The following is a 144,179-nucleotide window of genomic DNA, read 5'->3' on the forward strand; positions in this document are numbered from 1 at the left end:
TCCATTCCTGTTCAGCTCTTTACTGTTAACTACCTTGTCCAATTTTTTTACCTTAAATCAGGGCACAGGAGGCACAAACTCTCTTTTTTTTTTCTCTTCTTCCAAATTTCAGTCTCTCAGTAGCAGACGTGTTACTGGTTCCTGTGGCTGATCCTCTCTGGTGCAGGCTGGCTCCACCATGGTTGCTTTGGAGTGTGACAAAGTTGGTGATCAGCATTGCTGCCTCCTCCAAAAAACTTCCTACCTTCTCCTCAAGTCTCCATGTGCAAACTCTTTTTCTTAGAGAACAGATCCTTGCTCTGCTGATGTCACCCAAAGTAGTGCCACTTTAAAAAAAAACCTCTCACCTCCCCACTCTCAGCTTTCTTAGTAAACATGGCACAGATGCCAGCCGCTATTTAATTATCATCATTTTTTAACGTATCTGCGCTGTCCCAAAACAGGTCCCCACGGGCTGGTCACTTTACTCTTTTAGTGTCCCTACGCTGGCAAAGCACTGGCAAAAGCCACCAGGCGAGCCCTCGTGCTTTTGTGTTTGTGACAGTAAACATACAGTGAGCTGCAGAAAAACCCTAACCAGATTCTTTGTATAAACTGGAGTCCCAGGACAGGGGTTTTCCCTGGCCACAAAAACATGTAAAACCCCCCCCCCCCCTCAAACAGGTGATGGGGGCTAGTACTGGCCACTCAATCTGGCCTGAACATTCAGTTTTATATGTTTTCTCCCAGGGGCTGTGCTGGCTTACCTCCCGGGTCTTCTCTCTCTCCCCAGCATACTCTCCCATAGTCCCTGCTCTCCCCTGTGCATGCCAGGAACTCCCGTCACTGCTTGAGTGCCCTATGCCGCTTTCTGCCCCGCCTATGTCTTTTTAAAAAATTTCGTTTAATATTTTTTTTCTTCTTTTCTTTATCTTTTTCTTTATGCCGCCCCTGCGGTGATGACCTTTTGAGCGGTTCGCTGGGCCTCTGGGCTAGGCCGAGGTCTTCTCCACACGGCAGGAGCTTGTCAAAGGCTCCCTGCCGCTTTTTTCCTGCTCGGCACCCGCGCGGCTATAGCAGTGGCAGGGGCTCTGCTCTTCACTGCCGCGGCAGCAGCAGCAGCGCTCGTTTTGGGCCTCCCCGAGAAGGAGTGAGGACCCTCCTCCCTGTGGCTGCCGGCCCCCCTGCTCTCCTCTGCCTTGGCCATGGGGAAGAGCCGCACGCGGCAGCACTCCTTCTCGGCCCTGCTTCTGCCTGCGCCAGGGGCCACCTTCCAGGCCTCACCCAAGATAAATTCCATTTATTTTTAACCTGCACACGCTGTGGAGGGAAGACTTGCTTGCCTGCCCTCTGCAAGGAGAGAGCCTCGCTCCAGCCCTGTGCTGACGCCAATCTCTGGACTCTGCAGGAGCCTCTGACTCTACAAAATGGGCACACTGGTCTTATCAAAATACAGCACCTCCCACCGGGATGCGCCAAGACTCACTAAACATGCCAACCTTCACCCACATCACTACTGGCAACGGCTGCCAGAGTGGTAAAAGCAACAACTCTTTGGGAGCTCCCCATAACCTGTGCCCCAGCTTCCCCAAAATGAAATTCCTCTCAACACACCTAAACTCCTATCTAAAGTTCCCCCTCCTCTTAACACACCTAGATTTCTCTCCTCTCACATTTGGACTGCACCTCTCAACACAACTACATTCTAACATACCTAGACTGTTCTTCTCAATACATCAAATTCTATTCCGCAAAAAAACAGTCTTGAGGACCCCTCCCAAGATGCAACTTTTGTTCTAAAAATTTAAAGCCAGAAATCACAAGCTTCAAACAAGATCATGGAAGTCTTTTATATTCCATTCAATGTAATAGGCACTTATGACAGTTATATAAAGAGTGAACAGAAATCTAAAGTTACTCCTTGTTCCAGACCCTTAAAAGTATGCAGATTCTAAAATAACCACGCAGAATTCTTCTACTGGCAATCAGCACTTATTACCTTTTCTCAACCCAAGAGCTCAACTCAATAGGTAAAATTTCTGCATTTCTATGCAGCACATGTGGATCAGTACCTTGATCCCAGGAGGGAAATAGTAGAGCTGCCAGTTTCCCAGTTCCAGAAGGAAATCTTTTGACCAGTCCTGATTTTGAACGTGCATCCCAATGCATGGTAGATTTGTAATCCGTGATTCCACCATTGAAATCAGTGCGGCAGGTCCCATAATGCATCAGAATGGGGTTGTCAGATATCCAGATCTGGCCTAAAATCTCCCTCCTGGAACTGGGTAGCTTGGCAGATCTGGCAAATAACCCAGTGATCCCACAACCTAGAATCTGTCTCCAATAATTGGACTCAACTTGCTAACCAGCAGATGAGACACAACAATTACCAGAGCTGAAGCAAGGAATTGTGGTTGGTGAACTTGCATATGTAGAAATAAGTTTTCTCAGTGGAGAAAGGTAAACAGTGGAGTGTACTTGGATCAGCACTTTTTATTATATTTATAAATGATCTGGAAAGGGGAATGACAAGTGAGGTAATCAGATTTGCAAATGAGACAAAATTATTCCGAGTTGTTAAATCACAAATTGCAGGATGGCCTTGAAAGATTGGAAGATTGGGCATCTAAATGGCAGATGAAATTTAATGTGGACAAGTACAAAGTGATGCACATAGGGAAAAATAACCCACACATCATGTTACATCATGATAGATTCCATATTAGGTGTTACCAACCAGGAAAAAAGATCTAGATGTCATAGTGGAACAATACATTGAAATCATCGGCTCAGTGTGCTGCAGCAGTCAAATGAAAATAGAATGTTATGAGTTATTAGGGAAGGAATGGTGAATAAAATGGAGAATGTCATAATGCCTCTGTATTGCTCTATAGTGTGCAATTTTGGTCACTGCATTTCAAAAAAGATACAGTTGCACTGGAAAAGGTACAGAGAAAGGCAACCAAAATGATAAAGGGGATGGAACAGCTCCCCTATGTGGAAAGGCTGAAGAGGTTAGGGCTGTTCAGCTTGGAGAAGAGGTGGTTGAGGGGGGATATGATAAAGGTCTACATACCTGTGAGAGGACTAGAACAGATAAATAAATATGAATTGATTATTTATTCTTTTAGATAATACAAGGACTAGGGGGTAATCCATCAAGTTAGCAAGTAGCACATTTAAAACAAATTGGAGAAAATTTCACTCAATGCACAGTTGAGCTCTGGAATTCATTGCCAGAGGATGTGGTTAAGGTAGTTAGTGTAGCTGGGTTTTAAAAAAGGTTTTGGATAAGTTCTTGGAGGAGAAGTCCATAAACTGCTATTAATCAAGTTGTCTTAGGGAATAGCCACTGCTTATTACCGGCTTTAGTAGCATGAGATTTATATACTGTTTGGGATCCTGCCAGGTACTTGTATCATGGACTGGCCACTGTTGGAAACAGGATGAGGGATGTGATGGACTCTTGGTCTGACCCAGTATGGCAACTTTTTATGTTCTTATGTTATGGGTCAACAAACAAGTTGTAGATGATACATTTTTACTGAAATAACACAATACATCTGTGATTAGCTTTCGAGAGTAATCCTCCCTTCATCAGGTTGAGAGAAGCCAAGAGAGAATAGTGTTAATCAATCCTTCACATAGAACAAGATTCTGCAGATCTTCACTGTCCCCATTGTTGTAAGGGACTCATGCAGACACTTCTCATTCCAGTCCATCTCAGAGGCCAACCAAATGGGCTTCAGCCTCTGTTGCCTCTTTCCACTCAGAGGTATAGCAAGCACTACTTCCCCCATTCTAGTCTATATCCACTCTGGCTTCGTTCTTCTAAAGGCCCTCATATCCCCTTACAGACACTTACCAAGAGTTGCACACCTCAACAAAGGTGCATGGGAACTGGGCAGCACCATCTCTGAAGTTTGTATCTGCTGCTGCCTGTGCTGGGGCAGTGTGTGTGAGGAGAGCTTGCACTGCTACTGACTGTACTGTACCTGTCCTGTGGTGGGGGCAGTGTGTGTGTGAGGAGAGCTTGCATTGCTGCTGCTTGTGCTGTACCTGCTCTGTGGTGGGACAGTGTGTGTGAAGAAAGTTTGTACTGTTTCTGCCTATGGTGGGGCAGTGTGTGTGAGGAGAACTTACACTGCTGCTGACTGTACTGTACCTGTCCTGTGGTGGGTCAGTATGTGTAAAGAAAATTTGTACTGCTGCTGCTTGTGCTGTACCTGCTCTGTGGTGAGGCAGTGTGTGTGTGAGGAGAGCTTGCACTGCTACTGACTGTACTGTACCTGTCCTGTGGTGGGTCAGTATGTATGAGGAAAATTTGTACTGCTGCTGTTTGTGCTGGGGCAGTATGTGTAAGAAAGTTTTGTACTGCTGCTGCTTGTTCTGTACCTGCTCTGTGGTGGGGCAGTGTGGTGTGAGGAAAGCTTGCACTGCTGCTGACTGTATTGTACCTGTCCTGTGGTGGGGCAGTATGCGTGAAGGAAGTTTGTACCTTGCTGCTGCTGTGCTGTACCTGCTCTGTGGTGGGGCCATGTGTGTGAGGAGAGCTTAGCACTGCTGTATGCTTGTGCTGTACCTGTCCTGTGGTGGGGCCGTATGCGTGAAGGAAGTTTGTACTGCTGCTGCTTGTGCTGTACCTGCTCTGTGGTAGGGCAGTGTGTGTGAGAGAAGCTTTGTACTGCTGCTGCCCTTGCTGTTGCCGTCTTGTAGTGGGGCAGTGGTGTGAGGGGAGGTTTGCATTACTGCTACCTGTGCTGTACCTGCTCTGTGGTGGGGCAGTGTGTGTAAGGACGCTTGTGCAGCTGCTGCCTGTGCTATGCTTGTTCTCTGGACACACTGCAGACTTATCCTGCAGTGCTGGACAAACAAGCACATTCCTGCATGTTTAAATATTTGCAAAAATGTAAAGAAGCCGTTGCTAAGTTGAGCTCGGGATTACCTGTAGGGCCTCCCCTAGAGTACAGGACCTGGCAAGGGTGAGTTTTCTGTCCTTGTGCTGCGGAGGGCCAGATTTCTCCGAGGATGATTTATTCCTCGTTATTCTCAGAGTTTCTCCCCTGCCAGTAATGTGTGGTCAGCACATATTTACACACTTCTCATTGTGTGCTCGTGTGTATCGGCGGGGATCAGGTGCACTAAACGAGTCTCAGCTTGCCCTGCCACACACTGCGGTGTCTCAGGGAAAAATCAGAGGAAAAGATGCCAGCGAGAAAATGACTGAGAATGGAAAGCAGAAGCTCCTGCTGTACCGGCTGAAATCCCAGACCAAGTCCTAGTACGACAGGGACACTAGAGGGTCCCAACACAGGAGTTTGGGAAGTAGGGTACCGAGGGGACTCTAGCACTGCAGGTTTAAGATAAAGGATATCCACCCTCAGATATAAGGAAGAAGTCATTGCATCAAAAAAAAGGGAGTTGCTATATCTGGCATGTGGCAACCTTGAGCAGTTTGTGGCTGACAAGACAAGAGATTCAAGCTAGACTGGGGCTGATCTCTCATAAACTTGTATTAATTACAGGACCACAAACAGAAGCAGCTCTGCTTACCGTAGCATGTCTCAAAACAAAAGCGAGTAATGCTTATCAGTACTGGCCTTCCCTAGGCTCCTCTTCCTTGGGGCCCTCGCTTGTCTTCTGGCCCAGCTCCTCTTCCCTAGGGAAACACCCCCAGGACCAGATTCCCTGCAGCTATAGGGTTTAAGATGGACCTGGCAGATCTCTGGAGCTGGTCCTTTAAGGTGTTCTGAGGTTTTTCTCTCTACCACCCTTTCATATATCCTTCCTCTTAGCTCAAACCTCTCCTGCTGAATGCTTGCCCTTAGTAGGGGTATACTCCTGACGTTCCTATTTTACGTCCCCATCCTAAGCTGGTGCTGTCCTAGCCTTTCTAGGTTTTCCTTTCCCCACCCATTCTGGGGAAACAGTCATGGGTTTGAGGGGTGCCTGCTGTTCCTTCTTTGTCGCAGCAAGTTCCACCTACTTTGTCTTCCAAGTACCTGGAATGCCTCACCTTCCATTGGCAGCATTGCGTTTGGGTTTTAGGTGTATTGAAATTCTCCCCATCTAATTCTGGGCTCCCCTCCAGGCGAGATCTCTGGAAATGGTCGTCTTTACAATTGGGGACCCCAGCGTTAAGCTGGACTCACAGAGTCTCAAACTGGAGATATTCGTGCCCCAATATAATTGGATGGGGGAGCTTGGGAAGCACGCCTATCTCTACATTGGCTTGCCTTCATGTAGTCATCAATACCACCTGACAGGTGGTGGTACTATTGCTGTTCCCCATGTATACAAGTGAGTGTCGCTTTCTTCTTACAGTTGACTTAGAGCCTCTGAGCTAGCTCCTTCCTAATGAGTGTCTTGCCATACCCTGGATCTTCCAAAGCTCACGTAAGACAGTCATCAAGATCAACTGGGATCACAAAGTTACTAATCCCCAAACAAGGATTATCAATGCAGTTACAATTGCGAGATGTCGTTAGCTTGTGCGCTCACTCTTCATCCTTGAGCCAGGGGCCCTCTTTCGTTGTGCTCTTTCTCTTCACAATGGGAGCACACCTGCAGGACTTGGTTGTGCTTTAACTTTCACATTTCTCACAGAGGCTTTGTTGTTCTGTTCTTTCACATAAGGGCAAAATTCTCTCTCATGATCGTTCCTGCACAGAGTGAGCAAAAGGGAAAGCTATCTGAAGCCTTGCTGCTTGATTGTGCAGGTTCCTCAGGGACTTCTTTTCTCCTCTGACTCCACTGCCGTCCCTGCTTTTAAAGTTCCTCATTTGTCAGTGTACACTTTAGCCTCTAGTGTTGGCTGAGTTGCCAGGTTGACATCCATGGCTTCACTTCCTGTTACTGGAAATCTCTGACCAAATGACCTCTCCTTCCACAGCTGAAAACAAGCTGGATGGCTGGCAGCTTTCACTTGTCTATGGAATCGGATTTGTCCTGCTCCAATGACCATTGCTGAGGTTTTGCATTCTTACTGCCATCACAGGGAACCTGTGTGGGTTGCCTTTCCGGCTTCCGTAGCAATTCTGGCATCAATTGAGCCTGGTGAAAGGTGTCTGCCACTTCCCAAGGCCTTCTCCAGGTTGAGCCCTGGGTGCCGATACACTCAATTCCACATGGGCCAGTCCAGGCTCATCCAGGACCTGCTCCAGGAAGACCTGATTGGCAATCTCAAGGCCTATCTTCACCTTGGGCTATAGCCACTTCCATCCGGCATCTTTTAGCCAATGAAACAGGCTTCATGGAGTTTTCCCAGGCTGTAGGGTACTCCTTTGAAACTGTTGACGGTAGGTTTCATCATGTGGCCTGCTTTTTCCAGATGGCAATTTAAACATCAGAATAGCTGGCTTTCCCGTCAGAAACTGGCCACTTGAAAGTCTGCTTAATTCTTGCTGGTAAGTAGATTTGCCAGATACATGGTCCAGGTTGGTTTCTGGCCAGCCAGTCACGTGAGCAGTTCTTTTCAGAATTTCGCAAGAAAAACATTTGGGTCTTCCCTTGTCTTCAAACTGGGTAGACTCAGGAAATAACATTAGAAAATATTTCTTCACTGAAAGGGTGATGGATGCATGGAATGGCCTCCTAGTGCAGGTAATGGAGGAAAAAACAGTAACAATTCAAGAAAGCCTGGGATAGTTACGAAGTTCCTTAGTTGTGGAGAAATGAAGGGAAATCCATCCATAGATCAAGTGGGATCTGTGGGGGCAGATTAGAATGGTCCTTATGATCCATTTTCAGCAAATGGGGTATCTTAGACAAGTTTTAAGATTCCTTATCTGCTGTCATAGAAATGTAGACTATGTCTGAGTTTAAACCAAACCTGTCCTGGAGACCCCATAGCCAGTTGGGCTATGGTGTCTCATGCATATGCATGAGATACATTTGCATATGCTGGGACCTCAATGAACACAGAGTTATCTCATGAATACTCATTGTGGATATCCCGAGAAATTGACTGCCTATGAGTTCCCCAGAACACGTTTGTGAGCGCTGATTTTCACTTTTTAAAATAAATCTCTCTTCAGCTTAGTTATAGTGTCTTGTCCACCAGTGTTTTAAATAAGCCTGACACTATGGCACGCTGTGGTCCCTTTTTTTCCTATCCTGTTTTGTCTCTTGACTATTTCCTCATATGACTTAAAAATTACTTTGGCAATAGTTCTTGCTCCTGCTAATTCTCCTGTTAACGTTTTTTGTAATGCACTGTTTCATGCCTTACCCATTCTGTTTGTCTGTTTGTGTTCTTGCCTTCTTTGGGGGCAGTTATGCGCTGTAAACTTTGTTAGGTAGGGCTTAGGTACTTATTTTCTTGAATGTTTCTCTTCTTTAGCTGCTTTACCCTGAAGCCGTTGCAGCTGAGGGTAGGAGCAGCAGCAGGGGCAGCCTTCGGCGCACCACCCACAATCCCTTGGCCATCCTTAGGCTGAAGGGAGTCACCTAGATCACGTTTTGTGTTTGCAATGAACATGCCTAGAAGATGCGAAGGTTTGCATATGGTATAAATGAGGCAGGGGAGGAGTGAACCTGACTTTATTGCAGTACTGTATTGTATTTTAAATTTCAGAACACCCCCCCCCCCCCCCCCCAGCATTATCCTCTCTTGTGGGTAGGTGAGAGGTGGATATGCAAATATGTGGTTGTAGCCATGCTGAAGTTGTGTGGCCTGCCGGGATGAGGGACGGAGGGAGTGAAGCAGGGCACAGAGGCAGAGTAAGTCGTGAATGAATGAAAAATAAGGGTAAGAACAGTGCTAGAGGAACACGCTGACTTTCAGGGGGAAACGTGCTTTTTCAAAGTGAGGCGCTTAGAATAGAATATGTCTTTACATGGGAAACTTTAGGAAGGTGAGGGAGAGAAAGGAGGGCTACATCGGCTCAAAAGGAAGCTTTCATAAAGGCAAGTTCCCTATTCCTATTCATTCCCAAAGCCAGAATATTTGTTTTCAGAGATGATTGGGAATTGCACCCCAGTCCCATGACTCCCCACCTCCACACATACTTCTTTCTCTGAAGTCTGATATTAACATAGAACATTGAAAACATAGAAATGGCGGCAGAAGAAGACCAAGGGCCCATCCAATCTGCCCAGCAAGCTTTGCACATTTTTTTCTCATACTTATCTGTTACTCTTGGCTCTTAGTAAACCTTTTGGTTCTATTTCCCTTCGACCCCCACCATTAATGCAGAGAGCAGTGTTGGAACTGCATCTATGTGAAATATTTAGCTTAATTAGTTAGGGGTAGTAACCGCTGCAATAAGCAAGCTACACCCATGCTTATTTGTTTTCCCAGACTATGTAATTCAGTCCTTTTTGGTTGTTGTCTGTATATAGATCCTCTTTTCTTCATTCCCCCTGCCATTGAAGCAGAGAGTTATGCTGGACATGAATTGAAAGTGAAGCATCAGACTTTCTCCCCTGTGTTGAAGCAGAGAACCATGCTGGTTATGTGTGAAGCATCAGTCTTTCTCCCCTGCCGTTAAAGCAGAGAGCTATGCTGGATATGCGTAAAGTATCAGTCTTTCTCCCCTGCTGTTGAAGCAGAGAGCTATGCTGGTTGTGTGTGAAGTATCAGTCTTTCTCCCTTGCCGTTGAAGCAGAGAGCTATGCTGGATATGCATTGAAAGTGAAGTATCAGGCTTATTTGGTTTGGGGTAGTAACCGCCGTAACAAGCAAGCTACTCCCTGCTTTTTTGTGAATGCAAATCCTGTTTTCCACATTCATTCACGTCCTCTAGACTTTATGGATCCACAGTGTTTATCCCACGCCCCTTTGAAGTCCTTCACAGTTCTGGTCTTCACCACTTCCTCCGGAAGGGCGTTCCAGGCATCCACCACCCTCTCCGTGAAGAAATACTTCCTGACATTGGTTCTGAGTCTTCCTCCCTGGAGCTTCAAATCGTGAAGCTCCAGGGATGTGCCGCCCAAACCGCAGAGAAATCACCGCTCTTCAGCATCGCAGCTCCCTGAGGGTTTCCCTGGGAAACTTCTGATGACTTCTCCCCCCTCCCCATAGAGAGGCATCTCTGGCCAGTACTAACCTCTGGGGGAGACTGAGGGATGCAGGAGGAATGACAGTCAGAGGGGAAGGGGGCAGGGCTATTATTTAGATTCATCATATTTATAGCAGAATGATGAGCCGCGTGGAAAAAGGGGCGGGGAGAGAAATTGTGCAGCCAGCTGCCTCAAGGCGGTGCATTTTTCGCCCACCGCAGTTGCGGCCAGGCCGCATAATTTCGCACCCATAGCACCACGGGAAAAGGTGTAGAAACCATTATCGCCTGTAGCGCTGCCGGGACATAACTCCGCCCAAACCCTGCCCACACTCCTCCCCTTCCCCTAATTTGCATTGCGTCGCCGCGATTCGGCCGGTATCGCGTGTGGTAGGGCCTTATCGCACACGATCCCGGCACATCGCGGTTTGATGAATGACTCGGCAAGAGAGAAGAGTTCAAAATAACAGATCTGTGGAAATTAAGAGGAAATGGCAGCCAGAATCCTCAAAACAGCAGTGCACCTGTTGGCTCTAGTGTTCCACTTTTGGTCTTATTCTCATGTCTCCTTTCCCTTTGGTCTTAAATTGTTTTCTTATATTATTGTTATATTTGTATGGATTTTATAAAAAGTGCTTTTATTTATGGCAGTGACTCCTGTTTTTAAAAATCCACTTCCCTTCTTCCACTCTCCAGTCCTTGTTCTGCTTACATGATACATATAATCCCTGCGACACCTGCATGTGTCTCTGCTGAGAGACTGCACAACACCCCCAGGCTTACTAATTTGGCAGAAGAAGCTCTCAAATCCTTTAAATGCCTCATCAGGAATTATCCATAACTCAGAACAAAAAGGGAATTTCAATAGCCTTTCTAAAATTGCAAGGTAGATTAAGGAAACATTTCTGCTAGTACTGCTCCAGTGAAACATCTCTCTAGCTATGATACTGTAAAATTCAGAGCCCGCTATTAGAGCAGCATAATAGACATGGAGACCACTTTATCATTTCTCTGTGTGTGTGTGTGTGTGTGCGTGTGTATCTGTAGCTGCATGTGTGAAAGCAGATGTACCTCTGTCCCTAAGTATGCTAGTGGGGATATGTGTATGTGCACATCTGTGGCAATGTTTGCATGCAGATGTGTGTCTCTGTGCCATATGTGGTTGTAGGTGAGCCTATCTGTCCAGCTTCCTCTTCAGAGTCCATGTGCTCACTACTGCCTGGAATCCATTTACCACAGATTTACTCACCAGTCCCTCCAGATTACTACCCCCTTACCAGTAGGGGCCAGACACCTTTCTCCCCCCCCCACCCCCCATCACATTACCTGCAGTGTCATTAAATCCACACAAATCAGAAAAAACATAAAAGACTACAGCAAACAAATTACTGGTGTGTGGACTCACACCTGTCTTCCCTCCATCGGTTACATTCACCTACCATCCCCCATCTTTCCTCACACAGCACGCGCTCTAGCTCTCATCGCTGCAGTACTATTGCACACTGAGCAGTAATGGGGAGTCAGCGCCACATCTGTATGCTGTGCAGTGCAGTGGTATGAGCAGAGGTATAATGCCAGCACTACTTTTGCACACTGAGCAATACTGTCAAGACAGTGAAATGTCTGCACATTTTGTAGTACTGGGCTGTCCGGGCAGTGTCTGCGCACAATGGAGCAATCATTTATTAGAATAATTCTGTTTCCTGCCCAGAAAGAATTCGTTGAATGTGGCAGCCGAGAGATTTTGTGCCGCATTGCCAGTTCTGTAGGGTCCTCTCTCTGCCTAAGAGCTTACACGGAGGTGGGGGAGGGAGAGGTAGTGCCTATGCTGAAGGTAGAGGCCCCCACCGAGAGCTTTCAGAGACAGGCACTCTCCACCGGCTTTCCACATTCACCTGAAACCAAGCCGGACACATCAGGCTTGGTTTCAGTTCTATTTAATTTAATAAGACCGACACTCAGAAATCATTTATTTCATTGCTCAACGGGTTGAAAAGCAAAAGCACAGGGGAAGAAAGCTAGAAATCAAGGGAGACAGGCAGAGCGAACACTTCCTCAGCCCCTCTCCTCTCAGACGGGCCTCACACACCCGGGCCCCACCAGGACCAGACCCTGCAGAAATCTTTTGTCCCAGATTGTTTCTGTGCTGGTGAAATGCAAGGGTGGGATGGGGCAAGAAGGGGGGGGGGGGGGGAAAGGTCCTTTACTCTGCCTGTGAAAATTCAACAACTTGCATTTTAAAGACGTGAGGGAGAGAGGGGGAGGTCAAGAAGGGAACGAAGAAGAGGCCTTGTGTTTTATAGTCCTTCTCCCCTGAAGGACACATGAAGCTTTTGTTAAGCTGCCCCGTTTTTCTCCTCCTTTGTCGTCGTGAAGGTTTGGAGCCAAAATGCGGGTAGTGCGGGTGCTCTAGGCCTGTGGGAAGCCTGACTCCTAACCATCAGACGTGGGGAAAGAAGCACCGAAATTTGTTTTACGAGGCAAGAGAAACAGAAGGGAAGGTAGACCCGAGAAAGAGGGGTGGGCTGGGGGAGTCAGGGGAGAAACAGAGACGGGGACTGAGACTTTACAGTGAGAAAAATAATCAGATAACCGTTTGGTACAGGGCATGCTATAAAACCCACCAGACGCTCATGGGAATAAGATTTCGGCCAGCTGGTGAGAGCTGCCAAACGGGAGCAAATAGTTGCAGTGATGGACACTGAGTGAATATCGCTTCTTTGATGGTAGTCTCCAATTGTTTTCTGTTTGGTTTTTTTGTTTTCCCCTAGAATTGACATGCGATTCCAGTTTAGACCTGTTTTTGAATATGGGAATGTTCAAGTGCCAGCAGTCATGGGGAACCTCCTCTTTGATTGATTCTTGAAAGTCATTTGGTCCTGGTGCCTTATTAACTTCTGCATGATAGATTCCATTTTTCCTTCCCCCATTCTTGGGTTACGCAGTCCTCACTCTGCTCAGCATTTTGGTAGTCCGTTAGAGCACCCTTATTGGGTTACCTGCCTTTAGTCACCTTCATGCTAAAATAAGGAAACAAAAAGCAGTGACACACCACTAAGGAACCGGTTTACTGAGCTTTTGTTCCCCTTGCAGACACAGAATGGAAGAAAAGCCTTAGTAAATCAGGCCTTAAGTATTTCTATGTAGCTGCTCCTGATGTGGGGAAGAGAATGATTAACAAGAGTTTGCACAGACCGAGGAGTACAGTACCCGCCAAACCAACTTTACTGGGCTTGGGAAACATATCCACATTTAACTGCGGCTTTTGAAATTATTCCCCACAAAAGATCACTTTTCTAATTATGGATGACATGAGTCAGGAATAACGATTGTGAGCCGGTGTGCCAAAATGGGTTTCACTGTTAATGTCACTAACCCTGCAAAACTTCCTCTTTAAAAACTCTTTATTTTCTACTGATTTTAAGTAAAACAGCAGATTGCAGCACAACATGACAGGGATCCACAGTCCCATGAGCCGCTGCTTATATCACATTATGGGATGAGGCAGACCTTTACAGGCTGACAGGAAGAGAGAGAACCTGTACAGCCCAGAGTTACAGCTCTCATGACAGAGGGAGAAATAGTTTCAGGGAACCCGTTACTGATAAACTGTTCAGCCAGGGAGAAAGTCAGTGATCAGTGCCTTAGCAGATCTTATCAAGACTTTCACAGCGGACCGAGAAAGGCACAGTTAGTAGAAACTGTAAGTTAAAACGTGCATTTTAGTGTTACTGTGAAATCCTTTTTTTTTTTCCCTGCCTGTTGGAACAACTTTGAGTACCCAAAAGAGAGGGGGTGATCTACAAAGACTTTTAAATAAAAGGGAATAGTTTTGGATCTTTTATCTAAATAGTGTAATACCATATGGTTTAAATGAAATCATGAACTGGTATTCTCTGATTGAAATAATTCTGACATCTCATTGGTTGTAGTTTCTTGACGTCACTTCCTGCTGTTCCTTAAACTTTCCCATTACCTCCATGTTTTTCAGCGCTGGTTCAAACGCCGACAGGACCGACCATCAGTGAGAGTCGCGGATACAATACTAACCCCCTGATGCAGACATCGTTTGAAACAAGAATCCTTGTTGGGGTTTTCGTCATAAAGTTTTCAAAGCTAAGTACAGCTCTTTCGTGTTTGTAATCAGTGAGTACAGTGAGTTCAAAATAAAAAACAATGTTGATGAACGACCTATGTCTCTAGATTGTTGCATTGAAAAAATGTTAAAAATAGATTAAATTGGACCCACATAGATCTGCCCTTATCCGGTGTGGATTAAGGGCTTTGTATAGGTTGGTCCTACATAAAAAATAGAAAATAATAAATAAAATATAAAACATAATGGCTTGTGATAATATAACTAGCAGACTTTAAACTTATTCTTTTGCTCAATATCTTTTCAAAACATAGCCTGGTCATTCGCTGAAGCCTCATACTAAGGCCTAGGCCTGAACTTGGTCCCAGCCCAGATGCCTGAACCTGGTTACCAAGACCCAGCCCTGAGGCCTGCTTTTGGCTTTGAGGCCTGGTCCTGGCCCAAGCCTCAGCAATAGGACCAGGCATCAGAAGCCAGGCCCTGGCATTGGGCCTAGGAAACAGGACCAGGCCTCAGGACCAGATCTACACCTTGGTGACAGGCCCTTGCACCAGGCATAGGTCTTGGTGATAGAATCAGACCTGAGGGTCCTGACCCCAGTGCCAGTACCAGGCCTTGGTGCCAGGACCAGGTCTCAGAGGCGGGTTTCAGCAATTAGCCCAGGCCTTAGAGCCGGCCTAGGCCTCAGTGATGGGGCTGGGCCCCAGCACCAGACCTAGGTCTTGCGATAGGACCAGGCCTCATGGCCAGGGCTGCAGCACAAGGACCAGGCATCAGTGCTGGGTCTAGGTGTCTTGGCTGAGCCCCAGCACCTGACCTGGGTGACATGATCAGGTTTACATTTAGGTAGGGTCACTGAATAGTTGTTTATTTTCTTAAACAACTTAGCTTCATGTTTATTTTGTTAAAGTTAGCTTCATGTAGTTCACTAAGGCTCTGGTTCAAGTGAGGGAACACTTGCTTGCACAAAGTTAAATCAAGAAAACTCTTTGAAGTGAGAGAAATTATGGTTCTCTTTTTGAGAGCGATAGGTATCATCATGAGGCAAGAGGTTTGAGAAGAACCACAGTCAGGGAGCCACATCTGCATTTAGGGGGAGGGGGGACCTGCAGCACCTCACTGGAAGGGTCCCAATGAATCACGAGTTCACCATTTGTGCTCACACATACTTTGGATGCCTAACGTATTCTACTTTATTTGGATATTAAATTCCAGAGCTCTAGTAGTAAGAGTAGTTTAACACTTACACTGCCACGAGTAGTCCAAATATTTCTGGAAGGATACAGTAAAAGAAACGTCTGAAATGAGTCGGCTTTTTAAAAGGTATTTTAAGGTTAAAAGCTGCAACTCAACATTGAATTTTTACCGCTTGAACATAGCTTGTTGATTCGAAAGGTACCTGAATAAGTGTTTTTACTTGTTTGAGAAATGCTTTTTTTGTGCTATTTCAATAATAAGAGTACATGAAAAATTGACACTGAAATCTTTTATTTGTGATTGCTGATTTACCATTCTCTAAACACAATTGAATTGTTTGTTTGAAGAACTTGCAGATAAGATTGGATTTGTTTTGTGTCCATCCCAGCTTCTTATTCCTTTCCAGCCAGGCAGGATAAGCGGTGGGGATAGTGGAAAGGGAATAGGCTCGTTATTCCTCCGGCGAGAAGAGGCAGCCCAGACACCGTGACAGGAGCAGCAGATGCTCTTCCTTGCTTGACTGGTCGCTAGGTCACAGGAATACATTGGAAAAAGTTTTGTTCAACTGCCTAAGAAACTGTTTTTTTCTTTTGAGTATTTTGGAATTGTGATGATTTTTCTGCCTTTTATTGCCTTTTGCTAGACTCTAGCAGGTCAATTTTCAAAAGAGTTCTGTTTGCAAAGGTAAGTATAATGGTGTTGTGACACTCATCCTTTTGTCTGGCGGGATACACCTGATAGATAGATCTCAATGCGTGACACACTGAACACATGACTGTCACAAAGGCTATATGTAAATGTACACTTTGGCATCCACAGGAAACCACCCACCCCGCACCCCCGACCCTCGGCAATGGGTCTTAAGTAGACCTAGAAACATTCCCTGTACAACTCATCATGCAAAAAGGTATTCTGATGTTATCTCAATAACAGCAACTCAAACTCCCTCTTATAATAGCCCTTCTTAATAAAAAGACAGCAGTTCACCACCACTGCATATCCTATTAAGAAAACACAACAAGTAAGCCTGATACAAATGCCTATATGCTAGTAAAATACCTCACCTTGGTCACACACATGGAATCAACCTTCACCAAGTACAGAAAGACACAAAATATAAATATGGAGACAGAAACTGGAATGGAAACCCCAAAAAGTCGCTCTGCATGCAGTACAAGCCACGCTGCTACAAAATCCCCATACAGAAATAATTGTAAAACTATACTAATAAATGTTTCAAAACAACTGATGAACAGAATAATATCTAACAATTAAAAACAATTAAAGATTATTAAAAATTCTCCAAACACCAATAAAATATTTCAAAACAGCAGACACATCACATAATACCTATAATTAATATGGCAGTTAATCAAGAAAAATGAACTTAAAAAACTACCTTTACTTACCCTCTCCAGCAGTTCTCCTACCCCTTTCCCTTGCAGGCCATCACCAGAAGGAGCAGTAGCTGCTGAATTTGTCCTCTTCTTTACCAGTCTCTCATCCTCTCACTCACTCACTCACACACACACACAACACACACACACACACACACACACACACCACACACACACACGAGTCACACCCTCAGGACCAGTTTCTGTCTCTCACATACCAATCATCTCCCCAACCAGTCTCTCTCACACATACACACGTTACCCTCTCTGACCAGGTCTCTTTCAATCACACAATTCTCTCTCTCTCTCACTTACACACAAGCTGTCAATCACACACATGCTCTATTTCACTTACACACAAGCTGTCAATCACACACATGCTCTATTTCACTTACACACAAGCTCTCAATCACACACATGCCCCCTCTCTCACAGCCACAGCCAGCCAGAAACATGCTCTATCTCTCTCTCTCACACACACAGAAGCAGCTTCCCTCTCTCACATGCACACCACACACACACAAGCACCCTCCCCCTCTCACACACACCACACACACACACACACAAGTACCCTCCCCTCTCAAACACACCACACACACACAAACATCCTCCCCCTCTCACATATACACCACTCACACAAGCACCTTCCCTGTTTCACACACAGACGCACCCTCCTTGTCTCACATACATACACAAACAGACACAGAAGCACACTCCCAATCTCAAATACATACACACACACTGGCCCCCTGCTGGCCTGGTCTCTGGCTGTGGGCAGCAGCTCTGGTCTTTGAATCTTTGACCCCCGCCGGCCCTGGTCTTCCCGTGCAGCCTGCGGCTCCGGTCTTCGGGTCTTTGGCCCCACCAGCATAGTCTCCAGAGCGGCCTGTGATTCCAATCTTCAGCCCCGCCAGCCTGGTTTCTGGTGGCAGCCTGCGGTTCCAGTGTTCGGGTCTTTGGCCCCACCAGCCTGGTCTCCGCCGGTGGCCAGCAGCTACAATCTTCGGCCCCACCGGCTGCGGGTAACACACAACACATCTGCAGGTGCTTGGTGACCACTTGCTGAGAATCACTGTTCTAGGAAAAAGGAGCTGATCCAAAAATTGTCCTAATTGCCATATCTGTTTCTCCTGTATTGGTCCTCTGTCCTAGCTACTTGTCTATATCTCCCACTTCAGCTCCAACCTGGCTGCTACCTCACACCAGAATTGTTTGGTTACTACAATTACTAGTTTCACTGCAGCATTTTTTCAGTGTGCCATAAACCTCAATGGAAAGCCTAAACAAATGAAACAAAAATGTTTGTTTAAATTTGTGGGCACCCTCCATTCGTTTCAGAGGTCCATAAATTAAACAAAATGGTCTCATTCTTAGCATTTTTACCTGTTCATTTCAAATGACAGCACAGTCCTACTCACTACTAACCTGGCTCCATGACCTGTGTCCTCTGCTCTATTGCATTCCCTAATGCCCTCTTCCCTCTGACCCCTCTGCCTTCTCCATTCCATACCATTACATTTCTCATTCTCACTTTCATTTGCATTGTTCTTGTCACTTTCTCCTCTGCTTTCTCCAACCCATTATATTGGTTCTCTTCACTTCAACCCCCCTCTATCTCCTTTATCCTGTCCCCAATATTATATTTACCCAGATCTTCCATGTCATCCCCAGTATCCTCTCTCCCTTTTTCCTTCTCCATCCCATTATGCTGGTTATCTCTTCTGTCTCCTCCGTCTCATTGCCATTACCCTCCTCATTTTACCTCTTCTTCCTCAATTTCATTCCCACTGCCCTCTCCATCCCATCTTCTCTGTCCAGCTTGGTTGATTCTCATTTTAAGCTCCTTCCACCCAGACTCTTCCTGAACTAAATTGCATTCTAGTTAAGGCTGCTTCCGGTCCCTGGATCTGTCAGTTTTGATTGCCCACCTCCCCATCAAAACAGCCCGATTCTGCAGTGGGACCGCTGCTTTTAAACATATTTATAGATAACCTAGAAATGAGAACAAGAGTGAGGTGATCAAATTTGCTGATAATACAAAATTATCCAAAGTTGTTAAATCACAAGAAGATTGTGAGAAATTGCAAGAGGACCTTGCAAGACTGGGAGACCGGGCATGCAAATGGCAGATGACATTTAATGTAAACAAGTGCCAAGTATGCACTTAGGGAAGAGCAACCCAAATTATAGCTACACAGTGCAAGATTACTCACTGAGAATCATCACCCAGGCAAAGGATCTAGGCATCATCGAGGGTAATATATTGAAATTGTTTGCTCAGTATGGGGTGGCAGCCAAAAAAGCAAACAGAATGCTAGGAATTATTAGGAAAAAAATGAAGAATAAAACCAGAGAATATCATGATGCTCCATAATATGACCTTGCCTTATTTATTTATTTAAAATAACTTGTTACCCCGCACCCTCCAGTGTTCGGAGCAGGTTACAATAAAACATTCACAATAAAACAAAAACATCTTTGTAAGAAAAACAAACCTCAGAAAACATCAAAGGCAGACTAAGCCCTACAAGCTGTACAAGGCATTAATCAGTCAAGCTGGACTGGACAAAACCTAAAAGAGAAATCTTCACTGGACAAAAGTGCTAAGAGTTATGACTTGCTGACGTCTTGCTGTGCCTGTCTAAATAAGAGGCTTTTCAAAGCTTTCTTAAAGTCCTTGGCACTGGTATCAGTCTGATGGATGAAGGAATTGAATTCCAAATAGTGGGACCCACAATTGAGAAAGCTCGATCTCGCGAAGCTGCCAGTCTGGTGAGTCTGGGAGATGTTAGTTCAAGTAAGCATTGCCTTGATGAACTTAGGTTTCGGGAAAGGACATGGACAGTGCAAGGATGAAAGCAACCAAGGACTGGTAATATTGTGTACCAGATTGTGTATAATGGATAGTATGTTCTATGTTAACTTACCTTTTCGTCTCCACGAATCTTCCAGACCTGTCAGATCTGCCTACAAAGGCACTCTTTACGCCCCCCCCAGTAAAGACCGCCTTAAGGAAACGCGCCCTATCCACCGCTGGTCCCGCGCAATGGAATGCTCTTCCCCCAGATCTCCGGCAAGAACCATGCCCTCTAACTTAAAAAAAAACCCCTCAAAACCTGGCTATTCAAACAAGCGTTTCCATAACCGAATGAACCTTTCTCTAACTCAGGAATGATCTACCCCGGCTCTCTAAACGAATCTGTTTTACACACGTAAGGAAGTACGATCTCCCTCACTATAGGTCAAACACTCTCCTCTTCTGTCTGGATTGTACTTTCTATCAGGTCTAGACTGGACTGGACTTAATATCGTATAATATACTTAATTTTATGTATCGTTTAAGTTATTTATTGTTATTATGTTTCAATGTATTCTGCCCCCGAGGCGACAGTTTTAGTTCCTTGTAAACCGGTGTGATATGTATATAAAAATAAAAAATAAATAAATAAATAAATAAATATCGTAGTATCTTAGATAGGCTTTATTGTATATATATTCGCATTTTTTTTGTATTGTGTTGGAGTTTGTTTATTTGACATTCCGCTCCGCTCCCCACGGACCTCACATTTTAACAGTTCTAATATTTAACTTAGTTTTATCCCCGGGTTCCTAGTTCTATATAACCCTTGTTCTATGTAATGCTTTTTGCAGTATTCTGTTTCACTGTAAACCGATATGATATGTAATTTTCCACATGAATGTCTGTATATAAAAGTTCTAAATAAATAAATAAATAAATAAATAAATGTACAATACTGCAGTAGTATGGTCCCGCGATTTTGTATTTGTGAGCAATCAGGCTGCAGAATTTTGGATAAGCTGAAGCGGTCTAATGGTGTTCTTGAGTATTGTGTGCAGTTCTGGTCACCATATCTCAAAAAAATATATAGTGGAGAATTAGAAAAAGTACAGAGAAGGGAACTAAAATGATAAAGGGGATGGAATGATTCCCCTATGAGGAAAGGCTAAAGAGGTTAAGGCTCTTCAGCTTGGAAAAGAGATATGATAGAGGTCTATAAAATAATGAATCATATGTATCAGGTAAATTCAAATTGGTTATTTACTCTTTCAAAGCGTACAAAGACTAAAGGACACTGAATGAAGTTACTAATAGGAGAAAATATTTTTTTACTCAAAGCATAATTAAGCTCTGTAATTCATTGCTGGAGGATGTGGTGAAAGCTGTTAGTGTAGCTGCATTTAAAAAAAAAGGTTTGGACAAGGTCCTGGAGGAAAAGTCTATTAATCATTATTAAGATGGAGTTGCAGAAATCCACTTCTTATCCCTATCATAAGCAGCATGGAATCTATCTCACTTTTGGGATCCTGCCAGATACCTGTGACCTGGATTGGTCACTGTTGGAAACAGGATGCTGGGCTTGATGGACCTTTGGTCTGACCCAGTATGGCAAATTCTTATGTTCTTAAGCTCTTATTCCTGACAGAGGGACAGAGCCGTAGAGTGATTGACGTGACAGGTTTATGTCGTTTTCACACTTGTTCAGTAGGAGTAAAGAAATGAAACAGCACCTCCCACAGAGGAAGAACAAACCCCTCAGCAGAATTTTGTACATTCCTTTCACATAGGGTGTCTTCCTGCCTCTGAATGAATGGGGTGCATCTGCTTAGTGTCGAATGAGATAACTAATGACCCCATTAAGGAAGTTTCCTGACCCTGCTGCAGCAGACAATACCCTGGCTCCTGAAGCAGTGACCTCCAGCAGCGAACTTGCCTGCAAGTATGTGCACACATAGCAAGATTCCTCAAAATTTCTCCAGCATACAGTTCTGCTAAACCAGTTCCAAGTCACCAAAGACTGTTATTTTTAACATCCCAGCAAGTTCTGGTCCCACAAAGGAGGTTGGATGGGAATGTGAACTCCAGGTTAGGTCTGAAAAGTTATTATAATATGCAACTGAGGATATCAAGAAGCCTGCCTGATAATGGGAAATAGGAGGCTTTTGAAATATCTCTGACCGTTCTGCAGCTGCTGGCACAATACAGATGCCCCCAGCAGCAGCAAAGAGCAGTCTGCAAGCTGAGCTGCCTCACAGTCTGCTTGGGTCGAAGCCTTGGCATTTGGCCAGAGCCTGGCTGGCAGCAAGCATCTCTGCAGGGTGTCCACTTTGGACAGGCCGAACGCTTGCAAGGCAGAAAGGGCATGAGTGTGAGTAGTGAATGTTCCAGGCAGCCCACAATCACACTCCCTCTGCACTGTCTTTTTGCACCATCATTCTCACTCGCTATCTGCCTAAAATTATTACTGTTTTCCCATTGTGTCTCCCTAAAAGTTCACCGACTCCAAGGCAACATCTGTGAGAGAATGAGATACCATTCTATTAGGAGCCTTCAAATGTTGGCCTGAGTGTTGCAGTAATAACAGCAGCCTGAAAAAGAAAATACCGCAACACATCACTGTCCTGTAAAGTGTGTCGTCTCTCCCTAGGTCAGCCATACAGGCTGATCAAATCCTGTCCTGATTTTGCTTCATTGCACACATGGATTTGCATATCTGGGAACTCTCTGGATTTGGCGGGAGACTCTTGAATTTTGAACGAATTGACGGGTCTCCAGGCCAGCCCCCAATAACTCTGGGTGCCCAGCGGCTGAAGAAGTCAAGGAAGAAAAAGTGGCTGGAGGAGTGTGGGCCAAGAGGAGGAGTGTTGGCCCCTGTGGCAGGAGGAGGATGAGGAGAAGCATCAGGTACTGTAGGTCATTTCCTGTCCCCAGAGGGCTCACAATCTAAGGGGCCGATGCAATACAGTGCGCTCAGCCGAGTACACTGTATAACCTGCACTCCTACGTGGGTTAAATAGGCGCTAATCTACCCCTAATGCAATAGGGGGATTAGCGCCTATTTAATCCGTGTCTGACGTGGAGTGAATGCAATAGTGCTCATCACAAGACAAGCGGCATGGGGGTGGCTTGAGGGAATGTTGGTTACTACCTGGAGATGAATATCCTTATTCAATAATGCGACTCCAACATTGCTCTATGCTTCAACGGCAAGAGGAAATGTGGAAAAAAGGATTTGCAACCACATAAAAGCAGGGGAGTAGCTTGCTTGTTATGGCGGTTACTACCCCAAACCAAAAAAATACCTGATACTTCACTTTCAACGCAAATCCAGCATAGCTCTCTGCTTCAACAGCAGGGGAGGAAATTTTTGACAATTCACGCATATCCAGCATAGCCCTCTGCTTCAACGGCAGGGGAGGAAATTTTGACAATTCACGCATATCCAGCATAGCCCTCTGCTTCAACAGCAGGGGAGCAAGTCTGATATTTCACTTTCAATGCAAAGCCAGCATGGCTCTCTGCTTCAACGGCAGGGGAAGAATGAAGAAAGGTGGATCTATATTCAGGCAACAATCAACAAGGACTGAATTACATAGTCTGAATAAACAGATAAGCAAGGGTGTAGCTTGCTTATTGCGGTGGTTAATATCCCTAACTAAATTAAGCTATTTCACTTAGATGCAGGTCCAACACTGCTCTCTACATTAATGGCGGGGGTGGAAGGGAAATAGAATAAAAAAAGGTTACTAAGAGCCAAGAGAAACAGATAAGTATGTGAGAGAAAAAAAAGTGTGAAAGCTTGCTGGGCAGACTGGATGGGCCATTTGGTCTTCTTCTGCCGTCAATTCTATGTTTCTGTGTTTCTATGTTGGGAAGATACCTGTACTGGAAATGGTTTTGAAGGGTAATGATTCAGATGAACTGAACCAGATTGGCAAACTGAAGAGTAGTAAATCACCTGGGCCAGATGGTATACACTCCAGAGTTCTGAAAGAACTAAAAAATGAAATTTCAGATCTATTAGTAAAAAGTTGTAACCTATCATTAAAATCATCCATTGTGCCTGAAGACTGGAGAGTGGCCAATCTAACACTGATATTTAAAAAGGGCTCTAGAGAGATCCGGGTAACTATAGACCGGTGAGCCTGACTTCAGTGCTGGGAAAAATTGTGGAAACTGTTATAAAGAATAAAATCACAGAACATTTAGATAGACATAGTTTAATGGGAAACAGCCAGCATGGATTTACCCAAGGGAAGTTTTGCCTCACAAATCTCCTACAATTTTATGAAGGGATGAATAAACATGTGGACAAAGATGAACCAACAGATGTGGTGTATTGGGATTTTCAGAAGGCATTCAATAAAGTCTCTTATGAGAGGCTTCTAAGAAAACTAAAAAGTCATGTGATAGGAGGCGATATCCTTTTGTAGATTACAAACTGTTTAAAAGACAGGAAACAGAAAGTATGGTTAAATAGTCTGTTTTCACAGTGGAAAAAGGTAAACAATGGAGTAACTCAGGGATCTGTACTAGGATCAGAGCTTTTTAATATATTTATAAATGATCTGGAAAGGGCACCATGAGTGAGGTGTTTATATTTGTGGATGACAAAATTATGCAGAGTAGTTAAATCTCAAGCGGATTGTGATCAATTGCAGGAGGACCTTGTGAGACTGGAAGATTGGGTGTCCAATTGGCAGATGAAATTTAATGTGGACAAGTGCAAGGTGATGCATATAGGGAAAAATAACCCTTGTGTGGTTACATGATGTTAGGATCTACATTAGGAGTTACCACCCAGGAAAAAGATCCAGGCATCATAGTGGATAATAAAGTGAAATCATTAGCTCAGAGTGCTATGGCGATTAAAAAAAGCACACAGAATGTTAGGAATTATTAGGAAGGGAATGGCAAATAAAATGGTGGATGTCATAATGCCTCTCTATCGCTCCATGGTGAGACCACACCTTGAATACTGTGTGCAGTTCTGGTTGCCGCATTTCAAAAAAGATATAGTTGCACTGGAGAAAGTACAGAGAAGGGCGACCAAAAAGATAAAGGGGATGGAATGGCTCTCTTATCAGAAAAGGCTAAAGAAGTTAGGGCTGTTCAACTTGGAGAAGAGACGCCTGAAGGGGGATGTGACAGAAATCTACAAAATCATGAAAGAACTTGAATGGGTAAATGTGAATCAGTTACCTACTCTTTCAGATAATACAAGGACTAGGGGCACTCCATGAAGTTAGCAAGCAGCTCATTTTAAAAAAAAATAAACATCAGAGAAAATTCTTTTTCACTCAACACATAATTAAGCTCCGAAATTCAATATCAGAGGATGTGGTTTCGGCAATTAGTGTAACTACATTTAAAAAAGGTTTGAATAAGTTCCCTAAAGGGGTACATTTTAAAACACAGCGCGTGCCCCCGGACCGCCCACACGCCCCCGAACACGCCCCCGATCCAAAACCGCCCCCGCTGGCCACGCCCCTGACCGCCCCTTTTTGCAAGCCCCGGGACTTACGTGCGTCCCGGGGCTTGTGCGCGCTGCCGAGCCTACGCAAAATAGGCTCGGTGCGCACAGGGGGGTTTTAAAAGGGTTATGCGCGTACCTTATGCGCATAACCCTTTTAAAATCTGGCCCAAACTGTATTAATCAAAAAGGATTAGTAGCTTGGGATCTATTCATTTAGGGGTGGATTTTAAAAGAGTTACGTGCGTAAATTAGACGCGCATGTTATAAAATAGGGCGTAGATTTGTTCACGCTGGGTTGCGCGAACAAATCTGCGCCCGCACGCAGGTTTTAAAATCTGCCCCTTAATGTTTGGGTACTTGCCAAGTACCTGTGATCTGGATTGGCCACTGTTGGACACAGGATATTGGGCTTGATGGACCCTTGGTCTGACCCAGTATGGCAAATCTTATGTTCTTATGTACTTATCACTGGCTTTTATGGCATTAGGGTCCTCTCTTTCTCATTTCTAAATATAAGTTTGCTTTTCATTAATTTCACTTGCATGCAGAAAGCGGTTTTGAATGTTCTTGCAGAAAATATTTTTCCATTCACATATTTTATTGTAACTGCTGTTAGTAGATTAGGCGATTATTTTAAGGGATTAGCTAATGTTCCCTCTAAGGATTGGGTTACTGAGAGCATGAGAGCCTAAAATTGATAGGCGTTTTGCATCAGAGAAAGTATGCTCACAGAGTAATGTAGGAGGGTGGACTGTGTTCTAGGACACATGGCAGCAGCAAATTTTCCGGTGCACCACCCACTTCAGGAGTCATCCTACGCCCCTGGGAGTAAGTATGCATGCGTGTGTGGAAGAGGGAGAGGAGCGAGTGTGCATGTGTGTGTGGGAAAGGAATGAGTGTGCATGTGTATGTGTGGAAGAGGGAGAGGAGTGAGTGTGCATGTGTGTGTGTGGGAAAGGAATGAGTGTGCATGTGTATGTGTGGAAGAGGGAGAGGAGTGAGTGTCCATGTGTGTGTGAGAGTGCATGTATGTGAGTATGGATGAGGGAAGATTGAATGAGCATGCATTTATGTTTGTGGGAGAGGAATGAGTGCATATGTGTGGATATGGAAGAGGGAGAGGAGTGAATGAATGAGAATGTGGGTATGGAAGAGGGAGAGGAGTGAGTGTGCATGTGTGTGTGTGAAAGGAATGAGTGTGCATGTGTATGTGTGGAAGAGGGAGAGGAGTGAGTGTGCATGTGTGTGTGAGAGTGCATATATGTGAGTATGGACGAGGGAAGATTGAATGAGCATGCATTTATGTTTGTGGGAGAGGAATGAGTGCATATGTGTGGATATGGAAGAGGGAGAGGAGTGAATGAATGAGAATGTGGGTATGGAAGAGGGAGAGGAGTGAGTGTGCGTGTGTGTGTGTGAAAGGAATGAGTGTGCATGTGTATGTGTGGAAGAGGGAGAGGAGTGAGTGTGCATGTGTGTGTGAGAGTGCATATATATGAGTATGGACGAGGGAAGATTGCGTGAGCATGCATTTATGTTTCTGGGAGAGGAATGACTGCATATGTGTGTATATGGAAGAGGGAGAGGAGTGAATGAATGTGAATGTGGGTACGGAAGAGGGAGAGGAGTGAGTGAGTGTGTATGTGAGTGTGGGAGAGAATGAATGTACATATGTGTATGTATGGAAGACATAGAGAGGAATACATGTGTGTGTGTGTGTGTGTGAGTGCATGTATGTGGGTGAATGATGAATGTGAGTGTGTGTGAGAGAGTGAGAGTGAACAAGTGAATGTGTTAGTATATGTGTAAAATAGAAAGTTTGTGTGCATTCTGTTGCCGGCCCCCATCTTATCCTGTGACAATCTCAGGGTGACTGGAAATCAAATTTCTCTAGTATGTGGATATGTAGTTCTGACTTTCCCATCAATTGTCCCAAGAAAATCAGAGCTACAAATTCTGGGGGTAAAACTAGGACTCTTGTCAGTCTTTTTGGTTGCCCTGGGCTAAGGTGACAACCCTGGGAATGCCACAGAGGACAATGATGTCAGTACAGCCACACTGGTGCTGGAGAAAGACGGAGTCTTTGCAGGCTGAAATATTTTAAGAGCTTCAGCTTAATTCTCCAAAGATGCTGCTCATGAACTTTCAGATCACATAAGACCCTTCTTCAGATGGTAGGGCCAGGCTTACATTTCAAGCAAAAGAAAGTACAAACAAAGTTCTGAAAGTCAGTTTGTCCACAGATGTGGCCCCTTCTTCGGGTCCGCAAGGGGCTTACATGGGAAGTCATGGGTCAGGGCTGCCCTCATCCTCCCGGGGTTTCCCACACAGGGGTAAGAGAGTCAGTCTTTCAGGCCCCTTATTCTGGAGCTCCTCTGCCTCAAGTCCAGTAAGAAGATAACGCCACACAGTAATTATTGTTTAAAAATAAAACCTTTTACTGGTAACTTGATTGCAGGAAAACAAAGTCCACAGCAGGCACATTAAGACTTCATGCACAGTCAGTACAGATGAATAAACTCCATTAGAAAGCAACATCTCAGCCAGTAGCAAAAACTGCACTCCCTGGCTGCTAGGTAGACTGGGCATTTCCCCTAGTTGGTTATTGGAAAAATAAAAATTAAGCATTAGAATACAACAAAACGAGGCGGGGGCAGCATAGTAATTATTCGCAAAGGGCAGCAAAAAGGCTAGCACCGGTGCTGAATGTGTCCTTTTCTTGTACAATACTGGGGACCTACAGGGCATTTGTGTCTCATCGATTCCATGAGGTCCCCTAGAATGCTTCTGGCTGTTGGACAGAAACTCGGGGTATCTGACCCCCGACTGACCCAGACTTGCCTTGTCACCAAACACATTTATTTTTGTTTTGTGAGCAGTCATAAAAGCTCCCCGTGAACCAAGCAAAGCACAGAGCACAGAAGAAAGCCATCTCCTGTCACCGAAACATAACAAGGAGCAGAGTCTCACAGGACAGCACAAGAGTCAGACAAAACAACGGGACACAGGACTATAGGAGTGGGGGTCAGGGAGGTCATCGGTGACTGGCCCTGGAAACAGAGAACATGACCCCCATGATGCAGCTTTACATGGTCTGCCTCTAGAGAAAATGACCCCACAAGGTAACACTACAGGGACTGGAATAAACGACCCCCGGGATGCAGGGTTTCAGTGACTGGTTCTGAAGTTAATGACCCCCGCACGATGCAGCATTTCACTCAGGTTCTGGGGAAAATGACCCTCCCAATGCTGTGATACAGTGACTGGATCTGGGGAAAATGACCCCCACAAGGTAATACTACAGGGACTGGAATAAACGACCCGCAGGGTTTCAGTGACTGGTTCTGAGGTTAATGACCCCCGCACGATGCAGCATTTCAATTGGGTTCTGGGGAAAATGACACACCCCCCCCCTCCCCTAAATGCTGTGTTACAGTGACTGGATCTGGGGAAAATGACCCCCATGATGCAGCAATACGGCACCACGTCTGGACATAATGACCCCCAACAATGCAGTGTTATTGTGACTCTGTGGAGAAAAAGACAGATCCCCGATTCACTGTGCCGAGGGATGGGAAATGTCAAATCACTGCTAAGCACTCAGAGCCCAACCAGCAAAACTGGTGCAAAACCCAAAGCCACCCCCTAGCCCTTCAGCATCTTCATGATTAATGAGCCTCTGCGGGAGATGGGCCTGCTCTGCTTTTTGTGGACAATTAGAAGTTTTCCCCGGCGCCCCCCCCCCCCCCCACCTCACCCAAATTTTCCTGGATAAAACAAGCCTTTTCTTGATGTGCAAATGGAGTCAGCTTCAGAAACGGGAACGAAGGAAGAAAAAGGGGAAAAAACAAAAAAAGGCCAGATTGTTTCATCTAAAGGGGAATGAAGTGAAGAAACCTTGACAAAAGCTGAGTTTAAGACAAGCCCTGCCTCCCCCCCCTGGCTGCTCGGTGCTGAGTGCCCAGGCTGGGTGGTGCAGGGGGAAGGCTGGGTCTACAGAAGAACAAGGCCGCAGTGCACAGACGTCTAACAGAGAGTGATCCTTTGGCTCAGCTCCCCTCCTGTCCCCTCCTATTAGACCGCAGTCTCCATGGCAAGACAAGTAGGCATTTGTTTGGGCCTCCCTGAAAAGAAGGGCATGCAAACTGCCAGGGTTTATGGAAAAAAAAAAATTGTGGGGTTTTGTTTTTTTTTTACTTTATTTCACAGACCGAGACTAAGTAGCTTCACTGTGGGAAAATTATCTGTCTGCCCTCCCTCTGCAGGAAGTGAGATGGCAAGAACAGAGGCGCGGCACAGGGGTGAGCAGGCTGCAGCGCTGCGACTCCAGTACGTTCTCGCTATCCTTGCCCCTAACTCACTAGCCACGAGGGGGGGGGGGGGGGACTTCCTAGCTTTACAGGATGCTGACCTGTGAAAGCTGTGATGATGAACATGGCCTGGGACAAACACAACGTACCTTAGCGGCAAGGTGAGGGGGAGAAGTTAATTTGTAACACTTACAAAGGGTCCTCAGACTTTCTGTGCAAAGATTTTTCTTGGAAAATAATGCATCCAGAGCTGAAAATGTGACCTACCTGTGCTATTCTCCTCCCCCTGAACTAAACACCCCCACAAAATTGCCTCTTCTCAATGCAGCTCAAAGTTTGCACATTAAATAGAGCAAACACTGAGGGGCAGCAGTTTTCAGACAGTCAAATTTACATACACGTAAAAGGCTTTGAAATTTGTTTTCAAAAGGAGATCATCAGCAAGCTCTCCCCCCACCCCGTCGCAAAAAATACCCCAACACAAACAGATATTCATTCCGGCCTGAAAAATAGATATTAGACGCCCATGGAAGGAGCTGCCCACAGGCACGCTCACAAACATCCATTCGCCCAAATTCATGAGTACTCTTCATTTGTCTCCGGCAGCCCTCAGGTCTGAAAACATTTTACTCCTGCCCAGATGTGTTGTAAATCTAATCCCAAACACTGCCTCGGCCACACAGTGCCCATTAATTCACATATGGAAAAATAGGCGTGCTAGGCTGCAACCAGCACTCTTCTGTCACCCTAATACAGTATATAGCAGCACCCCCTAAGAATAATTCTGAGAAACTTCTCCTATTTGTAACCAATGTTTAAACTTTTCATGCAAAATTCACGTGTAAAGGGCCAGTACTCAGCTTTAAAAACTATTTTAGTTTACCCTAACAATTATTTTACTCAATGCAACATTCACACAGCCTCTCATCTTAATTAATGCCTCTTTCATCCATTTAGCCTCCGTCTCCCTCATGCTCATTGTGGCACCGTTTTGCAATCCCACATTCTACACACTTTCTGCAATTCACAACAACTCATGTGCACAATACAGACACAGCAACTACGCTGAGACATGAGCATGCCCTGCCAACGAGGGACCCTTGAAGAGGTAGACATGGCGGGCAGCTGCCTGGGTGCCATGCCATGTCATTACAAAAGTGGCAGATGTAAGCTCCTGCAGTCATTCCCTTGCAGCCATGTCATTGTAAAGAGGACTGGTTGGCCATAACGCAGAATCATCAGAGGGGGACACACATACCCTGCAACATCAGAGGGAGACCCTCTCAGTCCTGACTGCCTGGAGTGCCTCTTAGTCTGGTGAGGGTCTGCTTACCAACAGACCACACATTAATTTTTTTCAGTTGTAAACATTTGCTATTCCGCCTTTACCAAGCTGGTCTTAAGACAAATAAGCATAGGGGAACATGAAAGAAAGGCATATTAAAGAGGGGAATACAAGAGATGATTAGTCAAGTAATGGAAGGGAGTCTCTATCACTTGCCTTTGTCACAGTTTTTGAAGTGTAATTTAGAGAAAGGCCCTGGCCGAATAACCAAGCTTTAACTGTTTTCCTGAAGGTAAGGTAAGATAGCTCAAGGGATAGTGATATCTTGTTGCATAATTTCGGGCCATTGCATCTCAATGTGGAAAGTCTGGAGCAGGTTAATCTAGTGGAAGACAGAGGGGGAGAGAAAAGGAGGGCCTTTTGGGAGCAACAAAGTTCTGTCGTTGACGTGTAGGCGGGCAGAAACTGAGGGGAGATACTCAGGGGCCATGTTGTTTACACACCTGAAAAAAACCCAAAGAGTTTTGAATTGTATTCTGTTTTCGACTGGGAGCCGGTGCAATTAACTTAAGATTGGCCTTATGTGGTTAGCTGCTATCAGAATTCTAGCAGCGGTACTTCGTAAGAGTTGGAGGCATTTTTGATTGTATTGTGAGATGCCATGCAATAGAGAATTACTGTAGTCAACGTGGCTGGTTGTTAATGCATGTATCATGGTGGTTGTATTGCGTTTATCAACATAGTTGCCAATGTTGACAAAACCCACATAACGGAGATCCTTACCACCTCCGAGATGTGGGTTTCCATTGGAAAGTTATGGTTGAACTCCCACACTGAAACTATATTTGAAGCCACACACAGTTATACCTCCATGCAAGCAGTAGAAATGATAAATACTTGCTGGGCAACTGAAAACAGCACATCAAAACTGTCAGCTCTGACTGAAGACCCTTCTTTCAATCACTCTGGGCAGCCTCATCCACATTCTCTTCCCTCTCCTCACTATCCACTCACCCCATTAGATCAGAGGGAGGTTGCCTTGGCTATAGCCATGCAGCAAGAAGAGGGTGGTGGCTGGTCCCTCCCTCCATCTGAAAAAAGAAAGTTAGAAAACAACTTTAAGATAATAGATATCAATATTTTCAACATCCTTATAGCATTTCTAGTTCACCACAATCAGTACATCCTTGCACAGATAGGATAGCACAAGCTATGCACAGGCATTTAAAGGGCCTGTGACAACTTCATAGAGCTGATACTAATGATGGACTCGAGGATTTCAATAAGGACTTGGCAGGATAAAAAGGTTCGGAGGTATAAACTGACTGCTTCTACCCACTTGGCTATGTTGAAAATGGAATTGTGTTAGATGTATGTGCAAGTAGCTGAGTGCGTGACCCTCCCATTCGGTGACTATTTCTGCAGATGTGAGGAGGAAAATATTTGGTGCTATAGTATATGAATAATGACTGGATGGGCCATTTGGTCTTCTTCTGCCGTCATTTCTATGTTTCTATAATAATAAATGCTGCTGAGTTTGAAAGAGTGATTTCTTTGCGATACCTATGAAAGGGTGACATGAGGTACAAATGGCATTAATCTGTACTCTATGTGCAGATATATCCATTCCTTTGTGGATGCTGTAGTTACCTACTCTCTCATATATGCAGTATAGTTGTACAGTACATGATACTGTAGACAAGAGATGCCAGAATGTTTTTGTTAGGTAGTTCACTTCCTCAGTGAGATGTGAGCCCAAGGATGATTGTGGTGTCCTATCCAAATGGTAACTCTTTCTAAATTTCACTATATTTATCTCCTCCTACCTTTGGATAGTTTGCTCTGCAGTGTTCAGCATAAAGATGTGAGGGTATTGATTTAAGCCTTGGGGTAGTGGACAGCAGAGGTGTATTATTTGCAAAGGGATCGATCCTCCTTGATGTGCAATGATACTTTGAGGAATAAGACATTACTAGCAGTGTGTCTCAGGGATCAATCCTCGGACTGCTTCTTTCCCTTTTTTTTTTTTTTAATTTATACTTTATTAAATTTTTCAGTTTTTCATGACAAAACAATGCCAAAAAACATTTCGGATATCTATTTTTCTCAATACATCTAAGACGAATAATTTTAAGAAAAACATCTTTCATAGATATGAATTTCTAAGAAAATAACTCAAAATAAACATTATCATATCTCACTGTAGATATTCTACTACTATGAAATAAGCAGAAATCAAGCTTTTAAATTGAGCATAATTCAAAGTAAACCATTTAAATAAACAGGAATAATAATGTCCCAACTCTATTACTATGCGAATATCCCTTTTAGCTACCAATATTCCCAATTAAATTCTTAGCCTCTAGAAATCTTGTAAGGTCTGATGGTTCAAAATAGATGTATTTCACATTGTTCAATTTTAACATACATTTACTAGGGTAGCGAACTACCATTTGAGCTCCGCCTTGATCTGCCAGTTGTCTCAAGGCTAAACATTCCTTCCTTCTATTTTGAGTAACTTTGGTAATATCTGGAAATATCCAAATTTGTTGATTGTAATATTTCTCAGATATAATTTAAACACTATGTCCCTATCAGAAGGAAATATAAATTTCACCAGAACTGTTCCTCTTTTTTCAACCATTTCTTCATTCGATGTCTCAAGCAACTCAGTTAACATTAAGAGGTATTAGTTGTTCCTCCTCTTTCAATCTTCTATTAGCTAGAAAGTATATTTTTGCCAAAGGTGGAGTAGATTCTATTGGTATTTTTAATAACTCATCCATGTATTGTTTAAATTGATCTTAAATCGAGATACATCTAACTTGAGGAAAATTCACCACTCTCAAGTTCAGATATCTCAGTTCATTTTCCAGTCTTTCCATCTTCTTCGACTGAACTAATTCCCCTTATATTATCCCACCTTCCACTTTCTCAATCTGAATTACTTTCTGATCTAATTCCTTCATTTGTATATTCTGTATTTCAATCTGTCATTCCATTTTTAATACCCTTTTATTAACACATCCATTATCACATTTGTCAATGTGGATATAGATTTTTCCAAGGTCATAATTGCAGTCCAGACACTATCAAGTGTGATTACCGATGGCTTTTCAAATTTTTTAGGAATAGCAATAGCTAATTCAGAACCTTCAACATCCAACACATCTTTGTGTGTGTTGGGGGTTCCTCCTTCGCCCCTTTTCAAAAGCCCTTCTCCTAATTCTCCTCTTCGCCAGTCCCTCCCCGATGATGTCAGGCCCTGGAAGTTCCCTGCAGCTCCGTCGGGGCACACAGCACTCCTTACCCCTGGAATCAGCTGCAGCAGGCAAAGTTGTTTTTGCTTCTCCTCCACCTCTGGAGCTTGTTTTCAACATTTTCATCAGCGGCAAGGCAGAAGGCAAAAGGTTTGTCTGTTTGCCGATGATATTACAATCTGTACTAGGATAGCCAGGAAGGTGTGGAAAATATGAGGAGAGATCTAGTGACGCTCGAGGAAAGGTCTAAGGTCTGGTAACTAAGATTTAATGCTGAAAAATGAAGAGTTATGTATTTAGGCTGCATAAACCCAAGAGTGAGCTACAGTACTGTGGGTGAAATTCTTCTAAGCACAGAAGAAGAGCGGGATCTGGGTGTGATTGTATCTGATTATCTTAAGATGGCATACAGGTACATAAAGCGATGGCAAAATCCAGAAAGATGCTTGGCTGTATAGGGAGAGGAACGGTCAGCAGAAAAAGAGAGATGATATTGCCCCTGTACAGGTCCCTGGTGAGACCTCATTTAGAAACTTGATATATTTAAGTTTTATATTTTTTGATTTTATTTGCTTTACTGACTCAATGTTTTTGTATTGTCAGTGTTTGCATGATATGGATGTACATGTGTAAACCACTCTGAATGGATGTTGTCTTTGGAGGCTGCCATATACAAGTTCATTAAATAAAATAAATAAATAAATTGGAATTCTGTGTACAATTCTGGACCCCGCATCTTCAAAAGGATATAAACTGGCTGTAATTGGTCCAAAGGGTAGTTACTATAATGGTCAGTGGTCTTTGTTCTAAAGTATATAGGGACAGAGTTCAAGATCTAAACATGTTCACCCTAGAGGAAAGGCAAGATAGGGGAGATATGACTGAGAAATTTAAATACCTGCAAGGTTTCCATGCATAGGAGGCAAGCATCTTTCAATGGAAAGGAGGCTTTAGAACGAGAGATCATGGGATGAGGGTGAAAGGGGGTAGACTCAGGAGTAATCTAAGGAAATATATCTTTACAGAGAGAGTAATTGATGAATGGAATAGCCTCCCAGTGAAGGTGGTTGAGTCAAAAACAGTTTCTGAATTCAAGAAAGCATGGGATCTCTGTGGGAGTGATGGGAATGAGTCATTCTCTTTGTCTGCTGTCATGTTTCTATGTTTCCTCCTCTTTTTACTTCAAAATCCTGTACATGTGAGCCTCATAACTCCTATATAGCATTTTCCGTAACATTGTAAGAAAATAAGATACCCTGTGTAAGACCAAGGGTCCATCAACATCCTAACAGTGGCCAATACCATAGGTGCCAGGCAGATCCCGAAAAGTAAATCCAGTTCATTATTGCTAACACCCAGGGACATGCAGTGGCTTTCCCAAGTCTAACTGGCTAGTTTATGGACTTTTCCTCCAGGAACTTGTCCAAACTCCTTTCAAAAACAACTTTGCTAGATGCATTGACCATGTCTTCTGCCAACAAATTTCACAGCTTAATTGTGCATGGAGTGAAAAAATACTTTTTCTGAATTGTTTTAAATCTGCTGTTAGTTTCATGGAGCGTCTCCTTGTCTTAACACTGAAAGGATAAATAACCATTTCCTGTTTACCTGTTCCACCTCACTCATGATTTTATAAACCTCTATCATTTCCCCTATCAGTTGCCTCTTCTCCAAGCTGAGAAGCTTGAAGATCTCTAACCTGTTTAGCCTTTCTTCATAAGGGGAACCACTTCAACCCGTTTATCATTTCTATTGTCCTCCTCTTTATATTTCCTAGTTCCACTTCCACTTTATCTTTTTTGAGATGGGGCCACCAGAACTGCACACAATACTTAAAAGTGCGATTGCACCAATGGATCAATAAAGAGGCCCTATGATACTCTCCGTTTTATTCTGTATTCCTTTCCAAATCATTTCTAACATTGGATTTGTATTTTTGGTCACTGCCACACACTGAGGTGAGGATTTCAATGTCTATGTAAGCCACCAAGGACAGAACAGGAGAAGGACAGCTTTGGGATAGTCATGGGGCCAAATTGGATGTCATTTCTCCCTCACTTTCTCTCCAATGACAGTCACACGAAAAGAACACCTCTTTTCTGTATAGTAAGTTAACTACTTCCATGGAGGAGAGAAGTAAGTGTCAAAAGCTTGGTTTTAGAACATAATCATTGACGACATTTTGTTTTAGCAATTACATGTTAACTTATAGTAATGATTACTTTGACTCCAATTCTGAAAAAGAACGGAAACTGAAAAACATCTTTCATTAAGAAGTAGAATTCAATTAATTTCAAAGAATGTCTCCAACAGGTAAGTATATTTCTTTTAACGTTTTACCTTATAACTGTTAATCAAGTCCTGTTTCTTTTTTAAGGTTTTTCAGTGTCAAATGTTAACGTCTCTATTTCTCTTGTCTGTCAGACACAAGGATTCACCAACACAAAATATCAGATAAGTTTCAGTTCAATAATTAACACAAACTCTTATCACAAGTTTCCTTAAACAAAAAACATGTTGTTTTCCTAACATATCCTCACTTTTCTCTCTTGAAGATTTAATTTCCTTCTCAGAAATCACCTAAATATAAATGATAATATTCAGTATTCGATATGTGAGAACAGTATCAGGGTAATTTTGAAAGGAAAAGGTAAGTGTAACATTTTCATTTTGAAAATTGCTACAGTACATGCTATTGAATTGTAAATAGTTTTTACCCACATTAAATGCACTTAACACAGGTAAATAGGCTTTTGAAAATTGCTATGATAGTATTTTACATTTACATTTCCCTTTGAAAATTACTCTGTCTCTGTCAGTCTTATCTGTTGTCTCAGTGTGGGCACCAATTTCTGTTCGTCCATGAGTATCCTGCATATACACTGCGCTGTGTGACCATGCCCCTCCCCCGACGTCACTGTGAGCTCCGGTGGCAGTTGTAAAGCACCTCACCATCAGGCGCCAGCGGGCGGGGAGGCCACCCTCCATCCTGGGCCCCCGCAAGAAGTGAACACCATCATAAATAATAAAAAAGAAACGGAAAGAAGAAGGACTGATGTACGAGGAACAAACTGCTCCAGGAACACTGAATAAAGGAGGCAAAAAGAGTGAGCTGTGTACAAAGCAAAGAGGTGCCGCTTGCTATACTGCTCCTGACAGGGCTGTGGGAAGGGTATCCTCGAGAGCCACAAACAGATCTAGTTTTCAGGATTTCCACAATGAATATGCATCAGATATATTTTCATTCAGTGGAGGCACTGCATGCAAATCTCTCTCATGCATATTCATTATGGATATCTTGAAATTAGGCCTATTTGTGGCTCTTGAGGATCAGAGTTGGCCACCCTGGTTTAGGGCAAGCCAGGACTTGCAGCCACTAGACCTGCCCTTTGAAGCATGATATGGATGACTGGCTCTGACCTCCTCAAAGTCTTATCTTACCTTCCCAATCATTGTTTCTATGCATTCCACCCTTCCAGAGCCAAGATTCTGACGTTACTACCATCCCTCTTTGCACTGGAATCTGAGGAAGATGCTGCAATGTTAGAGGAGTGTTTGGAGGGTGGGAATGGGATGTTATCATTTCAGCAGGCATACAAATAATAGGGATGGTAACTTTGATACTGGCACGCATGCACATATACGCTCGTATGCCGGCTTGTGCCAAAGGACGCAAACATTTTATAACATGTGTACGTATCTGTATGTGTATACTTGCGTGCACAATTTTATATGTATGTGCACATATGCGGGCAGATGCCACCTCTACTACATAAGTGGGAAGATTTTAGTAGACGTGCACCAACGCAATTACCAGTTTCCCCAGTTCGCCCAGGTAAAGGATAGGACTCTCTTTTACTCAGATAGCCCTTATCCTTAAAACCCCACTGACTAGCCCAGTATATTTTTTTTGTTTAGGACTTAAACGCCATCCATAGCAGAAGTAAAGTTACGCAGTATAAATATGTGCACACGTTTGTGCACATATTTATACGTTGGTTTCATTCATAAATTCTGTAACACCCATGCCCTGCCTCTTTTTAGGAAAAAAAATGTGTACTGCTTACTGGGAGATATACACATTCTTGGACTCCTTTTAAAATCTGCATGACATGAGCTGGCCCAACTTCTGCATGTATCTCCCAGACTTTGGCACGCACTGGACTTTTAAAATTCACCCCATTTTTTTTTTTACGAAAAAAACTGTGATGGATGCTCAAATAGTAGAAGTGGTGGAAGCAAAAACAGTAACAAAATTCAAGAAAACCTTGAACAAGTACAGAAGAACTTTGGTTGAGAAGAAATGAAGGTAAAACCGAATGTAATACTTGTTGAACCCGGATATCAGTTCCAGATGCCATATCTCTAATTTATAATTTAGATGGAACACTGCTAATTAGGGATATGCATTTGTTGTCCCATTTGTTTCATTCGTTTCGGTGGTGTGCGCATATCTAACAAATGGAAGGTAAGAGCACAAAACTCATGAATTGCACGCATGTAGGTACTTTCTGTTCTCGAGATACGTGCATACTACCAAAATGAATGGACCAACAAATGCACATCCCTATTGTTATTATGCCATACAATGTATTTCCAGGGTTTCCTGTGCAGGGGAATAAGTTTCCTTTCAAGGCCCTTCACATTGCTTTAGTTTTCCCATTTTAAAGTCTTTGCACACTGCACTGATGCATAAAGGAGCAATAAAGTCACTACACAATAACATGCAGGAGAGTTGTATGGTGGTTTGCAAATTTCTCTTTTACTGATAAGGTCCAAATAATTTAAAGTCTTTACAGCTGTGTACGTCACTTTTCCGATGATTCAAGTGCATTTTCGTAAGTTACAAGATGCTAAATCCAATTGAATCAATCCTTTGAATTACTTGATTTCTTCCCTCCCATTGGATACAAGGCAAGCTAGGTACTTCCCTCCCAATGTCGGTGAAGTATCAAAAATGGTATTTAATTTATGTAGTCTTTTATCTCCTGCCTCCTCCTGTAGTATCGAAGGTGATACCTCTTCCTCCAAATCTTCAGCAGCTATGTGTCGCCCATCTCCTCTCCTTGGTCCTCTCAGGATGGCTCAAAGTCATCCTCTCCTTGGTGATCACAGAGTCCTCTTGCGTGAAGGGAACCTCTCCCATTACATTTAAGAGCAAAATTAAATAAGCTTAACTGAGTCCCAAATGATTAGGCATTCCAAACTAAAGTAAATTACGGTAATTCAAGCGGATAGAGTGGATTGGGAGGGTGAAAAGAAATTCCTATCCAAATAAAGGACTCCATGGCGGCAAGAAGTTAATGAATAGAAAAATTAGAGAGCAGCATAGCATGTGCTTACCCTACCAAAGCAAAAAGGCAATCCACAAGGTAAAATGGTGCCTGAGGGACACTCCATTAAACAGCCTCCACAGGGGGAAGCTGCAACCTACAATTATCACCACGTCTCTCCCCACACCATTTGGTATATTCTTCTACTTACCTCTAGTAGGGTCTAGCAGGATCCCTACACAAAGATCGATTGGGATCTATGGCATCATAACAGGAAGTAAATAGGGAAGACTACATGGGCCTTTTGGTCCTTATCTATCATCATATTCTGTGTTTCTAGGTTTTAACTTCTATCTTTATCAGGGATTTACTGTTCTACATTGCTTATTGTTTTAATTGTAACTGGGATCTTGTGGTCCTCAGAGACAAAAAAAACCCTAGCTCAGTTTCTCTGAACTAGGAGAAACTGACATTAAATACAAAGTCGGCATGGTTCTCTCCTAAATTTTTCTATTCAAGATCCATATCTGACTCAAAACAAGCAGAAAGTTTTAAGGGCTTTTTTTGTCTGGTTAGGTCTCATGAAAAGGGAGACAACCTGAACAGGTTATTGGACGCAAATTTTAAGCACAATGAGGTTCCAAAAACTAAGAGCAGCTAAAGAAAGGACTGACTCATATAAATCATACACATTTTTTTCTCCATTTATAATGATTGCATTTTTCAACTATTTTCTGAACCAAAGTAGTGGAGCAAGTCACAAATGATATTATTAAATAAATAATAAAATAAAAATTCACAAGGCCGAAGGACTGATTCACAATAGAACAATTTAGAGAAGTGTCTCCATAGTGTAATTACAAAATAACTGTAGAGTAGGTATGTACAGTGTAGTATCTGCAGTGTAATTACAATGTAAGTGTAGCGTAGTTAATGTAGCAGTGTGACTGCAGGATAACTGTAGAGTAGTTAAGCACAGAGCATATTTAATTTGCAGTGTGATTACAAGAAAATTGTAGAATAGTTGGGCATATAGCAGTATGTGCAGTGTAATTGCAGTAGTTAAGTGTAAAGCAGTGTCTCTATGATGTAATTACAATCTCACTATTATAGTGCGTATTTAGAAATATGTCTGAATGTGCTGTTACTGGGTAGTAATGCTGATCTTGCCAGGCACATCTCATGTCCAGTGTGTTTGCTGACCTGCAGATCTGGGCTGGCAGGTTTTCACCTGAAGAAGTTCCGATAAATGGCACATGGAAATTTGTTACCAACTAGTTGGTATTTTGCTGCTGATTAAGAGTACCAAGCGTCTGCAGTATCTGCCTTGAACCGTGCTCTTTAAGGGGGTGGGTCGTGGGCTACATAAATACAGAATGCCACGGTGTGTGCCTTGGCGTATGTTTATGTATCACCTCCATCAGGGATGCTGAGTCCTCTGGGGATATGTAATGCCAAGTGACAAGCTCTGATCATGGGGATAAGTCCACCTTAGAGACTCCCTCTTCCCTTATCCAGCAGCTGACTGATCTACGCCAGTTCCAGTTTCTACTGCCAGGGAGAAAATCCCCACCATCCAGGCAACAAGGTGAAGCATCGAGATACCTTCCAGCTCTTAGCATCTCACTGGTGTGGCTTGGTCGCTGAAACTTATCGCCTTGCAATCAAAGGGGTAAAGGGTAACAGGCTGAGAAGGGGAGAGGGCAGAAAGGTGGGATGAGAGAGGGAAAGGGGAAAGAGGCACAAATAGCTTTGGTTGAGGAAATGGGCCGTACAAAGCATGTCGTTTTACTTGCTTTAGGTTGAAGAGAGAGGTCAGAAGTCGGGGTTTGCTATGATAATGGGCCCATGTACCTTCTAATTATTCTGCCTGTGCTATTGTGCTAAGCTGACAGCCCTGTCTGTATAAGCAAACTCCATTGTCTTCTCTTTTGACGCCATCAGCTGTCGTTTCAGCTGGATGACAAAAGAGGTTAAAGATAAAGCAGGCAAGGCCCATTTGTGAGCCATCCGTCTTTTCCTGCTGGGTTACAGAGGTCTCTACTGAAATCTACAGCAGTAATTAAAAGCCTTCCCCCCCCCCCCCCCCCCCCTCCAATCCTTTCCTAGCTCAGTCAATAAGGGCATTACTTCTGGCCGAGTATTCGGCATGGGAGATATAGAGCTCCGGCCTAGCCGTCATCTTACCCATGAAACCATTCAACAGTAGAGCTTTCTAGGTACAAGAAGTAAGGCCCAAAACTGTGAGGATGTTCCATCGGGTTTAAGTCACACAAAAGGATTGTCAGAGAAGTTAGGGGAATATAGAAGTAAAACAGTGTGTTTGGTTAACGTTATGGTTTTGGAATTTAGATGTATTTGTTTACAGAGTATGAGAGAGTTATAGTTATAAAGGCTTATGGCTCAGAGTGAGCAGAACTTTAACAGAAGGTGATGGGACTTCAATAAGTGATCCCTCTACACTGAGTTTTAGAAGTGAGTAGATTCCCTAACCCCTATATTATTAAAAAGATACAATAATGATATATCATTCACATGGGTTATGTTTATCCATTTTAATTTAATTATAGAATGAATGTAAAAGAAATCACCTGTGAGAATAAAATAGGTGGGATCCCATTGATAGTAGGCATTGTTCAATCCATTAGACATCTTTTTGAAGCATTTGTGAAATATTCTCAAACATGTGCCATGGATAATATCTTCTAAAATTGTTCTTCACTATCTATTTTATAAAAAAATCCCCCTGAAGAAGATGAACTTCGGTGAAACAGTGGCCTCTCTAGGGGTGCATCATATATTTGTAATATTTACATTATTGCAGTGTATGTGACGCTTGATATGATTTTAAACTTGTGTGTGCACAGGTAGGGGTGAGGTGAGAGTGCATGATTGTTTGTTATATGACTGAGAGTTGGTTTATTGTACTTATATGAATCTATATTCAACAAGAAAAGATTTGGGCAGTTTGTTTATACAGGGTGGCCCATGGAAAAGTAGCCTGCCTGCGTGGCACTGGTATTGGAGGCAGGCTACTTTTCCATGGGCCACCCTGTATAATTGTGATTAAATCTATAAATTGATGCTGTAAAATGGATGTTTAGATTTTGTGAAAGTTTATAATAAAAGATTGGTGGATTTTACCCGATTTTTGTTCCCTTAGGCTATGGTCACAGCATCATGCTATCATGACTAACAGAGGCTGGAGTACGTGGCAAGGTCCTAACCTGGTGCAGATCCTTTCTGTCTGACAGGCAACAATATGCTCAATTTACAGACAAACTGTCAGCTCCCCGGACCTTGGAATGCAGAGTTACCCAAGGTCTCTATTCTATCTCCAGTCCTTTTCAACCTATAGCTGAAACCACTACCACAGCTGATCGAAGCAGATGATGTCCACCTTGCACTTCCAATACACCCAAACCCACAGACAGCTATGAAAAAGCTAAGTACATTTCTAACAGCCATCCAAGAATGAACAAAAAACAGCAAACTTCATCCAAACCCAAACAAAATTGAGACTCTATGGATACAAAACAGGCACAGAGAAGTCCTTGATCTGAAAATGCTCCTACAGGCTCCTGGTAAAAAGCCTTGAAATCTTTTTGGATTTGGAATTAATCATGGGTTATTGCAATGCTTTATACAAGGGTCTTACAGATAAGGCACTCTACAAGCTCCAGATCATGGCAGATAGAAAGATTCAAGAGGCACAACCATATCACACTGGTTCTACACAAATTATACAACTTTCCAGTCCCGTACAGATCCAAATTCATCACCCTGACACTAATCTTCAATGCTCTTAGAAGAGATGGACCAAATTACTTGAGAAAAAAATTGTCTCTATATCACTCCCAAGACCCGCTAAGGTCCTCACGTGCAGTTTCTATTTCAATGCCGACAGCAAAAGAAATCAAGAGTAGATACACAGTGATGCTCCTTCTTGGGAGTGGCGCCTGCTTATGGAACTCCCACTAGGAAGGGCTCCGCCACATAAATGATGACTACTCCCATTTCAGGAAACATGCAAAAGCTCGGCTTTTCCACCAGAGCTTTAATGCCAAATTCTCCACCTGTGGAAACATGCAATAAAAAACCACCAATAAGACATTCATTAAAAAACTGTGGGAGACTGCCGGTGCACCACTTTGAGTGCCAAACACAGTATTTGGTTAAAATCCCCAAGTATTTAGTTTCTAGTTAAGTTTATTATGTACTTACCTAAAACAGGCATTAATAGCATTGAAAAGTTGAGAAATAATGTTATGCACCTTATTCTATGTCCTGGATTATATGCTCAAACAAACAATAAGGCATATATAAACATCCCCATACAACAAATATAAAAAATATAAATGAATGGTTAAAAAGCAATACAGCAAACCTTAACAAACTCATATAACTTCATATTATAAATTTGTGGCATCAAACATTTCATCATATTGCCAATTCAAAAATAGCAGTGAACAAACATTAGCCTTGTGCTTTAAAATGTGATGCTCATGGTCAGTCAAGAAAACTTGATTTATAGATATATATAATTCACAAGCTTTAGAAACAGTTGGTATGGCTCTGAGGCAGTCCTGAATAGATCCCAACACCGGTGTTTCATCACAGACTGCTTCAGGGGACCTGTGGAAAAGGACTGTGGATGTGGTTAAGGCAGGTGGTGTAGCTGGGTTAAAAAAGATTTGGACAAGTTCCTGGAGGAGAAGTCCATAAACTGTTATTATCCAAATCGACTTACAGGTGAATTTTCAAAGGAGTTATGCATATAAATGTAAGATTCTATCAGAGAAATTTTCAAAAGCCATTTACCTGTGTTATGTGCACTTAACGTGGGTCCTCTCGAAAATTCAATGGCATATATTGTAGCAGTTTTCAAAAGTCCACTGTTTTAAGGGTGTAAATGCTTTTAAAAACCAGGCCCTAAGGGGCAGATTTTAAAAGGCCTGCGCGCGCCGGTGCGCCTATTTTGCATAGGCCGCTGGCGCGCGTAAGTCCCGGGGCTTTCGAAAAGGGGCGGGAGGGGGCGTGTCCGGGGCGTTCCCGAAACGATGCGACGTTTCGGGGGCGTGGCGCCGGCCCGGGGGCGTGGTTGAGGCCTCCGGACCAGCCCCCGGGACCGGAGGACGGAGTGGGGCTGCCGGCCGGCGCGCGCAAAATTAGGGGGGGGGTTAGGTAGGGGAAGGGCAAAGGAAAGTTCCCTCCGAGGCCGCTCCGATTTCGGAGCGGCCTCGGAGGGAACAGGCAGCGTGCGCTGGGCTCGGTGCGCGCAGGTTGCACAAATGTGCACCCCCGGATTTGATAAGATACGCGCGGCTACGCGCGTATCTTATCAAATCCAGCGTACTTTTGTTCGCGCCTGGTGGGCGAACAAAAGTACGCAATCGCGTATTTTTTTAAAGATCTACCCCTAAGGGAATAGCCACTACTTATCACTGTTCAATAATAGCGTGGGATCTATTTAGGACCTATTTAAGTGCTTTTGTCCTGGATTGGCCACTCTTGAAAACAGGATACTGGGCTTGATGGACCTGGGGGTCAGACCCAGTATGGCAAGTCTTACGTTCTATAGAAAAAGCCCTTTATTAAAATTTGCCCGACTCTGCCCGAGTTTCGCTCTTTGGTCGAGAGCTGCCTCAGGGGCAACTAGAAACAAATATATAAAATGTTAAAAAATGAAATACACATACAAAGAAGTAAAATGAATAAACATAAATGGGTGTAGAAACTTCAGAAATAATGCAAATCATAACATGTATGTGTGTTGACAACATAATGGAATGCAGAAACAATACAGGAAAAGAACTGAGGACACAGTATGTATGCAGATGTCATTAGATACAAACAACAGTTGTGAAAACAGGTAAAAACGTGCTGGAGAGGATAACTTTGTGTTAGTGTAGACCGCAATTCAAATATTTGTAAAATGCAAATAGTTTTAGACTCTTTTTCATCTAAGAGGCATTGGGTATTCAGTTGCTATTTTGTTTCATTGTTTATGATTGTTTATTTTATTTTGTAATTTTATCTTTTTTATTTAATAATTTTCTTAATTTTGTTTTAATAGGTGACTTGTTCTTAATTTGTTTTATTTTAAATAGGAACCAAGATTGTTTGCAATAGTGGATGCACAAAATTTGTGGCGTCAGCCCTGCAGGCATGCAATAAGTCCTGCTCACATTGGGGCGGATTTTCAGAGCCCTGCTCGCGTAAATCCGCCCAAAACCGGGCGGATTTATGCGAGCAGGGCCCTGCGCGCCGGGAAGCCTATTTTACATAGGCCTCCCGGCGCGCGCAGAGCCCCGGGACTCGCGTAAGTCCCGGGGTTCTCCGAGGGGGGCGTGTCGGAGGCGGGCCCGGTCGTCGCGGCATTTCGGGGGCGTGTCGGCAGCGTTTTGGGGGCGGGTACGGGGGCGTGGCTACGGCCCGGGGCGGTCCGGGGGCGTGGCCGCGCCCTCCGTACCCGCCCCCAGGTCGCGGCCCGGCGCGCAGGAGGCCCGCTGGCGCGCGGGGATTTACGCCTCCCTCCGGGAGGCGTAAATCCCCCGACAAAGGTAAGGGGGGGGTTTAGACAGGGCCGGGCGGGTGGGTTAGGTAGGGGAAGGGAGGGGAAGGTGAGGGGAGGGCAAAGGAAAGTTCCCTCCGAGGCCGCTCCGATTTCGGAGCGGCCTTGGAGGGAACGGGAGTAGGCTGTGCGGCTCGGCGCGCGCCGGCTATACAAAATCCATAGCCGCGCGCGCGCCGATCCAGGTTTTTAGTAGATACGCGCGGCTCCGCGCGTATCTACTAAAATCCAGCATACTTTTGTTTGCACCTGGAGCGCAAACAAAAGTAGGCTATTCGCGCGCCTTTTAAAATCCGCCCCATTTTGTAAGCAATCCCACTTTTTTTTATGTTTTTATCTTCATCTTTTATTTTTTATAACCTCCTAAAATATGGTCCAAATCACTTTACTTCCTGGCATTCTATTTATTATTATTAATATTTTAACCACAATATTTGAATTGCGGTCTACACTAACACCAAGTTATCCTCTCCAGCACGTTTTTACAACTGTTTGTATCTAATAACATCTGCATACATACGTCCTCAGATCTTTTCCTGTATTGTTTCTGCATTCCATTATGTTGTCAACACACATACATGTTATGATATGCATTATTTCTGAAGTTTCTACACCCATTTATGTTTATTCATTTTACTTCTTTGTATGTGTATTTCATTTTTTAACATTTTATATATTTGTTTCTAGTTGCCCCTGAGGCAGCTCTCGACCAAAGAGCAAAACTTGGGCAGAGTCGAGCAAATTTTAACAAAGGGCTTTTTCTATATACCGATCTTCGCTATCTTTACTGCTACACAGCTAACTGGATCGGCTTCCGATTTGTTTTCTAAGTTTTACGTTCTTACATGCAATCTTTTCTGCCTTGGCCTTTATCCTTCTCATGTAACTAGCCTCATGCACTGTGGAGTCTCATTCACTCCTCACATCACTGGCCTCACACACAGTAATGCATCCCTCATTTATTATCACTGTCCTCCTCGCACTTTACATTTCAGGAACATAAGAACATAAGAACATAAGAAAATGCTATACTGGGTCAGACCAAGGGTCCATCAAGCCCAGCATCCTGTTTCCAACAGTGGCCAATCCAGGCCATAAGAACCTGGCAAGTACCCAAAAACTAAGTCTATTCCATGTAACCAATGCTAATGGCAGTGGCTATTCTCTAAGTGAACTTAATAGCAGGTAATGGACTTCTCCTCCAAGAACTTATCCAATCCTTTTTTAAACACAGCTATACTAAATGCACGAATCACATTCTCTGGCAACAAATTCCAGAGTTTAATTGTGCGTTGAGTAAAAAAGAACTTTCTCCGATTAGTTTTAAATGTGCCCCATGCTAACTTCATGGAGTGTCCCCTAGTCTTTCTACTATCCGAAAGAGTAAATAACCGATTCACATCTACCCGTTCTAGACCTCTCATGATTTTAAACACCTCTATCATATCCCCCCTCAGTCGTCTCTTCTCCAAGCTAAAAAGTCCTAACCTCTTTAGTCTTTCCTCATAGGGGTGTTGTTCCATTCCCCTTATCATTTTGGTAGCCCTTCTCTGTACCTTCTCCATCACAACTATATCTCTTCTGAGATGCGGCGACCAGAATTGTACACAGTATTCAAGGTGCGGTCTCACTATGGAGCGATACAGAGGCATTATGACATTTTCCGTTTTATTCATCATTCCTTTTCTAATAATTCCCAACATTCTGTTTGCTTTTTTGACTGCCGCAGCACACTGAACTGACGATTTCAATGTGTTATCCACTATGACGCCTAGATCTCTTTCTTGGGTTGTAGCACCTAACATGGAACCTAACATTGTGTAACTATAGCATGGGTTATTTTTCCCTATATGTATCACCTTGCACTTATCCACATTAAATTTCATCTGCCATTTGGATGCCCAATTTTCCAGTCTCACAAGGTCTTCCTGCAATTTATCACAATCTGCTTGTGATTTAACTACTCTGAACAATTTTGTGTCATCTGCAAATTTGATTATCTCACTCGTCGTATTTCTTTCCAGATCATTTATAAATATATTGAACAGTAAGGGTCCCAATACAGATCCCTGAGGCACTCCACTGTCCACCGCCTTCCACTGAGAAAATTGCCCATTTAATCCTACTCTCTGTTTCCTGTCTTTTAGCCAGTTTGCAATCCACGAAAGGACATCGCCACCTATCCCATGACTTTTTACTTTTCCTAGAAGCCTCTCATGAGGAACTTTGTCAAATGCCTTCTGAAAATCCAAGTATACTATATCTACCGGTTCACCTTTATCCACATGTTTATTAACTCCTTCAAAAAAGTGAAGCAGATTTGTGAGGCAAGACTTGCCCTAGGTAAAGCCATGCTGACTTTGTTCCATTAAACCATGTCTTTCTATATGTTCTGTGATTTTGATGTTTAGAACACTTTCCACTATTTTTCCTGGCACTGAAGTCAGGCTAACCGGTCTGTAGTTTCCCGAATCGCCCCTGGAGCCCTTTTTAAATATTGGGGTTACATTTGCTATCCTCCAGTCTTCAGGTACAATGGATGATTTTAATGATAAGTTACAAATTTTTACTAACAGGTCTGAAATTTCATTTTTTAGTTCCTTCAGAACTCTAATTGAAACTGGAAATGTTCCATTTAAACTTCACATTTTGGTTAAGCGCCCCATCCTCCCCTCAGTATCTCCACTGTGGTTTCCCTAATCCTTTGGAGCATGTGTTTCATTCCATTCTCTGAGACTACGCAGAAGAATAACCTTCACGCTGTTAACATTGATAGTTCCGCTGTTCCATCAGTCAGTCTATAATGAAACACTCTCAGGTCCCCAGCCATGGATAGAGGGGGAAGGATAAGCAATAATCTACAGAGGGATTAGCAAAATCATTAGAGAAACACCTTGGTGCCAGTAGAAGCCGTAGGACACAAGGACACTGAGTGTCAGATGTGACTGGGAGCTGTCGGACACTGTCATATTTCTTCTTGTTCTTTTATCACTATTTATCTGGACTTGAGATTCCCCCTATCTTTTCAATCGTCTTGCAGCTGTTGCAAGAAAAGGCGAAAAATCAGATACTGTAGTAACACAGTAAATGACAGCAGACACAGACCAAAATGGTCCACCCAGTCCACCCAACAAGGTGTTGCAACTGCTACTCCATGCAGGTTACCCCTACAGAAAAGTTATCACATTACCTCAGTCTTTATCCTATGCCCTTTTGAATTTGGTCACTGTTTCGTCTTCACCACCTTCTTCGGGAAGGGCATTGTTGCGGTCTCCACCGCTTCCCTCCGCTTAGGGCTCAAACCTGCCTACCTCCGCCTTAGGAATCTCCGCATTCCGCCCGCTCTGGACCCCGGGGGCTTCTCTCACTCCACGTGGCGGCCGCCATTACATGCCTGCTTCTCGTCCGTCTCGCGCGCGCGTGAGGACGCCCGTCTTGAGCGCTCCACTCCCGGAAGCCTGGCCCCGCCCATGCTGCTGACGTCACGCCCAAGCCCCGATATAACCGGCGCTCAAACTCTCTCTCATCGCCTTGCAACGAGGTTCACAACTCCATAGTTGTTCTTAGATGCGTTCCTGGTGATTTCCACGTTTCCTGCTTTTGACTCCGGTCTGCTTCAGACTCCGCTTCTGCCTGCTGCCTGCCTCTGACTCTGCTTCTGCCTGCAGCCAGCCTCTGACCCCGGCCTGCTTCCGCTTCAGCCTACAGCCTGCTTCAGCCTCCGGTTTGCTACCGACTCCGCTTCAGCCTACAGCCTGCTTCAGCTTCCGGTTTGCTACAGACTCTGCTGCCGCCCGCTGCCCTGTCTTCAGCCGGCCCTCAGCCCTCGGCCCTGTACAGCCGGTCCCCTGCTTCCCAGGTACCTTTGGACTTCCTTTCCCCCTGTTTGTTCTGGTCCCAGTCTAGCCTCTCTCAGTCCCTGGACTTTCTGCCTGTATTTCCAAGTCCCGAGGTCCCAGTGCCCTATGGGCTCCTCCCGGGGGGCTCCTGGTTCCTGGGTGAACACCTCCTGCCTGTGGCTCCGCCCCCCGGCCTACCCTGTCACACTAGGTAAGCCGGCCAAGGGTCCACTATCTCGCCAGCAGTGTCCAACTGCAACAGGCATTCCAGGCACCACCACCCTTTTCCTTGAAAAATTATTTTCTGCCATCATTCCTGAGCCTACCCCCTTGGAGCTTCCTATCCATTGGAAAAGGCTGGTCTCTTGTGCATTTTTAATACCTTTTGGGTATTTAAAATTCTGTATCATATACTCCCGTCTCGCCTTTCCTCTAAGGCAGTGGTTCTCAACCTTAGTTCTGTTGTAACACACCTGACAGACGATGCTCGAGTGCGTGACAACACTGCGGGCTGTGTGCCATGGCTGAACTAAAAAAAAAAATCCTAATTATTTTACTGTTAGAAATGGCACAAAAAGATAAAATATTTATAACTTTTTTTTTTTTACAAGCCGTTATTGAAATTATGGTTAGTAAATTGTATTTTTTCACAAGTTCTAATCTTCACTTACTTTATAAAGGAAAAATGTGGTGTTGAAGGGAGACAAACTCTCGGTCATCTTACTGTCAGCATCAAAATATTTTTTACCTGTTCTGGGGTTCATACAGAGCCAATTTAGGATGTTTCCACCTTTCAACTCACTGTACAAAACTCATGCATTCAAATTCTGGCATCAGCTCTGTAACAGCACTACCAGACCCTTTGTAAAATAACGCAAAAACCAGCAAAAAGGTCACTCAAGAAGCTTTATACAAAGATATGTGACATGCTCCAGTCTCCTTCCCAGAGGGGAGGAGAGCTGAGTATTGCAGTCCATGACAATTCTGAACGGTGGGGGTGGGGGTGGGGGTGGGGAGGGAGAGAGTGAGAGAGAGAGCCTTCCTATAGCTCCTATGCCCTAGACAGGTATTTGTATCCCTATGGGAGGGCCACCTAGTAACTCGAGGTGGGGATTAGGTATGCGCATAGGGGGTTGGGGGCCACTTTCACATTCAACATGAGACCTACGGAAAGAACAGTGGTCTCTAGTGAAGATTTGCTGGCTAGGTTGAGAGAACGTTGCCCAAATCTCTTCTTGGAGTGAGTGTCCTCACTCCGACGGCCAGCAAATCTTCACTAGAGACCACTGTTCTTTCCGTAGGTCTCATGTTGAATGTGAAAGTGGCCCCCAACCCCCTATGCGCATACCTAATCCCCACCTCGAGTTACTAGTTGGCCCTCCCATAGGGATACAAATACCTGTCTAGGGCATAGGTACTATAGGAAGGCTCTCTCTCGCTCTCTCCAAGCCTGTGATAACCCTTTACCGGCCTGTAGCACACAACATATCACAAATAAAAGGGTTGTAGCTATGAGCTGCACTACCACTGCAGCTGTTTTGCCGCACACGATAACTTTACATAAACTCCGCCCCAACTCCACCCCCTGAATACTAAATTAAGAATTTGTATTTGCAAATCGCGTTAACGGCTGTTAGCGCAATTTGCGAATTTATCTCCTGCGGTAACTCTTTAGAAAATGACCCCCTTAGTCTGTAAACCAGCGGAGGCAGGGAAATATCTCCTGCACCTGGATCTAAGGCTCCTTCAGCATGGATTTGGAAAGGCAAATAATTAGATTTAAATCCATGTTTTCTCCATTCTTTCCCTGTATCTACCCCCTACATTGATCTTTTCTTAATGTTTCTCTTCTCTATCCACTCATAGCTAGATTTCACTTCTCCTTCTCCCCCCTTTCACCCCCTCAGTCTTCAGACTCTGCTGTTTTACCTTCTCACCAATTTCTAATCTCCCACTCTCGCTCCTCCCAATCCATTCCCTCCTATCTCTCACTGCTCTTCTGTCTTTTAACCCTTTTCCCCTCCTCCCTTTCTGACAGAGGCCAGTCCGGGTCACAAGTACCCACCAGATCCCCAGTAGTTGATCTATTTCTTGCATCTCACTCGCAGGAATAAGCGCTGGCTTTCCCAAAGTCTACCTGGCTAATAACTTCAGGAACTTGTCCAGCCCTCATTTGAACCGCACTATGTTAGTTGCCTTCACCACGTCCTCTGGCAACAGATCCCATAGCTTGATTGTGCGCTGAGTGAAAAAATACTTCCTGCGACTTGTTTTAAATCTGACAATTACTAGTCCTAGTCTTGCCTGAAAGAGAAGATAACCATTCCCTATTTACCTGTTCCACCCCACTCATGATTCTATAAATTTCAATTATATCCTCTCTCACTTGTTTCTTTTCCAAGCTAAAGAGCCCTAATATGTTTAACTTTTCTACATAAGGAAGTTTCTCCATCCCCTTTATCAGTTTTATCACCCTTCTTTGTACCTTTTCCATGCCCGCTATATCTTTCTTGAGAGGGGGGCGACCACAACTGCACACAATACTCAAGGTGCAGTCGCAGCATGGATCCATACAAGGGCATTATGATATTCTCAGTTTTGTTCTCTTTTCTTTTCCAAATAATTCTTAACATTCTATTTGACTTTTTAACCACCACCGCACACTGAGCCAAAGATTTCAAGGTATTGTCCACAAGGACTCCGAAGTCCTTTTCCTGGGTGGTGACTCCTAACACAGAACCCAGCTCCATAACTGGGATTATTTCTCCCTACGTGCATTACTTTGTACCTCTCCACATTACATTGTATCTGCCATTTAGAAGCCCAGTCTTCTAGACACATAAGGTCCTTGTGCCGTTCATCATAATCCACTGCTATTCTAATGATTCAAAACAATTTTGTGTCATTTGCAAATCGGGACACCTCACTCCTTTCTCCAGTTCATTTATAATGCAGGTCCCTGTACAGACCCCTGGAGCACTCCACTAACGACTTTTTTCCATTTGGAAAACTGATCATTTAGTTCTATCCTCTGTTTCCTAGGCCTGTGCATTCGGGGTTTGTTTGTTTTTTTGTTTGGTTTTAATTTTTAGTGCACACTAAAATGAAAATGAACTGAAAAACCTCCCAAAACAAATAATAAAGGCCAAACATTTTCTGACTGCGTATGCATACCGTTTTCTGTCTTTTATCCAGTTACCATTCCACAAAAGGACACCGCCTCCTATCCCATGACCTCCCAATCTCCTGCGGAGTCTCTCATGAGGGACTTTGTCAAACATCTTCTGAAAATCCAAACACACTATCTCAACCAGCACACCCTTGTCTGCAGGTTTATTTACACCTTCAAAGCAAGACCTTCTTTTGAAAAACCCCTGTTGACTCCCCCATTAACAATGAAACAAAAAGAGCAGGGAGATCCCACAGATAATGTATACTAGGAAAAAGGAAGTGTTGCGGTCTCCACCACTTCCCTCCGCTTAGGGCTCAAACCGGCCTACCTCCGCCTTAGGAATCTCCGCATTCCGCCCGCTCTGGACCCCGGGGGCTTCTCTCACTCCACGTGGCGGCCGCCATTACGTGCCTGCTTCTCGTCAGTCTCGCGCACGAGGACGCCCGTCTTGAGCGCTCAACTCCCGGAAGCCTGGCCCCGCCCGTGCTGCTGACGTCACGCCCAAGCCCCGATATAACCGGCCTCAAACTCTCTCTCATCACCTTGCAACGAGGTTCACAACTCCATAGTTGTTCTTAGTTGCGTTCCTGGTGATCTCCACGTTTCCTGCTTTTGACTCTGGTCTGCTTCCGACTCCGCTTCAGCCTGCTGCCTGCCTCTGACTCCGGTTTGCCTCTGACTCCGCTTCTGCCTGCTGCCTGCCTCTGACTCCTATTTGCCTCTGACTCCACTTCTGCCTGCTGCCTGCCTCTGACTCCGGTTTGCCTCTGACTCCGTTTCTGCCTGCTGCTTGCCTCTGACTCCTATTTGCCTCTGACTCCACTTCTGCCTGCTGCCTGCCTCTGACTCCGGTTTGCCTCTGACTCCGCTTCAGCCTGCAGCCAGCCTCCGACCCCGGCCTGCTTCCGCTTCAGCCTACAGCCTGCTTCAGTCTCCGGTTACCACCGACTCTGCTTCAGCCTACAGCCTTCTTCAGCCTCCGGTTCGCTACCGACTCCGCTTCAGCCTACAGCCTGCTTCAGCCTCCGGTTTGCTACAGACTCCGCTGCCGCCCGCTGCCCTGTCTTCAGCCGGCCCTCGGCCCTGTACAGCCGGTCCCCTGCTTCCCGGGTACCTTGGACTTCCGACCCTTCCTGTTTGCTCTGGTCCCGGTCTAAGCCTATCTCTACCATTGGACTTTCAGTCTCTGTTCCTAGTCCCGAGGTCCCAGTGCCCTACGGGCTCCTCCCGGGGGGTTCCTGGTTCCCGGGTGAACACCTCCTGCCTGTAGCTCCGCCTCCTGGCCTACCCTGTCACTCTAGGTAGGCCAGCCCAAGGGTCCACTATCTCGCCAGCAGTGTCCAACTGCAACAGTAGGACCAAATAATTACTTAAAAAAAAAAAAAAAGATTGCCCACTTAAATGATCGTAGATCTATTTTTTTATTTTTTGTTTTATTATTGTATTCAGTTTTTTCATATATTATGGGGAACATTTTTTTTTATATAAAGTGAACCACATCAGCAAGCCAGACAGCGTATCTCCTATGAATATGGAGATCACTCGGTCTTCTCAATCATTTGCAGTCACTTCTATATGCGGTCCATATTTCAAATTGGATTCAAAGAATTAGGCTCGTTCTCCAAAATATACGTTAAGTCGCCACAATTGACGGATATCAGAACATGTTGCAATTTTAAAGGCTTGAGCTGCAGGTGAATGGGCTCAACCACGGCCGAAGTTTCGCTCGTAAGCTTCTTCAGGAGCCAAAACTTATTAAAAATTGAAATTGTCAACCGACAAGACCACAGTTTTCTAATACTTCCGTCTGATATGAAAGAAATAAACAGTAAATTTCCAGAGCCTGTAGGTATAATCTTCTACTGTGTATGTTCAATTTCTGTCGATTCTTAAACTGGCACAGAAAAAGAAAAACATTAAATAGTAACGTCGATATTAAATACTTAGCTTTTCTAGGTGAGCAGAGTGTTGAATCCTTACTTGGGACCAAAAAGTCTCCTGCTTGATTTCAAAATGGACAGAAACCAAGATAGCAAAACAAACTCTGTTTAAATCAAGCGGGCCTTGCTATCTTGTAGCCAATGGGAAACAAGTGAGGTCATCTCGCGATGATTCCGAAATCATTACAGAAACACCTGTAAGTCCAGGGTGACGTTTAACCCCTGAGGTTGTACAGTGTTCAGCCGATGTATCCAGCGTTGTTCAGACTGGAGTAATAGATGGTTATGTCGCCTCCGCGCCAGGACGGACGTATAAGTTCCAAAACACAAACTTGTAATTCATCAAATGTATGTGAGAAAGCGTGGCAGTGACTTACTAATGGAGTATTAATCCGATTGTTAGCCAAACAGGAGCGATATTTGATCAATCTAGTCTTCAAAGACCGTTTAGTTTTCCCCACATATACTTTCTCACAAGGGCATTGAATGATATATATCACAGACGATAAGCAAGTCGTGGAAGCATGTAAATGAATCATTGAGTTTGTGGATGGAAAATAAAGTGAAAAGACATTCATCATAACATGACAAACCGAACAATAACCACATGCCTGTTGGGATCCATGTTCCCTGGGCAAAATTCGTGGAGTGGAGTCTGTAAAAACAAGTTGATCTTTAAAGGTTTGCACCACGGATATAGGTGCAGAGGGGCATTTGTGAAAATTCATCGTGAGATTGTAAAATATGCCAATTTTGTGAAATAATAGTTTTAACTTTTGAAGCCATCGAGGAAAAAGGTATCACAAATGTCAGAGGATAAAGACACTCTGACGTTTGTGATACTGAGCGCAGTACTCCAGGTGAGGCCTAACCAAGGACCTGTACAAGGGGATCATCACTTCCCTTTTCTTACTCGATATTCCTCTCTATGCAGCCCAGCATTCTTCTGGCTTTAGCTATCATTGTTCGGTTTGTCATGTTATGATGAATGTCTCTTCACTTTATTTTCCATCAACAAACTCAACGATTCATTTACATACTTCCACGACTTGCTTATTAGAAAACTGTGGTCTTGTCAATTTTTGATAAGTTTTGGCTCCTGAAGAAGCTTACGAGCGAAACTTCAGCTGTGCTTGAGCCCATTCACTTGCAGCTCAAGCCTTTAAAATTGCAACGTGTTCTGATATCCGTCAATTGTGGCGACTTAACGTATATTTTGGAGAACGAGCCTAATTCTTTGAATCCAATTTGAAATATGGACCGCATATAAAAGTGACTGCAAATGATTGAGAAGACTGAGAGATCTCCATATTCATAGGAGATACGCTGTCTGGCTTGCTGATGCGGTTCACTTTATATAAAAAAAAATTTTTCCTGTAATATATGAAAAAACTGAATACAATAATAAAACAAAAAATAAAAAGATAGATCTATGATCATTTAAGTGGGCAATCTTTTTTAAGTAATTATTTGGTCTTCCCTTTTCCTAGTGACTCTCCCATTAAACCATGTCTATTTATGTGGTCAATAATTTTCTTTTTATGAATACCTTTGATCATTTGCCTAGCACTTATGTCAGGCTCACCAGTTTATAGCTTCCCGGATCACCCCTAGAGCCCTATTTAAAAACTGGCATCACATTGGCCACCCTCCAGTCTTCTGGTGCTATAATTGTTTTAAATGATAGGTTGCAAATCAGCAGAGACAGGTCTGCAGTTTCATTTTTTAGTTCTTTCAGAACTTTAGGGTGAATGCCATCTGGTCCCAGTGATTTTTTATTCTTTAGTCTGTCAGTCTGAGTTATTTTGTCCTCCAGTGATTCCATCTAGTCACTTAGAGACATCACCATCAAAAAATGTTTCCAGTATTGGCAGCGGCAGCACAAGGCAACCTGTTGCCTGAGACAAGGGATGAGATGACACCTCCCCATCCCATCCCTGCCCAGCCCCTGCCCCACCCCCTCACACATACACTGTCTCATAAACACACACATACATACTCTTGTACACACCCACAATCTCTCACAGACACCAACACCCTCTCAGGTTCTAAGACCCTCTCTCTCCCCCCACCCACAAGCTCTTACTTCCCCAGATTCTCTCATACACACATACGCTCTCACTGGCTCCCTCATACACACCCACATAAGCTCTCATTCATTCTCACACTGCTCCTCCCCAACCTCCAGGCATGCACACATTCATTGTTGCACATACACACACACACCCAGGCAGGCACCCACCCATTCTCACACAGACTGACCCCAGGAAGGCACCCATTCATTCACCCACCCACACCCAAGCAGTTACACATCCACATCCACACACAGGCTCTCAGCCCCCACCCCCCCACCGACACACACAAGGTCTCCTATACCCACACAGCCTCTCACCCCGCTCCAACACACACACAAGCAGTTACCCATCTACCCAGGCAGGCAGTCACCCACCCACACAGGCAGTCACCCACACATGCCCATAAGGCCTAGACCTTTTTTTCAGCCACCACATCCTCCTCCTCTCTTAGGTCACTAGTTTCACACAGCAGGAGATGACGCGTCACGTTTCTCCCGAAGGCAGCAGGAGATGACATCGGGAAAAACACGACTCCTGCTGCCCAGGGTTGCTACTGAGCGGATCGAGCAGGGGTTTGGTTTATCCTTGCCCGTTCCGATGTTTGACTTTGGAGGCAGGGTGAAGCGGCAGCTGTGGTACAGGTATTTTGGAGGGGCAATTTTTGCCGCGCCAAAATTCTGCTGCCTGAGGCCACCGCTTCACCCTGCCTCATGATAGAACCGCCCCGAGTATGGGAATGACCCTGATATCATCCTCAGTAAAGTCAGAGGCAAAGAATTCATTTAGTTTTCTGCTATATCCTTGTCCTCCCTGACCACCCCTTGGTCAACTAGCAACCCAACTGTCTCCCTCACAGGCTTTTTGTTTCAAGTGTACTTGAAAATGTTTTTATCTCTTATTTTTACCTCTGTGTCAAGCTTCTCTTCAAATTCTCTTAGCCTGCTTAATTACTTTTTCACATTTAACTTGCCAGTGTTTATGCTCTTCCCTGTTTTCTCATTTGGGTCTGCTTTCCTTTTTTTTTTTTAATGATGTCCTTTTGGCATTAATTGCCTCTTTCACCTCACTATTAAACCATGTCGACAATCGTTTTGGTTTTCCTTCAACATTTCTTAATGCACCGAGTCTGGACCTCAAGGATGGTAATTTTAAAGAGTGCCCATGCCTCCTACAGTGTGTATGTGGAGGGAGCGAGGTGGATGAGCTAGGGAGCTTTGATTTCAGTAAAAACGAGAAGCACAGAGGATTGCACTGTATCTGGAGGCCTTGAATGAAGAGTCCCAGGAAGGTCCATATTCAGCATCATTAGTCTGACAAAGCTCAGAATGCCTTAAAGTTATCCAGCTAAATAGTTAGCCAGCTAGAACTTAAAGCCAGATAACCTGCTGGAGGCATTCTGGGAGTGTCACAATATTCAGCTTTACCTGGCTAAGATAGTCAGCTAACTTTAGGCCTGCCTGAAAACAGGCCTTAGGTTAGCAGGATAAACTTACCTGATAGTCGGGTATATTCAGCGGCTTATCCGCACCACTGAACATCAGATATAAGTTAGCTGGATAAGTTTATTCACGACTGCATATTGGCCTCAGGGTAATTCATGAGGCCAGTTTGAGTGTGGTTACATGATGATATAGCAGCAACACGGAAAGCTGTGCTTTGGCAGCTGATATGTGACTTGTTTAGTCTAAGATGCACTAGACAGAGTTGTCACTATGATAAATGAGCTTCTGCCTCCTCACCAATCATCCCAATTAACTCCTCATTTATGTTTAATGAATGCCTAAGGCATGAATGCCTCAGCCATGCATACATCCACTGTCTTACTAGAGGCATTCTTGAAGTAGCCTCAGTATAGGCCTCTGTTTTATAGCAGCAGGAAGCAAAGCAGTGGCAATACAGTTAGAAACAGAAAGAATACAGTCATCACTGTGCATCAACCACTTTGAGTCCTAATATAACATTCTAAATAAGCCATATATCATTCCTATTTGTTGAGTGCATGGGTTTTCAGCTGTCCGCTGTGAAGCTGCCTTTGTTTTATAATCCAAATAGGATGCATAAAATAGAAACTAGTTGTTGGGAGTCCAGACCTTTCACTGGGGTTCTTTGAAAACGGTCAAGCAGATGGTATAGTGGGCCAGACTCAGTGGGTGTTGCTTTACTGGACAGGGAAACCTCTTCCCATGGAAACAGGTGTCTCCACTGGTTTCTACACCAGCAAAGAGGAAAGAAACAGACCCTCCCTGCCAGTCTCACCTTTTGTACCACCAGACATCACTGCATGACATCATCAAGGCTTAAAGGTACAAACACAATAGTCCCACACCAAAGCACGAACAAATATATACCATTGTTCTTTATGGGTAGGGCTTACACAAGGTTTAGGTAGAGGTTAAGCACGGAACAGTTTGTAACCAGCATTACAACTGGCATCCTTTAATCCGTGTTAGCTGTTCATTTTATTCTTGCTTTCTGCTTATTCTCTATTTTTCTATGCTTTTCTTGCTTTTTTCCCCCTCTTCAGCCAGAAGAATTGATTCCCTGTTAATTGGGATAACGGGCTGTCTGATGACCAAGAACTGTTGCTACATATTCTTTGTATTTGAAAGTTTTAATGTCAAAAACAAACATGACGCTACTACTATGTATTCTATGATATAAACACAGTGCTCTTATGTTGTATTTGTACTTGAATTTGGAAAAAAATTAAGAAAGAACGCAATACAGCAGGATAGTAGAGTGAGGCATCAGTACATCAGGAATAGCTCAGAACTGAGGTGCATTGGTAGAGCTGTGTGCATGTGAGGATCTCAATACTGAAATAGTAGGGGATACAGCAGGCCAGACCTAATGAATATTGTAAATATTATCCTAATCGTTTCTGCAGACAAGTTAGGGCTTTGTGCTAGAATCCTGTGTCAGACCTGTCCCTGAACGTATCCTGCTTCCCCCATCCATTCCACTCCTTCACATCACCTTCATTTTTTTAACCGTGATGTTTTGGAGTAAACAGTAGCACCGGACACCTTCCCCACACTTCGTGCCACACCAACAAGCGTGCTGCAGTCAGGAATCTGATCCTGGCAGGACTGGTGGCCAAAGCTTATGATAGAGCCTGGGGGGCAGTCATGAACACTCCTTCCCCCATCCCCTGAGCTGATGTCACCATCATCATTAATATTGTAGCACTACCGGAATCAATTATTCAGACTCCTATTAAACGCCCACGGAAAGCTTTGTATTTTTTCTTTTTTTTTGTTTTGCAGTTTCTCATTACACTTGCATTAATTAGCCAGTAAAAATGGTGCTAGCCTTTCCCGAGATTATGGAATAAGGTATTTGGGGTTATTCTATAATTAAAGTGTCTTTCTAAAGCCTTGGTAGACTGATCATTATGGTTCTATGATGCACGCGAAGCTGCTCTTTGGCTCTCAGCCAGGCCATGCTCTGTTTGATTTAATTTTTTTTTTTTTTTGTACTGAAGTTGACACTGTCCTTGGACACATTGTCAAGCAGGGACCACATCGGTATCTGATCATTGTCCTGAGTCTGGAGGGGTTTGCCAGATTTAAATGCCTTTTGCAGAGAGGACCTTAGGGAAGAAAACATAGAATATGATAGCAAATAATGAGTACAAGGCCCATCCAGTCTGCCATTTTCCCTTACTGTTGCATATCTCCTGGGTCTGATATACCAGTAGGCAGCATGGACATGTGCCAGGGGGAGTCACTTGTTTTACAGCACCACCTTGTGTGTTTGTGGGTATTGGGGAGGGAGGAGCAGAGCAACGAGGAGCCCCAAGCCCCATGGTTAGAGCAGCAGGCTGAGAACCAGGGAAGTGAGGGTTCAAATCCCACTGCTGCTCCTTGTGACCTCAGGCAAGTCACTTCTCCCTCCATTGCCTGAGGTACAACTTAGGGCCTTCTCTACTAAGATTTTTTTTCCCAGTAGGCACAGAATGGGGAAAAAGCCCTAGTAAATGAGTACCTGAATGCAAGTCACCTTGAGCAACCAATTAAGAGATGTGAGCTAAATCTAAATAAATAAGCATACATTTTCCTGAGGGTGCAAGAACGAGGTTCTCTAAGAAGAGGGGAATTAAGTTCAACACTCCTTACTCGGTCTGAGAGGGATTTCTTGTGGGAGGGAAGACTGCTTAGCAGGGATCGCTGTTTGAAAAAAAGGAATCAGCCAAAGACGCCTCTGTCTTTGTCTACTAAAGTGTAATGCAGATTCCTACTAGAGAGGGAGAGAGAGGGTGTTGAAGCCAGAGGAACAGGTGCTAGGAAAGTGCCTGTGACTGAGACTGACCTATACACAGTAACTCATGACAACTCCCCTACAACCTTGTAAATTACTAAATTGATTCCCTCTGCCTCTAACCTTTGTCCCATTCCTCTACTATAGTATGTGTTAGACCAATATGTATTATATCTTAATGTAAAATGTTACTATTATAAACCGTTCTGATCTTCACTTGGAACGAAGGTATATAAACTAACTAACTAACTAACTAAATAAATAAAGGACCTTATTTTCCTGTACTGATTATGCACTAAAGCAAGCCAGAGTGCACTCACTTTGATTTTGGTTTCTTGCAATCACTTTTATTATTATTATTATTTAGGGCTTTTTTATACCGACATTCATGATACCAATCATATCATATCGGTTTACAAGAAACAATGGTGCAAAAACATTAACATCAACATGAACAATAGGCGAAGAGAGAACAAGTGAACAAAAGTTACAATAAAACAGGGGCACATGAACTGGGAGGAGGAAGAGCCAGAGACATGGCTAACTCAGAAATAAATAATATCTAGTCTTTTCAGGTAAAGGATTTCATTTTTCAACAGCAGCAACGGTGAGGAGTGTTATTTTTACAGGACTGTTTACTGAGGAGCTCCAGGAAAAAAAACAACCTTTCTATGCGGGAAGAACCCAGGAATATGGATGTAACTCTGACCTATGACCTCCCACAGGAGCTCCGTGTACCAGAAGATATTGCGGCAGGGGCTGCATAGTTAAAACAAGAGCAGACTATAAGGAACTGCAGAGGGACTTTGCCAGACTAGAGAACCGGGCATCTAAATGGCTGATGAAATTCAGTGTGGACAAATGCAAATGGACGCACATAGGAAAACATAATCCTAATTAAGGGGACACAATGCTGGGTTCTATATTAGGAGTCACCATTCAGGAAAAGGATCTTGATGTCACTGTGGACAATACGTTGAAATTCTCAGCTCAGTGTGCAGCAGCGGTTAAAAAAGCAAATAGAATGTTAGATCATTTGGAAAGGAATGGAGAACAAAACTGAGATTATCGTAATGCCCCTATATGGATCTATGGTGTGACTGCACCTTGAGTATTGCATTCAGTTCTGATCGCCCATCTCAAAAAAGACAAAGCAGAACTAGAAAAGGTATAGAGAAGAGCAATAAAAATGCTAAATATGATGGAAAGGCTTTCTTATGAAGCAAGACTAAACAGTTAGGGCATGTCAGCTTGGAGAAGAGACAGCTGAGAAGGCTTATGATAGAAGTTTATAAAATCATGAGTCGAGGAGCAGACAAACAGCTATTTACTCTCTCAGGGAGGGGACACTCCATTAAACTATGAGGTAGATTTAAAACAAATTGAAGGAAAGATTTTTTCACACAACACATAATTATGCTGTGGAGTTTGCGGTTGGAGGATGTGCTCAAGCCATCTAGCATAGTTGAATAGGGCTGTGCAGGGGTAAAATTTGTGTTTCATACATGCATGTAAGTTGCCTCTACTTGTGTATTCCGTATTTTATAAAAAATAAAAAAAAATATGAATGGAAGCATATATGCGTGGAAAAAAGGGTTGGTCTAGGGGTGTTCCAAGATGGGGGCCAACACTTATACACGTAAGTTGCTATTTTAAAACGCATTTGCAGCTTACTCGTGTATTTTTACACCTGCAAATTATCTGAAGTGATAATAAATGTGTTTATTGTGTAGCGCTGACTAGGTGAGAGGTCTGGGCGAACTGGGGGGAGATCAGGCTGAAGAACCAGAAAGGACTCGATGACCTGGAGAAGAACTGGGCAAACTGGTAGACTAATTGATAAACTGGCTAATCCATTTACACATGCATGTTTCAAATTGGCGACTTATGCCAGTAAGTCCTACTTTACTTTTGTACGTAAAATACATGCGCATACATTTTTAAAATGGGTAGGAAAAGTATGCGCGTTCAATGTATTGATATATGTGGTTTCAATGCATTGCATGTATTTGTGCATAAACATACATCTGCATGCATATTGTGGGGTAGAGATACTCCTATTTTATAAAACGCACATATGGTTATAAAATACTTGTATATTTCTATATTTACAGTAATTTCTAACCCAACCAATTATCAGGCATCTGTTCTCAATGGCTTACAAGTTTACATACACATTAAAAGCTCCAGGGGCGCTCCAGGGGCGATCCGGGAAACTACAGACCGGTTAGCCTGACTTCAGTGCCAGGGAAAATAGTGGAAAGTGTTCTAAACATCAAAATCACAAAACATATAGAAAGACATGGTTTAATGGAACAAAGTCAGCATGGCTTTACCCAAGGCAAGTCTTTGCCTCACAAATCTGCTTCACTTTTTTGAAGGAGTTAATAAACATGTGGATAAAGGTGAACCGGTAGATGTAATATACTTGGATTTTCAGAAGGTGTTTGACAAAGTTCCTCATGAGAGGCTTCTAGGAAAAGTAAAAAGTCATGGGATAGGTGGCGATGTCCTTTTGTGGATTGCAAACTGGCTAAAAGACAGGAAACAGAGAGTAGGATTAAATGGACAATTTTCTCAGTGGAAGGGAGTGGACAGTGGAGTGCCTCAGGGATCTGTATTGGGACCCTTACTTTTCAATATATTTATAAATGATCTGGAAAGAAATACGACGAGTGAGATAATCAAATTTGCAGATGACACAAAATTGTTCAGAGTAGTTAAATCACAAGCAGATTGTGATAAATTGCAGGAAGACCTTGCGAGACTGGAAAATTGGGCATCCAAATGGCAGATGAAATTTAATGTGGATAAGTGCAAGTTGATGCATATAGGGAAAAATAACCCATGCTATAATTACACAATGTTGGGTTCCATATTAGGTGCTACAACCCAAGAAAGAGATCTAGGCGTCATAGTGGATAAAACATTGAAATCATCGGTTCAGTGTGCTGTGGCAGTCAAAAAAGCAAACAGAATGTTGGGTATTATTAGAAAGGAAATGGTGAATAAAACGGAAAATGTCATAATGCCTCTGTATCGCTCCATGGTGGGACCGCACCTTGGAATACTGTGTACAATTCTGGTCGCCGCATCTCAAAAAAGATATAATTGCGATGGAGAAGGTACAGAGAAGGGCTACCAAAATGATAAGGGGAATGGAACAGCTCCCCTATGAGGAAAGACTAAAGAGGTTAGGACTTTTCAGCTTGGAGAAGAGACGGCTGAGGGGGGATATGATAGAGATGTTTAAAATTATGAGAGGTCTAGAACGGGTAGATGTGAATCGGTTATTTACTCTTTCGGATAATAGAAAGACTAGGGGGCACTCCATGAAGTTAGCATGGGGCACATTTAAAACTAATCGGAGAAAGTTCTTTTTTACTCAACGCACAATTAAAATCTGGAATTTGTTGCCAGAGGATGTGGTTAGTGCAGTTAGTATAGCTGTGTTTAAAAAAGGATTGGATAAGTTCTTGGAGGAGAAGTCCATTACCTGCTATTAGGTTCACTTAGAGAATAGCTACTGCCATTAGCAATGGTAACATGGAATGGACTTAGCTTTTGGGTACTTGCCAGGTTCTTACGGCCTGGATTGGCCACTGTTGGAAACAGGATGCTGGGCTTGATGGACCCTTGGTCTGACCCAGTATGGCATTTTCTTATGTTCTTATGTTCTTAAAAGCAATATAAACTACAACAACTCAACCAAAACCTTCACGGAATAGATAAGCCTCCACTTACTTTCAAAAAAATCTTATAATCCTGTACATGTTGGATCTCCAACACAAAAGAAGGCCCTAGTCCTAGTTTCCTGTAATCTGATTTTAGGGACTCCAGAAGGAGAAACAATTGAGCTCCCTCAGAACACAAGGACTGGGGCGGAAGATACCAAGTCACTTGTCAAATACTCTTGCCCTTCCCATAGATTGCATTCTTTGGCTAACTGGAAGCCAATGGAAAGACTTCAATATTGGGGTAATATGATCCCTAAGCAGGGCCCAGTAAGCAAATGGGTGGCCGCATTCAGGATGAATGGCATATATCTGCTCACGGCCATATACACGTGTATATGCTGCCACACGCATTTGTTTGAAAGTTATTCTCCTTCTGTCTCCATGCTTTCTAGTAAAGGACCTTTGGGTACCCTTATATTTGTATAACACCAATGGCTTCACAAGATATCATGTATTTGAATACATTATGAGTGTTTAATAAATAAATAATGGAATAAACCTTCCAGGCTGTAGAACATTTTTTTAATTAACTTAGTTTACAAAGAGTTATTACAAAGTTTTGCGACCTAATAAACGTTGGGTATTTGTGATTCCCCTTCAAATCAAATGCCTGTTTTCCTAAGGGTGGGGATGGCAATAACAGTCATATATGGAAATGGCAGGTCACTAGCGATTAAAACTTTACTCAGAGCATCCGAATGTTTGGAATTTTCACAGGTGAAAGTCGGCAACCCTCCTGTTAATGCTCGTCTTACACTCACAGAAAGTAATTTTCAAAGAGATTTCTGTGTGTAACATAGTGCTTCACCTACAGAAATGGCCCTTCAGAAAATTGCGCAACTGATATGTGGGTGAAGTTACGCACTTAGGCACTGTATTTATACACACGCGGGGAGAGGCGTTCTGGGGGGTGGAGTCTGGGCAGGCTTGAGATAGGCGCACAGCACTTTTTGGATTTTTAAAACTACGCACAGGAATTGTTTCTGCAACACTGCGCGCACCAAATAGCAGGTGTAACTGGGTGTGAAAAAGTGAAACTATACGTGTATTTTAGCTTTGAAAATTTGTGGATAAAATGTACCTTGCAGACTTTACTCCAGCTGAAAATGGCTCCCGCATTGTGCCAAGGGCCACCGATGTAATGTGAACAGGCAACATAGCAAGGTGCATTTGGAAGCTCTTTTTCAATCAGCTCGGTGGTCCCCAAGATAACTGGGACTCTTTCTGCTACATTTTCCTGCTCTCTGATTATATCTCTTGGTATTCGATGATCTTATCTCTCTTCTAAGGTAGTACAGAATACTGACACTTCTATCAGCCATGCTGTTCTTGACTTTTTTTTTCTCCTTTACCACCATGTCTGATTTTCTAGAGTATGTTTTTTGATCAGTTGGAATGGGAATTTTATTTATTTATATTCCGCTTTTCACACTTTTTTCAACGCTTCAAAGTGGATTACATTCAGGTACTGTAGGTATTTCCCTATCCCCAGAGGGCTTACAATCTAAGTTTTTGTACCTGAGGCAATGGAGGGTAAAGTGACTTGCCCAAGGCCTCAAGGCGTGACAGCAGGACTCAAACCCTGGTCTGTAGCCCATTGCTCTAACCACTAAGCTACTCAGTGCTTGGCCTGGTGAATGACTATGGATGGACACAAGTGATGGAATCTCCTAGGTTCAGGGGCATAGGCTGCTGCAGGGATTACTTTTACTTTTGTTCAGAAGATTTCTATAGAGGTCCTTTTTTTTTTTTTTTTTTTTTTTTTTAGGAGGCATGAAATGGAGCCAGAAAATCTTACATGACAGGCTACTACTGGTGACCAGAGAGAAGGAGCATTCCTAACCAGGGGAAAGCTTGCAGCAGCCAGGAGAGGAGGATCTGAAAGAGAAGGTCAGTAGATAGATGGGACATGGAAGATTTATAATTAGTGAGGTTTGGGTGGACCCTTGGACACTGTGGCAGCTGACCATGCCCACAGGGGGAAGTCCCGTGAGGGGTCACAGGTCAGGCTCAGCTTAGGACACACAAACACAGAGATTGATCTTTTATTAGACAATGTGATGAAGCCACCAGAGGTGGCAGTGGTGAGCAGCAGAAGTAGCCCGGCTGGGCTAGTATCCCTCAGGCGCTGGAACAGCAACTCTTCCGGTTGCAGTGCTGTAGTGGAAAGAACTGAGAATAATGAGTACAGTGGAATATGCACAAAGCCCCAGTATGGAGAGTCCCAGGATAGGGAGAGCAGACCCTCGAGGAGTGAGTACCTGATCCCTGAGAGCTGAGAGGCTTGAAGGTAATGTACTCACACAGCGGTTCCACGTAGGAGATGGCACCAGGGCTGGAACGGAGGCAGGCCCTCGAGGAGCGAGTACCTGATCCCTGAGAGCTGAGAGGCTTGAAGGTAATGTACTCACACAGCGGTTCCATGTAGGAGATGGCACCAAGGCTGGAACGGAGGCAGGCCCTCGAGGAGCGAGTACCTGATCCCTGAGAGCTGAGAGGCTTGAAGGTAATGTACTCACACATCGGTTCCACATAGGAGATGGCACTAGGGCTGGAACGGAGGCAGGCCCTTGAGGAGCCAGTACCTGGTTCCAGGGAACAGCTCTGAGGTGAAGATGGTAGTACTCACTGGTGTTGAAGATAGCAAATCCTTCCAGGCAGAAGAGAAGGTAGGAGCAGGCAGCGAGTCAGGGAACATGGGCCCTCGAGGAGCGAGTACCGGTTTCCTGATAGCGACCTGAAAAGCAAGTGTGGCCCCCGAGGAGCGGGTACCCCGTTAGCGTTAAGAGTCCAATGGAAATTGGAGAGGCAGAGTAACTGAGTATGGAGAGTGAATCCCATCCGTAAGAATCCCCCTTGCTAACTCAAAGGCTAGCAAACATCGTCGGCTTTAAATATCCGGGCAGCGTGACGTCATCACAGGGGGACGTCCCTGAGGTTCGCGCCAAGTAGGAAATAAGAGTGAGGGCCGCAAGGCGCGCACGCCCTAAGGTACCAGTGGAGCATGGCGGGAGGCAGCGCCCAAGCCAGTCCGGGGACGCTGGAGAGGACGGCGGGCAGATGCCGCTGCAGCCAGGCGTCCACCCATAGCGAGAGGAGGTGCAAAGAGAAAAAGGTAGGTGGAGTGAAGCCATCGGAAAGGGACGGTTGCAACAGAAGAGACAGGTAGAAAAGGAGGCACATAGAGAAGGAAAAGAAATTCAGGAGAAGACCGACACGACAAAAGCAAAAGGGGAGACTGAGAACATATGCTGAAAAAAGGATGATTGACTTTTTGAAGATAAATATTGAATTGGGTGACTTTTGAATGTTTTAATTGGCTAAGTAGGGCAAGGGCCAAAAACACCCCTGAAGTGAAACCTCATGAGGTTGAGGTCAGGATGTTTGACCGGGCAGTCAATGACAAAGTGAATTTTCTCTTACGGGCCGATGCAATATTGGCATGCGTTAAATGGGCGCTCATGATTGAGCGCTATTACCTACGAGCTCGCTTGGACACACATTTTGCCTGCGCTAACCTCCGGTATGCATCGGGGGTTATAGACACATGTTCAAAATGTGCGTCCAATCGTGAGTTGAGCCGTGCACTGTGGCCAGCGCATGGTATTGCATCGGCCTGTCAGAGAGGGAGAGAGAATCTGGAGGGAGTCTGCCGTGTGCAAAGCAGGAGGACTTTGCATGGAAAGTGCCAGAATCAACTGACTCTCTGCAGGGCTGCCAATGCACCTGGGGAGGAGGATGAGCTCCAGATAGAGAAGATCAAGGACCAGAAAGAGATGTCTGGTGAGGAAAAGCGTGTGCGGGCGGGATTTTGCCTTTTTGGAACAGCAAACCGCTTGTGTATACAGCTTATCCACGAGGAGGTGCCGGTTGTGTTTCTTGCCACCTCAGGTCCACCATCTGTTTGACCTGTCATTATAAGAGCTCACATACCACAAAATGCTACCAAGAGACAGCTACATAACTCTGCATTGTATCTACTATAACTGAGATATGAACGTGCTCTACTCATTAGCACTACCCTCTGCACAAGAGTATCTAGCAAAGGCTTTAAAAAAAATTTCTGATGTCTTTTTTATGAGAGTGCGGGGTCATGGAGAGTGCAAAGTACAACTTTTGCTTCTCTAATTCCCTGCCCCCTTCCCCATTCTACCCTCTGCCCCATCTTCCTGAAGTCAACAGTCCATCATTGCAGCGCTGAGATATTAATGAATACAGTAATTATTTCATTCTTGGGCCAGCATAGGCTTCTAAGAATGCTTATGCCATGGGTGTACCATCTTTATTTATTCAATATGTGATGCATGTTCAAACAGATCAATATCTACTAAAAACCTACCATCTCTAAGATAAAGATAGCTTCGGCTGGAAGCAATACGAGTCAATATTGTTCCTGTCCTTCTAATCAAGGTGTCCTCAATCTACATTATCTGGGCCTTGCTGGATGGATCTCTCTCTCTCTCTCTCTTCTCGCTAGACTTGCTAGAGCTAGGAAAGGGTTAAAATCTCCTGCCCTGGACCTTCCCAATTTATAAGGTGACTGCAGCTTATTATGCAATTAATCATAGGTCTGGCAGCTGGACATATTAACTCCCTCCCCCTAATTAATAGAGGAGGGGAGTTCATCAAGACATTTACCTCCAAGGCCTTTGTCATTTAGCGCTCGCTGCTCTCCGTCATTACCATCTTATTTCGCCCTTCTCCCTGGCAGGCTAGGCCATGACAGGGGTCAGTGAGATAATTGGGAGCCGATGACTGAGCATGACCAAGCTGTCTGGGGGGGGGGGGGGCGCAGGGTAAGCTTCCCCTCTCCCCCCCCCCCCCACCTTGCTGAGGACTCCAGCATCCAGTAGTCAGGACAGAAAGCTGGTGCCTTCCCCTTCCCCCTCCCCCACTCAGATTTCTCACCACCATTGATCTTTCTTGCAATTATGCTAATTATGACGGAAAGCAGAGATATTTCCATGACATTTTCCATGCTAATCCTCCTCAGCCGCCCTCACAGGAGGGAGAAAGGAATAATCAAAGCAAAAGAGCCGAGGAGCCCTTGTATGAGCAGCACTGCCAGTCAGCGCCATTTCTTTTACCTGTCAGTGGGGATGGGCCTGGGCTGGATTCTCTTTGAGACAGGGAGTGCTCGTTACATAGCAGTGCCGGGATTTCATGAGCACGCTTTGCATCTCACCGGGCTGCTTCCTCCTGCTCCTGCCAGCTCAGTCGGAACCGGCCTCTGCTGGGCTACCCTCACAATCGGCCAGGGGGCTTTCCAGGTTTATACACCTCCCTGTCCCTCATCTAGCCCAATTACTACAGAAAAACAGGGTTCTTTATAGCAAATGCATATGTAGATACTATAAATATCAAAAGCACTCGCAAACAATGCTATTTTAAACCCCACACACCGCCAAAGTATTTCTATAGATTAGTTGAGGACCTTCATAACACCTCTCCTTTGGTTACTATGTTACATTCACCATTTAGCACTCATGGGTCATTTTTAATCATGGGTCCCAGTGTCCACGTTCTACCTGTACCTTTCCGTTTTATATATATTTTTACTTGCATTTAAAAGGTGGAAGAGTGTAACAGTTACTTCCCTTTATGATTTAAGGATGAACAGAATGCTCGACTTGATATCAGGCTTCATATGCGCTGCAGCAGGGGCCGACCTTTGGAATTCCACCATTACTAAAATGGCGATACTCGTTTCGGCGTACTTGTTTCAACGCCGCGTTCTGAGAAACACACAAATGTATGGGATACATCAGTCTCAGCTATCAACTGAAATCTTCATTTGTAGAGATTATAAACGTTGAAAGATTGGCAGAAACAATACGGGCACCTATTCAATTAGCTGTGCGGAGCATGTTTAAGCTTTATTCTTTTTTTCAGAGGATGAAAGTGCATCTGTCCACTCCCGGTTCCTTTCGCCGCCATATGGAATGTGGTCGGTGACAGTCAGCTGTTACATTGCTGACACAGATAGATGTTAATTGGTCCGGAACAGAACATCAGCTTGTAATCGATACTTCCGGTTAAGGACCTAAATAGTTGAGTGCGCAGGACCTTATATCTAAAAGAATCATGCATCTCCAGGAAATTGATTTGTTCAGAAATTTACTAAAACAATACATCCACCTATTGCATTGCTGTGCACACTTAAAAATAAAAATGCTCCCGTCCACTCCCACTGTCATCACCACCACAGTGAATGCAGTTATTTATTTATTTTATTCATTTAAAGTCTTTTATATAGTGACAGTCAGCTGTTCTATTGCTGACACAGCCAGGTGCGGATGGATCCAGAACAGTGCGTGTGGTTTTTTAGATTCGCTGTGTTGAAACAAGTACGCCGAAACAAGTATCACCATTTTAGTAACGAGAAATGCATAATTATGAAGGATGGCCCCATCTAGCCTAGCCATCGCAGTGGTAATCTGCGGCCACACAGTGCACTGCACCCTGAGCCTTGAACCCAGGTGTTACCGACGTGCGAGGACTCAGATTTCACTCCACTTTGCAAGTGTTCCTTCCAACTGTGTCACATTGTTAATGGGAGAAAAATCCGAGGGTATGCCTCTTGTTCCCTGCAGAGTGATACACTGAGGTGGAAGGGACAGAAACACCTGTGATGCTCTTTACTTCCCTGCAGTGTGATGCACTCAGAGGGCTGGCTCTAGTGTGCTGGGTGAAACTTGTTAATGGTGCCTCCCCTCCAGACATTTTCTCCCCCTTCTCCATCCTTCCATTTCTCTCTCCCCTCCTTCTCTTTCTCCCTCTAGGCCTTCTCTCCTTCATCTTACCCACTCAGGCTCAACTGTCCTGTTCCTCCTCTCTCAAGGCCAGTGCTCCCTCTGTTTTGGATCAATGTCTGTTTTAACCACTTATTGGACTCTGAGCCGGGCTGCTGCTTCCATTAGGCAAAACCAGGCAACCGTCTAGACTGCCAAAATTTGTGAAGCAGCAAAATCCAACCAGCATGAGCCCCAGAGGGGTGCTGTGCCAGAGCTAATATTGCCAAAGAAGGAAGCACTGTGCTCCATTCATTCCTGCTGGTAGGAGGGAGCACTGTGCTGGAGTCATTGCTGCTGATAGGAGAGAGCACTGTGCTGGAGTCATTCCTGCTGGTAGGAGGGAGCACTGTGCTGGAGTCATTGCTGCTGATAGGAGAGAGCACTGTGTTGGAGTCATTGCTGCCGGTAGGAGGGAGCACAGTGCTGGAGTCATTGCTGCCGGTAGGAGGGAGCACTGTGTTGGAGTCATTGCTGCCGGTAGGAGGGAGCACTGTGTTGGAGTCATTGCTACCGGTAGGGGGGAGCACAGTGCTGGAGTCATTGCTGCCGGTAGGAGGGAGCACAGTGCTGGAGTCATTGCTGCCGGTAGGAGGGAGCACTGTGTTGGAGTCATTGCTGCCGGTAGGAGGGAGCACTGTGCTGGAGTCATTGCTGCTGGTAGGAGGGAGCACTGTGCTGGAATCATTGCTGCTGGTAGGAGGGAGCACTGTGCTGGTGTCATTGCTGCTGGTAGGAGGGAGGACTGTGCTGGAATCATTGCTGCTGGTAGGAGGGAGCACTGTGCTGGAGTCATTGCTGCTGATAGGAGAGAGGACTGTGCTGGAATCATTGCTGCTGGTAGGAGGGAGCACTGTGCTGGAATCATTGCTGCTGGTAGGAGGGAGCACAGTGCTGGGGTCATTGCTGCCGATAGGAGAGAGGACTGTGTTGGAGTCATTGCTGCCGGTAGGAGGGAGCACTGTGCTGGAGTCATTGCTGCCGGTAGGAGGGAGCACAGTGCTGGAGTCATTGCTGCCGATAGGAGAGAGCACTGTGTTGGAGTCATTGCTGCCGGTAGGAGGGAGCACTGTGCTGGAGTCATTGCTGCCGGTAGGAGGGAGCACAGTGCTGGAGCTGCCAGCAATAGGTAAATTGGAGGGGCAGGGGAGGGTTCCATGATGAAAGATTCACCTAGGGTGCTAAATATTCTTGCACCAGTCCTGACTGATCATACGTTTCTGAATTGCCTCCATTTTATTTTTCCAGATTGAATCCCTCCCTCCTCCTCAAAAGCCCCCATCTCACACCATCCACTTATACCCCCAGCCAGTCTTCCAGCCGTTTCCTCCCACTCAGTCCCCGCTTAGTCTCCAAGGCCCACCCATCCCCAAGTTCCAGCTCTTCCCCTCCAATCTCTGTCCCAGAACACACTCCCAGTCTAAGAGGACTTTTTACTGAAGGTTTAATCCCATTCTGGGTCTATGGGAAAAATGCTTAGGAAATGACCCCCCCTAAGTTTGTACCTGAGGCAATGGTGGGTGAAGTGGCTTGTCCAAGGTCACAAGGAGTGACAGTGGGTGTGCAAACACACACACACATCCCAAATCAACCTTTGCAGCTAGCAGAGACCCAGCAACAGCTAGCCATGGGTCATCCACTCTCCGGCTGCTCAGAAAGCTTATGTAGATCCACTGCTGACAGCAGGATATTATAATGTGCTCCACAGTGCCTGCAAGTGGTCAGGCTCTCAGCGATTTGGAAGACACCACCCCTCCTTCATGACCTGGCCATCACTTATAACGTGGCGCTTCCTTCTGCGGTGCCGGCGCCTCTTCTGTTTCCTCTGTGCCCGTACGGTTCAGTCAGCTCATCAGCGAACCGTGCAGTCATGGTTTAAGAGGAGAGGTGCCGGTGCCGGTGGAGACAATGAATTCCTGTGTTCGTGTTGAAAATACATTTTAAAAAAAAATAAAATAAAATAAAGAGGAGCCTCCTTAACAATGCAGGGGGCGCATACTAGCCCAGTGGCGATTTCACTGTTGCTGACCTGGGAACCCTTGTGCCTTTAAGGGGGGCAGATTCTCAACAGCCAGCCTCTGCCTGCGATGCCTCTCCTGCACAAGGAAAGGTTCCAGAAAGAGTGAGGTCATCAGATGGTTACATAACATAGTAACATAGTAATGACAACAGAAAAAGACCAAAATGGTCCATCTAGTCTGCCCAGCAAGCTTCCCAAGATGGTAACTTCCGCTCCGTGCAGGTTACCCCCATGTTTCTCTTAAGGGTAGTAACTGCCGCTCCGTGCAGGTTACTCCCATGTTTCTCTTAAGGGTAGTAACTGCCGCTCCATGCAGTTTACCCCCATGTTTCTGTTAAGGGTAGTAACTGCCGCTCTGTTAGAGGGAATGTCTTTTAACTCTCGACAGATTAGTCCCATTCCTTTGGACAGGGTTTTTGGAGGGTATATAGGATGTGGGCTGGGGTTCTCTCAGAGTCACTAAGCCAGGAGAAGAAGGCAGTTGTGACCCTCTCCTGGCGATAAAGTGGAATTTAGAAGGAGTTGGGCAGGGATGCCCCAGAGGTGTCTCAGGAAGCCTGAGAAATGTGAAGAGATATCTAAAGAAATTAATCTGAGAGCTTACAGAATGAATTAAGGAAAATGTAAGGATGGCTTTCAAGACCAGTAAGTTCTCTGAGCAGGGTTGGGGGGCTGCATTCCATCTACAGAAGAGGGAGTGAGTTGCCTAGCAGCCATCCTAAAAATTGTGAGTATTAACTTGGATTTAACTGTTGTGAATGCTAAGGAAGTTGGGCCTAGTTCAAGGCTGAAGAGAGATTTACACATAGAACTGTTATTTGAAATTTTTTTTAAATCTCTTTATTTTAGGATGCAACAACACATGACCGCAAATAATACAAAACACTGTCTTCCTTGATCACAAAAAACAGAACATAATATAACATATATAGCCACTGCAAAAAACTCAATTTTAGGTGAAAACCAAAACCATGGAATTGCTTATGTCAAGACCAGATAACGTACAGATAAGTCTCTAAATACGTTGTCTCTACTCCCAGTATATCTTCAAAATATTATTGAAGACCTCCTGTTTGTTGACAAGAGACACGATCTTCTCCATAATAGCGATATCAGCTACTACCGACTTCCAATGACTGATCGAGGGAGTCTACTTCCAGTAATAAGCAATGGAGATTCTGGCAGCATGAAGTAACTCTATAACCAAAAGCTTTGCAGATTAATTCACAGCCATATCATCCCATCTTTCCAACAAACATAACAATGCATTAAATTGAAGAGACTGTCCCAATATTTCGCCAATTAGCATCTCAACCTGCTGCCAAAAGTTGCCAACAATTAGACAGTCCCACCTCATATGAAAGTGAGAAGCGGATTCGTTGCACCCCTGCCAACATAATGAACTCGAAGCATTAAATATAGAAAAGAACAAGGGAAATCGATATGTACTGAATAGCAATCAGAACATTAACTCCAGGACTTTCTTACACCAGGACAATTTAAGAGTCGAATTCCATAAATCTTTCCAATCATCCTCAACAAGTGTCAAAGACAAATCCTCTTTCCACTTCTCAATGATTGTGGGACAAGTCTCTGGATCAAATATACCATCTAACAAAAACATGTAAATTCTAGAAATCGATAGTTTCTGAAACTTGGGTTGGAGTAATAGAGATTCTAAACCAGTGCATGTACCTCCATTGTCTGGGTGCCACTCTATGGCCTGTTGCAAATGTAAAAATACATATCGAGTATGGTCTTCTATATGATATTTATTCTTAAGTTCCTGAAAACCTCGAAACTGACCTCCAACCCAAATCTGATCTAGAAATCTCAAACCCATCTTACCCCATTCCTCCAAGACTGGAGAAAAGGTGAGAAGAGATAATACCAGAACCCAATAATTTGTTAGCTGTGCACCAAATTCTGTGAGATACTACTGGGTTTGACCTCCGTATTCTAGCATGGTGAGAAGAAACGTGAGGAGCAAAGTTAAACTGAACTCTCTCAACAACAAATTTTCCAGTGACATCCAGCTTGGAGAACCAACTTGTGATAACCAGTCTTTAATGCCCACTAATCTTGATGCAAGAAAATAGAGAAATAAGTTGTGAATGTCCAACCCCCACAGGTCCTGGGATATTGCAGAGTCAATAATTTAGAATGGTGATTTGACTTTGTTCTGAACTATTTGAAAGGGATTGAGAGTGATATTCTGGATTCTTTTTTGGAAGTGTGATTTCCACAATTTTTCATTTCCCTGCATTGTACAGATCTCTGCAGTAATGCTCTCTGGGTCCCTCCCCCTCCCTCACTGAGTGCTGGGCCAAGACCTGAGAAAGGGGCTGCAGCCAGCAAGCTGAGGAATACAGAATAGAAGAGAAGAGACAGAGTCACGGGGTGGGGAAAGGGGAGAGACAGAGGGAACACAGAAAAAAGGGGAGGGAAAGGAAGATAGACACATGGGGAGCAACAGAGCCACAGAGGGGTATGGAAGGAAGGAAGGTCACAGGGAAGGGGAGAGGTACAACGGGAGCATGAGGGAAGGCAGAAGACATAGATGGTGAAGGGAAGAATGAGACAGAAGGGGCACAAAGGAGACATGTGACAGAAGAGGAAACAAGTTAGATAAAGAGGAAGGCACTGGGGAGGGAGACAGGAAGGAAGGAGGAGGGAGAGAAAGACGAGCTTGGGGAGGGAGGGGTCTAGAGACAGGAGGGCAGCACAAGACAGGAGTGAACAGAGGAGGGGGGAAAACATATTGAGAGATAGGTGGCACAAGGGAGACTGGGAAGGTTTAAGGAAAGGAAAAGTGAGCCACCTATGTCAGAGAGGAGGCTGTGTGATTGGGAGTGTTCATCTGTATATGAGATAGGAGGATGATTGTTTGGGAGTGTGTGTGTGTGTGTATGAGAGTGAAGGCTGTATGTGTGTCTGACAGAGGAGGCTGTGTGTAAGAGAGCGGGTTATGTGTTTGGGAGTATGCATCTGTAAATGAGAGAGGAGGCTGTGTATTTGGGTGTAGGTGTATATGTATATAAGAGAAGAGGCTGTGAGTTTGGGGGGGTGTGTGTATGAGAGAGGAAGCTGTGTTTTTGGGAGTGTGCATATGTGTGTGAGATAGGAGGATGTGTGTTTGGGAGTGTGCCTGTGTTTGAGAGAGGAAGCTGTGTGTTTGGGAGTGTGCGTGTGTATGAGAGAGGAGGCTGTGTGTTTGGGAGTGTGCATGTGTATGAGAGAGGAAGCTGTGTGTTTGGGAGTGTGCGTGTGAATGAGAGAGGAAGCTGTGTGTTTGGGAGTATGCGTGTGTATGAGAGTGGAAGCTGTGTGTTTGGGAGTGTGTGTGTGAATGAGAGAGGAAGCTGTGTGTTTGGGAATAGGTGTATGTGTATATAAGAGAAGAGGCTGTGTGTTTGGGAGTGTGCGTGTGAATGAGAGAGGAAGCTGTGTGTTTGGGAGTGTGTGTGAATGAGAGAGGAGGCTGTGTGTTTGGGAGTAGGTGTATGTGTATGTAAGAGAGGAGGCTGTGTGTTTGGGAGTGTGTATATGTGTGTGAGATAGGAGGATGTGTGTTTGGGAGCGCGCATATGTGTGTGAGATAGGAGGATGTGTGTTTGGGAGTGTGCATGTGAATGAGAGAGGAAGCTGTGTGTTTGGGAGTCTGTGTGAATGAGAGAGGAAGCTGTGTGTTTGGGAGCTTATGTGTGTGGATGTATAAGATAGGAGGCTGTGTGCTTCTGGGGAAGTATGGAGGTGGGTGTGTATTAGAAAGGCTTTAGCTGTGATAGAGAGCAAAACTACATGAGAGAGGCTACGGCTGATGTATTTATGAGGATAGTTGAAATAACATTTTATAAAACAAAGTATATTGAGGGGGTGCTTGAAAGCCAAGTAATGAGTGGATCGACAACTAACTGTATGTAATCCCTCCCCCTCCCCCCTCCCAAAGCATGAAGTGTAGTGGGGTGTCCAGGTATGTCTCACGGAAACGTTGGCCACGCTACATCAAATATAAATGCGAAATAAAATAAATGAGTAGAAATAGACCGAGTAGACATAAATAACAAAACTTTTAGCTGCAAGGAGGGAGGGTAATTTTCCGACCATTGAATATCGCGACTACAACGCTTTTTACCTGCGGAAATGGCCTCTGCTTAAGATCCCGCCTGCGGAGGCCTGCAAGGAAGCGGCATTTCTCTGCGCGGTTGCCGGGTGTGCCGTTGTCTCCGGGCCGCCTCTCTCACGGCTGGGCCCGGGGCAGCAGCGGAGCACTGAGCACAGCGGGTTTCCTGCTTCCTGGCACTGTTACTTCTCTTTTCAGCCTCCTTGTTTTGGGTACCCAATCTTTCTTTACGTGTGTGTTGACGTACAGCACACAGTGTTATGGGGTGAAAGGCGTGCACTTTCTTTGCTATGTCAGAAATAAAAGGGAATGGCAGATAAAGATGAGACAACCCTACTGGCAGTGAAAAATATTATCACACAGTAGAAGAAAATTCCTGGTGGTGGTGCTGGGCGAGGAGGGGGTAATAAGGGAAAAAAAAACCTGAAAAAAGTGTACAAGATTAAACAGTGATAGTTCACAGAAAAGGAAGTTTAAAAAATGGAATGGATTAAAGGAAGGAGGGAGGGCTATGATGACATTTAAGAACTGTCTGTTGGTGGATTTACATTCCATGGAAATGTTTCTATCAAATTCCACTAAATGATGAAGAAATGGGTGAACATTTCATGACGCCTGGCTCCCTTCTTTGGCACAGACACTATTGTATGCTGCTGACACCGTGCATTATGTGCATCACTGTTTACAGATGCCAAGCAAACCAGACTGAAATGGTAAACTCAGCTGGTAACTGCAAGCAGTAACCAATGGCAGAACACCTTTCAAAATGCTTGATGATGTCACCATGTGCTCTCACAGAACTTACCTGTACAGATCCGTCTGTTTCCTAAATAAAAAAAAAGGAAATTGGATTCTTATTGTCAGGGACATTGGGGGCACACAAAACGTGTGAGCTGGGTTTCATAGAAGATCTGCTATCTGTGACACAAGTTATTGGGAGAGACAGGACAAACATCAGGCAGAGTGATAATATAGGAAGTTGGGATAATAAATACAAATTTAGAATTTGAAAAAAAATCTAATTTTCTGACCGTTGAATATCGCAACTACAACACTTTTTACCTGAAATTAAGAGAGAGCACGTGGCAGTCTGAGACTATATCACTTTGGGTTCTTGAATCACCTTAATGCATGGTCTTTCTGGATTTACCATGGCTCCAATTGCACAATCCGCTTATCAATTGGTAATGAGGGCAGATTGTCTTTGTCCTCTTTGTGTTTTTCATCCTGTATTACGGACCTGGGATGTATGGATTGCATTCTAGTAGCATCTGTGGTAGATACCCCTGGGCACTTCCTGATGGTAGCCATCTTAAAAAAGGTTTGGATAAGTTCCTAGAGGAAAAATCCCATAAACTGCTACTAATTAATAAGCAATATTAACTTGGGATTTATTTAATGTTTGGGTACTTATGACTTGGATTGGCTACTGTTGGAAACAGGATACTGGGCTTGATGGACCCTTGGTCTGACCCAGTATGGCATACCTTATGTTCTTATCCTCCCTGGAGTTTCATTTCATGACCCCCTAGTTCTATTAATTTCTTTCCAATGGAAATGGTTTGACGATTGTACATCATTAAAACCTTTCAGGTATCTGAAGGTCTATCTCATATCTCCCCTGCACCTCCTCTCTTCCAGGTTGTACATATTCAGATCCTTCAGCCTCTCCTCATAGTCATCTGATGCTGACCCCACACCATTTTGGTCAGGGATATTTGACCAATATTCTCTCGTCCTAGCTTGATGGACTCTAGAACAGGGTACCATCAAGCTAGAGTGAGATAACATAGTAGTAATCTCATCTCTGTGAGATTTTCCTCACTCCAAATGAAGTCAAATCTTCACAGAGGCGTATTGTGCAGTTCATATGTCTCACTCTGCATGTAAAACTGGCCCCTAAACCCTAAACTACCACCAACACCTCACCTCGAGTTATTAGCTGGCCCTCCTACAGTCATATAAATAGTTAGATACTGTGAAGGACTCCCCAGAGACTATTTGTGGCTCTCTTTCTCTCTCTCTCTCTCAGCCCAGCCATGGCTAAAATGCAAAATTTATCACAAATTGTGTTACGGCCATTTTGGGCATATTATTTATTTATTTATTTATTTATTTTTAATTTTTATATACCGGAATTCCTGTATACAATACAAATCAATCCGGTTTACAAGTAACGAAAAGGTTGCCCTGGTCTGGGAGGTTAGACCGGGTTTTTTTTTACATGGAACATTGAACAATAACAATCAGCTATTGAACCTTATTACAACTATTTAACCTTATTACAATGAACATTGAAAGTAATAATAATTATATTTAACAAATTTAACAATTAACAAAACCTTAACCGTGTAATGAATAGTATGTGTGAGTTCATCTTTTTACAAGGAATTTTAGTAACGAATATGGTCTGCAAAAAGCGGCTATATAAAGGTGAATATTACATTTTATATATTATATATTATATATATAAATTATATATTATATATATTTTATATATTATATATATTATATAAAATATTATATAAAGGTGAATATATAAAGGTGAATATTACACAGCCTAATGCCAGGAAAAAAGGTGTAGTTATTTCCAACGTTAAAACTGTGTGATATTGCCCCTCAGTTTAATCCCTCCCCTTCCAAAAATGTGATGTTTCTGAAAGTTGGTTTATTAAAATAAAATTACCATGACCTTTTACATGCTTCTAATTCACCACAGTGCACAAGCATACAATCTTAACCATTGTCATGACCCAGCTGAATTCAGGACACATTCTTTCTGAATTGGGGCAGCTACAAATGCTGCCCAATCTGGTCTGCCCAATTTGGTCACAGAAGATTAGGTGATGAAGGTCTGATGTATTTGGGGTTCATTTTCAAAATAATTTTTGTACATAAAACCCAGTCAATGCACGCAAATTGCTTTTTGAAAATCAATTGGGGGCCAGTGCATGTATCTCAATTGCTTGTGTACTCTTATGTGCACTCAGAAAAGGCATGTTGGGGGCGGAGTTTGGGTTTTGTAAAGAATGCACATAAATCGACATGCAAAAAGTTACTGCTGCTGCTCACAGGTGCAACTTTGTGCCTGCATGTTGGCGTGCACACTGGAGACACCCATGAATTTTCAAAGCAGACTTATGCACCTAAATCCACTGCGAAAATTCAGGTTGAGGGTAAAAAGTACCTGCAGACTTTAGCCTTATGCAGGCTGTTGGAAAATTGTCTTCTCACTACTTATATCAGGAGTGGACCAGACAATTATATGAATACGTGCAATCATTTTTTTTTTTGCTTAATTGTGGATTTGCTTCATTGTGCATTCATTCTTTTGCTTCATTGTGGATTTGCTTCATTGTCATTCATTCTTTTGCTTCATTGTACATCTATTCTTTTGCTTCATTGTGCATTCATTCTTTTGCTTCATTGTGGATTTGCTTCATTGTGCATTTATTCTTTTGCTTCATTGTACATGTATTCTTTTGCTTCATTGTGGATTTGCTTTATTGTGCATTCATTCTTTTGCTTCATTGTGCATTTATTCTTTTGCTTCATTGTGGATTTGCGTCATTGTGCATTCATTCTTTTGCTTCATTGTGGATTTGCTTCATTGTCATTCATTCTTTTGCTTCATTGTGCATTTGCTTCATTGTGCATTCATTCTTTTGCTTCATTGTGGATTTACTTCATTGTGCATTCATTCTTTTGCTTCATTGTACATCTATTCTTTTGCTTCATTGTGCATTCATTCTTTTGCTTCATTGTGGATTTGCTTCATTGTACATTTATTCTTTTGCTTCATTGTGGATTTGCTTTATTGTGCATTCATTCTTTTGCTTCATTGTGCATTTATTCTTTTGCTTCATTGTGGATTTGCGTCATTGTGCAATCATTCTTTTGCTTCATTGTGCATTTGCTTCATTGTGCATTCATTCTCTTGCGTCATTGTGCATTCATTCTTTTGCTTCATTGTGGATTTGCTTCATTGTCATTCATTCTTTTGCTTCATTGTGCATTTGCTTCATTGTGCATTCATTCTCTTGCTTCATTGTGCATTTATTCTTTTGCTTCATTGTGGATTTGCTTCATTGTACATTCATTCTTTTGCTAGCTGTGCCCCTAGACAAAGGATTATGTGGATTATCAGCCACGCTTTCATTTTCTAGCCAAACAGGAGAGCAAATGCAAGGCCTTGTAGGTACCACCTTGATCTCACACTATATAGCAATTATGTTTTCTGGTTTGATAGGTGCAGCCTGCGTAGAAGCCAGTTGATCCCCTACCTGCTGCAGATGCTTGATGCATGTTTCGCCAGATGTTCTTGTATCGCACCGTAGAGGCAACAATTTGGGAGGTATGATTTACTGTCAGTTTGACTGGCAAAAATGGACATCAACAAAACTGCTTCTCTTTTGCCCCAGACCTATTTATGCTGGTCGGACATTATTCCTTGGCACAGATGGGTGCAGTGCAAGCAATGGAACAGGGGACTCTAGAAGGTAGGTTGCCAAATTGGAATTTGGAATTCATAAGAACATAAGAACATAAGAAAATGCCATACTGGGTCAGACCAAGGGTCCATCAAGCCCAGCATCCTGTTTCCAACAGTGGCCAATCCAGGCCATAAGAACCTGGCAAGTACCCAAAAACTAAGTCTATTCCATGTAACCATTACTAATGGCAGTGGCTATTCTCTAAGTGAACTTAATAGCAGGTAATGGACTTCTCCTCCAAGAACTTATCCAATCCTTTTTTAAACACAGCTATACTAACTGCACTAACCACATTCTCTGGCAACAAATTCCAGAGTTTAATTGTGCGTTGAGTAAAAAAGAACATTCTCCGATTGGTTTTAAATGTGCCCCATGCTAACTTCATGGAGTGCCCCCTAGTCTTTCTACTATCCGAAAGAGTAAATAACTGATTCACATCTACCCGTTCTAGACCTCTCATGATTTTAAACACCTCTATCATATCCCCCCTCAGTCGTCTCTTCTCCAAGCTGAAAAGTCCTAACCTCTTTAGTCTTTCCTCATAGGGGAGTTGTTCCATTCCCCTTATCATTTTGGTAGCCCTTCTCTGTACCTTCTCCATCGCAATTATATCTTTTTTGAGATGCGGCGACCAGAATTGTACACAGTATTCAAGGTGCAGTCTCACCATGGAGCGATACAGAGGCATTATGACATTTTCCGTTTTATTCACCATTCCTTTTCTAATAATTCCCAACATTCTGTTTGCTTTTTTGACTGCCGCAGCACACTGCACCGACCATTTCAATGTGTTATCCACTATGACACCTAGATCTCTTTCTTGGGTTGTAGTACCTAATATGGAACCCAACATTGTGTAATTATAGCATGGGTTATTTTTCCCTATATGCATCACCTTGCACTTATCCACATTCATGGTTGAAAGAATTAGCATGAATGGGTCTCAGCAACATGTGAATGTTTTTACAGGAAGGTTGGTTTGCACTTCTCAGACATTGACCAGGAATTGTTTAATAATTCACTTCAGGAGGCATTTAAAGTATTTTTCCAGGATCCTCAAGGGGTAGGATCCTCAAGGGTCAGAGACCTCCTTTCAGGAGAGGAGTGTGAGGTTTTGCAGCTGAGGCAGGTGCCATATTTGGTCACTAGGAGGGTGATGTAACACCCAAGTCCCTCTGGAAGCTGCATGATGCAAACTTGAGTTTTATTGGGCCAGAGGAGACCCCCATCCCTCAGACTTTTACTGTACCACAACATAGTGAGGGCATATAATATACAGAATGTGCGATAACTTATTAGAATTGGTATAATAAATTGTGCAGTGAATCAAAGAACTGAAAACCTCATGGATGTAAAATAAGCAGGTTACAGTTGTCTTATCATGCACTCTTTTTAATCATACACCAAGCATTTGCATCCTCTTTATAAAGCATTTTTGCAAGTAAAATATCCAATCCAGATGATGAAAATTGGAGTGTGGTCTGGTGAAGACCTTAATTAGAAGACATTGATTACAAGGTCATGTGCTAAATGCAAATACTTAGCTTTCTTTTTTTTTTTGTAACTGTTTATTTTAACAAACAACATACAGGTGGCCGTGCATAGAATTACACAGTAAGGTTAATTTGTTTCATAAGTTACAAAATCCAACACCTAAAGGTATAGTGACCATCTCCAAAGCCATCCAGTCACACCAGAGATACTCAACCACCCCTCAAATTAACATAATTGCCTACCCACAGACCACTGCATTGACCACAACACTATTTTTGCAAATAATCCCAGAACCTTTTTCCAAATCTGATCATATTTATCCAGTTTTTCCCTTAAAGAATAGGTGATTTTCTCAATAATTGCAATCTCAACCATTGAGAATGCCACTGGGATATATCGGGAGCACCTTTCCACATCAATGCAATTGTATGCCTAAGCAGCATGAAGGCACTGATTAATAAGGAGTCTGTCTGTGGCTGAGATATTTTCGGTGGTGTCCTTCCAATAACCTAGAAGCCCCACACAAGGGATTAAAGAAAAATTGCCACACATTAATCTGACTTCCCTTTTGATATCCTCCCAAAAAGAAAATACTTGCGGGCACGACCACCACAAATGAAAATAAGTATCTTTTAGTCCACTCACAGCCACGCTAGCACAGCGGAGACGACCCAGGAAAGACGGTGTAAAGCACAGGATAACGATAGGTGCAATGTAACAATTTAACCATGAGATCAACTCTTTTTGCACAGATAGATATGGAGTGTGCTTCCCGCCATATCTTATCCCAGTATCATTTATTTTATTTATTTATTTATTTACGTTTTTTATATACCAACATTCAAGACGGAAGTCCCATCATGCTGGTTCACAAGAAACAGGGGTGCAATTACAATAAACTTTACAATTTGAACAATCGTGCAGAAAAGCAGTTACATGTAACAAGGAAATAAATAACTTGGAGAAAGAAGGAAAATTAAGATCAGATAATTATATATATATAATAACATTGTAAGAGGTGGCTATTAATGCTATTACTAGCGAAGTGTGTTGATTGATGGGAGTTAAATACTGTTAGAGTTAGGAAAGGCCTGCGTGAACAGCCACGTCTTAAGTCTTTTCTTGAATGTTGAGATGCTTGGTTCCATTCTAAGATCCGGGGGAATGGTGTTCCATAAATTTGGACCAGCTGTGGAGAAGGCCCGATCTCTAAGTGTAATGTGTCTGGTTGTTTTGGCTGGAGGTACTTGCAGTGATCCTTTGTAAGCATCTCTTGTCGGTCTTGTAGAGTTGTGTAATTGGAGGGGGATATGGAGATCAATTGGGGCTAATTGATGGATGTTTTTAAAAATGGTGAGAATGGCCTTGTAGATTATTCTGAAGTGGATGGGCAGCCAGTGGAGGTGCATCAGGATAGGGGTTATGTGTTCTCTTCTTCTGGTGTTAGTGAGTATACGGGCGGAGGCATTTTGGACCATTTGCAGTGGTTTGGTGTGTGATGAAGGGAGACCAAGCAAGATGGTGTTACAATAGTCCAGCTTTGCGAAAATGATTGATTGTAGAATCGTTCTGAAGTCATGTGTGTGGAAGAGAGGTCGTATTCTTTTCAGCACTTGGAGCTTATAAAAGCAGTCTCTGGTGGTTTTATTGATGTTAGCTTTCAGGTTTAGGTGATTGTCAATTAGAACTCCTAGGTCTCTCACTTGTGTAGTATTTGGTAGGGCTGGATGAGTGTGTGTAAGGGAGCTGTTTTCTGGTGTGATGAGTAGAAGTTCCGTTTTTGATGAATTTAGTATCAGGTTGAGGCTTGTTAGAAGCTGTTTGATATTTTGGAGGCAGGTTTCCCAGTGAGAGAGAGTTTTCGCGAGCGACTCCTTGATGGGGATCAGGACCTGAATGTCGTCAGCGTAGAGGAAGTGTTTGAGATTGAGGTCAGTGAGAAGTTTACATAAGGGTAACAGATAAATGTTAAACAGGGTAGGGGACAGGGATGAGCCCTGAGGGACTCCTACTGACGCAGGGTGAAGTGAGGATTCTTTATTATGAATCTTAACCTTATATCCTCTATTGCTGAGGAAGGTTCTGAACCATGATAGGGCAGTGCCTGAGATACCTATGGCTGTTAGTTGGTTGATGAGAAGGGAGTGATTGACCGTGTCAAATGCAGATGAAAGGTCAAGTAGGATCAAAAGGAAGGCTTGTCCTTTGTCTAGGCCTAGGATGATGTGGTCAGTCATAGAGATGAGGATCATCCAGTGAGAGCTGCAAAAGTCATCGTTCCGCTACTGTATCACCGAAGAGATTCTATCCAGAATTTCAATAGTTGTAGAACCATACGCACGCGAAACAGCTTTCCCCTCCAGAGAGTGATCACCACGAAGAAACCGCTCAGAATAGCGAGGAAAGCCCAGGGTTCCATCCCCTGCTCTGCAAGCTCCGCTATCTGGAACTGCTCAACCAGATCTGCAAATGACTCAATGGTTTCTCCCCTCCATAACTGCCAAAGAAAACAAAGGCCACTCTTCTGCCGGTTAAGCCATGCTCAGATGCAAACATCACAGGGAAGAGCGCTGAGGGCTGCCAGCTCTCACGACACAGAGCCCACCATTGGCAGTGTCTCGAGATCCGTCATGCTTGCTTCAGGGGGTCACACCCACAAGTGAAACAAACATGTACTGCCAGGAATCTCGCTTGGCAATGTACAGCGGGGTTGCAGGTGTTTGGAAGGCGGTTTCCCTGCTTTTAACAAGATTTTCCTCTTGAGTCAGGCAAAATTTGCCCAAACGCTATGACATGGGGGTTTTCATATGTCTTTCCAGACTGCACTTTGTTTTCTATTTCTTGCTTTCTGAAGGAGTAGCCTGGAGGTTGGAAGCAGCGGGATGTAAGCCAGGGTTCAAATCTTACTGCCACTCCGCGTGACCTTGGGCAAGCCACTTCACCCCCCATTGCCTCAGGTATAAACTTGGGGCCTGATTCACGAAGGCTTTTCTCCCATTCCTTGTCTATGGGAAACATGCTTAGTGAGTGAGGCCCTTAGATTGTGAGCCTTCTAGGAGCAGCAAAATGCCTGCAGTACCTGAATGTAATCTGCTTTGAAGTGGGCAAAAGGCAGAATCTGAATCTAAATAAATAAATAAAACATTCTAAAAAAAAAATGGTGAGTTGTTGTTTCAGAGGCTCATGAGTTAGCTTCACAAAGGGGCCGATGCAATACAGTGCGCGCAGTCCAACGCGGGTAAAATAAGCTGTAATCCACCCCCTATTGCAATTGGGGGATTAGCACCTATTTAACCCGCATCAGACGCGGAGTGACTGTAATAGCACTCATCACATGCAAATACATGTGAACGAGCCTATTACTCATTCACTCCACATGCAAAAAGATAAATGTGCATCTCAGACGTACATTTATCGCTCAGCTATTAACGCCTGCCTAGAGCATTAATAGCTGAGCACAGGTAACATACCGGTAGTTGAAATGGCCAGCAATGAAAATGGCCGCCGAGTTTATCGGCGGCCATTTTCATTACTGGCAGACGGCCAGTTATGAAAACCAATGCCAAGTTTACCGGCATCGGTCTTCATAACCGGCAGCTGCGGCAGGTCGCGATCCCCTAATTTACATATTGCATGGCACCCCTCTTGCGGGCGCCATGCGTGCATTAAGAAAGCAGGCACTGAAAAGTCAGCGCCTGCTTTCCATGAAAATTATTGTATAGATCCCAAAGGAAGACCCACAATCCGTGTGCTAATTTCCTATTTTGTGATTTTTCCTTCACGTGTTTCTCATTTTGTATTTTTTGTATGATTGTTTTTCTGGGATTGCAAATTTAGTTTCTTTGTTGCCTTCTAAACAATAATCATTCTTCTGTGAGCATACAGTGCTGAGGGCTCTGATGGGGGCTTTCTAAACAATATAACAATATCTGCCTCTCTGTAAGAAGATGATTTCTTTTCAAATACCAACATGGTCTGGTACAAGAATTTTACTGCCCCTAGGTGGCTTCAGTATTTGTCCCCCCCCCCCTCCCCCCATTCTCCTCTCTATCCCCCCGGACTACTTCCCCACCTCTTTCCACGGCTGCAGCCCCTCCCTGCCTTCACTGCCACCGTCCACACCTCAGCCAGCAACAACACTCCGTTTTTTAAGTTCAGGGCCTGTAAGCCAGCTCACGCTCACAGTCCCTACAAAAGCCTTCTCCCCTTGCATGTGAGTTTTCTGATTTAAAGGGAGGAAGTGGGACTGCTGCTAAGACTGGCTCACAATCCCTGCGCTCAAGGAGGGCGCGCTGCAGCTGGTAGCAGTAAGGTACAAGGTTATTAATGAGTGGGTGGGGGGAGACTCCCAGGCTGGAAGGAGAGGAGTTTGGAGGGAAGGGGGAAAAAACAGCAGGGTGCCAGCGTGGGCAGGGAGTGGAGGTGAGGAGGGGGTAACAGTGGCCATGGAAGGCAGGAACGGCAGTAGTGGGCATTTTTTGCTGTCTTCTCCACCTTGCTGCCCTAAGGAACCAACTACCGGTATTGTTGCCTCATCGGTCTCAGTGGTCTTTACCGCAGACACTTCCTTTTCTCTTGTGGTGCTGTGATGGTGGGGGTCTGGCTCTGTAGAGTCTTTCCTGAGCAGGCAGTGGCTCAGCACATGTGGTGATGTTCACGTCCAGACATGAAGGGCTGCTTGCCAAGTGTCTCCCTTTAGCTGTGTGATTAGCTCATCATGGATGATTAAACCCGGGCCCAGTGTTAGCAAACATTCTGGAGCCAGCTGTGAATGGCTGGGCAGCACTAATGAGAGCTCTGCCATTCAGGCAGCTGTCTCTGGCTCAGATTCTTTCTTGCTATTTTACTGGCTACAGGCTAAAAGGAAACCTCCAAGGACCTCTTCTTGCAGGACTTAATACTCAGGTGCCAATTAACACCTACTAAACAGGAATGGCCAGGATGGTTGCTCTGCCTTGCATGCAGCCATTTTGGAGTGCAGTGAGTCTGGAAATCAGTTCTGGAGAGGCCAGAGCTAGCACAGCAAGGTCAGCTCAGCAGGAGCCGCAGGCCGATTCAAGACCTGGGTGCCTGCTGTCCATGACAGCCTGAGCTAGGAGGTGCTTACTGTCCCTGGGAGGGAGATGCCAGCAGTGCACACAGTCCCTGAGGTTTGGTAGAGGGCTCAGATAGTATTTTATTTATTTATTTTATTTTTATTTATTTATTTTGAGTTTTTCTATACCGGCATTCGCGATGGGAATCGCATCATGCCGGTTTACAATTAACAAGGTGTGACAAAAGTAATATAATAAGAACATTAACAGGTGCTAAAAGAAAAAGTAGCAGTTACAATAAAACAGGGACATAATACAACTTGGAACGGTGTATTTAGGAGAAGGATGCTGACAGTGCTTCCAGTCATTAGACATGCTTATTGGCCAATCCTATGCTCTTCTGTGACATGTTTGTCTGTGACAATTGCACTGTGTTCTGTGACAATTGCTCTTCTGTGATATTGCACTGCTAGATATCTCCTCTGCATTCGACACCATAAGCCACAACATCCTCCTCAGCCAGCTTAATGAAATTGGCATCTCAGGTATCCCACTTCGCTGGTTCGCATCCTACCTAAACAACCGACAATTCAAAGTACGAATAGGCAACACCGAATCCCAAGCAATCCATCTATCACAAGGCGTTCCCCAAGGCTCTTCCTTATCCTTTACTCTTTTTAACATCTACCTACTACCGCTCTGCCACCTCCTCTCCGAACTTGGTCTCACACATTTCATATATGCGGATGATGTACAAATACTCATCCCCATAACTGATTCCCTACCCAACACCATCAAAACCTGGGAAATTGCTCTCGCCGCAATCAACACACTCCTCACTAACCTCAACCTCGCTCTCAACACCTCCAAAACCTCCACCACTTCAGTGACTTCCGTACAGTACTCCAGGCCATGATATTTTCAAAAATTGACTAATGCAATGCCCTCCTCCTAGGCCTTCCCAAAAACACAATCTCCCCACTCCAAATGTTGCAAAACGCCGCTGCCCGCATTCTCACTAACACTCGTAAAACTGAGCATATCACCCCCATCCTCAAAGATTTACACTGGCTCCCTATTGCATCTCACATCCGCTATAAGACCCTATCCATCATACACAAAACCTTACACCCCCATAATATGCATTTCCTCAATGACTCACTACACTTCCACACCTCCAACAGACCTTCCAGAACAGACTATAAGGCTACCTTACACACACACCACACTAAGCTTACACATCTTACCTCCACAAAAGAGCGTGCCCTATCCATCGCAGGGCCCACAATCTGGAACTCTATGCCCACCAATCTACGACAAGAACTCTGCCCAAAAAATTCAAACAAAAACTGAAAATGTGGCTATTTAAACAGGCTTTCACTTGATCTCCTGGCCCCCCCCCCCCCCCCCTCCACTGGGCATCATCCTCACCTCTCCCTCATTCTGCTTTCTGGCTCCATACCTCGACCACCTGCCCATGTATCCCTCCTCCTCCCCCTTATAATGCATAACCTTTTAGACCTGCTCTGCACTTATACCATTGTTAATTCTTGGTTCTCCATGTAATTATTCCTTAAGCAATTTATTTCTCGCGATACCTCTATGCCTGCTCTATTTTCTCTCCTCATCCCCTTTTTGCCTCCCATTATTTTAGTATTTTATTTATCTATTTCTCCCCCCTTAATCTAAGCATCCCACTCTGTTATACATTGAAGTTAAAATGTTATGTACTGAAGTTAAATTGTATTTTAATTATCTATTTCTCCCCCCAAAACCCAAGCATCCCACCCTATTTTATGTTTTACGCTGCATTTCCTGTTTTATGTAAACCGATATGATGTTCCCAATGAATGTCGGTCTAGAAAAACCTTAAACAAATAAATAAATAAATGTTCTATTGGCAGTAGAACAGGATGCTCTTTCTGCATCTGGAGAGGACACGGGCAGAGAAAACGTATTTTATGATAACATAGCCAAAACAACATTTTATTTATTTATTTGAATTCTTGTATTCTGCTACTTCCAGTTGCTTTTTCAGAGCAGATGAAAATATACAGAAGAGCCAGAAGCAGGATCACATAACAGAAACACAAATAAGACTGGAAGTGAAATAAACCTCAACTGATTTTCTGAAATTTAAAGTGGATAAAGCGATGGGGCTGGATAGGATCCATTTAGGGGTATCAAGAGAGATTACAGAAGTCCTGGCAGCTCCACTAGCTGACCTTTTCCATGTTTTTTGAGATTTGGGAATAGTTTTGGAGGACAGGAGATGGGTGGACATGGTTCCTATTCACTAAAGTGGAAGTAAGGAGTGGGCTGGGTTAGTCTTAACCTCTGTGGTGAGCAACTTAATGTAATTACGGCTAAATAAGAGGATTGCAAGATTTGAGGCAGCACGATTTTTACCAGAGATAGGATCTTGTCAGATGAATCTAATCAGTTTCTTTGATTGGGTGACCAGAGAGTTGGATCAAGTTGATGTAGTGCTTTTGGATTTCAATAACGCACTAGAGTGACTGTGGTAAATGGGGTTCATTCTGAGGAGGAGGCCATTACTAGGGTTATATCGCAAGGATCAGTCCTTGGACCAGTTCTTTTTACCATTTTTGTCAAGAGCGGGATCTGGGGGTGATTGTATCTGATGATGTTAAGGTGGCCAAGTAGGTGGACAAAGTGACGGCAGAAGCCAGAAAGATACTTGGGCTGCATAAGTAGTAGGGTTCTGGTATTGGTCCTGGGTCCGGGCCAAGATCCCGGCATCAGGGCCTGGTCATGGCGTCAGGCCTGGGTCCAGGCCCTGCCTAGGCCGAGGCCCTGGCATCAGGACCCAGCCTCTGAGTCAGCTCATGATGTTGAGCCCGGGTCTGGGCCGAGGCCCTGGCATCAGAACCTGTCCTCTGAGTTGGGTTGTGGCATCACACCTGGGTCCAGGCCCTGCCTAGGCCGAGGCCCTGGCATCAGGACCTGTCCTCTGAGTTGGGTTGTGGCATCACACCTGGGTCCAGGCTGAGGCCCCGGTGTCAGGACCCAGCTTTCAAGTCTGGTTGCAGTGTCAGACCTGGGTCTGGGTCCCAGCCTAGGTTTAGGCCCTGGCATCAGGACCTGGCCTTCAGATCAGGTCTCAGCCTTGGACCTGGATCCAGGCCTAGGCCCTGGCCTTGTGACCCAGCTTTCGTCAGATACTCAACAGATAAGTTTGGGGGTATTTTGTTTAATTTTCTAGAGTCTCGGCTGAGGCCCCAGCATCGCGTTCAGGCTTAGGTTGTGGCCCATGCTTTGGGCCTAGGCCGAAGCATCGGCATTAGCTTGGGCATAGGCTGCAGCCCCTTCTTGGGACCACGGCCTATTCCCTAGATGAGGCCCCAACTTTGGGTCTAATCATTAGTTTAAAATGAAATGAACGAATAAGATTTGTTTCATTCTGGGAGCCCCCAATTCGTTTCGGAGTCCCCCTGAATGAAATGAATTAGCTTTATTCATCATGTTGTGCAGTTTTGTTTTAAATGAATACACATCCCTAGGGGAGGAATGGTCAGCAGAAAAAGGGAGATGATATTGCCCCTGTATAGGTCTCTGGTGAGACCTCACTTAGAATACTGTCTACAGCTCTGGAGACCGCACCTTCAAAAGGATATAAACAGGATGGAGTCGGTTCAGAGGGTGGCTACTAAATTAGTCAGAGATCTTTGTTCAAAAGCATATGGGGATAGACTTAAAGATCTAAACATGTAAACTCTAGAAGAAAGGCAAGATAGGGTAGATATGACAGACATTTAAATGCCTCCAAAATTTCCATGGACAGGAGGCGAGCCTCTTTAAACGGAAAGGAAGCTCTAGAAAGAGGGGCTGTGGGATGAAGGTGAAAGGGGTAGACTCAGGATTAATCTTAGAAACATGACGGCAGAAAAGACCATGTAGCCAATCTAGTCTGCCCAGCCGTCCAATTTATGTAGCCCTTACAATTTACATCACTCCCTTTGAGATCTCCTGTATTTATCCCATCTCTGCCACCAACACTGGCAGGCCGTTCCATGCATCCACTACTCTCTTTGTAAGGAAATATTTCCTATAATTACTCCTGATTCTATGCCCTGTCACTTTCATCCCATGCTCCACTGTTCTAGAGCCTCCTTTCTGTTGAATGAGGCTTGCCTCCAGTGCATGGAAACCTTTGAGATATTTAAATGTCTCTATCATATCTCGTCTATTTCTTAGGAAATATTTCTTTACCAATAGGGTGGTGGATGCATGAAATGGCCTCCCAGTGAAGGTGTGGAGACAAAAACCGTATGGGGTAGATTTTATAATTTTGCGCGAGCACATACTTTTGTTCGCGCACCAGGCGCCAAGCCCGGCGCGTGCTGCCTGTTCCCTCCGAGGCCGCTCCGAAATCGGAGCGGCCTCGGAGGGAACTTTCTTTCCACCTCCCCGCACCTTCCCCTCCCTTCCCCTACCTAAGCCACCCCCCCAGCCCTATCTAAACCCCCCCCTACCTTTTGTTGGCAGATTTACACCTGCGGAAAGCGCGCCATCACCCAACCCGGGGGCTGATCCGGAGGCCTCGACCATGCCCCCGGGCAGGCACCACGCCCCCGGTCCCGCCTCAAACCGCCCCCTGACCCCGGACACACCCCAGACACGCCCCTCCCCGCCCCTTTTACAAAGCCCCGGGACTTACGCGCGTCCCGGGGCTGTGCGCGCGCCGGCGGCCTATGCAAAATAGGCGCTCCGGCGCGCGAGGGCTCTGCGCACTTAAATCCGGCCGGATTTACGTGAGCAGGGCATTTAAAATCCGGCCCTATCTGAATTCAAGAGAGCATGGGATAAACTCAGGGGATCTCTGAGGGAGTGAAGGGAATTGTAAAGCTAAATTAGTTGGGTGGATGGGCAGATTAGATAGGCCATTTGTTCTTTTTCTACCAATACGTTTCTATTTTTCTATGTAAATCAGTGATTAAAATGTAGAGAAGATGTAGACAGAACAGATGAAGCTGAAACGTGAACACTACAAAATCAGAAGTATAGTTACACATTTTTGGCAATGGGGCAACTAGCACTGATTAAGGAGCAGTTTGGGGTCAGTTTCCAAGCCATTGGCTTCCATATGCATTTACTAAGGGAGGGTTTAGCTTGTGCTAGAGAACATTTCTGATTGGTAACAGCCAATTTAAACCATAAAAGGAAAGGGGATTACCTTAAAAGCTGTTAGCTGTCAAAGTTCAAGCTATGAACCGCTCCCCACAAAGCAAGCAGAAAGTGGCATAAGGGAAGAGTGTCCGCTGAGCAGGTGTTGTGTTGGGAGATGCAGCAGGTGAGGATGGAGGAAAGTCATTGGGAAGCCGGGAACTGCAGCTACAAAGCTGAGCCTACAGCCGCTCAATTAGAGCCTGGGACAGCTGAGCTGCACTTATGCCCTTAATCAAACAGCAGCAGCTGGAGAGGCCACACTCTGGCGACACTTACCCAGGGCTGGGCACAGCCTTCAGTTTTGTTTGCTTCTGTTATGTCACGTAAATATAAGGAGAGCTCATGATTCATCAGCAGGAACCGCGTGTGTCACAGGTCACCTCCGGGGCAAGGTCGGTAATCCAGATGCGCAAAGGGTCACATGAACAGAACCAGCAATCGGCTGGGGGATGATGGTGAGAAGAAGGTGCGGAGGAAGAACCTGAGTTTCTGAGGGGGATCCAGGATCACAGGGGGAAGGGAGGCCATTTAAAAGAACCAAGGAAAAACTGGGGAAACTAACAGAAGCTAACGTCAACAGGGAGCACTGAAAGGAACCAGTTGTCAATTGGAGGATCTAAGAGAACCAGTGTTTGACCAGGAGCACAGAGAGACATCAGTACGATGGCAGCCATCTTTCTTCCCTTCCTGCCTAGGATCGAGTGTCGCCCACTGAGCATGCCCAGCCCTGTCACAAAGAAAACTTCAGCTGTGCACTACTGCTTAAGCAATAGGGGCAAGCTCTTAAACATGTAATATAACATTTAATTTTCAAGATAAGGATATTCTGGATACAGCTGGATATTCTGCAATGGTTGAGAGAGCCAACCAGCTTACAAATAGCTGGATTTTTCCTTGTTCACAGAACAAAATTATGTACACTGCATATGTAATAAACAAGAATGTACACACAGCAAGCAGGAGGGAGCTCCTTGTCTTCTTATAGCTGACAGCAAATCTTTGACTTTCATGCACGAGCTACAAATTTGAGCCATCGCAGGTACGGGCTACGCCTTCAAGAAGTTTGCATGATAAAAACAATGTCACACAAGGAGCACAAAAAAAAAAAAATCTGACTTCTGCTCCAAAATGAGGGACTTTTTTTTTCCCATTGTGTGTCTTTGGGGAAAATACTTAGAGGTCAATATTCAAAATGGTTAGTCCAGCTAAGTTCAGGTCTTAGTCGGGCAAACCTTGGGGGTTTAAAAATATCCACTAGCTGGATAAGTCATTACCTGGCTAAAACTGAGGTATTTTGAGTGCAAGGGACCCTCCCTAGGTCCCTGTACCGTAGAGTCAGTGGAGAGAAGGAAGGAGGGGTAATCCAGGGTTTTCCCAGCACCTCCTTCCAGGCTGCAGGGATTGGCCACCCAGTCTGCATAAAGGTAAGCAAGGAGGTGAGTAGATGTGGCCGCTTTGAGTTGAGATTTCAGAAGGCAAGGAGAGGCTTTTGGAGTTCCAATTTTGGGCCTCCCAGCCTGAGGTTTGAGAGGTGGGAAGAGGCATTCTCCTGGTCTTGAAGGGATTGACTTGGGAGAGAGCAGAGTAAGATTTTTGTGTGCAGAGAGAGTCAATGCTTGGTTTCTAGGAGGAGTTTCCCTGCCTGGAAGTACACAGAGGTGAGAACTGTTTGTCCCTGCCAACCACATAAGGGGGAAAATCAGCGTCTTGGAGAAGTTCTGTTCCTGATTTTGGCTAGGAGGGATTTTTTTTTGTGTCACCAACCCTTTCCAGAGGAAGGGTGAAAGATGGTGTCTGTGTACCATCAGAAAGCAGAAAGGGGAATCCACTGCCTATCTGGCCCAGCTTAGCTGAGTACGCCTATCCATCTTCAGAGCAGATCTAAGAGCTTTTGTCACTTAAATGTCTTAATTTTGAATATAATAAGTTAAGGTAAAGTTATCCAGCTTTGTGTACCCAGGTAACTTTGAATCTAACTGGCTATATTAAAACATACAGGCCAATTTTAAGATGAGCGTGTGCGCACACCTACACGTACGAATGGGCACGCGAGTAGAGATATGCTGGAATAAATAAAATCCCCCAAAGCTGCTGGAGAAAATCAACTTCTTCCCACAAAAAAATAATGAGCAGGAAAACATCTGTACAATGCTGGGGGGAACAGGTGAAACAGCAGCAAAACATGTGGTATCCTGTCCCCGGGGCTGAAATTAAATCTGACCAGGGACAATATGGAGCAGCACCAAAACCCCAGACATGTCCCTGAGATTGTTCTCTCCCTCACCTGCAACTTCACTTTTATTATTGTTATATGAGTTGTTCCTTTCTTTGCTTCCCCTTTTTATTTTAATCGCTCTGTGTAACACTGACAACCCAGGTGAAACTGTCATGCCAGTAACGTTATCTGAATCTTTCTTCTCAGGCCTCTAAAGAGAGGGAAAAAAGGAGGGAAAAAATGGCAGGGGTGGAGAGCAGTGGGAGGCGGAAGGAAGGTCTGGGTTGGGTTTGGAGCGCTGTCCCATGTACCAAAACGGCTCTGCTGCCACCTTGAGGCAGGAGCCTCCTGCAGGGGGGTGAGGATGAGGATGAGGGAAGCCCCTCCTTACCCTCCTTTTCTCTAGATTTTCCCTCCTCGCTGGACTGTGCGAGGCGGCGGGCGGGTGGGCGGGGAGGAGAGAGCTGTCAGTAAATATTTACCAGCTGGACTAATGGTTTTCCTGGCTGAGATCTGCAGCCTCGCACACAGGCATTTATTTGCTGGTTCAGTTAACTCTTTGGCTGGTATGTGCATGGGTGGGGAGGGGACAGGAATGCTGCAGGGCCTGCCACTGCCCGCCTGCTGAGAGAGACTCAGGAAAGGGAAGGCACCTTTCTAGCAGAGAAAATGTCCCTTCAATCCATAAATGTTTTATGCATTAAGGCTTGCAGGAAAGTCCTTATTTGGATAGTCCTTAGTTGGAGCATCGTTAGCTATCTCTTCTATGTACAAAATGTTAGAGAAGTTCCCAATCTTATTAGTGCTCTCTTTGTGGTGTAGCAGCTTCCCTGTCTGGTGTGCTCTCCTTAACCAGGGATGCCACAGGTCCGGGTTCAAGTCCAGACGGGGAGGAGAACTTCTCTACCGGGTCCCTGGGCGCACTCATTCTCTGGAGTATTCACGGCTCACACTCTAGGTATAAAATCTTGCTAAGGTGCAATAATATTGTCCAGAAGAGGAGCAAGGAAACTAAAATGTGTAGTAGAGTTGGAAAACAAACTCAACCCAGTATTGTCCATCCATTCAAGCCTTTTATGGAATCAGCAGGAGAATTTCAAGAGGAGTCCAGCAGTGGTGCGCAACGTATATTATTTATGGAAATGAAAATATCCAATAACAACATCAGAAGATCAGAATGAGAAAAGCAGTAGTGTCCTTGTCCATTGTAATGTTCTTTCGCTCCTTTCCTACCTCTTGCACCTTCATCCTTAGCCAAACATATTTATTTTATTTATTTATTTAACAGTTTTTTATACCGACCTTCATAGTAAATAACCATATCGGATCGGTTTACATTTAACAAGGGTAAACTAAAGTAGCAAATCTGGTAAGCAATGTATAACAAAGATAGGAATAAGTCAAAGTTACAATCAACAAGGAATAAAAAACTTGGGTGCTTAAACAAGCTGGAAGGAAGAAAGCAGGTAGATAATTATAAAGAGGTACGATTGAGTATGGGTTAAAGCTAATGGTGCTTTAACCTGGAAGTGCCGGAGTCCATTGTTCATGAAGACGTTGTTCATGAAGACATATTGTTCATGAAGACATTGTTCATGAAGACATATCCTCACCAGTGGGGTGGCACAACTAGGGTGTGGCTTACAGCATCAGCCCAATCTGTTGGAAAAGTATTCCCAATCCAAAACTATCAAAAAGGGATTCCAAACGTCCTAAAATCTTAAACTGTAATCCAATTATCCAGTTGTGAGGCTCTGGGCTCTTCTGCTCCAAAGTCCTGAAATCTCTCTCCATCCTCGCTTGGGTGAAAAGATATCCAACCCCAATCTTCAGGAAGATAGGGGGGACCCACCCTTCTCTTCAGACCAAGAAGTAAAAAAATCAAAAAGTCCAAACCTCTTCTTCTCCAGTGGTGACGCTGGCTGAATCTCCAATTAGCTCTCCTACATCAGGCCCATGCAATATGGGTGCGGGGAAAACGCAGGCTCATGATTGAGCGCCTGCTCTCCTAACGCGCGCCGATGGACCTCTCCGGGGTGCCCAGTTTAATATTTAAATCGGCTGCTGCGATAAAAAGGAGGCGCTGGGGGGAAACGGTGCGGCCCTAGTGCCTCCTCTGCAGCAGATTAGGAAAACGGACTCTCGTTAATTGAGCGTCTCTTTTCCTAATCTGACCGCTGGCACACTTTTTTTTTTTTTTTAAAGGTTCCCCTTTTTGTTCCTCCGACTTATTATCGCCATGATATTCAGTGGCTGCTCTTAACCCCCAAATTTCATCGATCAAAATGTTGGAACTACTTATATAAAGAAGAGTATAATTCTCCATAATCAACTGAAGCAAGCAAAAAATCATTTAAGAGTAAAGAACTTACGTTTTTTGAACTTCTCTATGACAAGATTAATGTCCCCAATGAAATGTTTTAAAAATATTTGGGAAACGTTCTAGCAATTGAAGATGAGAAAATGCCAGGTATTTAAAAAATCTATTACTTACCCTGACAGAGAATTTTGCATAACGATTTGAGTAGGTTAGAGTCTCTATTTATAGTTAGTCCTGGTGTAACTACATTTCTTGAAGCTTCTGTTGATATTGTTCCAACTAGGGCCACTTTGTTGGTATCCTTCTGCGCTGAAAAAGAGATCTAGTATTTCTTAAATATTTTAAAAATAAAGATTTTTCTTTTTGGCGGGCAAAAGAAACAAGTTTTGCCAGATGTGTCTTGAGCTACCCAAGTCCCTAAGAAAAGCGTTTCCTGTCTAAAGAATAAGAGATGAATTTTAAAAGCTTGGCGGGCACATCATTCGGGGATGCGTGAATAAGTCGGCTTGCGTGTGCCGACCGTATTTTAAAAAGCACCCAGATCCACGCATAAATGCAGCAGGATGCACATCTCAGAAGTTTAAAAAATGGGTGGTTTGTGGGCGTGGTCTGGGCATGACATGGGCATTTCAGGGCATGAACCTGAGATGTGCACATAAACACTTACGAAAACCGGTGCACACTGAGCTCCCCTGCCACGTATTACTTCTGTTATGGATGCTATGTAAGTTAAAATTTAAAGAAAACTAATCAGATCTGCAGGGTTTTAAGGGCCAGGGCTACTTGGGGGGGTGGTGAAGGCCATCAAACTAGGGGGGATAGAGGACCTCTTTCTTAACTGGGCAAACTGGGCACAGACTGGTAACACCAGGAATAGCGTTGACGTGTGCCCCTTTTAAAATCCCCCGATTTATGCAGAAGCGGGATTTGCGCATACAAGCACGCTCCCACTTAAAATTTGTGCACGCAGCCAGGCTGTTTTATAACATGCAAACATATGCGTGCTTATGTTATAAAATGGCCATGTCCCTGGGCACGGGCCGACGTATGCACGCAAATGTGTGCATGTGCGCCGGTTTGAAAGTTACCGTCTAAGATATTAGCGCTACGTGCTGCTTTCTTCTTAAAATTTCCATGCAAATGTCTAGTTTCTTTTCAGAATAGTAAGTTTGTATTTCTTGACCCGATACATCTGGAAACTTATTTGTAATAAGAGCGGGGCGTCTAGACACGAGTCTGTCTAGGTTAGGTGGGGTAACATAATAAAGAATTAGGGTCTCAGCTTAAGCTCTCTGGGTTATTTGTTTTACTTTGTGATTTCTGGATGATAAAGTCTCCCTCATAATGTGGACTGGAATTTGACTCATTTTAGAATTTTCTTGTTAGAATATATTTCTTTGTATTTGTTTATTTCTGTTTAACAAGTCATGTACTTTATTCTCATTTGTGGTTAAATTAAAATTTAATAAATATTAAATAAATAAATGCCACCGAGGATTAAATGCACAGGAGGCAAGCCTCTTTCAACAGAATGTAGGCTCTGGAATGAGGGGTATTCGGATGAGGGTGAGAGAGAGTAGACTCAGAAATCATCTAAGGAAATAATTCTTTACAGACTATGAAGCTGAGCAGGAGATGTGAATGAACGTGCAGGCTGGATGATGAGCTGTATGCTCTGTCTGCTATCACGTTCTCAGTTTCTCTCCCTGTTGTTGGTTTTTCTACTTGTTATGCCTTCTATATTTATTGCTGTTAGTTTTCTGTCATTTAAGATGCTGTACACAATATTGAGTGAGTACCTTTCAAAAAGGCAGGTAACAAATAAAAATAAGAATACTTTCTGAAGAGGTATATAATGGAAAAAGAATGAGATTTAGTATGAGTTTAAGTCATATTTTTATGATATAGGTTTAAAGAGCCAAATAAAGTCCAGATATTATTCAGACCAGCAGGACAACCATGTCCTTATTCTAGCTCATTTCTGGCTTCCTTTCATATGATCAGTGATGTCTCACACATAATCTCATGCCAGGTCTCAGCCCAGTCCTGGGATTAGGAAGGCTCATATCTCTGAGGCCAGAGAGATAAACACTGAAGGGTAGATTTTAAAAGCCCTATGCGTGCAAATTCCGGCGTGGCTGGGCCTTGTGCGTGCCGGGTGAAGTTTCGAAGAGGCCCGGCTGTCCCGAACACTCGCTCGCCGGTCGCCAGCCAGCGCGTAAGTTGCAAAAAAAAAGAAAAATACAAAAAAAAAAAAGGTAGGGTTTAGGGGATGCGGAGGAGAGGGGAAGAGGAAGGGAGTATGGGTAGGGGGGGTGGGGGTGGGGAAGTTCTCTCCTTAATTGAAACGGACTGAGAGGGAACTGGGGAAGGCCGGAATGCGTCACCGTGCGGAAATTGCAAAAGTCCCCCCCCCCTTGTGCACGCCGCCCGCACATACGCGTGCAGATTATAAAATCCGGCGCGCATGTGCATGAGGCCCATGGAGTTTCTACCATGCATGCGCATGTTAGAAAACTGGCACGTCCATATGTGCAGGCAGGGAAGCACGCGCACACGGACACGCGCACGCACGGTGGAAAATCTACCCGTAGCATCTTTATTTCACCATCTCCACGTAACACACATATATAAAAATATTTCATCTCGGAGATCTGACATTAATCAAAGCTGAACTGACAAACTTGACCATTCATTGCAGGAGACGCTAACTTCAAGAGGGTTTCCCAAAATTATTTTGAGTACGGTCAGCATTTAGAGAATATGATATCGGGACGGTGCAAATCAGGGAGGACAACTGTGCACAGATCCATAGCATATCAGCTAAACATCTGAAGACTGTTTTTCAACTGAATGAAACTTATTAACATAGTCTTTTTCTTTGGTCATTTACTATGTGACCTGGCTAATCTGGCCAGCTCTATTCTGTTCGCACTGTTAAAGATATATCTCAGCTGCCAGCCACCTGCAACATTTCCCCTTATCCAGGACAATCTTTTCACTCTTCACTCTTCCTCCTTTGTAGTCCACCATCGTCGGAAAAGAACATGCAAGATCTCCACTTAGTTCCCTCTAGCACTCACCTTTCCCATGCCTAACTACAATGCTCTATAATACTTAGGAACCTTAGTTTTCAGGTTTTATTTTATTTTGCCAGTGTTTATTACAACAAAATAAAAAAAAATGGGAGAAAGCAATGGAAAAATGACTTTCCATTTTTCCAGATAAATATAATTTTTGTTCTTGTTGTCATAAACACTAATAAATTCACAGGCAAAATAAAATAAAACCTGAAAACAAATGACCCTTAATAATCTAAATTGCCAGCAATATTAGCATGGCTGTTGCCTGAATATCCAGCCTCCTAGGTCCAATGCGTAGCCTGCCAGATAGATCTGACTACATAAGCACCTGCATACGCAGCTATATTCAGCTTTTATCCATCTAAATTCTAGTTATCTGGCTAGAATTTAGCTGGATAAGATGGGGTGTTCTGTGGGCAGACAGGAGGCGATCTGGGGAAGAACGGAGTTAGCTGCTTAAGTAGCCAGTTACTTTCTGCAGCTAACTCTGGTTAGGCTGTAGGGCTGTCCCAATTTTAACCGGTTATACATAATTTTAACCGGTTATACATAACCGGCTAACTAAGATAGCTGGGTATATACAGCGGTGCGACAGTGCCACTAAATATACCCTGTTAGTTAGCCAGTTATGTACAACTGGATAATTAGCACAGCGGCATAGCGGCTGAAGCAATTCCTAGCAAAAATTAATCTCTTTGTAGAAGATGTAACCATGCTATCAGTGAATCAGGAAGATAGAGAATTTCTTAAAGTAGCCACAGATATAGAAGATATTACAGAAGTAATCTTAAGTTGCAGACTAGGTAGGTCACTGGGTCTGGATGGACTCCCTCAATAATTGGACATTAAAATTTTAGAGGTGTTATCCTTTTATTTGAACATTTATTTTTTCCCCAAGCAATTGAGCTAGGATGCTGGCTAGACTCAATTAATTTGGCTTGGGTTTCAATTATCCCTAAAAATAATGCTGCATACAGGTTAATCTCCATGCAGAGACAGTAACTTTAGTACAACAAGCACTCATGTGCCGATATATATGCCTATAAGCGCGCAAGCGCACATTCACTGAAATTTGAAATCATCTGCACAAGTACACGTCTGATTTAAAATACATCTAATGCACATATGTATGTCCTCATTTTAAGCAGTTATGCGAGTAAACATTCTTCATGTATCGTTCCTTAGGACTTGTCAGATTTAACACGCTCGAACACGTGGATTTAAAACCTGCGTGTGTGAAGGAAATAACCAGTTTGACCACTTAGTCCACCAGTTTGTCCAGTTCATCTCTGGGTCATGAAGACCCCCTCAGGTTCTTCAGCCTGCACTCCCCCCAGTTTATCCAGACCCCTCACCCAGTCAGTTTGTGGCTGCAATGAGTTTTATTCTGACTTACACCTGAACAAGAGCAGAAGTAAATAGGTGCAGGTAACCGTCCACAGTGTGCTGTGCTCTTCTGTTTTAAAATCAGGATTTATGTGCGTAAATGTCGGCCCTGCTCCAAAATATCCCTGGCCCACCCCTTATTTTCCATGCATAGATTGCTTGCATGCACATCATTTGCTGGTTTTAAAATACAAGTTGCTCATGCTCGGCCCAGATACTCGCAAATCTGGGTCTTTTAATGTGAGCAACTCTTTCAAAATTCACCCCTTAATGCAGATCTAAACATTTCTGCTAATATAGTGTCAGCAACGTTGAAGGCATTGCTTGCGCGCTTGCAGGTAAATTTACAACTTATGCTATTTTAGTTTTTAAATAATTTTAACTATTTTATTTTTATTGATGTTTTATTGTATTTATTTTCTGTTTTCTTAACTGTCTTAAATTAATTTATTATGTAAACCGTTAAGAGAGAACTTTTTGTTCTGGGCAACGGTATATAAAAATTGCATAAATAAATAAAATAAAATAAATAAATACAAAGTGGCGCATGGGCGTCCATGTGTGCGTGCAGTTCCTGACGCGCGCACATGGACGCGCAGATTTTATAACACTGTTAATTTTATCAATATAGTGTTTTATTTCTGTTTATTTTATTAGTTTTTTTAGCTTCACTTAATTTATCTATAGTTTTGTTCTATTTGATGTATCAGTTATTTTGTTTTATTTTATTCTTAATTTAACTATTCTTAGGTAAATCTGCTTTTGTTTTTCAGTATTTTATGTATTTTCTGTATAATTTTAATATGGTCATATATATATATATATATATATATATCTAACTAGATAAATGAAGCTTGACCGACGTGCCCGCAAATGCGCAGTAGAGAGCAGCTCTACTGCGCATGTGCGGGCGAGCACGTCAGTCTTAGGCAGCGTCAAAAAAAACCAAAAAACATGGCGGCAGCGGTGGTAGCAGGGCAGCGGGCAGCGGTAGCGGGCGGTAGCGGCGGCGGTAGCGGGCGGCAGCGGCGGCGGTAGCGGCAGCGGTGGTGGGCGGTGGCGGTAGCGGTAGCGGGCGGCGGCGGTAGCGGCAGCGGGGGCGGGCGGCGGCGGTAGCGGGCGGCAGCGGAGGCGGTAGCGGCGGGCGGCGGCGGTAGCGGCAGCGGCCAGTAGCGAGGGAGGGAGGAGAGAGAGAGAGGGAGGGAGGGACGGACTAAGTGGGAGGGACGAAGAGAGAGAGTGGGAGGGAGTGACTGAGTGAGAGGGAGGGATTGAGTGAGGGGGAGGGAGTGAGGGGGAGGGACTGAGTGAGGGGGGAGTGAGCGGGACTGAGGGAGAGGGAGGGAGTGGGACTGAGGGAGAGTGAGTGGGACTGAGTGGGAGGGAGGGACTGAGTGAGAGGAGAGGGAGGCTGGGGAGGAGTGGGTGAGTGGGTGGGAGGGAGGTAGGGGAGAGAGAATGAGGGAGGTAGGGGAGAGAGAATGAGGGGGAGGTGAGAGACAGAGGGATGTAGCCCGTTTTAACGGGCTTAACGGCTTGTATATATATATATAATATATATAAAGGGGCCGATTTTAAAAGGAGCGCGAATAGCCTACTTTTGTTTGCGCTCCAGGCGCAAACAAAAGTACGCTGGATTTTAGTAGATACGCGCGGAGCCGCGCGTATCTGCTAAAATCCAGCGTACTGGGCGGATTTAGGCGAGCAGGGCTCTGAAAATCCGCCCCAATATATACACACACATTGCTTTGATTACTTTATATGAAACTGTGATAAATCAAACTAAAGAAATAATAATAATAAAATCCAAACTTGCACTGCTCATAGTTTCTACATGCACGAGCATTTAGGTGCAAACCTGTACTTGTATTTTATAATTTTTCTGTGCTGGTTATAAAATGCAGTAGCAACTTGCATGCCCCCATATACACATGTAAATGGGCAGACGCGAGCAGTTTTGAAAGTTATCCTCTTACAGGTGATTTTTAAAAGCCTGACGCGCACATCGATCAGGAGATGTGCGAATATGCTGAGCCGGTGCGCACTGAGCGGATTTTAAAAGCTGCCCAGATACGTGCGTATCTCCCGCTGTGCGCATAAAAGAAAAGCTTTAAAAAAAAAAGGACCAGAGCATGGGTGCAGTCTGGGTGGGGCGTGGGCTTGCTGGGATTTTAACCTGAAATTTGCGCATAACTTTACTTCTGCTATGGATGACGCGTAAGTGATAAAACAAAAAAAGTCTAGGCAGCTCAGTGGGGGTTTCAAGGTCCCTGGGTGCGGGCCGACGATCATGCATACATGCGTGCCCATGTTCCGCTGTGAAAGTTGCCATTTCTGGGTTCACCCTGGAAAGTGGCTCGTGTCGGGGCTGTCTCCTTGCCCCCTTCACTGAATCCATTGGTGATGTAACATTTAGCAGCAAAAATAATATCGTCCCTTGATCTGACTGGTGTAACAATAGCACATACGGAGTAAATCTGTTATCATCATTCCTGACTGCCTGTTCTGGTGGAGTGGGGGGCAAAAGCTGGTTATAAAATTAACTATCCTACCTCCTATGGCTGGTGCTAGAGAACATGGAGAAATTCTTACAATGTGGTCTTAGGTACAACCTTCAAGATTTCCATCAAACTCTGCTCGTGACGGTTCAAGTTTTATAAGCATGAGGTGCAGGGTCTAATATGCAGCAGGCTCTTCGTGTCACCTCCTCTCCCCCCTGCTAGGCTCATGGTTTCCTCATTTTCCCCCAGCCTTTTCTCTTTCCACCTCTCTTCCTCTGGCTTCTTTTCTCTCTTCCCCTCCCACTAGTCTATTTCCATCTCTCCCTTCCTCATGCTGCTCTCTTTTCCCTCTTTCTTTCCTCTCCACCTTCTCTTCCTCCCTCTGGCCTCCCCTTCCGTTCCTCCCTCCAGCAGGAGTGGAAGCCTCGCTCTTCCTGCTGATGTCCTGGATCACAGCGTCAGAGCCTTTCTCCCAGCTGACAGCCTGCACTGCAGCCTCTCTCTCCCTGCTGATGGTCTGGATTGGGCCCTTCACACGCATTTTTTGTTGACCTAAGATTATTGCCTGGCCCTGTCTCCAGACACAAAAACCAGGTGGATGAAGGCAGCTGTAATGCAATATAAGCACCAGTGATATACAGAAGTTTACTGATGTCTTTTCATGTTTCCTTTCTATATGAATATTATAATTAAAATATTAAAATATATATATATATATATATATATTTTATAAGATTCTGAGGAAACTTTTGGCTATTTTAATTTAATAAAATGCGAGGTGTAATGCTAGGGCTTGGCAGGAAAGTTTGAAAAAGGTGAGGAGGAGACTGGGCCTGCTGCCGCCACAGCTGCTGGCTGTATTGTGAGGTCTCAATGCCTCCTGCCCCCCCCCCCCCCCCCAGCCCCAGCTATGCTTCTGGTTATATTTTGGGATTTCAACCTCTCCTCCCACCCTCCACCCCCGGTCTGCCACTGGCTGTATTCTGGGATCCCAACTCCTCCCGAGTACTGCTCTAGGGCCCCAACTCCTGCTGTGTCTACCCCTACCCCACAGCTGGTGCTCCCCCACCACCCACCCCAGGCCTTGCTGCTGGCCAGATTCTGCCATCCTGACTCCTCTCATGGCTCCCCATTCCTCTGCTTACTCTGCTGTGGGTCCCCTGCCCGACTTTGTTCCTGGTTGCATTCTTGGATCTTGGCTCTACCTTTGAACTGATTTTTCTGGGGTCCTCATTCCAGTCTCCTTTGCCGCTGGCTGTGCTGGCTTCTTTATTTGTTGGCAGGGACGTCGGCCTGCACCAGGGGACACAGCCAGTTTATAACATATGCGCATATATGCCTGCATGCTATAAAATATCCTGGCCGTGTGCACATGTGCACGCAATTTTAAGTGAATGCGCACCCATACGGGCAAATACTGCTTCTACGGTGTAAGTGGGGGAGATTTTAAAAGCCACACGCACCGACGCCATTAGCTGTTTTCCCAGTTCATTCCCATTTCGCCCGGTTAAGGGATAGGATTTCCAAACTTCTCCCTTCTCCCCTGTTAGACCCGACTCTGCTGATCTGTCTGGATTTTTTTTGGTTCTACAACTTGCTCGTTCTCCATAGCAGAAGTGAAGGTACGCGGCAGTGGTCCCTGGCGCTCGCTTGTATTTACACGCGAGTTTCAAGCTGAAATTCAGGAACACCTGTGACCCGTCTGAACCACACCCATTCCTCGCCTCTTTTTCAGAACGTTTCATTTGCGCGCATGGCAGGAGGTACACGTGTGCTCGGGCGGATTTTAAAACCTGCTCGGCGCATGCCGTAGTTGTAAACCTCACCCTCGTGGAGCAGCAGGAGGGCAGCGAGATCTGTCCTGAATGGGCGGACAGTCTCTGGGCTTGGGTGAGATTAAAGGTCGGTGTGGGATTCTCCACATGTTCACTGTGTCCTCATTATTGCTGGGCTTCCCTATGGTGCGCTAGGAAAGTCACTGCTGTGAAGCGCTGGTGGAGTTCATGTCTGCTGTATCTACTGGAGGGTGCTGATTATTTCGAAAGGTGGAGGGGCCTGGAGAATCTGTTGCCTAAATTAAACAGTATGTGAGTGTTTAATATTAAGCTAGGAGGCAGTAAGTGGGAATGAAGAGACGGAAGGGTGTCCAAAGGTCAGAGAGAGGTTGGCATGAATTCACAAAAGTTTTCTGTGGAATGTGAGTCATTTTCTTTTGTGCACCGTGAAGAGGGCTGTTTGCCTGGCATGCATGGCTGTTTGTAAGGGGCGTGACCGTGCTGGTCTTCTCTTCAGGTGCTATTTAGAACATCGCGGGGAAAGCAGAAAAGGTTTCCAAGACCGGCTGCGGGCTCGCTGGCGGGAAAGCAGCCAAACTGTCAACCAGAGAAAAGGTTCATCCCCTAGAGCGACATCACGGTGAACAGTCTTCTCACAAGGTCGTTAGGGAGAGGGGAAAACGTATGGCCTTCAAGCCAGACAGCGGTGCCATCCAAAGGAGCTGCTTGCCATACAGGGAGCTACCTCAGTAAGAGAACTTTGAGGGGTGGGGGCCGATGCATTAAAGTGCGCCCAGCCTAGCGTGTGGGATTTCACACGGTTGGACACGCGTTTTGGATGCGCTAGACTAGCACCCGGTGTAGTAAGGAGATTGGCGTGCCCAAAACGCGCGCCCTAACAAATGCGTATCCGACAGCGCCCATCACGTGTAAATTCCATGTAGATGAGGGCATTGCCTATTACCGCTCGATGCAGGAAAGCACTGGGTGCCCAATGCACACTGTTTAACGCGGGGAATTTAACTCCAGCCCCAGAGGTGGAGTAAAGTCAACTCGCAGTCAAGAAATTAAAAAAAAAAAATACGGTCCTCTCTGTTACGATCCTCCTTAGTATCGCTGTGACACTTTAATTTACTGCTTGCGGTGGAGAAAAATTAATTTATATTTTGACTCGATCAGAAGAAACCCACTTTCCTGTATGGCCACACAATTTAGATGTCCATTGCAACAGGCGCTCTTTTTTTTGTTATTTTGCTGAGATTGCTGAAGTGGATTAGATCAGGATCAGATGGGACGCTTGTATTGAGCGCCTGTTGCAAATGGACGCCCGACGGAATAAACTATTGAGCGCTACGGACGCACAATTCCCTCAGTGTGCCCTTTTTAAAGCTGCCTCTCATTTAAATACTTCATCTGGTGCCCAGGGGGATGTGGCTGCGCGCACGTTAAGACAACAGGCGCTCAATACTCGCACCCGTTTTACTGAGTGAGCCGCTGCTTGCAATGGGGCAGGGACTTGGAGAGGATCTCGAGCAGGAGTCCCAGATGCGGCAGGCCATCTCCCAGGCAGCCTGTGAATTTCAGCACAAAGCCTTAACATACAGCTTATTAGATTAGTCTCCCAGTATGGACGGAAGCTACATTGCTCTTGCACAGATGATAGTAGCAATAATATAAAAACACATTCTTTCCTTTCCTTTAGCTGTGCATTAAAGATCAGTATCTCTTTGCACAACAAACCAATCACATCAGCTGTTTCTTAAACACATAATCTCCCCAGGACTCGCACAAGTACACTGAGTCCTCCAGAGAAGGACAAAGGATTTCCCCTGTGTAGCTATATTCCAGGTGCCACCACGCTGGCCCCTCAGCATCCCTGGTATTAAAAGGCTCTGCTGGACTGGTAGAACCAACAGACCTTAAGGGATGTCCCCAATGCATGCACAGTGTTGTAAGAGACATCAACGGGCAGTGACGGATTTAGGATTTTGGCACCCCTAGTCATGGTTGGTGCTGTCGCCCCTGCCATAAGATTAGACATCAGGGAGCAGACCTGAGGCAGCTCAGGGGTAGATTCTGTGACAAAAATAAAAATTATTCTGAAGCAAGTTGGCAAACATCTCCATCTTTTATATTTCCTTATAAAAAAATTAAGTAGTTTTCCAGTATAATTTATTTTCTTTTTCTTGGGTGAGGAAAAGAAATCTTAAGTATCTGTACAAGGAGGAGATCTCAGAGATGGGGAGAGGAAGGGAAGAGGGCGAGAAGGAAAGTTGACGAGGGATGGGGAGGATTTAGCAAACCTTGGAACTCTCCGGAATTCTGAAGGAATTGTTGGGTCTCCGGACCAAAGCCTCAAAATTCCGGGTACGGCAAATCACTGCGTCTGTGGGCCCTGGAAGAGGAAACCATCTGGGCCCTGCGCAGGCAGAAAAGAAGAGGAGCGTCTGTCACGCGACCAGCATGAAGGGTCCCATCGGCCTGCGGGGCCGGAAGACGTTGAAGAGGAAGCGTCGGCATTGGGCAGAAGGAAAAGGAGTCTCCTCAGCCTGGAGCTGCCAGTTAAAGAGGCAACACTGGCCCCAGCAGCTGAAGGAGGAGGAGGAGGAGGAGGAGGCCTACCTGCTGCACAGACCAAAGGAAGAAGCTGCTGCAGCTGGTGGGTTCAGGGCAGGAGAGAAAGAACGAGTGAGCGTGTGTGTATGTGTTTGTGTATGAGTGTATTAATGGGAAGTGTGTGAAAGTGTGTGAGTGGGCATGAGGGTGAGCCTGTATTTTTGTGCGAGAGAGTGAGAGGAAAAATGTGAGTATGTTAGAGTTTGTGTATATGAAAGAGGAGGAAGTTTGTACGCATTCTGCCCTGACCCCCCCAATAATCAGCTAAAATATCAGGTTGATTCAACATCAAAAGTTCCCAGATGTGAGGATTAGGAATCTGGGATGAGAGAGAGAGGGAGGTTCTTGGACTGAGGAAGAAGAGGAGGGTGTTGGAAGGATTGAGGAGTAGGTTCCAGGATCTGAGGAGAAGGGAGAGATAAGAAGGAAGGAAGGTTACAGGATCTGGGGGATAAAATACAAGATGAAGCGAGGGAGGATCTGAATTACAGTGTGTAGGGAGGAGAGGTGTCGTTACCATGCTCCGGTCCTGCTCCTCCTTGCATCCCTTAATATCCCACTCAATACACACAGACAGACAGGCAGACACACACACATCCACACATTTGGCACCAATGCCTTCTCTTTCTCGAATATACAAACCCTGCCCACCTATCCTTGTTCCCCTCTCTCTCACACACATATGCTCCCCCCAGCCGAACCCCCCTGTCATCCCTCAGTCTCTCTTCTCACCCTCCAATGATCTCAACTCAGCCCCTAAACGATTCCCATTTGCTGTGCCTGCTGAAGGCTCACTCCTCCTCCTCTCCTGTTCCCTGCACACCGCCTGGGCCTGGCTTGGGGGAAACAGGGCTGCTCTCTGCTGAGTGAGATTCAGCCCAGTTGAAAGGCAGTAAATATTCAGCCAGCCTGCTGCCCCCACCGGATCTGTGCGGCCCCAGGCACAGGCCTAGTGTGCCCCTATCGACAAATCCAGGCCTGTCAATGGGAAAAACAGAACTCCGTGCAGGCAACAGGGCCAAACCAGGGCAGGATCGGCCTTGCTTGGTTGACTTGTGGTGAGGCTGGGAACTCTAGAAGGAGCACAGGGAGGATGGTTCCTGTAAAGGGAGTTCTTAGAAATAAGAAATCAGTGCAATGGGATTTACAATGCCTAAGCAGATCTCTTCCTGCTCTAATCTACCAGCTTTATTATCTTAGAGCCCTTTGAGACAGGATAGCATGTGTGCGGAAGGAGGGGGAGGGGGAAATGCCCGCACCTAATTGACCCGCTGGAAGACTGGCTGTCCCCATAATCCTTCCTAATTAGCCTGAGATAATTACACTGGTAAAAGTCACTTTGTAAAAATGAAATCTTTCCCTATAAGCCCGGGTGCACGTGCCCACGTGTGTGCGTGTGTGTGTGTGTTGTCTGTGTGTGTGTGTGTGTATCTGTGTGTGTGTGTGTGTGTGTGTGTGTGTGTGCGTGTGTGTGTGTGTGTGTGTCTGTGTGTGTGTGTGTGTGTGTGTGTGCTACAGGATGCAATTCAGTTTGTATATAAATGGCTCCCGCTGAGCTCCTTGTCTTCCTGTAAGACGGTTTTACCTGTGCTCTTCAGGAGAGAGCTTTCTCTGTTATCAGAAAGATGAACGCGAGGCTTTTCTTTTGAGGGACGTGCAGCACTGGGAGTCTTTTGTGCCCCACATGAAGTGGTGTGTCTGACTCCATCGGCTCAAAGGGTGCAAAGTCCGCCCGCAAAAGTAAGCAGATGGCAGAGGAGGTGGCACAAAGATTGTGACGCAGGTGCCATGTCAGCAAGGCGAGTAAAGAACTAATATGAAAACATGGGCCAGACTTTGGACATCACAGGCCACCACACATCTTGTAAGTCATCGTCGGTGTACACAGCGCCGGTGGTCAGGAGAATTCATGCGGTTACATGTCCCTGGGCCGGGCAATGTGCACTGAATTTTAGCACAAAGAGGCCAACAGTCCAAAAACGTAGAACGGATTAACTTCTCCAGCTAATTTTAGGCAGATAAGTTACCCTGGATGTTCAATGGGATAAATGCTGAAAGCGCTGGCCGGGATCGCCGTAGCAGCCTACGGTGATCCTGGCAACAGGTGGGTGATTTCTAATGGTGCCAGGAGGGTGGGAGGGTTAGGTTTGTGGTAGGGGGTTTGTGGGGAGAGGGAGAGGGATGGAGGGAGAGGAGGGCTGATTCTTGGTGTCGTCTGTTGAACCAGAGAGCGAATGGGGTGGGGGTGAAGGGAGCCCGGCTCAGACTCCCTCCACTTTTTTTTGGTAAAAATCATTTCTGAAGGGTTGGGGGGGGGGGGGGGGCGGCAGAATAGACCCAGCAGGGCCCTTCATTTAATGAATGGGTGGGAGGTTTTTTGCTTTGATCTTTACTGAGCAGGATGTTTGGGAACATACACAGTAACAATCCTCGGAGGCGATGATTCAGAGGAACTGAAATAGGAAAAAGTAATAGAGTAATTTGACAAACGAATGGTATTCACCCCAGAGTTCTAAGAGAACTCAAATATGAAATTACAGCCCTTACACTAGCAAGGTATGTCCTACTGTTCAAATCAATCACTGTGTCTGAAGACTGGAGGATGGCAATGGAACACCAATTTTTAAAAGGGGCTCCAGGGATGAGCCTGATTTCAATACGGGGCAAAATGATAGAAGCTATTCATTTCTCAAGTACAGGATTACTGGTCATGCAGCTCTTCCTTCTGGTCATGCAGTATGGAATGAACACAGGGGATGGAAATGGGGAAAAGAGGGAGCCTGTGGTTATTTTTGGAATAACATTTTACATGAGAGTAACCTGCAGGGTCTCTCTCATACACACACACAGGCTCTCACATACACATGCAGGGTCTCTCTCATACATACTCACACACTCTCTCAGGCCTCCCCCTTTCTTCTGGGTGTTGTCTTTAGCCGCCACAGGTTGGCCCCGCTGTTACTCACTGCCGAAGCGGAGATAGGAGGAGGCCATTGCTTGTGGCAAAAACATATACTTAACTTCAGAAAACAATTAGCAATCTATTATTTTGGGGGGGTTAAGTACCAGCCAGGGGGAGGGCATCTGATAAAACCACAGGAAGGTTAGCAAGAGCGCTCGGCAGAAAACTGCTGATCTCTCCAATTTCAGTTATTTATACACGCGCACAAGGGAGAGGATTTAAGCTGGGATTTTTCAAGACCTTTGAAGAAGATGCTTTTTATGGCATAAACTTAAGCCATTGTGTGAATGCACGTTGCTGCCGCCTCCACCTCACCACCCGCCAGGCCTGGCTACCAATGCACAGAAACGGGACAGACACTGCCAGCAGCAGCAGCTGACACAGGACAGTGCGGGAGCCTGACCCGAGAGAGGCTGTTCGGGAGGAGAGAAGGAAAGGAGCTGGAATTCGGCAGGTGGGCCGGTGCTGCTGCTGCTGGGTTTCAACAGAAGTGGCGGAGGCGTGTGCTGCCGCTTTGCTCTTCAGCTCTTCCTTCCTCTCATGCTTGATCCCCCTGCACTGCAATGTTTGCCATCTCTGACTGCCGGCCTCCGCGGCTCCTGCTCTCCCGTGTTGCCACCCCCATTCGCTCGCTGGCTCTCTGTCTCTTTCTCCCCCAGCTGGTCTGCAGGTACCGCTGCAGGCTCTGTCCTCCCTGCCGCCTGTTCCCGCCTCTCTGTAGTGGTTAACTCGCTCGCTCGCTCCCTCTGATTAACAGTCAGCGACAGGCATGGGCTCTGCGGCGGCTCCGCCAAACCTGTCTTCGGGCCACAGCAGCCCATCTGAGGAGAGGAAACCAGATGACCAGAGCGACCGGCCCACTGGGGGATGCCCGATCCCCCCAATAGGCCAATCCACCCCTGCTCTGGACTGATCAATCCTCAAAAAAAATGTCCAAATCTTTTCAAAGTCCAAAAATCGCAAGTTTGAGATCCTGAGGGGATCTCCAGCTTCTGCCTCTTTAAACAAATTTCCAGCCACTCAATAACTATCTTGAAATCCCGAAGGGATCTCTAACTCTCCCCTCCCTCTCTTCCAGTATCGCCTGCCCTCTAAAGAACGGGGCATGCTCCCAGTGGTTTATACACCCCCAGGAAGCCCATCCCCCCAAAAGATGGGGTTATGGCAAGGGGAGGATTCAAAATGCAGAACCCATTCCCAAAACCTTAACTGACAGAGAAATACTGGGATTGCATCTAGTGCTGTTATAGTGTTTACACAGTTTCCAGTGGATGAGCAGTGCCACATTTTTAAGCCTTTCTGTACAGGCCGTCTGACATTAGTACTTGGCATCCAGCAATGATGATCTCCAATCTCTGTTCTTTTCCTCTTCAGATGTCCTTGAATCTCCCACATCTCTCCTCCGATGTCACACTGGACTAGATCTTTCAGACTGAAACGTCCGAAAAATCGCACAGCAGGGAAAGCAAAATCCTCTTCTTTGCCCACTCTCTTGGGTTGGAAATTTCACACAAACCCCCAAACTCTCAAAACACAGGTGCCAGCGTTCAACCATTGGGTGTGATTTGGAAAATGTGTTTTTTCTCTCTTCCCAGCCTTACCCAGAGAAGGGGCACAGTCCTCATTTGTGCAGGACTAGGAGAACCAGAAAACCAGAATCAAAATCACTTTAACAGCATTAGTAGCATGGGATCTATTTATTTATTTATTTTATTTAACTTCTTTTACTATACCGACACTCAAGACCAGGTCTTATCGTACCGGTTTACATTAGAAACAAGGGGAAAAATCAATTAACGTATAAGTGGAAAAGAGAAGTTACATTAAAACAGGGAGAGTAAAAACATGGATGTCGGAAGATAGGACAGAATTAAGTAATTGAACAATAAGTTAACAAAATTACAAACTATAAATTAACATAAAACAATAAATTAATAATACAAAAAACATGGATTATAATCAGCGGAAATATACATGGAAATATATATATATGGAATATATACAGCTGGAATATACATGTTATGTCAGATGGGAGGAGTGGCGGGGGTGAGGGAAAAGGGTGGGTTGAGGTTGCGAGTGGAAAAGGGAAAAAAGAGAAAAAAGTTTGGGAGTGCGGGGAGGGAGAAGGGTGGGTTGGAGGGTGAGAGAGAGTTGGTTAATATGGAATCCTTCAACGATAGGCTTGTGTGAACAGCCAGGTTTTAAGTTTTTTTCTGAAGGTTAAATGGCATTGTTCCTGGCGTAAGTCTTGAGGAAGCGAATTCCAATGTAGGGGACCTGCTGTTGAAAAAGCTCGCTTGTGGATGGAGTTGTGAACTGATGATTTGTTGGGAGGGGCCTTGAGCTTACTTTTGTAGGCAGTTCTTATTGGTCTTGAAGATGTAAGTAGTTCCAGAGGGAAGGTGAGTTGGAGAGAGGATTGTTGGTAGACCGATTTGTGGATGATAGTGAGAGCTTTGAACAGTATTCTATGTTGAATAGGAAGCCAATGTAAGATTTTTAGGATAGGTGTGATGTGGTCCTTGCGCCGTGTGTTTGTAAGGATCCTGGCTGCTGCGTTTTGCAGCATCTGTAGAGGTTTGGTCGAAGAGGCGGGGAGACCGAGTAGAAGAGCGTTGCAATAGTCAATCTTTGAAACAGTATTGCTTGAAGCACAGAACGGAAATCCTGGAAGTGTAAGAGCGGTCTTAGATGCTTCAGGACCTGTAGCTTGAAGAAACATTCTTTAGTTGTAGCGTTAATGAATTTTTTGAAATTCATTCTGGAGTCAAGGGTGGCCCCAAGGTCTCTGACATGGCTTGCTAGTGGGGTTATTGTGTTATTAGTGAAGGGGTGGTTATCGCTAGGGGAGATAACCAGGAGTTCCGTTTTGGACGTATTTAGGACCAGGTTGAGATTCGTGAGAAGCTGGTTGATGGCATGTAGGCAGTCGTTCCAGAAATTTAGAGTTGAGGAGATGGGGTCCGAGATGGGGATTATGATTTGCACATCGTCTGCGTATATAAAATGGATGAGGTTGAGGCTATTGAGCAGCTGGCATAAAGGAAGTAGGTATATGTTAAACAGGGTAGGGGACAGAGAAGAGCCCTGTGGTACTCCTTGTTTTGATGGGACGGGGTGGGATTCTTTGTCGTTTATTTTAACTTTGTAGTGCCTGTTGTTCAGAAAGGATTTAAACCAGAGCAGTGCAGAGCCAGAGATGCCTATTTCCATTAGACGGCTGATGAGGATGTCGTGATTTACCGTGTCAAACGCCGCAGAGATATCGAGTAGGGCTAGGAGGTAAGATTGTCCCTTGTCAAGGCCCATCAGGATGGTGTCCGTTAAAGAAGAAGGAGGGATTCTGTGTTTAGAGGCGTTTCCTGAAACCGAATTGAGAAGGGTATAAGATATTGTGGGAGTCCAAGGTAGTCGGTGAGACGGAAGTTGACAAGTTTTTCCATTATTTTAGCTATAAAAGGTAGGTTTGCGATGGGGCGGAAATTTGCTGGGTTGGCTGGGTCCAGATTGGGTTTTTTTAGTAAGGGTTTCAGCGAAGCAATTTTTAAGGAGTCAGGGACAGATCCTTGATTGAGGGAACAATTTATGATGTCTGCCAGAGATCTGGCAATGGTGTTGGGAATGGTGAGGAGAAGTTTGGTTGGTATTTGGTCTAGAGGGTGAGATGAGGGTTTCATTTTCTTGATAATCGATTCTATTTCCAGGGATGATGTAGGTTCAAGAGATGCTAGCGTCTGTTTAAGAATAGTAGAGGATGGATTTTGGCTAGGAGTTTGGCTGGGGGGTTGTAAGGCTATTGAAGATTTGTTGGATGTTGCCAGTGGGCCAAGTAGGTTTTTGACTTTGTTGTCAAAGAAAATCGCCAACTCTGTAGATTTGTTTTGGGCTTCTTCTTCTTAGAAGGTAGGGGAAGTGGGAGTGGTGAGGGCTGCCACATATGAGAAGAGCGTTTTCGGGTCGTATAGGAAACCGTGTATTTTTTTGGCATAAAAATCTCGTTTGGTGCGGGTGATCGATGTTCTGTAGAAGCTCATTGCTGTTTTGTAAGTAGCCAATGATGTGGGGGAGGGGTCTTTCCGCCAGCGTAGTTCCTTGTGTTGTAGGTCTTGTTTGAGTTTTCTTAATTCCGTAGAGAACCAGGGTTTTTTGTTCGAGCGTGCTGGGTTGATAATTTTTGAGGATAATGGGCAAATTGAGTTTGCTTACTGCGTGTGTGATTGTTTGCCAGGAATTAATTGCGGTATCAGCATCTGTGAAGTCCAGTTTGGATAGGTCTTTGGCAAGGCTGTTGTTGAGTGCGTCCATTGAACAAGGTTTCCTGAATTGGATGGAGGATTTGGAAGCAACAGGGGTCTGTTTTTGATTAATGGCTAGTTTTGTAACTATCAACGAGTGGTCTGACCAGGGGATGGGGGAGCAGGAAGGTGGGGGGAGATGGCGAGATGGTTTCATTAGTGAATATAAGGTCAAGCGTGTGGCCTGCCTTGTGGGTGGGATTATTTATGATTTGATTGAATCCCATAGCCTGGAAGGAGGAAAGTAGGGCTTCGCAATTGGAAGATGGGGAGGGAGAATCAACATGGATGTTGAAATCTCCTAAAATGATAGCGGGTAAGATGGAGTCGATATGTTTGGCTATAATTTCGATGAGTAGAGAGGGGTCGGCTTCTAGGAGCCACTGGGGGGGGCGTAATAAGGCAGATTTGGAGTTGGGAGGATTTGAATAATCCGATTTCTAATTTAGTCGTAGATTTGAAGGCTTGTTGAGTAGTCTTAATTCTTTTTTTGTGATTAACATTATTCCACCCCCTCTTTTTTTAGGTCTGGGGATAGAGAAGACGTCATATTGTTGTATTGGTAGTTGGTTGATTATGGCTGTATCAGTGTTTTTCAGCCATGTTTCGGTAATGGCACAAATGTCCGGTTGAGAGTCTAGGAGATGGTCGTTGAGCAAGTGAGATTTTTTGAGAGTGACTGTGAGTTTAGAAGGCTTAAGGTTATTAAGGATAGACCTAGGAATTGTGTTATTGGGGAGATCATGATTGGAATCAGAGATCTCTTTGAGCGTAGATTGAGTAATGGTGCGTTAGCTCTGGTGGGGATTGAGCGAGGGATAATCGGAATGGAGAAGGTTTGTAGCATGTTAATGTCTTTTTTGGATGTAGGTTGATGCTGGATGCTGGAGTGGCTGGATGAATGCTGGATGCTGGAGAGGCTGGATGCTGGGGTGACTGAATGAATGCTGGATGCTGGAGAGGCTGGATGCTGGGGTGACTGGATGAATGCTGGATGCTGGAGAGGCTGGATGAATGCTGGATGCTGGAGAGGCTGGATGAATGCTGGAGAGGCTGGAGCGTGTAGCCCTGGCCTTCCCCCGGCGGGGCTCGGCGCCGATCGCGCAGGCCTTCCCCGATCACCGCCGGGCAGAAGAAGCAAGAAGAAATGGCGCCGGGCTCACTGCGGATTTAAAGCCCCTCAGGGCCTGCTCCTATTGGAGGAGCTGGATCGGTGGGCGGATCGTTTTCGGCGCGGTTTCCCTTTCAGGTAGGCAAAGTTTCTTACGTGGCTGCTGCCGCGTTGTCGTCGCCGAGTCCCCTCGGGTGGGGAGCGTGTAGCCCTGGCCTTCCCCCGGCGGGGCTCGGCGCCGATCGCGCAGGCCTCCCCGATCACCGCCGGGCAGAAGAAGCAAGAAGAAATGGCGCCGGGCTCACTGCGGATTTAAAGCCCCTCAGGGCCTGCTCCTATTGGAGGAGCTGGATCGGTGGGGCGGATCGTTTTCGGCGCGGTTTCCCTTTCAGGTAGGCAAAGTTTCTTACGTGGCTGCTGCCGCGTTGTCGTCGCCGAGTCCCCTCGGGTGGGGAGCGTGTAGCCCTGGCCTTCCCCCGGCGGGGCTCGGCGCCGATCGCGCAGGCCTTCCCCGATCACCGCCGGGCAGAAGAAGCAAGAAGAAATGGCGCCGGGCTCACTGCGGATTTAAAGCCCCTCAGGGCCTGCTCCTATTGGAGGAGCTGGATCGGTGGGCGGATCGTTTTCGGCGCGGTTTCCCTTTCAGGTAGGCAAAGTTTCTTACGTGGCTGCTGCCGCGTTGTCGTCGCCGAGTCCCCTCGGGTGGGGAGCGTGTAGCCCTGGCCTTCCCCCGGCGGGGCTCGGCGCCGATCGCGCAGGCCTTCCCCGATCACCGCCGGGCAGAAGAAGCAAGAAGAAATGGCGCCGGGCTCACTGCGGATTTAAAGCCCCTCAGGGCCTGCTCCTATTGGAGGAGCTGGATCGGTGGGCGGATCGTTTTCGGCGCGGTTTCCCTTTCAGGTAGGCAAAGTTTCTTACGTGGCTGCTGCCGCGTTGTCGTCGCCGAGTCCCCTCGGGTGGGGAGCGTGTAGCCCTGGCCTTCCCCCGGCGGGGCTCGGCGCCGATCGCGCAGGCCTTCCCCGATCACCGCCGGGCAGAAGAAGCTTGTTCTTATGTTCTTACTTGCCAGATACTTGCATCCTGGATTGGCCACTGTAGGATGCTGGGCTTATTGGACCTCAGTCTGACCCAGAATGGCAACTTCTTATGTTCTTAAAATCAAAAGATCACTGAAACATTCTCCACCAGTTGTAAGATGAGGACAGCAATGTGTTATCTCACTTTTTATGAATATGATTTTACTATTATGATTGATGTTTTATATTTCTTGGTTTTATTTAATGTTTTTTATGAAGAATGGTACTGTCTCTGTTTTTCCATTGTTGCTCTGCATGCAGAGGCTGGCTTGAATTGGGTTCCAGTTCAGTTCTTCTCAGGATGTTTCTGTTTATACTTTCTGATCTCTTTATTCTGTATTTGGTCAGGGTCTGTCTTGTTCTGCATATGTGCCCTAGATGAGGTATTTTGCTGGCATGTAATTTCTGCGTAGGGATCTATAGCAACCTGGTTTCCTAATAAGAGTTTTATTGGTGTTCTAGGGCCTGGTGTAATATGTGCAGTGTTGCCTTTTCATAGATAAGGTTGTTAGGGTTGTTTTGGTATGTGAGGTTTACTATATTGTAATGGTAACTCTGTTTGTTCATGGCTTTCTGAGGGCCAATCTCACACGCAATATGCATTACAAAAAGTCTATTTCCATAGGAGTTCCAAGTCTTTTTTTTGCAGAGTTTTCCGACTGGCACCACAGGAGTGCATGTAAATCTAATATGCATGTTGTAATTGATATTTTTGCCTCAGAAGACTGTACTCATGAATGTTCTTTTTCATGTAAAATTTATTAGAAATGCATAATTTAATTGTGTATGTCTGTAAAGAGTGTGGGAGTGGGTGTGGGGGGGGGGGGGGGAAGGTGGAGTGTGTGCAAGGCTGTAAGGTTTGCCTAGGGTACCTCATACCCTTCCCCTATCCATGGGTTCTGGGGTGTGTGTGTGGGGGGGGGGGGGTGTGTCAGTATTTAAACATATAGATTGCAGGACAGAGCTGGGCTTTATTTAATGGGCCTGGGACAGGCACTGAATGAATGGGGGGTGCAGCACAGCACTCGTTCACACAGGGCAGCAAAAAAGCTAGCACCAGCCCTGGTTTTTACGCTTCTTGAGGTGGGATGGCAGATGTAGCAGTAGGGAAAAGGGAGGCACCATTCTCAACAGCTTCTCCCTTGGTGCTGGATTGGCCAGCCCCTGGGATTATAAAAGCAGCTTGCAGCAGTGCAAGAGTGGGCAGTGTGGCTTTGGATTTTGCAGTTAGAGAGAATAGGATTTATTTTTGCCTTGGGTTGGATTTTGGGGCCTCTCATGGGGGTCAGGCCCTATGAGACTCCCTGAGAATGAGGTGAGGGGGAATTGCCCTTCCAGTCATTCAATGGCTGGCAGGGTGTCCTCCAAAGCATTTTTTTTGGTACTTTTGATAAGCTGTTTGGAGTTTTTGTGAGACCCCTGGTTTTGGGCCTGGGAGAGGATCAGGGGGAAGTCCTTTTCCTTTGGGAACCAGCATAGGGAAAACTCTGTCCCTCCACTCCTCAAACTTGAGGGTGGTGGTATGGTGTGATCCACTGCAATAAATTCCTGGGATTGGATTCAGTTGAAGCAAAATTTGGTTTTGTGAAGATCTGCTAGGAAGGATTTTGTTTTACTGCCGCCCTTCCTGCCCTGGAGGTGGCAAACTGGGAGAGCTGTGGTGTTCCATGATGGACTTTTCCTAATGAAAATCCTGTCATGACATCTGAATAGGAAAACTGTGAATAAGCTCTTTCGAGACCTTCTGAAGATCCCCATCAGGAGTCTTCACCCTGGGAGAAAGATTGGGGGGAGACTGTGCAAAGATTGAATTTTACCTTTTTCGACCAGCATTTGGAAGTGGTTTTTCTACCCAAACAAGGATACCCCTTGTCCACTTGGGAACCTTACTTTTCCCAGACCTGGAGCGTGAGAATTTCCCTTGCCCTGGTAGTGAGAGACCCTTGCACAAACAGAGAAAAGAGTGAGATCTGTAAATTTCATCTCGAGGTGAACAGTACCAACTATCCATGCAAGAATGTAAATATTAATTTTGGACACTCAAATTGAGCAACCAGAGTCATTTGTTTGGCACTCACATCCCTTAACACTGAAAGAGAACTATACCTCACCTCTGCCACCTTGGAAGAAAGATCCCTCCCCCAACACACACTGCCAGAAAGGCTGAAATGAAAGTGATGGGTTCAAGAACCTTGTGTCCCTGAAACTATGCCAACCGCAAGCTGGGATTACATAAAAATGGCACCCAATGTGGGGCCTGGAGATATGCAGGGGTTGAACTGTGATGTTTTAGACTTGGAAACTGCTTTCATTCAACTGTTACCACTTTTGAGACTTTGTGGTGAAAAACCGCAAAATGACATAAAATGGCTGCTGTTCCAGCTGAAATCATGCTTACAGGGTAAAAGTGCATCAACTGAGTCATGAGAGGAGGGGCACGCATCAGCAAGTGACTTCAGTGACTGCCCGAGTGAAGAGACCCATGAAATATATCATCATGTAGGTGACAATCTCGCACAAGGGACGTACTGCGCGGTTCTTAACATAGGAGTGGCGGGTGTGGGGCTGACTAATCATGCGTCTAGAGTGTGCTCCCAGACTAGTGATCACGTGGCCGGAGTTATCAAAGAACTAGTAGTAGCCATAATCACTGGTATGCCGAACTTTCACCAGTCTGGGTGTGGAGGCAGTGTATCTCCGAGTAGCACTGAAGGAGGAGGCCCTAGTCAACGCCAAGGGGCCAAAAGTGGGGCAACTCATTTGCCTCTCCACATACCACAACTAAGGCTCTCAACCTAACATTATGGCTGAGACAGAGGCTGTGATTTTTTCCTTCCTCGTGGAAAGATTCAACTAATCCAGCTGTGGGGATGTCAGTCAATGGGCATGCTGGAATGTGTGGATTGCCCACTTCAGAGACCTCAGTCAGTAAGTCTGCAGTGCTGCCAATGCTCTGGTCACCAGGGGCTGCACCAAGGGTGCTCCTATCTACCACCATCAGCAAGCTAGTGAGCACACAGCTAGAGAGCTCATTGGAAAAAGTGGAGAAGCAGGCCAGGTCACCGTCACCATTGGCGTCCTCCGAAGGGACCAGTGAGAGAGGAGTGAGGGCTCAGCTGCTGAAGGAAGGAGAGCAAGAGGTAAAAGGAACAGCAAGCAGACCTTCCACTTTGGGACCTGAAGCAGGTACAGAGAAGGAGTTACATAAGAACATAAGATATGCCATACTGGGTCAGGCAAGGGTCCATCAAGCCTAGTATCCTGTTTCCAACAGTAGCTAATCCAAGTCACAAGTACCTGGCTAGTACCTAAACATTAAATAAATCACAAGATACTATAGCAGTTTATGGATTTTTTCTCTAGGAACTTATCAAATCTTTTTTAAACCCAGTTACACCAACTGCTGTAACCACATCCTCTGGCAATGAATTCCAGAGCTTATGCGCAGAGTGAAAAAGAATTTTCATTTGCTTTAAATGAGCTACTTGCTAACTTCATGGAGTGCCCTCCCCCCGCCTGGTCCTTCTATTATCTGAGAAAGTAAATAACCGATTTACATTAACTTGTTCAAGTCCTTTCATGATTTTGTAGACCTCTATCATATCTCTTCTCAGTCGACTCTTCTTCAAACTGAACAACCCTAACTTCTTTAACCTTTCCTCATAGGGTAGCTGTTCCCCCCCCCCCCCTTATCATTTTGGTCGCCCTTCTCTGCATTTTCTCCATTGCAATTATATCTTTTTTGAGATGTGGCGACCAGAATTGTACACAGTATTCAAGATGCGGTCTCACCATGCAGTGATACAGAGGCATTATGACATTTTCCGTTTTATTAACCATTCCCTTCCTAATAATTCCTAACATTCTGTTTGCTTTTTTGACTGCTGCAGCACACTGAGCCAACGACATCAATGTATTATCCACTATGACGCCTAGATCTTTTTCCTGGGTGGTAACTCTTAAGATAGGACCTAACATTGTGTAACTACATCAAGGGTTATTTGGAGGCAGGATTGCTTAGGCCTCCAGAGACCACTATGGTGAGTGAGGCAAAACCAGCTGAGAAATCCTGGGGGGAACATGTGGAGGAAAAGAGGGCTTGAGAGGATTCGACAGGGAAAAGCCTGTGCTGAGGAGACCATTAACTGAGACATGGCCAAAACCAGCATGCCAGAGTCCTCCATCCCTCCGTTCAGGATAGTTCAATAGATGGAGAGCATGCTCATCTGATTCCTGATTCACAAACTCCAGGCTGTCCTTCTTTGTGGTCACAGTTGTGGTCACAGGACACCAAGATCAGGAATGCTAACTATTAGCTAGCCACACCGCTGACCATCCCAGCCAAGCTGGCCAGATATGTTTATCTGGCTAACTTGCTCAGCCGGATAGCGGCCGAATATGGACTTCGATATTTGCAGGCCAGCTTTCAGGATTTTAATTGGTTTGTGCGTGAAAAGATATGGGGATGCAATAGCATAAAATGAGGAGTAAAAGCCCAGGGGTTCTGGGGAGCTGAGGCTGTGACGTAAAATAATGATCCTTTAGCAAACAAAGCACAAGTTTCCTATGCACCCGTAACGAAGTTTGGATTGTTGATATCAGGGAGACTGAAGGATGGGGGAGAAAACAAATGTTACCCTACACACAATCTGCCTCTGCTTCCCAAAATAAAATTCAAAAGAAGCATTTGCTAACTAGTGACGTGCAGGACCACATCTTATCTGGAGTTTTACTATTATTATAAATGTATTTCCCACAGTTTGAGGTGGGTCAAATCACAACAGCCATAATTAAAAGTGAACATATAATTTATGCAATATATCATTTTAACTTTCAAAAATTACATGATGTGATATTTAATTTTTTACCTTTGTTTTCTGTCTATTTCTTCATTACCCTGCTCTTCCTTCCCCTTAGCTCTCAGCTTCTCTCCTCCAGATTCCTTTTCCTGGCTCTCCTTTCCTTTCCTTCTTTGTCTCTTCCATTGTCTTCCCTCCCTACCCTTCATCTCTCCTCTCTGTCATATCTCTGTCTGCCTCCTCCTTCTTTCCTCCATCACTGTTTGCTCATTTCTCTTCTCCCATCTTTCACATTTTCTCATTTCTTTATTCCAAAGTCTTCCGCAATGATTGTCTCATGACTCTCCCCATCCCAAGCAGTCTCACTCATACCTCCCTTCCCCCACCCCTATCCCCACCACCCCATCCATCTCGCTTTCAGCCCCCAGAATCCCACCTCCCTCACCAGGCCCATCAGACTTATTCCAGACCCCAGCAGCCTCAGACCTATCTCCAGACTTCCACATCCATCCCTAGCAGTCTCACATTCATCCCATCACCCCAGCAGTTTTACTTTTACCTATCCCCCCCTCCTCCCCATCCTAGCAGTCTGTCCTCCAAGTCTATCTCTTACTGTTGGCCGCATTCTCCTCTCGCCACTCTGATTCTCTGCTGGCCATGCCTGATGAGGTCCCCTTGCAAAGTACAGCAAGAGTGCCAAGGAGCAGCTCCATGCTAACTCCATCGGACTCAGCCTTTGTCTCTCCTCGACACCGCAGGCATCCATTCTGCCGCCGAACCTCACGCGTGCTACCACTGATAATGTACACGGCTGCTGCTGATTCTCCTTCCTGCCACCACTGAACACTGGGCTGGCTATCACTGATCTTGCCCTTTGGAATTCCTGCCACCTCTGACCTTCCACATCCTGCCACTGCCAGGACTGCCGCTGATCTTCCTTCCCACACCAGACCGCTCATCGTCCTGCCATCGCTAATACTAACCTACACAATGGCTGCCGCTGCTGATCTTCCCACCTCCGTGCACCCCCTCTTCTTCTCCTATAAGATGCCACAAAAGGCCAGCTGTAATTGGCTCCACCGTGATGTCGCATGCTAACTGTGTCAGCCACCTGCCTCCATCTCATTGACCCCCCCATGATGAAACTTGCTAATGCATAGCAAAAGAAGTGCATAGACCTAAGTGAAAAGTGAGTGGGCCGTGGCTCACCCAGCCTCACCTATGGCTGTGCCATTATTCCTGCCGCTGCATGTTTCCTTCACATTAGGGCCTGAAGCTCCCAGGGACCCGACTTTAGGAAAAAGGAGTTGGGATAGCGAAGGAGTGCAGGTCTGCCTTGAAGGGTCTGCAGGAGTGGATGCCACTACCAGGCCTCCTTCCACCCCTGCCTCTCTCCAGAGACGCACAGGCTTGACACGGAGCCCAGAGATGGATTGTTGAAACTCAGACGTGGAAACCCTAGTAGCAGTTAGCACTGCACAAGGCTACCTCTGGGGATGTACCTTGGTTATTTTAGAAGCATGGTTCATTTTCAAAGATTCATTACACAGTTTAACCTTCAGAGAATCAAATTCACTGTTTGTGACTATATTTCATAGTCCAGAGAGCCGGTTCTGAGCGAGAAACCAAGGCTGCAGAGTGTTTATGCTAGAATGAGGGCCTTAAAGCTTTTCATATTATTGTCTCTCATATTATAGGGCAATGCTGAAGAGCACACAGCACTAATGATCTTCCTCCTTTTCTCTCATATTATACAGCAGCATTAAGCTCCACAGAAATCCCTTCTCCTCTCTCATATTATCTATAAGCACTAAGAAGCCCACAGCATGAATGATCTTTAAACTATTCATTACAATTCTTCCCTTCTTCTCTCACCAAGTTGAGGAGCACACAGCAGTGATGATTCTCTTTTTTTTTTTTTCCACATCCTTCCAGGTGTCTGAGTATATCACACATTCCACTGCAGAACCCAGGGCTTGCTCTGTAGGGACTGTTTGCTTATTCCATGACAAGGGCTTGAGAACTGGAAGCCGGCAGGGGCGGGCTTCGGCCGTCCGGACGAGCCTGGACATGCTTAGATCTCCCCATGGAAGAATTCTGTCCAGCCTCCTGAGGAACAATGCAGCATTCCACTCTGTAATCAGATCCAGCAGCGGGCACTCCTGCAGAGATTAAATGGACTGGGAAAGGCTCTGCTTAGAGAGCCTGTCCAGCAGGGTGTGGAAATAAGTCCGAAGCAAGCAGAGAATGAGAGACAAGCCGCTTCACCCCATTACCAGATGCTCGTGGGAGGGGCTAGGTGACATGAACTGGTGGACTCAGTTCAGTAGCCAGTGGACCATTAGTAAATGCACCATTACAAATAAAAATTAACTGGTGCCACTGTTGACAGTTTCAGTGGAGAGACCAGAGATTGCACAGGAATGGAGTCTTGATCTAACCAGTCAGTGATAGAGGTGATCTCTCCATAGCAGGGCGGAACAATATTAATAAAATAGCATAGGGAGGATTACACTGTGCTGTCCATGTTCTGTGTGGGACAGTGAATATGAGGGAAGCTTGCACTGTTGCTGCCCGTGTTTTACCTGTCCAGTGGTGGGACAGTGTGTTGGGGAGGAAAGCTCACACATCTGCCGCTGCACTGTACCTGTATTGTGGTGAGGCAGTGTGTGTGTGTGTGTGTGGGGGGGGGAAGGGGAAGTGTGCACTGCGGCTGCCAGTACTGCATGAAAGTCAGGACAACCATAGGGATGCCATGGCTGCTGCTGCTGCTTCTGTTCCTGCTCCTCTGCTCAGTGACGGTGATGCTGCTGATGTAGCCTGGGAGAACTGGAGAGGGATCTGGGAGGCAGAAGGGAGAGTAGACAGCCTGGGAATCTTCCAGAAGACTTGGACTGTCTGGCCATATCCCATTTGTGATTCTAATTGTACCACATCTCTATCATAGGGACAGTCTCTAGGGCTGCATCTGCATTATGTGGACTTAGCTCTTGGGCTTTCTGAGGTACCGGCACCGAGCGTATCACGTGGACAGCTCTGACTCTGTGAGGTGCTAGTGCTGAGTGTACTGTATTTTGTGAATTTGGCTCTAGGATCCTGTGAAGCGCCAGTACGGAGTGTGTCGTGCGGCTAACTCCACTGCCAGCATCATTAAAATAAATAACATAAGAACAGTTAGGACCATAATACAGATCAAGCAGAAAAAGTCTTAGGCAAATGTTTTCATATCTGCTCACAAAAAAAAGGCTGGTGGAGGTTGTATATGTTGTCTTAATTAAAAGACAACAGGGGACAGGGTGACTTTAAAGAAGGAACACGCAAGGGACTGCTCACTGTCAGAGGGCAGCTAATCTTCATGGGGAGGGGGAAAGGGAACTGGAATAAGCACAGGCCGCGAGCGCTAGGACCCCACTGACAGGTGTGCTCAGGTTTTGCTACTCGGATGGCAAGGCTCATTACCCATGGCAATATTTGTGTGAACATCTCAGTGTTTATGGGCTTTATCTGCAGTGCAGTCCTTAGCATATCTGCCGTGTAACAAAACGTGGTATATCGTCTTCAGTGTCTTTTTTGAAGGAGGGCAACTTGCCAATTTCGGGACAATTGCAGCTCCAATATTTTCCATTCCACTTGGTAAGTCGCTGCAATGTCAGCATTGGGTATGAGCCCAAATTACTCCGACCAAGGGCTTTCTTTCCTTGTGTTTTGTTCTTCAATATGAATAGATTTGATCAGAAATTGGGTGGGGTTTTTTTCCTTTGCAATTTTTTGTAGGTAAAGAGCATAGCACTGTCAAATAGTCGTGCTCTCCTAGCTGAAACTGTGGCTGCCGTTGGCTCTAACTGATCTGCTGAGAGCCCTGGGGGGGAGGGGGGGAGGCCTCTTGGCGGAGGTCATATTTCGGGGGATCTTTGTGTAACGATTGCACAGCTGGCTGAGCTGTTGCAATGCTGTGGCGGGACCTGTTCTTCAGCTCTGGAGGTGGCACGCGACCAGCCATCCCTGGAAGCGAGGAGCTGGATTAGACTGTTCCTGGCTGGGCCTGACCGTCTCACAGCATTGTCCCCGAATCCCTGGCCAGGCCTCCCCCCCCTGTCATGCTGTGATGTTACCAGGCGAGTCCAAGCTTGCACTGCTGGCAGCAACTTGTACTAAGCATGCCGGTCTCGGCTGCAGCTACAATGAACGGAGACAGGAAAATTACAGCTCTCTGTTTCTGTGCACTGGGCCCATGGTCATGAGGAAGTGCCTTGCAGAAGAGATGGGGTTTAGTACCAGCAGCTCAGAAGCTTCACATCTCACACTGACTACAAACCAGAGGCCACTCAAAAGACAGGTGCGCAGCTTTAGGGATAGCGCTGCCCACCCTACTGCACTATAGGCCTGGAACAGACTCCCTGAGTGGGTGGATCATATTGCTTCCATGGCCTTATTCAGATTCATCCTAAAACTCACCGTTTTGAGGCTGCTTTTAAACCTAAATTCTGGGTGCTCCCTGATGGTATTCTTGCTGATTTTAACTATTTCTCTGTAATAAATACATTTCCCATAGCTTGTTTGTCCTGTATGGGTCTCGACTAGATTGTAAGCTCCAGGGAAAAGGAACTGTCCACATATGTCAAGTAACATTGTAAAAAATAAGTAGTAGAAGTTGATGAGGCACATGTTTGCACCCACACAACAGACAATACCCCCACATGCCACGGTAACAATACAGACCCTTCTCCTTAGTGGCCATGGCTGTAATTCTGGGGCCTGATTTGTCAAGGGTTAACCCCATAGCCATACAGAGATAAATGAGTCTAACAGCATTCATGGCAAAGCACCCAGGAATTTGTAATTCATCAAGAGGACACAGCACTTCAGATTCCAGAATGAGTTGGTATGAAAATCGAATCCAGGAGTGAATAGAAATGTTCCAGTCTGGACCACACACAGTCATCTGTCCACCATAGAGCCCTGGGTAGTGATGAGAGGAAGGAGTGGGACTCCACTGCAGCAGGTCAGTGACAGAAGGAATGAGGAAGACAACATGACAGTGATGGGAAGAGTGAGAGAGAATCCTTCGCAGTATGAGAAGGCAATGATGGGAGAAGTGAGGGAGAATACATCACACTGTGTGAGATCAGTGATGGGATAAGTGAGGGAGAATCCATCACAGTGTGTGAGATCAGTGATGGGAGAAGTGAGGGAGAATACATCACAGTGTGTGAGATCAGTGATGGGAGAAGTGAGGGAGAATACATCACAGTGTGTGAGATCAGTGGTGAGAGGAGAATCCATTACAGTGTGTGAGGTCAGTGATGGGAGAGGTCAGTGATGGGAGAAGAGAGAAAGAATCCTTCGCAGTGTGTGAGGTCCGTGATGGGAGAAGTGAGGGAGAATACATCACAGTGTGTGAGATCAGTGATGGGAGAAGTGAGGGAGAATACATCACAGTGTGTGAGGTCAGTGATGGGAGAAGTGAGGGAGAATACATCACAGTGTGTGAGGTCAGTGATGGGAGAAGTGAGGGAGAATACATCACAGTGTGTGAGATCAGTGTGAGAGAAGAGAGGAAGAATCCTTCGCAGTGTGTGAGATCAGTGATGGGAGAAGTGAGGGAGAATACATCACAGTGTGTGAGATCAGTGATGGGAGAAGTGAGGGAGAATCCATCACAGTGTGTGAGGTCAGTGATGGGAGAAGAGAGGGAGAATCCTTCACAGTGTATGAGGTCAGTGATGGGAGAAGTGAGGGAGAATACATCACAGTGTGTGAGATCAGTGATGGGAGAAGTGAGGGAGAATAGATCACAGTGTGTGAGATCAGTGGTGAGAGAAGAGAGGAAGAATCCTTCGCAGTTTATGAGGTCAGTGATGGGAGAAGTGAGGGAGAATACATCACAGTGTGTGAGGTCAGTGATGGGAGAAGTGAGGGAGAATACATCACAGTGTGTGAGATCAGTGATGGGAGAAGTGAGGGAGAATAGATCACAGTGTGTGAGATCAGTGGTGAGAGAAGAGAGGAAGAATCCTTTGCAGTTTATGAGGTCAGTGATGGGAGAAGTGAGGGAGAATACATCACAGTGTGTGAGATCAGTGATGGGAAAAGTGAGGGAGAATACATCACAGTGTGTGAGATCAGTGATGGGAGAAGTGAGGGAGAATACATCACAGTGTGTGAGATCAGTAATGGGAGAAGTGAGGCAGAATACATCACAGTGTGTGAGGTCAGTGATGGGAGAAGTGAGGGAGAATACATCACAGTGTGTGAGGTCAGTGATGGGAGAAGTGAGGGAGAATCCATCACAGTGTGTGAGATCAGTGATGGGAGAAGTGAGGGAGAATCCATCACAGTGTGTGAGGTCAGTGATGGGAGAAGTGAGGGAGAATCCATCACAGTGTGTGAGATCAGTGATGGGAGAAGTGAGGGAGAATCCATCACAGTGTGTGAGATCAGTGATGGGAGAAGTGAGGGAGAATATATCACAGTGAGATCAGTGGTGAGAGAAGAGAGGGAGAATAATCACAGTGTGTGAGATCAGTGATGGGAGAAGTGAGGGAGAATACATCACAGTGTGTGAGATCAGTGATGGGAGAAGTGAGGGAGAATACATCACAGTGTGTGAGATCAGTGGTGAGAGGAGAATCCATTACAGTGTGTGAGGTCAGTGATGGGAGAGGTCAGTGATGGGAGAAGAGAGAAAGAATCCTTCGCAGTGTGTGAGGTCCGTGATGGGAGAAGTGAGGGAGAATACATCACAGTGTGTGAGATCAGTGATGGGAGAAGTGAGGGAGAATACATCACAGTGTGTGAGGTCAGTGATGGGAGAAGTGAGGGAGAATACATCACAGTGTGTGAGGTCAGTGATGGGAGAAGTGAGGGAGAATACATCACAGTGTGTGAGATCAGTGTGAGAGAAGAGAGGAAGAATCCTTCGCAGTGTGTGAGATCAGTGATGGGAGAAGTGAGGGAGAATACATCACAGTGTGTGAGATCAGTGATGGGAGAAGTGAGGGAGAATACATCACAGTGTGTGAGATCAGTGTGAGAGAAGAGAGGAAGAATCCTTCGCAGTGTGTGAGATCAGTGATGGGAGAAGTGAGGGAGAATACATCACAGTGTGTGAGATCAGTGATGGGAGAAGTGAGGGAGAATCCATCACAGTGTGTGAGATCAGTGATGGGAGAAGTGAGGGAGAATACATCACAGTGTGTGAGATCAGTGATGGGAGAAGTGAGGGAGAATACATCACAGTGTGTGAGATCAGTGATGGGAGAAGTGAGGGAGAATAATCACAGTGTGTGAGATCAGTGATGGGAGAAGTGAGGGAGAATACATCACAGTGTGTGAGATCAGTGATGGGAGAAGTGAGGGAGAATACATCACAGTGTGTGAGATCAGTGGTGAGAGAAGAGAGGAAGAATCCTTCATAGTGTGTAAAGTCAGTGATGGGAAAAGTGAGGGAGAATACATCACAGAGTAAGAGGTCAGTGACATCAGGAATGACAACGTGTCAGAGGATCCATCTTGAGCAAGGAAGTTTCAGCCTGGCTTAAGGACATCTTAACGGATTTGCCATACATTGGAGATGTCGGATATTCCTGGAGCTGTGATTTGGTAGCTTCTGAGTACCTGTGAGAAAAATGACTGTGGCAGTGTCTCTCTCCATCTCCCTCATTAGCAGGAAACTGGAGCAAGCTTTAGCACTGTCCTCACACACTAACGTGTGCTGCTGGGAGGCCGGGAGGAGAAACAATGACAGCAGCACCCTCCTGTAGAAAAGAAATGGGTATTAGAAGACAATAATCTAGTCCTTTATCCCTAGCCCCTCTCCTCTGAAATCTACCTTCCACTTTCTGTAAGGAGATAGGAGTTATAAGACAATATGCTTTGGAAACATTCCTATCCCCCGGTCCTCTGCCTCCCATTAATAGAGAATGCAGATGCACAAATAAAGATCTATAAGAACATAAAAATTGCCATACTGGGTCAGACAGAGGGTCTACGAAGCCCAGCATCCTGTTTCCAACACTGGCCAAACCAGGTCACAAGTACCTGGCAAGATTCTAAACAGTAAATAAATCCCATGCTGCTCACACCCAGAGATAAGTAGTTGCTTTTCCCAAGTCTACCTGGTAAATAGTTTATTGATGTTTTCTGCAGTAACTTGTCCATGCCTTTTTTAAACCCAGCTGCTCTAACTATCTTTACCATATCCTCCAGCAAAGAATTCCAGAGCTTAACTGTGCACTGAGTGAAAAAGAAGTCTCTCCAATTTGTTTTCAATGTGTTACTTACTAACTTCATGGAGTGCACCCTAGTCTTTGTAATTTTTGAAAGAGTAAATAACCAATTCATATTTACCCATTGTCTTCCATGGGTGATTTTACAGACGTCTATCATATCCCCCCTCAGCTGTCTCTTCTTCAAGCTGAAGAGACCTAACCTCTTTAGCCTTTCCTCCTAGAGAATCTGTTCTATCTTCTTTATCATTTTGGTCACCCTCCTCTGTATTGTAGTGGATCACCAGGTGTCTGGCTGGCTGAAAGCCAGGGTGCATCTGGCGGGGCAGAGGCTTAACCTCCTGGGCCCTTGATGTGGTCATGGATGCAGTTGTCCTGATTAAAGTCTCACACCACTGATTCTAGTTAGGGGAGTCATCCAGGGAGAATTTAAAAAAAGAATCATGCTCTCCACTCAGAGGTGTAGTGTTCAATGGGAAAAAAATCACAGAGTCCAGTAATGGTTTTCAACATAAATGTCATTTGAGTTTCAAAATCAATAGCCAAGCCAGTACAGAAAAAAAAAAAAAGGAGAAACAGCATTAAAAAAAGGAAGACTCCATGACAGTGATGGGAGGAGTGAGAGAGAATCCTTTGCAGCGGCCATTATCTCATGCTTTACAGTAACTTAAGGACAGAAACCGCCATCTTTGATTTGGGCAAAAAAATGGTCCTTGGGCGCCCATCGAATATCAGCTAAAAACGGATGTTATTGTTTCTAAAAGATACGGAAGACTTCCAAGCGACAATACAGGACCAAAATTAACATTTATCATAACTGGCGTCACTGCTCCCCCTCCCCCCATGTAATTGCAGGTTTTCGGCTCGTTCTTGTGCCACTACCGCACTTTAAGCCTCATTACCATCCTCGCCAGTAGCAGTAGGGGGTGGATACATGGTGTTTGGGTAATTGCCAGGTTCTTGTGGCCTGGTTTGGCCTCTGTTGGAAACAGGATGCTGGGCTTGATGGACCCTTGGTCTGACCCAGCATGGCAATTTCTTATGTTCTTATGTTCTTAAAAATCAAAGTCAGAAAAGCCATTGTCTCTTTATCCATGATATTTCTCCTAGATGTTCTCCTTTACCCCTGCACTAGCATCCACATCCACAATCCCTTCCCCCTTGGAGGGTAGGGTAGTCGCTTTGTAATTCCATCATGAACAAGGGCTGGAAGAAGGTGACAAAACCCCTTGTTCAAAAATATAGCTTTTAAAGATAAATCCAATAGGCTCTCTCAGCCATTATCAAGATTTCCAAAAATCTTCACACTCTTCAGCCCCTGCTATTGACCAGGCAAAAGCAATTGATAGATCACAACCCTAACTTCTCCCTACTTCTTTGTGGAAAACACGTATGATGGAATGGAAAAACTTTGAGGAACTAGTTACCAAATTACATCATAAGTGTCTAAGTAAAGATTATACCTTAGCATAGGAAAAGTGTATAGTTAGTGTTGCTAAATAGATGCTATTCAATGTGTCAGTTCTGTAAATTTCCGTTTGAGGATTGGATGTGCTTGTCTATCTGGGAGCCTGTCTCATGTGTATGCTACTGCTTGATTGCAGCTTTATGTTAATATAAAGGAAAGAACAGATGCATTAGATATTTACATATTTATTTTTCTTCTGTACTACTTATATCTCCCTGGAAGAGAGGAGGTGCAGGGGAGATATAATATAGATCTTCAGATACCTGAAAGGTTTTAATGAATCACAAATTCTGAACCTTTTCCATTGGAAAGAAAATAATAGAACTAGAGGTCACGAAATGAAACTTCAGGAGAGGCAACTCAGAACCAACGTCAGGAAATATTTCTTCATGGAAAGGATGGTGCATGCCTAGAATGACCTTCCGGAGGTCATGGAGAACATGAAAACAGTTAAAGAATTCAAAGGGTCATGGGATAAACACAGTGGATCTCTAATGGCTAGAGGACGGAAATGAGATAAAGTGTGCAGGGGGGGTAACTTGCTAGTAAGACGGTTACTACCCTTAGCAGAAGGCATGGATTATTACTACCCTTAACCAATAAGCTTTGATGCTTTTAATGCAACTGTAACATTGCTCCCCGCTTAGAAGGCTGGAAGACAGAAATGAAGAATAGCATGCAGGGGGGTAACTTGCTCTTGCAGAGGTTACGATCCTTAACAGATGCTCCCTGCTTAGACGGCATGGGGAAAAGAGGAATTGGATTCAGACAAAAACAGAGGGCTCCGACTTCCACAGTCTGAGATACACAGACATAAGTCAAAAAGTACAGGACTGCTTCTTCAGCCAAATTCTGAAGGAAATGAAGAAAGTGTGCATGGGGGTAACTTGCAGGAGCGGCAGGTACTACCCTTAGCAGAAGGCATGGAGATTACTGCCATTAACCAATAAGCCTTGATGCTTTAAATGCAACTGAAACATTGCTCCCCGCTTCAACGGCAGGGGGGAAAGGGGAACTAAATTCAGACAACAACCAAGAGGGCCCTGACTTCTACGGTCTGGGGTACTGATAGGCAGGCATAAGGGGAAAAAGCATGGCCAAGTCCTAAAGCACAGCAGGTCAAGCAGCACTGTCGGAATTTTCAAGAAAGCTCATCACCCAGTAAGAAATGTTACCAGCTGTAATTTTTATGGGTATCATAAGATTTGGGGATAACTACAGAGAATGGCAGTTACTACCTTTAAGAGAAATATGGGAGTAACCTGCATAGAGGAGCAGTTACAACCTTGAGCTTGCTACCATTTGGTCCTTTTCTGCCATCATTTTTATGTTTCTATTTATTGTACTCTTACATCGTCCTAAAAAAGAGAAATTGAAAAAAAAAAAAAAAAAAGAACCCAGCCCATCCAGACACCGGGGTCTCCCTTCCTTCAGGAACTGGTTCAAACTCCAAAAAGTACAAAAACTCTTCCACAATCTTCCACTCTCCAAAACACCTTTATTGGTCTGTTCCTTCTATCAGCAGCCAAGATCACTTCCCAATCACTCCTCTTTGGGAGAGGCAATGACCTAGATCACATGCTCCAGGGGACATTTATATTCCCCAGAGACTTCCCACAAAAAAATGAGAATTAAGCAAGGGGAAGTCTATAAAAATTGCAAAACTCCTCTCTCTCTAAGAAAATATAGGGAACCATGTTAGTGACAGGCAAAGCCGGGTCACACTCCCCCCCCTTAATAAAAAAAAAAAAAGAAAAAAATTGAAGCACGATACTGGTTCAGCTCTTTTTTCTCTTCTATAACCATTCTCCAATTAGCAGCAATTATACGTTACACATACACATGCACAAGACACAGTTGATAATTTTTCCCAACCATTATGAACTCGCTAACCCAAGGAATATTTTATTGTGGCCAGCATAGCAGTAGGAATCGATGTCATGAACAAGACCCACAATATAATGCAAATTACAATTAAATCATTTATGGATGGAGTTCTCCTTGAAGAACATTTATATACACCATTAAATGTATTATTAATACCCCCTATTATCTATATTGGAGCAGTGGGTACTACCCAACTCTTCTATTGTATACCCTACACCTTTATAGGAACCTGAGATGGCAGGGTACCATCCGCTAGACGCAATGAAACTACATCATGGCAGCAGTAACCACCATAAAAATATGCTCATCACCATATGTCATTAACTTTCCTCTCAAAAGAACTCCAAAGTGATTGCCAGAAGGAAGACAAAAAAAAAAAAAAGGCTCACAGGGCCTCTTCCACTCACACTAGAATGGGGGAACAGTACACTTTTTGCAACGCATCCACCATCTTCCTGGTCTGTTGGTGAGAAATCTGCCATCTTGTCACAATTTCACAAAAAAATTGAAAATTCCTCTATGTCCTCAAAATGATCCTACAGGATTTTCTTCCATGTCGGTTGCATCCACGAGTTAGGAGGGCAGTGTACCCATGCTAGTTATGGCAGGAAACAAATATTTAAAAAAAAAAGACTATTCTTTCATGTGCATTCCCTCGGGGAGAATTCCATACAGTTTAGAACTAGCTTACGGAGACAGGGACCTCCACAAGACTTCACTTAATTAATGCAAACCTACTTATTTTTACTACTCACAGGCAAGTTCCAGGGAGGAACTGATCCCAACAGGATGCTCCAAATGGAGAATTAGGACACTTAGTGGTCTGCATATAATTGAGAAAAGGAATAAATTACCTTTAACACCATGGAAAAGAAAATGGAAAAAACATCACATTTCAGAAGTGGACAAACCCGACCCCAACTATAGGATGGGAGTAGAACTTAACCCCAGATCATAGATACCAGATTTCAAAAGAATATACTGAACACCAAAATTAAAAATAAGGATAAAATATCCCCTGCTCTCCATACCTGGGAACTTTTGATTTCTAGACTGAGATTGTTGTGGATTAGTTGGTTGGGAAGGGGGGAGGCTGTGGCGATGCACTCTTTTTCCTCTATCTCACATACACACTCTCCAGCACATGCATACTTTCTTTCTCACACATACTCATATACACACTCTCTCACCCACATACTCTCTCCCCACATGCTCTCTCTTATACACACACACACACACAAACACTTGCTCCCTCTCCCACATTCTCTCTCACCCCCACATTCTTTCATACACACACATACTCTCTCCCCACACACATGCTCTCTCTCATATGCTCACATACACTCTTTTTCTCTCCCTCAAAGGTGCAGGCAGCAGCAGCAGCTTTCTTTTCAGACTCCCATGGTATCAGGAGGCTACCCCTCTCTTCCTTGTGGAGCTTACGCAGCAGCTTTCTTTGGCCAAGCAGGCCATCTACTGCTGCTCCTCTCTTCCCGCCACCAGGTCCAACCACTATTTCTGTTCTTCCACTCTTTGATTGTGTGGCTTTGCCTGCTACAGCTCCTCTCTTTGGCTGTGAGGCTCGGCCTGCTACTGTTCTTTCTCTCTTCAGCCTCCCAGCCCAACCTGATGTTGCTCCTCCTCTCTTTGGTCGAGAGGGCCTGCCAATGCTGCTTCTGCTTCTTGAAGCCAGGCAGGCCCAGCCAATGCTGCAATGCGTGACCTCTGAGTCTTTTCTTCCAGTCCTGCTTCTTCCAGTTGTGTCGATTGGGCCTCTCCACAACTTCTGGCCCCGTGGGCGGGAAGGAGGAAGCCCAATTGCTGCAGTATCGGAATAGTGTTTTCCCACAATTCTGAACAGGGCTGGTGGAAGGAGTATGCGGCTGCCAGGCCACCCCCAAAACCTGTGGTGCTCTAGGTCACCTAATTCTTCCACCGGCCCTGCTAGTGGCCAGATTTAGAGCCAATGATTACATGGTTCCTTCTGGAGAAATGCAATATGGGGATTAGCGTGTCCAAAATGCCGCATAGCTAATAGCGCTCATCACATGTAAATTCTATTAGCTAATATCCATCATATAAAAAATTTCCCCTCAAGGCCAATGCGCCCATTGCAACATGACAAATTTTACGCCAGCCTGGGGGGTGTGCCAGTAGCAGGAGAAAACACTCGAGCGTCCGTTTTCCCAATCCGCACTGACAGCCACCCCCTCCTGTGCACCCGATGCAAGGAGGAGCTAGGGATGCACAATTTTCTCTAGCGCCTTCTTTTAGGCGTGACCCCTCATTTAAATATTGCATCGTGTTAGGGAAACGGGCGCTAAACAGTGAGCAACCATTTTCTACGCACAAATATTGCAATGGTCCCCTAGTTAGCTAGCTGGCTAACTATAGCCAGCTAACTTTAGGACAGCTCTTTGACACGACCAGACTTAGCCAGCTAAGGCCTGGATTCTCTAAGGTCGCAGACTTTAGAGAATACGGCGGTAACGGGGGGTCGGTCCTGTGGTAGCCGGCAGCAATTGCACTTCCTCGGTGCGATCGCTGTTGGCTTTCGCGCCGAATAACTCACCATAAAAGGTTTAATTATTTGGCGTGAAACTGGCGGCGATAAGGAATCTTACCTTTCGCCATCAGCGATGTGTCCGCAGCGTCGGCCCCGGTGCCGCCCCGACTCCTCCTCTTCCGGGGCCGACTCCGCCCTGAGCTAGCTATCACACGCGAGGCTGTGGCGATGCACACGCAAAAAGTCCCTTTTTGCATACGATAGCGTTAGAGAATGACCCCCTAAGTCAGCCAGCTAACTCTGTATATTGGAGTTAGCCGGCTAACTCAACTCCGCCCAGTTACGCCCCCGGAACACCCCTAACTTATCCAGCTAAATTCTAGTTACTTAACTTTTTAGCCGGATATGCGCCCAAATATTCATTTAGCTGGCTAACTTCAAAGTTAGCCGGCTTAATCATTTTGAATATGGACTTCTACCCTTCATTCCACATTATTTGTAAACAGAGTCTAGTGACTGTAGTATGAGAATCTAATGGAAATGAAAGTCTTAGTGCTGAGGTTTATCTTGAAATGTTTGTATATAAATACATGCTAGCACAACTCTAAATATGAGATCAGCAAAGACAAACTGCAGCAAGCACAGAACATCCATGCAAGAAACAAGTGGCAGCATTATTTTTATTATTATTATTCTCATTGGTAATCATAGCATTAGCAGGTGTACACATGGGAGGGTTCACGTGAGGAAAGAGCAGTTTCAAGGAAGATTTCTGATAGAAGACAGAGGGAAATGTTGGTCTGACATTGAAATGTATGACAAGAACATGAGCTGGAGAAATAGTGCAGCAAAAAATGCACTCCCTGAAGCAGGCAAAATTTCCAAAAGAAGTTCTTTACAGGGAGTGCTAATTTCTAAAACGAGTTTGCTCGCGGTGTCCTTTGTGAACTTGCATGCATCATGTAAAACTCACAAGCCTAAGTTTTAAGGTTAGGCATGCAAAGCAGAAAGAGCTGCACATGTAAGTCGCTGTTTGCGCACAGCGGCAAAACCACACGGACAGAAAAATGGCCCCATACATAAGGTATTCCAGAGTATACATACTGAGCACCTAGTGTTTATTTTTATAAAATTGTAGCACGTTTATCTTAAATGCTAAGATCTTAAGAGCTGAGCTCTTCTGTTGTGTGGTGGCAAAAGCTTGCGTGCAGCAGCAGGCATCTTTTGATAGTTCTGATGCTGGTCCAATAAAAGGCAGAAAGTTCTGCAAAGAATCCGGATCTCACCAGGATCAATATGGCTAATAGAAGCCAGGCCCGATTTAAACTGATTGTCACCTTTGGGCAAATCCAGGAATTTATGGATGATAATCGGTTTAAACTGAAAACTGAAGTAGCCTATGTATTGTCCTTACTTTGGCAGTTCTTGCTGTTCCTGCAGCCCCATCTTCAGTTCAAATGCAGAATGGCATCTGAAGGACTGATACTAGATTGAATATCATTAAGCCCCCTTACACCATTCTGAATTTGACCAAAAGATGGGGCTGCAGGAACAGCATGAACTGCCTTAACAAGGACTTGGGGTACTTTATTTTCAGTTTAAAGCGATTTTCACCCAGAAATTCCTGGAGTTGTCCAAAGGTGAAAATCAGTTTAAATTTTAAGCTTATCAAAGAGCAGCTCCGGAGCTATGGCTGCAGCGTTTCAAGGCCTTCTGCCACTGCTGGAAGCCAGTGCGGGCCAAAGCTACGTTTCAAGTCCTGCCTCCCCTCCCAGACAAGGTGCATGCTGTCTGGTATCATCACACAATGGAACCACTTCCCAGCAGGGTCCCTGTTCCCACACAATAACAGAAGTGCGGAGCTGGAGCCATTGCAAGCAAGCTAGGAAAGAAGGAAGGAAAGAGGAACCTGGAACCACCACGGAGAAGGATGAATGCTGCTGCATTTGATGAATTTTCTCCAATTAGTTTTAAATCTGCTACTTGCTAACTTCATAGTGTGCCCCCTAGTCCTTCTATTATCCGAAAGAGTAAATAACTGATTCACATTTACCCGTTCTAGACCTCTCATGATTTTAAAGACCTCTATCATATCCCCCCTCTCTTCTCCAAGCTGAACAGCCCTAACTTCTTTAGCCTTTCCTCATAGGGGAGCTGTTCCATCCCCTTATCATTTTGGTTGCCCTTCTCTGTACCTTCTCCATCGCAACTATATCTTTTTTGAGATGCGGCAACCAGAATTGTACACAGTATTCAAGGTGCGGTCTCACCGTGGAACGATACAGAGGCATTATGACAGTTTCCATTTTATTCACCATTCTCTTCCTAATAATTCTTAACATTCTGTTTGCTTTTTTGACTGCCGCAGCACACTGAGCCGACGATTTCAATGTGTTATCCACTATGATGCCTAGATCTTTTCCCTGGGTGGTAGCTCTTAATATAGAATATAACATTGTTTAACTACAGCATGGGTTATTTTTCCTTATATGCATCACCTTGCACTTATCCACATTAAATTTCATCTGTCATTTGGATGCCCAATCTTCCAGTCTCACAAGGTCCTCCTACAATTTATCACAATCAACTTGCGATTTAACTACTCTGAATAATTTTGTATCATCTGCAAATTTTATTATTTCACTCATCGTATTCCTTTCCAGATCATTTATAAATATATTGTAAGGCATCAATCCAAGTACAGATCCTTGTGGCACTCCACTGTTTACCCTTTTCCACTGAGAAAATTGACTATTTAATCCTACTCGCTGTTTCCTGTCTTTTAATCAGTTTGTAATTCACAAAAGGACATCGCCTCCTATCTCATGACTTTTTAGTTTTCTTAGAAGCCTCTCATGAGGGACTTTGTCAAACGCCTTCTGAAAATCTAAATGCACTACATCTACCAGTTCACCTTTATCCACATGTTTATTAACCCCTTCAAACTAATGAAGCAGATTTGTGAGGCAAGACTTTCCTTGGGTAAAGCCTTGATAACTGTGTTCTATTAAACCATGTCTTTCTAAATGCTCCATGATTTTGATCTTTAGAATAGATTCCACTATTTTTCCCGACACTAAAATCAGGCTCACTGGTCTATAGTTTCCCAGATCACCCCTGGAGCCCTTTTTAAATATTGAGGTTACATTGGCCACCCGCCAGTCTTCAGGTACAATGGATGAATCGCATTGTTGATAGAGATGTCAGTACCCAGCAATTATTCTGTAGATCATATGGAACAAAGCAAAGATTCTTAAATGCCAAGAGATGCAATCAGAGAGCAAGAAAAAGTGGCAGAAAGAAACAGAAATAGTCCCAATCATATTGGGTGCCACCGGTCTGATTAAGAAGAATTTTCAAGCACAGCTTGATATGTTGCTGTTAAGATTATACCTTATGAACTCCAGAAGGAAGCTCTCTTTGGTACCATGCAAGTACTAAGAAGGACATTAGCAGTAAATTTAAGAGATTGAGATCATCCCCTTCATACCATGGCTTCATACCGCTTGTCAAGGTATGTGCAAATTAAACCTATTTGGAGAAAATGCCCCTGGAAAACTATTCTATATCATCATTCATATCACATGGTTTAGTAACTTGTAACAAAAAAAATAAATCCATCATTGCTCATGGATATTAAGCTTCCATTCCCTTCTACTATGCCAATCCTGAATCTGTTCCATCATAGACCAGCATAAAGATGTGCATGAGTGGAGAAAAGCCAAACTTTGTCAGTGAAGCCACGTTAGCTGTGTATCACGCCCTGCATTTTATAAGTTAAAACTATTGCAACCGCTACACCCTTTTTTGCCCAAGGGACTATTTAGGACTGTACTTCAATTGATGGCCATGAGTCACCTCGACTATTGTGCAACCTTGCTGATGGATCTGCCAGACAACTTGCTGAAAACATTGCAGTTATTGCAGACTGCTGCAGCGTGGATTTGTTTGGGTTTGCCTAAACTTGAGCACGTATCATCCACGCTCCAGCATCTACACTGGTTACCAGTAAAATTTTGGACAAAGTTTTGATTGATAGTTATGGTACATAAGTTGCTGTATATGGGGGTTGATAGTGACTTGAAGAAAATGCAGTCATATTATAGCCCAAGTAAAAATTTATGTTCACAATCCATGGGTTTATTGAATGGGCCATCAGTGAAAGAGGGTAGGTTATCTCAGACTTGACCTACAGCTTTTTCATTTGTCACCCCAGCACAGTGGAATAATCTGCCAGTTGATTTGAGAGGAATGCAGGATGTGAAAGGCTTCAGGAAGGGGATAAAAACACATCTTTTTCAAGAAGCATATGATATTAATGAGATGTATTAATTTTATGTAATGTTTATGTGATATATAGGTGTTATTTGTCATATATTTGTTAATACTTATGCATTATGAATGTATTTATGTGATCTGCCCTGTACAAATTTTAAATTTGGACATTGTGGAATATAAGTATTTTTAAATAAATAAGTAAATATTATAAATCGTGTTTCTTTTTTATTTATTTATTGTTTACCAGTGATCTGTAACATACTATTCTTCTGATGTCGCTTCAGGTTTAAAACTTTTTGAAGGAAGACGCTGTGATTAGCAAGTAACTGCAGTAAATTGTTGAGGTGTGTGAGAGAGACAATTGTTGCATGCACTACCAACCTGAAACAGATGTTTTCTAGTTACCTCACAGCATGGCACCACGAGCTGGAATTATAAGATCAGGAGCCACTAGCAAGTCACATTGGGACATTTGAGATGCTTCTCTGCTCAGCACATCAGATAAGTTTGATGATTACATGCATTAGAGTACTTCTGACTGAGCTGCTTCACTGTTTCTAAGTTTGTTTGGTTTTTTTTTTTTATTGCAGCTTGGTTTCAGAGAAAATATTTGTATCCCAAAGCCAATCTCCCACTGCTCTAATCAGGCACGCCAAATTATACAGTTGAACATTAAGGAATCCCAACTACCCCTCTTCTTTAGGTATCATGATCTTCCCCATAGAGCATCTCACCCTCTTTCATCGCCAAAGAAAATATAAGCAGGTCTTACTGAGAATCCCTAGATCCCTCTTTATCAAACTGATTGGCAGCATCTATAATAAATACAGAAGTTTGGGTGCTAATATTATTTTGATCAGTGCTAGTCTTCCCAATCAAGATGCTGGTAGGGTCAACCAACTTTGCAGTTTACCCTTAAATTCTTTAACTAAAAACGCTACTATTCAAACAGGCCTATCCAGAATAGATTCCCTCTTCACCCCATCCCTGCACCGCCCCATAGATTCCCTCTCCACCCCACCCCACCCTTTCCATCCCATCCACCCTATCCACCCCATCCATTCCCTTTCCACCCCACCGCCCCTATAGATTCCCTTTCCACCCCATCCCTGCAAAAGCCTGCAAAAGGCTTTCCAATTTTTAAACTAAAGGGTCTATGGATAGGATGTACAGCAAAGGTGACAATGGGCACCCGTGTTGGGTTCCTCTGTATAAAGCAAAGGAAGCTAATAATGTTTCATTGGCCCAGATCCTAGCTATTGGGTTAGAATATAAGACTTTGATGTAATTAAATATTTGGCTTTAAAACCCCTCAAGAAACTCTATCAAATGCTTTTTCCGCATCAAAGCCTATTAGTAACAGTAGTGGATCCTCAATTTTACCCCTCCAACATTCCTCCAGGAATACTAATGGGGGCAGATTTTAAATACTTGCGCGATCGCGTACTTTTGTTCGCACACCAGGCGCGAACAAAAGTACGCTGGATTTTATAAGATACGCGTGTAGCCGCACGTATCTTATAAAATCCGGGGTCGGCACGCGCAAGGGGGTGCACATTTGTGCAACCTGCGCGCGCCAAGCCCAGCGCGGCCTGCCTGTTCCCTCTGAGGCCGCTCCGATTTCGGAGCGGCCTCGGAGGGAACTTTTCTTCGCCCTCCCCCACCTCCCCCCACTTTCCCCTCCCTTCCCCTACCTAACCCACCCCCCCGGCCCTATCTAAACCCCCCCCTACCTTTGCGTGCGTCGGCCGGCAGCCCTGCTCCGTCCTCCGGTCCCGGGGGCTGGTCCGGAGGCCTCGACCACGCCCCCGGGCCCGCCCCCGAAACGCCGCGTCGTTTCGGGAACGCCCCGGAC

At 44.8% G+C, this 144,179-nt stretch overlaps 1 long non-coding RNA gene across 1 annotated transcript; it reads right to left on the reverse strand.

Moving 5' to 3' along the window:
- Positions 1–74,336: 74,336 nt before the first annotated feature.
- Positions 74,337–111,390, reverse strand: LOC115076318. The gene is made up of 3 exons (XR_003852727.1): positions 111,300–111,390; positions 77,618–77,893; positions 74,337–74,679 (listed from the first exon to the last, which is right to left on the reverse strand). It is a non-coding gene; the product is annotated as an uncharacterized LOC115076318 (long non-coding RNA).
- Between the last annotated feature and the right edge of the window lie 32,789 nt (positions 111,391–144,179).

This window comes from Rhinatrema bivittatum, chromosome 14, assembly GCF_901001135.1.
Source record: "Rhinatrema bivittatum chromosome 14, aRhiBiv1.1, whole genome shotgun sequence".
Taxonomy (NCBI): Eukaryota; Metazoa; Chordata; class Amphibia; order Gymnophiona; family Rhinatrematidae; genus Rhinatrema; species Rhinatrema bivittatum.